General features: G+C 45.8%; 1 protein-coding gene and 1 pseudogene across 1 annotated transcript; both read left to right on the top strand.

Moving 5' to 3' along the window:
• Positions 1-502: 502 nt before the first annotated feature.
• Positions 503-111,245, top strand: LOC139049835 (DNA topoisomerase I, mitochondrial-like). Its single transcript, XM_070525658.1, has 18 exons — positions 503-654; positions 1,181-1,223; positions 12,477-12,702; positions 13,448-13,754; positions 17,295-17,540; positions 20,091-20,191; positions 36,711-36,801; positions 49,881-50,014; positions 58,027-58,142; positions 61,874-62,118; positions 78,664-78,851; positions 79,611-79,899; positions 84,130-84,384; positions 84,488-84,602; positions 92,582-92,709; positions 107,483-107,577; positions 107,672-107,821; positions 109,798-111,245. The coding sequence occupies exons 1-18, from the start codon at positions 607-609 to the stop codon at positions 109,898-109,900; spliced, it is 2,880 nt and encodes a 959-aa protein (XP_070381759.1). The 5' UTR covers positions 503-606; the 3' UTR covers positions 109,901-111,245.
• Positions 67,047-70,163, top strand: LOC135911596 (uncharacterized; annotated as a pseudogene).
• Positions 111,246-121,896: the final 10,651 nt, after the last annotated feature.

The raw sequence follows: 121,896 nt of genomic DNA, 5'->3' as shown, positions 1-121,896 counted from the left end.
GGCTATAAAATCTTAAACAACGTACACGGGTGCATTATTTGGTCTCTGCTGGTACCTGAAACGATGTTGTACCCTCTCAAATAAAGTTTGCACCCTTTAGGGCTTATCTTGTGTCACTACGATGATCATCATCTATCTTGCGCGCATTTCCTTTCTTCAACGCTGCGCGGAATACGCGTTATCAACGCGACATTGCACTCCTGAAAGGAATGTAGGGAGCGCAGAATTTTCAAGAAAAAAAAAACGCATGCAAGGCAGATGACGATTATCGTTGTGGGACAAGATAAGCCCCAGAGGGTTAAAACCATGGTTAAAACCTTTTAAAGAGTGTATCGCTAAGACAGTCAACGTTGGTTCTTATAAGTTTAGTGGCGCCAAATTATGCGGCAGATTTTAGAACTTTGTCCAGTCGGTCCAGCTTGAAAAGAGGGCGCTGGCTATGACACGCTTGCGTCAAGCAACTGCCAGGGATGTGGGTATGTGGACTGGAAGTCAGGTGGCAGCGCATGCGCAATTGTTCGTTTTCTGGACTTAGTCTTCAACGCAGTTGTGCTGTGCCGCTGTTGAGTCTTTGTCGCCATAGTTGAAGTGATCTTGGGGCCGATCATGTTAGAGATGAATTCGCTAGAAGGCAGCTCGGCGGCAGGGCTCAAGGTAAGTGAATTGTGATTGTAGGCCGAGAACTGAACACGAAATGCTGCACTGCTTATTCTTTGAGGCTACTTCGTGGCTTCCAGCCTGATGAGGCCGCTTAGGCACAGCCAGCCGCATTTTCTAAGTCGCAATGGCGACGAATATTCTAAGTCCAGAAGTGGCGGTGCTAGTAGGGCTGGTGAATACTGTGTGTTGGCGTTTGCTTGATCGTGTCAGTGTTTTTAGAAAGTGTTGAAATGTGTCCAAATAAAGGGCAGCATTAATTTAGAGAATATACTTCTCAGAACAGTTCGTAACTTGGTGTTCCATTTCGAAAGGCGACGCAGTGTAACGACCGGTGCTTTTGTCTTGATGAGCTTTCAATTCGAAGTCTCGTTGCAGCAGCCATGCACACTTGAGGCCACTTTTGTTTGTACGGATGCGGTGTTCATGTTGGGTGGTGTAAGCGTTTTAGTTAAGATCCTACTCGCGTAAAACTTAACCCCGTTTCTTTTCTTTCTCTCTCTCTCTTTTTTCTCCTTTGCAGTCGCCAAGCGGAAGCCACGGGGATTGCGGCAGTGTCTCTCATGGTACGGTCTGCATTTGGGGAGAGCTTTGGCCTCGCTGATGCCTCGGGTTGCTTACGGCAGTATCGGGTTCATTGCGTCGTGAAAGCAGATCTTGTAGACGCCTGCGTTACCCTTATGCTCCGTAAATGTGTAATGCCAGCCTAAGGGAAAAGGACGCTTTTCTGGCCTACTTCATTGAGGAATGATTCGCTTTGCTCTCCGGCCAGCGTAGAACAAACGTTTTGAGATGTTTTAAAGGCTACTGTAATGTCTTTAGTCGGGCCTGGATAGACGCAATGAATAGATAAATGCGCTCAACATTCCGATTGAGGCTGGTGAAAATTGAATCTGTGCCATCATCTGGCCATTGCGCACCGCGTGCACGAAACGGCGCACGCAATTCGGAGCTCGCATTTCCGAAGGATGTCCACCTAGGGACTTCTCACGTCAATTACCCACCGTGGTTGACTAGTGGCCATGGTGTTGGGTTGCTAAGCACGAGGTCGCGGAATCGAATCCCGGCCACGGCGGCCGCATTTCGATGGGGGTGAAATGCGAAAGCACCCGTGTACTTATATTTATGCGCACGTTAAAGAACCCCAGGTAGTCCAAATTTCCGGAGTCACTCGCTAAGGCGTGCCTCAATCAACTCGTGGTGTTGGCGCATAAAACCCCCATAATTATATATATATTTTCCCGTCAGTTGGCTTCTGCCGCCGGATGCTTTGCCGTTCAAGCCGGCACTGCGCGTAGATGTGCGTTGCGCCGTGACCGCGGTCGGAGGAGAGGCCTGTGTGTGTCGCAGCGCTGCATGTCCTGTTCTCCTTTATGCCATTCGCGGCTACTTCGCAGCCTCTGCGTTCAACGTCACATTTGAAGATTGCCTGGCCTAATGCTGTAGCGGCTCGGCAACCTTATGTGCGCCGTTTCTTTTTCGTTTCTTCCCTCAACTACCCCACAAACACACGCACTTCTATTTTTCCGTTACGTGACGTTGTTTGTACTGCTTGCGGCACGTGTGCTTCTGCGTGGGATTTTTATCGCGTACTCTCGTAGGTCCCATTGCCGCCCGGTGCAGTTTTCTCAGAAAGCACGATGAGACCGCGATGGTGTGCCAGAATTTTACATATGCAAGTGATTTGGTGGGGCGAAGCGAGAACGTGGCGCATTCTTGCGAACGCTGGTCGCCTTCAATTTTAGATTGTTTTCTTGACCAATAGTTGTGTTGCTGCCGTTGCAACATTTATTGAAATAAATTCACACCCTCATGCAGCGTTCCCGTCTGGTTGGCGAAATAATCAGTGATATTGGTTGTATTGCTAGGTTAATTTTTATGCTTTGGAACTAGTTAAGTGGTTGTCGGCTAGGTTTTTGCGCAGCTTTAATGTCATAATGCGAAAAACATCTTGCAGGGGCTGAATTGTCCATATACTACACTAAAATTTCACACACACACATAGCTGAAAGTGGGTAAAATGGTTTAATTGGCCCCAGAGGAGAAGGTGATTCGCAATGTGTGGTAGGTTTACTCCTGTAACACTGAACCCCTAGTGAGTAGGGTCATTGCATGTTGTAAATGGCACTGCAATGCTTCCCACTATGGTATGAAGGTGTGATCACGTTGATTTGTTTCACCTGTGTGCCCTAGAATTAAGGTATCTTTATTGTATTGTTTAAAAATAGTTATCTGGTTTACATGCTATTGGCATTATAGAAGTGTGCAAATATTGCATTTATTAATACAAAATGAAGTTATTTGATTCAATAATTAAGAATTTCTGAGTGTTTAACAATATAAGAATGCTGTGCTGGTTAGAGGCTTCAGATAGCAAGACATGTGGAAGTAGCGCATTGTAGGCCTTTTCGTGGCACTGGAGGTTCCTACTTTGTGAATTTAGGCAGCCATTTGCGGAGCCTTATGACACCTATTCCCTGCCAGCTTCGGTCCTTTCTCAAGTGTGGCAGCAGCCTCTGTGTTTTTGCTACAAGGTGTATAGTCCACCGTAAAGGCAACTCGGCCAGAAATGTGCACCCATTCTGCAACCCTGTTCTAAATCATCCTGCTGTGGGAGGCATTGCTGCGCAGATGTGCCACTTAATCGAGTGAGCAACTTCAACGGCAAACTTTTTGCAAATCTTGCAGTCATGGAATAGTGTGCATCATTCTTCTGCTGCTTGAAAATTTGTATTTGTGAATTTTTTATGTTGATGATCCTCACCATGGTCAGGGTTTGAAAAAGATATTCTACTCTGGTTTTACTTTTCCATATCTGCCATTATCCCTCCGTGATAGGCCAAAATGGATCAGGCCCTGCCCATACAGCCTATGTTGGTATCACTACAGCAGCACATGTTATGCTATCTGTGTATATCAAATCAGTTAATGTGATGTACTAGTACATAGTAAACTGGACTCCTTTTAAATGCATCTAATTTGTTTCATTACTGTCATTGTCATGTTGATCCCACATAAAACCATGCATTTGCTGCTCATAGACAAGTTGCTCATTACTTAGAAATAAAAGAAAAAAAAGGCATGACTTTGACACTTGATGAATTTTGTGTTTTTGAATGTTTGTAATCAATTGGAAACTTGTGTTGTTCAGCGCCCCAAGCTGATACTGAAAGACTTATACAAATTGGCTTAAAGGGACTGATCACTGATCAACATATGCCATGAGATATTAGTAGAAGTGAAAAGATTGATTTATAGTTACATAATTGAGCGTGCTGTTCACAATTTAAGTTCAAATTATAATTATAAATTGGTACGGAAAGTCGCAAAAGCCGGCCAGTGGCGTAAACTGGCGGTCAAGCCTTGGTACTTTGGATGTAGTATAGGAGATTATTGTAGATAAATCGGCAGTGGTTAAGTATCACATTGTTTAAAATTGCAATACTTAGGCTTTTACGCTTTATTCTTTGCTGTTATGGCGTGAAATGCATGCTAACAAATGGTACTGCCTTTGTGGTAATGAATGGAGCGGCAGAGCTATTCAATGCATGGTGTCATTCGTGAGTGCTGTTGTATGTGCACATTTGTGAGTTAGTACCAGTGCAATAGCACTACTGGCATGTCCTACCACTTAGCTTGGCTTGGCTAAAAATGAAAAGTCGGGTGCATGTAAACAGCAAAAACATGGCCTTTGAGATTAGCTTCTGTTACTTGAAGAGAGCTGTCACAGGAGTGTAGATTTGGACACCAATTGTAAAAATCTAGACTTTATAAAACATGAACCACAGGAATACTGGCTTGATAAACAAAATATTACTTTCTTACCGCTAGGGTCGTATTTGTCATCTGCTTCCCACACATGCCGGCGTATAATTGCTGTTGCGCTCACCTATCGCTGTTTCCAGCATGTTTCTTGAGCACGACTACATCAATGCTGATACGAAAATTCTGGTATAAAATGTTCCACGATGTTTCCCACATTACCACTGTATGATTGGACACACAGACCGGTGCGCTTACTGTTGCACAAAAAAAAATGGGCACAATAAAAATTGATTTTCAGTCCCTTAAGCAGTTCCTAAGAGTACTGCTGTCAGACAGGCAAATTTATTGGAACAAGGTGTAGGAGTGAGCTTGTTAGTCTGTAATGAAAGCGACTACAGTGCATAAATGCATTAGGGACGAATGCGATTGGCGGTCATGTGTTCACAAATTTGTATATATGTATCCGTGAAACTGAAAATTACCTTTAGTTGGAAGCGAGTACTTGTCTGTCATTGTTATTTGTCCATTGTCTGTTCTTGAGCGAGTGTCACTTGGGGGTTGATGTAATTTGGAGGCTGTCACACTAGTTTTAAAGCTGAAAGCTGCTCTCTGCTTAATGCACCTGATGACAATTGCTTGCAGAAACCTTGCTTCACGAAGCACCAGCACTTAAAGGGAAGCTGAAAGGTTTTCCAAAAAAAATGAGTGAACATCTGTACATAATGGTTTTCAACCCTCCGAATTCGAATATCGTATCGAAATTGAGCGAAAGAAAGCGCAAATATATTTTATTTCGACGAAAAGTGCCGCAGCGGACACGCCCAGCTCGCGCGTCTCGTTTCCGCCTGTGATTGGTCGGTGCGCCTCATGACGTCAACTCTGCCGCTGCCGACCGCTGCCGCTACACATGAAGCGCGGTGCCAGGTAGTTTGGTGCTGTTTTTCTGAGATGGTAATGGAAAATTTAGAGAGACTGCGTTTTTCTGAGGAGTTCGGCGTTACTCCCTACATGTACGAGCCGATTGCGAAGATCCAGCCTCTCGAAGAAGGAAATGATGCTGGTGCGAGCAGTGCTTTCGACCCGAACGAAAGCAAAGTCTTGGGATCTCCTCGTGTTGGAAATGCTGTTTGGTGACTGTTTTTTGCAAAGCGATCTAGTGATCTTGCCGGTCTTTCGCCGATCAAGTGAGCTAGTTTCCGGTCAAACAACTGTAGTGTTGTGTTCCTGCATGCATCCTCGTGGAACGTAAGCGGGGATGCGATCGTCGGCATTTGTGCGCTGTTCAAAGCTGTCGGCAAACTACAAAGACGGTTTAAACGCGTGAAAAGCTTCCCGGTTCATGCAGTACGTGTAGTGACCTTCATCTGTTGACTACCACTCACGTTGACTACCACTCATGTTGGTTACCACTGATGTTGATTACCACTCACGTTGACTACCACGCACGTTGACTACCACTCTACATACACGCAGACGCACCAACAAAGGAATGCAGGGTCGATCGAAGCAGATTAAGATGGCACGCACGCAGAAACAAGTGCGGTCAGGCACGGTCGCGGACGCTGCGAAGGAACGAAGCAGAGTTGACGTCACAACACCGCGGTTTCCGGTCTCCGCTCCGCTCGCTCATTCAAAGGGGGGCGGAGCTACAGCGCAATTTCAACCGACGATTACGTCGCTCCTAATTGAAAAAAAAAAAAACCCAAATTTTACCTACATGGTTTATAAGGTTCCCGCATCCGTATATGAGCGTCTTATTGAATTCGACAGACTCTTCAGCTTCCCTTTAAAGAAGTAAATGAAAATGGAGAAAAAAGAAGATGGAATCGTTTGGTACTTTTCTGCTAGTCGCATTCAAACTGCATTCGTTTAACAACTAAATCTGTGTGCATACCATGTGGTATGCTGCAGGAATGGGCTATAGTCTTCTGGCAGATAGTGTAGCAGTGCTGGTGACTGATATTTAGCAATATATTTTTGAAAGTAGGCTGGTAAAACTGAAATTTGCGTTGCCAAAGTTCTGGTACTGTACATTGTTATTCTCCAGCAACTATTTGGAAAAACAAAAATGCATGCAGTAAAAGCCAGTTCTCTTTAGAAACTGGTAACACGTGTCACCAAGGCAGCAGCACATTTTAGTATCTTCATACCAAAATTATCTTCGGGCGTCAATCCTAGTACACTTGTAATTTTGAGGGTGGTAGGTCTGCTGCATACTGGGTGTTTCTGTGGACGCTTACCAGTTAAAAAAAATTGCCTTTGGCAAATAGCCCAATCCTAATCCTTGAGCTGGATTGCTGAAATAGGTAGGCATTTGCATGAGAAATTCAAATTAATGACTAATTATAAATTCACTAATGAAGTTAACTAATTACTTTGCAGTACATATATTGATATTTACAAAATGTAAACGGAGAGTTTGCAAGGCAGATCCACTTCAGCAAAACCTCTGGGTGACACCAGTTTCAAGATATCAGTTCCTGAGCTTTGTGAAGAAATATGTTGGCGGTTCAGTTACTTTTGCGATTCAGTGCATAAGGGGTGTTAGATAAGTAGATGGAATGAGAGTGCATTTTTACCACAAGTTTGATGGTGCATATCATGAAAATGGTGTCATCCACAGAATTCTATTTAAGGGGATATGCCTTGCAGTCCCACTGGCTTCGATTTGTAGATTGCAATATGTGCCATAGAATAATTAACGTATTTATTCGAATATAGGCCAACTTTTTTTCCCCGAAAAACTACCTAAAATGAGCTGTTGACCTATATTAGTGAACACAGCTAGCAGAGTACCTAGATAATTGAGTTTTCCCCATTGTGCTCTCCATAAAGCCAGTCTGCAGATTATCCTGACTGTTGTCAAGAAATGCTGCTTATCCAACGCCTAGATGGCAACGCCTAGATGGCATCGTTTGGGGGTGCCTGGGACACTTGCAAAGCATCCGATGAGGACGGCTTTTCTAGTAGTTTCACTGAGAATGCCACTTGTGGAATTGACTAGCAAGGTTTAGTAGCTGAGGTTAGGTAAATGAAGGTGTTTCAAGTTTTTCGGTTTTCTAAAGAGATATGGGTCGATTTATATTAACAAAAAATATTTCTCACTGAGTTCAATATATAGGGGTTGACCTGTATTTATGTTTGACTTATATTTGAGTAAATACAGTAGTTAAAAACCTCATTAGTGAATTTTATTAACTAGTCAATTATGAATTTTGATTTCATATGCAAATAATGTCTGCCTCTGAGCAATCCAGCTCAAGCATAAGAATTAGAACAGATTACCTTTAAAAATTTCTGAAGGTCTTTGCAGAAACACCGATGTGAAAGGCAATGTAGTGGCTATAAAATTTAATGCGGAAGAGGAAGAGTAACGGCAAGTGCACAGATTTCTGCCTTTCTGGCATTCCCCTCTGAAATAATTTTTGTTTTAAAAAGCCGTATTTAATATTGCGCCAGGAAAGTTACAAATCGCTACTACAGGGTGTCGATGCATGTGAGGAATAGTGTTTCAATTTGACTGGCTTGTCAGCTCAGGTGACAAGATTCCTTTTGTGTAGCTGGTTCAGATGTTAATGTGCTGACTCTAGAAAGCTCAAAGGCCCTGTCAGAGTGGATGAATCAGGTTGATAAAGAGGACGTGGATGTCTGGTTTCATTTTACGTTTAGTTTTCACTTATTTTCTCGTCTTCATGGCTTATCTATATCTAATCTGCATTTTTTTTTTAAGTGGCAGGCACAAGTGTTGTATTTGGTAAATGTCAGTAGAGACACAGGTTTTTAGGCACCAAAAATGTGAATTAAGGTGCAATAGGCACCAAGACGCATCGTAACCTGCCTGCAGACCACATGAAAGTTTTATGTAATGATTGTGTGTAGCCTGTTTTCATGGTAAGAAAACTGACACATCATTAACTTGCGACGTCTGAAAAGCAGCAACTATATTGTGCAGCCTATCGCTTGACAGGGCTCTGCTGGGGCACACGAGAGATTGCTTTTTTTGTCAGTCCACATGTACTGCAGTCAACATGTTTATACATTTGTTCCGACACAATGAGCAGGTAGTATATATTTAGGACACTTTCCTGCTTACAATAACACATTAAGCAGAGCAAGAGTGAAAAACTAAAAATATGTCGGTAAAGCTGCTAAAAGGTTAAGAATCTTAAATCCGTGCTAATGAATTGAAGTCAGCAAAATTACCAATAAGAAAACATTCTTTGAATAGTCAGCGTTGTGTGCCTCTTCTTATCAGAAAATGTTCAGGTTGAAAATGAGTGCGCAGCATTGATGGAAGGGAATGGAACATTTTTGTATATTTCAGGGCCTCGCAAACCCTGGGATTCTTCAATGTTCCCTTGTTAAAACCTCTGAAATTTCTGCGAGCAGAAAAAAAAGTATGTTTTATGTCTAAGAGCGACCGCAGTTTGCATAAGTTTTTTTGACAGCTGCTGCAACACATGGGATGCATTAAACTTAGGTTGCGCTGCGACAGCCGTGTAGCGATATCAACCCTGGCAGTCACATTTGGTGACTTCCAGGGTTGATATTTTTTATTGAAGATTTAATATTGTCCCTTATTTTGAAAAAAAAAAGGAAAAGCTTACTGCAGTGTTTTTAATGACCGTAAAGTGACAAGATTCATTTACGTAGGTAAACATGCATTGTTTATTCATGAATACATATGGACTTGCATAAATACTTGTAATAATAATAAAAAAAGTAGATACACTGAAATACATAGATTCTGGTTCGGCACTTGGGCAGTAGTCCGCATATAATGAATCGCCGCTCGACTCACGTGCAGAAGAGCAACCAGTGCCCATGTCCATAGTATTGTCGAACCATATATGTGAGCACACACAAGAAAACCCTGTGGTTGTGCACTAATCAGAAAAACCCAAAAAGTCAGAAACTTGCAGTTATCCTTCATCCTGTCACCAACGAGGGGCAACCAGGTTTTGCGAGTCCTAAGAAACACAGGCGTGGCAGCATTGTTCATATATTACAGCTTCGCTTGTACCAGCACCCGCCTGTCAATAAATGTAACCGCACCCCTGTGAGCAATAAACAAGCAAGCGTATAGCAATGACCTTTTGAGAGATCCAGATAGACATCAGTTTTTGCGAGCACGGCAAACAGAAACAGCCCATGAGGCGAAACCAAAACTAACCACTGTGGAATTAAAACCAAGAGACAATGGATTTAAAAAAAAGAAATTATTGTATCCACACAGGGTGGCAGCACGTGCTGGGCAATAGAGAAACTTAATGCGTTTTTCAAACACGCAAACAGCGTCGTAAATATATCGCACCAACCATTTGGGACTTGTTCATGACGGTGTATATATTTTACGTCTTTGACACACAAAGGGTTAAGTGCTTTTTGTATATTATCATCATCCTATTTTACGTCCACTGCGGAACGAAGGCATCTCCCTGCAATCTCCAATTACCCCTGTCCTGTGCCAACCGATTCCAACTAGCGCCCGCGAATTTCCTAATTTCATCGCCCCACCTAGTCTGCCATCCTCGACTGCACTTTCCTTCTCTTGGCACCCATTCTGTAACCTTAATGATCTGCCGGTTATCTAACCTATGCATTACATGACCTGCCCAGCTCCATTTTTTTCTCTTAATATCAGTTAGAATATCGACTATCCCCGTTTGCTCTCTGAACCACACCGCCCTCTCTCTCTTAAACCTTACGCCTAACATTCTTTGTTCCATTGCTCTTTGCACGGTCCTTCACTTGTTCTCAAGCTTCTTTGTCGGTCTCCACATCTCTGCCCCATATGTCAGCACTGGTAAAACGCACCGATTGTGTGCCTCCTTTTTCAGCGATAATAGTAAGCTTCCAGTCAGGGGCTTGCAATGTCTGACATATGCGATCCAATCCAGTTTTATTCTTCTGTAAATTTCCCTCTCATGATCAGGGTCCCCTGTAAGTAATTTACCTAGGAAAACATACTCCTTCACAGACTCTAGAGGCTGACTGGCGATACTGAACTCTTGTTCCCTTGCCCAGCTATTGATAATTATCTTTGTCTTAGGCATATTAATAAACCCCACTCTTACACTCTCTGTTAAGGTCCTCAATCATTTGTTGTAACTCGTCCCCAGCGTCGCTGAACAGGACAGGACATGTCGCCGTTGATCCTCACTCCTAACCCTTCTCAGTTTGATAGCTTGAAGAATTCTTCCAAGTACGCAGTGTATAGCATTGAAGAGATTGTGCTTCCTTGTCTGACCCCTTTCTTTATAGGTATCTTCCTACTTTTCTTCTGGAGAATCAGCTGTACTTGAACTTTATTTTGTGCAAAGTGTTTCTCATTTTATGACATGTTGGAACAATAGCGTGTATCTCCTTACATGCACTTATTTACATAAAAAGAGCAGGGGAGGGGCCGAGTTAATTGCTTTTGATGAGCCACCATCGGCAGAACGTCTCTACGACTACGTAGGAGTGGAGGTGCTGAAAAATTGAACCACGTAACTAATGTCGACAGTACTTCCAGTGTACTTTGCATGCTTTGACCTAACACATGGGCAGTGCGTTTAAATAGTCAAGTCTTTCCAAGCTACATTCTACATTACACCATTTTCGAAATGCTGCACCTTTGTCTCTAAATCTCCACCTTCAGTGTGACATGGAGATGCGTGTCCACTGCTGCATGAGACTTTTGATGATCTTTTTTTTCTCGCATTGCTAACCATTGTCAGTGACATGGAGATGCGTGTCCACTGCTGCATGAGACTTTTGGTGATCTTTTTTTTCTCGCATTGCTAACCATTGTCAGGCAGATGTTGAGAGGTCCTCAAAAGCTCAAATTACATTGACAGCACCAGCATTTATTTGCTAGCTTGCATTGCAGTTACCAACACTGTCTACCAACGCTGCCACCTTCTCTGGGATGAAGTAAGAAAATGGGCTTGTGAAGCAAAGAGGGCTTTAAAAAGCATTTTTAAGTGCTAAAAGCAAAAGTGAGCATATATAGCCACTATAAAATGGTGCCAAACTATTTCATTTGATACTCTTGCACTAATAGGGTGGGGAAGTGACTTCGAGAAGCAGGCATTTGCCTATAATTCATTCTCTAGTCAACAGATTCAGCAATGCAGGGGCTAAATCTGATGTCAGTGTTTTTGCGAGCCGATTTATATTGGTTATTTCATGATTGAAGTCTTCCATGTAGTAATCTGAGGGTACTGCACATAGTCACCTTTGAGCCTTCCAGGGTGTGGAGGTCTTTTAGGATATTTTTTTTTTGCCATGCCTGGTCATTGGCCATCAAAAGAGTAATTTTTGCAGACAAGTTGAGTGACATTGACAGTGACAATCAGCCTGGCCTTACAGAGTGCTCGATTCACATTGCTTCATTTTGAAATAATTCGCATCAGTAAATGTGTTGTTTATAAAGGAGACGTTTAAGAAACATTTTATAACTGTCATTTCTGCTGCAGTTATTTCTTCCAAGTCGTAGACCTAATTACAATGATAATGAAAATTGCAGCATGCAAACTGGAGTTTCTGTTAAAGTTGCCAAGCACAAAAAAAGTGAGTGTAGAGGGGGATAATAGTGAAATTTTGCATTTTGCTGCATTGGGATAAGCAGTATTGTTGATCTGACCTCTTAAGTAGATTTGCAGACTTGAAGAGTAATGAACATTATTCTACATGTATTTCTGTGAAAAAAATTGCTGGACAAGTGGTTCATTTTTATGGTCATACAAATCCTAACCAGTTAAGTATGTCACAAGTTATCCTTTAGTGGGAAATATGCAGAATGCAATGTAGAGAGCATTGGGTGACATTACTCCTAATCCAGGTGCTGGATTGATCATAGTTCACACATTTTAGTTCACACATTCACATTCACATTTCAGTTCAGTGCATTTCAAGTGCCCATTCACGGTTAAATAACAGCGTGTTGTCATCCACTGGGATTATAAGGATGGTTTGCTGCCTTGGTGCATTTTCAAGGTTTGATGAAAGAATGCAGAGTAGGAAGCAGCCATTGTAAAGTGAACTTCAGCGTAATTTTCTATCCACAGGCTTGACAAATGGTGTGAATGGAGTGGTGGTCAACAGCAGCAACAGCAGCAGCAGTAGTCACCACAAGTCATCTGACAAGCATAACCACAGTAGCAGCAGCAGCAAGCACCATAAAAGCAGCAAAGAACATAAAGATGACCATCACAAGCACAAAGACAAGCACAAGGATAAGCACAAGGATAAGGACAGGGAAAAGGAAAGGGAAAAGGAAAAATCTTCCTCTGGGTAAGCAGATGGTGTTCTCTACTGTCTCTTCATTTTGTTTTCCTGCTAGTATGCAAGAAGGCTTAAAGCAGGGATTTTTGTGCTAACTGGATAGTTCTGGATATCCAACCAATCGGGTTGCGTGCAAGCAGATTGAACAAGGCTTTTTTTTTTATTCCATGTGGAGCTTGTAGCAAAGGATGCTTTTCTAACTTAAATGGCCTGCAGCAATGTCAATGCAATTAGTTATTGACAGATCAAGGTCAATTTGACTCTGCTTTAAACCGTTTTATGTGTAGTTCTGTTTGTAATGTCGGGAAACAGCATTAAATTGTGAGTGTATAGTTCCATGCAGCGTACTGTAACCGTAACGTGCAAGACAAAAAAAGACAGGGACATAGTGCTGCTAAAAACTGAAGGTTTATAGCATCTTCTCAATATAACTACCATGTGCAGTATGCCCTCCGTTTATTGCATGTGGTCATCTGTACCATCTGTATAAAAATGCAATTTGCAATTAGTTTTCAGTTCTTAGTAGTGCAATCTTCTCTGGCTGTGCTCTACTGTACAGAATGCCATACCAACTAAAGTAGCCCATCAGTCTGCTCTTTTGTGCATTTCCACCTTGCTATTCATATCGTAGTAAAGTTGTGAAGGCGGGGCAGTGTTTTAATGCTGAAAACTTGGATATTTTTTAAGAGCCGGTTTGGCAAATAAGTTGCAGTCACTGCTTATTTAAGCCTAAATGATGCTGCATTGCTTACAGGCCCAGTGGCAGCGCCTCGTCTTCCTCTGCAAAGCACAAAGAGGGCCATCATTTGTCGTCATCCTCTAAAGGACATTCCAGTGGCAAGGAGCACAAATCATCTTCCTCCTCTTCATCCAAACCCAAAGATGCTCTTTCTTCATCATTGCCTGTTTATAAGAGTACAGAGGTCAAGAAGGAGTCCTCTGCTAGCAAGGAAAGTAAAGCATCATCAGAGTCCAAGCACAAGGACAGCAGCAGCAAAGACAAGGATAGGCACAAGGACAAGCATAAAGAGCATAAGGATAAAGACAAGCACAGGGACAAAGTGAGTAAACTCCTGCTGCCTGTTTCATACTTTGTTTGAAATATTAGCATTACTGTTTCTTCTTGTGGTCTCTGGCTGTCCAAAGGCAGGCAGGGTTAATGTCTGTTTTGTGTGGGTAAGCATAAGGCTATCGAAGGTACAAAGTGCTTTTTGGTCTGGTGTGTGCACAATGGCAAGCCACGGATGTCTTGCAAACCGCAGATAGTTGCAATAATCGAAAAGTGATTGTTTCGGATTGGTTGCTTGCTGGAGTCGCTTGCTGCATTTTTTTGGGCCTTTTTTGGCATCGCTGAGAAGTGCAAAGCAGATTGCCAGTATGCCATACAACTCTAAGAATAACATAGACTGGGCTGGCGCATTATGGTTGAACACGATAGAGTTCAGAACAACTAATGTTGTGAGGTAACATGAGAATCTGAAACTGCACTCGAAAGGAAGACTGTAGGCTAAATATTGTTTTATAGATGCCGATGTTGAAAATAGGCATTTATAGGCCCTAATGCCAGAAAGAGGCATATATAGACATTATAAAAACGGTACTAAACATTTTCTTAGTCAGTTCCTGCTCATATGCAGTCGACAATCGATAATTAGGACTCCACGGGGAACGTAAGTCCAATATACTTGAATGTATGAAAAAAGCTGATGTTCAAAAAATATATCATTTTACAGTAACACCTCAGTAACTCAAGTAGTCAAAACCGGAAAAAATTTTGAGTCAAGTGAAGTCGCAGAAATAGCAGTGAAAAGTCAAATTCTTTCTAAAAAATTAACGCTACTGACAAGCTTTTCAAGAAGAGCTTTTAAACTGGCTCTTCGTAAAGGTTTCAAAGAAAAAATAAAAACATACCAGAGATATCATTGAGCCATTTTGCGGCACTGCTATTGTGTTCAGTGCATTAAATGTGTGTAAGGCTGGTCTGCTTTGTAGTAGCACTTGGACATGGAAAGGCGTCCTCGAGCTGTTTCACACATTGCATGAGCCGATCGTTCCCACCGCTGCACTTAACTTTATTTTGCAGTAAGTGAACTGTGTTTCTAGTTTCAGCTGATACTCGCACCTTTCGAGGTCTTTCATCATCGCCACTGCCTTCACCGTCCTCTCCGTTTGTAGCCATCCCAGCGATTTCGGTGTCAGTAAATTCACCTGTCACCGGTACATCCTGCTCGCATAGCGCTTACTCATGAATGCCCATGTCACATTCTACTACGCAACACACGCAGTGTGGACTTGCCGAGAACGATGCCACAGAAAATGATGGGAGCATTCACGACTGCGTACTCTGTGAGAGGGTTGTACTGGAACGCACACCGCATGTGCGTTTTTGTTCTACATTGCGTAGAATAAAAGTTCAGTGCAGCGTGCTTCGTGTAAAATAAAATTAAAACTGAAATCGCACTTCTGATCGTAAATCACGTGCGTTGCATAAAGCAAACAAAACAAACTGCATCAAGCATGCTATTTCGCAGGGCCTGCCTCTGCATGCATCTCTCCCATCACATGACATGCCACATGGTTGCTTGACAAAGTTATGCTGCCAGGTTCAGACTTCACATTCGGGGAAAGCATCCGCTTTGTGGTAGGTGTGGTTTAGATGTGGCAGCATAGCGCAAAGCTTGTTTACGGTCCTGTGGCAGAGTTTTTGTTCCACACTCAGTCAAGATTTCAAGATATCTGCAATTTAGCCCAAAAATAGTTCCAGATAAAGGGCCGTAAATATATGACACGTATAAGAAATGCTTCGGTGCCACGGAAAATTTCAACTTAAGACGATTTTTCGAGATATGCGAGTTTGAGTTAACGAGGTATTACTGTATTTACGTCGTAAGGCACCTGTGCCAGAGTGAAGTGGTCGATGTGTTGCTGTGCGCACTTCTGCTTACGTGCAACCAACTCCGCCTGTATTTATGCCATCCCGGCCGCGACGGCCGCATTTCGATGGGGGCGAAATGCGAAAACACCCGTGTACTTAGATTTAGGTGCACGTTAAAGAACCCCAGGTGGTCGAAATTTCCGGAGTCCTTCACTACGGCGTGCTTCATAATCAGAGAGTGGTTTTGGCACGTTAAACCCCATAATTTAATTTTTTCTTTGTATTTATGCCAGTGTGCTGTTGTCACTGTACACCGATGAAAGGACTGCAAAGGCTCAAGTCAGATTTACATGTGAAGGCTCTGGAGCAGAGTGCAAATCATCATTATCATCCGAATCAGAATTGCTGTTCAACGGTGGGAGAACTTGCTCTATTATTTCGTCATCGTTAAGTTCGGCACATGGTGACACCACATTGTGGACGTTTGAAAAGTCTTTGTGGTGTATTTGCTGTGTTTCGTCATCATCGGCATGGACTGCGAGGTCACCATTGCTGCCATTTGACGTGGCCTGTCTATAACTTCACGAGGAAGACTTCATGGAGCCAGCAAAGTGCTGTCTGGAATGCAAACTAAACAAACAAGCATAGAATGGCAGAACGCTGTCCGGAAGGCAAACTCAACAAACAGAATAGCGACAGCGGGCCATGTGCGGGGGTGGTGGAATAGGATGTGTTGATTGAGAGTCTGATGCAACCTCACAATTCAAGCAAAGCTTCAGAGATCACCCTCTAGCATGTAATCTCGAGGCCTTTTTGAGGTCTCGTCGAGGTTGCTAGAGGAGATAATGGCGGCAGAGTCTACATATGCTACACCTATGGATGGAGTCCGGATAATCGAATGTAGAGCTGGAGGCTGTCCAATATATCGGTTGTGTTTACACATTTAAGTCTATGGGGCCATTGGCAGTGCTGCAAAGTTGTCCAAATCACCAAGCATGTCCAGGTTACTGGTCCGGTTTATTGGTCAGCGACTGTAATGAAAAGGGTTGATTGTGAAGCAAGGAACAAAATAGGCACATGCCTAAAATCCAGTCTTAGTAATGCAGCAGCCCTAACAAGATTGCCAATGTAATCAGAAACGGCTCCACAGAAGCAGTGTTTGCACGAAAAGGAAACAGAGGGAGTCTCGCTGAAAATGTGCTATAGAAATTTCATTGATCCAATTTTCCTACAAAAGCCTAGTCTACAGCAGTATGAAGTTGTTGCTTATAAGTTCTCTAAGGTGCTTTGACAGAAAACTATGTTTATAAAATTGCTTCCAAACAAACGTATAACCTGCTCTATGCAGGCTCAGCACTAGTTTTGTGAGAGTTCTGCCTCACAAATATTAAACCCAGCTTTAATATGACCCCTATACATGTCCCAGATACTTTCATGGTCTGACAATTTGTCAGCCATTCAGGTGCAATGGTGTGCTCACTTAAATACCACGAAGTCAGAGATTTCATTTGGAATCGTGAAATAAAATTGCATCCATACAAGTGTTCTGTGTCTGGTTGGTACTTTAACGTACTTTACCTCACATGACATTATGCCTGAAAAATGACATGCACGCACAATTCTGGCCTGAAAATGTTATGGACAGTGGTGATTCAGTGTTCAAATAATTAGGGTGGAGGGTGGACTTGCACAGTGTGCATTCATATTGCTTGTGTTCCTTTTGCAGGAGCGTGAAAAGCATAAGAGCTCAACGGAGAAGCATCGGGACAGCACATCTCCAGTGAAGGTTAAGCAGGAAGTGGTCACTCCGAAAAAACCTAGTTCAGAAAGTATGTCCCCACCTCCTGTAAAGGTCAATACAGAAGTGTCATCGCCACCCCACCCTCCTGCTCCACGGATGACTCTTGAGACCGAGACTGTTGACATCAGTGAGATCAAGGGCGAGGTGCTCAGCGATGATGATATGCCACTGGTGTGTCCTTTTTTTGACATTTTACAGCATAGTTATTTGCATTCGAGTTGGGAATTCTTGTTTGGCAAGAAGGGTTGGCATAATTTAACAATTCCTTTCAGTGGGTTCTACTCATTTAGCATCCATTGCTCACAACAGGGCTATCCTGGTATTACATAGGCATAGTGCTGCTGGGTCCAGTGATTAGGCATCAGAAGGAAAATAATTGTTGTGGGATTGCTGCATTATCTCTGCCAAAGTTACAGCTGTGAATGTGCATGGGGTGGCCTTGCCAACTTATGCAAGCTGTGATGGTGCTTACTCATTTCACTTACATTTTCGTGTTTGCTTTGTCATCTGGGTCGATAGCATGTATGTACCCACTCATTTATTCATACGTGCTGGGAATCGCCCACTATACAAGGTGTTCTCTGATCACCTTATGCTCTCCTTCAGAATCTGAATCTAATATGGGGATCATATTCAGCTGTACAGTCGAATGCACTCATAACACCAGTTTAACAATATATCGGTTCTAAGTATGAGAAGCTACTGTACAATCAACTTTTGTATGTTTTCCATGGTGAAATAACCCGATTAAATCTACAATGCCCCGATGTCGCGTTATCAGTTTTAACGGTGAAGTCTGGCTGCTAGGTGTCCGAGCTGAAAGTTAGTGAAATTGAAAATCTTTGAAAAGAAAAAAAAGGAAAATGAGAAATTCGAGCTGCTGCACGATGGCCTGCTGCTCCAACAGCCGCCGCGCTCATTTTCCAGCCTTCTCCATGCGCCTCTCTCCTGTTGCCCTTCAACCCCTCCGAACAAGAATGGGCTGTACCCATAGCTCTACGCTGTGCCACGCTCCGAAACATGAATGGACCGCGCGAACTGCGCTACTCCCAGATTGCTACGCGTTTGATTGTTGCATGTTGCATAAAGTTAGTTCTTTATTCTATGGCTGGCTCCTCATTCAGTGCAGTTCTGAGGAAGCATAGAAGCAACCACTGAGGAAGCATGGAAGTAGGATGTAGCCGGCGGTCGATTCGAGCGCATAAAGCTAGAGCTACAGGGAAATAGAAACATGTGAGCGGTGCATAGAATAAAGAACCAGCTAGCGGCGTCTGCTCTTCCATGAACTATCGATACTCCCTGCATGTGCTGCCGTCCTGGGGGTGCCGGCATGAATGGAACAGCGTCACTTCCATTGGCTATCGACACCCCCCATGAGTGTTTTGTGCACTGTAAAACCCTAAAAAATGTTGAAAAATCCTTCCGAAAAGCAAACAAATGTGCGGAATAGTGAAAACTATGGGTAGGGCCATAGAGCAAACATAAAATTGTAACTACATTGTAGCTCCCCCGATATCTCGTTGGTCTTGCTTTTTTGGTGGTTCCATGTTTTGGTTTCGATTGTAAGTCGACTCCCCCACTTCAGATTTCAAAAAAAAAAAAAAAAGGTGGACTTACAATCGTGTAAATACAGTAGTTTTCTCGCATCAGCTTTGCCATCCCTCTATTTTGATGTTTTCATGCAACCCGGTTATAACAATTATCGTTTATAACAATGGTATTTTTGAGGCACTTGAATATTTAATAAGTGGGTTCAACTGTATTGACAAAGTGTCGCAGGAGCAATATTCTACAAATAGCTCTGAATGTATGCCATGCCTCCTTAGGTGGACATTGGTCAATCACAACTGTGCCTTCAGATAAAAATATTTTCTACATTCAATTACAAAGCACGTCTATTTACTTAAAATACAACATGCTGCTTTTTGTGTTGTCTGAAAAGGCATTCATCATGTGGCACACGTCGACCCCATCGGGCCGGCCCGATGGGGACGACGCGCCGCTGTGATTGTGCGATGAAAAGTGGAAATACTACGTGTTCACCGATATGTACGCAATAAGCTGGTATGGTTTATGCAATACAAAACACATTATGTTCAATGGCCACCCAGTTGGGGATTTGACTTTGCTATTTTTAAAACGAAATTGCTGGTTAAGCGGGTACGGTTTAATGAGGTTTTACTGTATAGCATAAAAAATTAGCTGAATGTAAATATGGAGGTCGAAATCAAAGCACCCCTTAAAATCACCCAGTGTTTCTGTCGTGTTTGTCACATTGAACATGTCATAGTTAAGGAACTGCCAGCTGCACCTTTTGCCCCACATGGCACACTGCAAGACAAGGGGGAGGAAAAACTGCAGTGTTACTGCGCTTTCCACAGTTTTTCAAGTGATAATTGTTGCTATGTGTATGCCTTTGTCTCATTTCTGTTGAATGGAAACATCACTACTTCATTTGTCATGCTTATAGTCCTCAACATTTGCCTTGCTCTAGGACTTCTCCATACTATGGGAGTTGAATTAAGGCGCTTCTGCTGTACAAAGGACTTCATTCTCTACCTGATTATAAAAGCAAGGTGCATTCTCAATTGAAAAAAAAAAAGCAAGCTGCTCCTAATCAACCTGTGGAATTCACCAAAAGTGTCAAAGATAGCCTTTAACCTAATGTTGGTTTTAATAATGCAATAAATTATGTTAATGTTATTTTTTATTTCTCTGCAGTCTGCACGTAAGCCACAGCAAAGGCTCTCCGATACGTCGCCTGTCAAAGTCAAGCGTGCTTTGGAGTCCGATTCTGAAGAAGATGAACCCCTCTCTGTCAGGTGATTGCAAGTTTTTGTGTGGAATTATATCTTCTTTTTTTTTTTTGTCACATGCTGTATTGTTAAAGGACCACTGGCACCATCATTTCAAACCCTTGATGTTTGTGGTGTTCGATTATCCTGCATATTCATAAGTTTGAGGGCGAATCAGAAAGTCTTTGCCCCTATTTTTTTTTAAGCCAAATTACGGCTGTAAATGTGAAGTTAGCATATCCATTCCTAGCAGTGAACCTTTCTTAGACTGGCCTAGCCTTATCTGCCAGTAGCTCTGCGCCACGGTGCTGCTGACAGTTCTTGAAAATGGTAGTTGCTTGTACGCCGTGGTTGTATGAAGCACAACGAAGTGAGGCAATTAGAACTGCCGACAAGCTCTGGTCATTTCACTGGGAGAATCTGGACCACCCATCGTACAGTCCAGACCTCACCCCTAGTGATTTCCACGTTGTCGGTCTGCTAAAGAAGTTTTTGCCAGGACAGAGATTCACATGCAGTATTGAAGCCAAGATAGCAGTCCAACAGTGGTTCCACAGTCAGCTGGACGAATTCTTCTACAGGGGCATTTCAAATTTAGGGCTCTGGTGTGGGGACTGTGGAAAAATAGTGTAAGGTATGTAGAATAGTACATATATTTGTAATTGCCTTTATGCACCTTATTTTGGCTAATAAAAAATAGAGGCAAGGACCTTCTGATTCGCCCTCGTACATCTGATGGAGTATTAAGGGGGGATGAGGGTCTTGAAAACTTTTTTTTTATTTCTTAACGTATCTTCCTGAAAATTCGCATGCAGATATATCTTTCAATGCTGATTCCAAATATATATTCAGATTTGATATATCCCATTTAGAAATGAAGATATCGCAAAATAACTTATCCCACATAGGTCTTTTGTTACGGGCCATTATGGTAATTTCTTAATTAAAAAAACTAGTTTTAAAGAATAGCTGTCATTTCCAAGGACCTACTGCACATCCTAAAGCTAAAGAAATTTTTTAAAAGTCATCATATAGGTCATGAATGAATATCAAAGTAGGAAGAAAAAAACAATGCAGGAGTAATTAGCTTACACCTGACCTAATTGCTAGTCTATTTGGTTTAATGAAAAATGGAAAGCTTTAGGATGCAGCTGAGGTTTCACTGAAAAAAATGATACCTAATTCAATAAAATCAGTTGATGCAAACATTATGAAAAGTTCCGTAAGGCAAAGGCATTTGATCGAAAAAGCAAAGCTGAGAAAATTGCATTCAAAGTTTTGCTTACTCTGCCACTTTTGTTTACCTATCACATGGAAAAATTTAATGCTTTAGCATGCAGCCCAGTCATTACTGAACACAATAACACCAAACTCACAGAAATCTGTTCATGTAAAGATTGTGAAAACTTCTGTATTGCGTTGGCCTTTGACAAAAAAAAAGCTCAAAAAGTCACCTGCTATTTTCTATGAATCTGCCACACATTCACAAAAGTCCTGGGCAGTAGTCCTGGGTTCTGTCAGGCTTGTGTTTCTTGGGCATCCTCTTCTTCACCTTTTCAGCGTTGGTGTGACTTTTATCAGACCTGCACAGCCTCTGCTTATCTTTCTCAAGGCTCCTACGAATGAGGCAGCTCCCAGGACTGTAACCAAGCTGTGCTGCAACAGCTCTGCTGGTTGCTGCCATTCCTTGGTTGAAGCGAGAAACTGCTTCTGCAACAGCTCTTTCAACAGCCAGCAAAGAGTCATGCGTGTTCTTGGAGCTTTGGCTCCAAATGACAGAGTGTAGGCACTCAATGGCGTTCTGTGTCATGCCATCTTTGCAGCGCTCCAAGAGGGCCTCGTCGCCCAGCCTTGCAAAGATTGGCTCAAGAGCAGTGCGAACGTGGCCTGGCAGAGGGTTTTTGTGTGGTGACGGCTCCACTTGGTTCGCCAAAGCACGATTGAAGGCACACCACGAATCAACCCCTTGAGGACAGCAACTGTGGTCTGGGGCTTCATCTGTCGAGGTCATGTGCAACAGCGTGGCATGCACTGCCTTTTTCATGCCTGCAACGTCGTGGCTGTGGCTCCGCAAGGCATACCCATAGTAGTTTGTAATTTTCTTTATCTTATCTTGGGTGAGGTTGCCCTTTCCGCCAAGAGATTCTCCTTGTGCCTTCTTCTTCTCCACCAAGTTGCGAAGAGCCGTCCCCATCCGCTTGTGGACATGGTTCAAGCAGTCTTTCTTTTCAATGGATATATATCCATACACTTCTCCTGAGGTCAATGCATGAAAGGTGCGGCTATCACCATCAGAAAGTATAGTTGTGTACCGCAACCCATTTTTTTCCAGAGACCTGTTGAACAAAATGATAGCTGCTTCAGTCTCCATCCGGCCGGCATTGCAGTCGATGTTTTTCATGCACTTGTGGTTCATAGCCCAGTCACCGTACCCATCATCACTGGGATCAGGTGCCCCTTGGCACCCACGACAGTACCTCGAGAGCACAACGTGGTCCAGTACTAGGCCAGTGTATAGCTCTATGATGCAGCCTACTGCAATATTTGAATTGTGACCACGTGTTTTCCATGTGCCATCAAATATGACATCTACATTTCCTGGTGGATTCAGGAAGTTCTTGTACATGTCCTTCACCACTTTGACGCTTGCTGCTTCTGTAGCAGTAGCTACTGCCTGGCAAGCTTTCACCATGGTGTCCATATGCCCCCTGAAAGTCTTGTGGTGAAGTCCTCGGTGAGAGAGGTTCATGGTGGCACAAAAATCTGCTAGGGCAGTCGCTCCCTTGCCTATACTTTGAATTCCCTTCATTGCCCGCAAATTGACTTCAAAGGGCGTGATGTTGGATTTCCCGGGCACTCATGGCGACGAGAAGTGCCGCTCGGCGAAATCGCAATTTGAGCATGTGAGCTCCAACTTCACTGCTAGGCCGTATTCTCTCTCACTGCACTTTGCGAGTTGGAGAGTGGTCATCCCACACTTGCTGCAGCTTGTGGACACAAACATCTTCTTTAGCACTGAGAGATCAACGATGATGTACTCTGTGCCGCGATCGTCATCTTCACTTGCTGTGCCGACGTTCATTAGCTCGAACTTGCGGGAAGTCGCGGACTGCTTCGCCAATGAAGTTTTAACGTTGTCTGCGTAATTTTCGCGCCCCGCGCACTCCGCCTCCGTGAAAAACACCGTGTCGAAGCGTTGAGCACGCGAGCTCGGTTCAGCCGCGTCCGTCGGCACCGAAGCGGCGTGCGGAAACGCCGAAGTCAACGTTAGGCTTAGGTCAGCCGGCTCGGCCGCTTCCGACGACACGGAATCCGAAGCGACTTGCAGCGTCTCAAAAGTTGGCATTTTCGACGGGCTTAGTCCAGGCGCATCCACCGGCACTGCACAGACTTGCGGTAACGAAGTTGACACTGATCGGCACTGTCCAGCCGCGTCCACAGGCGAAGCTAGCGTCGACGGGGTTTGTTCAGCCGCGTCCACCGGCGAAGCTGTTGTTGGCGAGCTCAGTCCTGCCGCATCCACCAAGGGCACAGCAGCTTGCGGCATCACCGAAGCTGTAGTTCTCGACGATGTAGCGCTGTTCTTATTCCATGCGCGTCTCTTTTTGCCGACTGCTTTTCGCGTGCTTGCTTTCAAGCGCGCGTCTCGCGCCATCGTGACACGCGGAACAAAGCCACCAGGCACGCAAAAGCAAGAAATTCGTGGTTAAAAGAAGCGACCCAATAGCCAAAATATCTAGAAGAACGATAAAGAAAAAGGCAGAACGAAAAATACTAGGAAACAAAGAGGAGCTCGAAAAATGACGTGCGTCCAGGCGAAAGCAGACGACGTGAAGGAGTCGGACAACGCGGCCGCGGAAGGCGAAGCATACGTCACGGCCAATCAGAGGGCTGCGCCTCGAGGAGGCGCCCGGTTCACCCAATCAGCGGCTGTCTCGCGACGATTTCCCGCTTGAGAACGGGTGCCAATCCCTCCGCTGCACGAGGGTCTACAGCGTGCCGAGGGGCGCCAGAATGGAGAGCGGGAAACCAGCTTTCAAACGAGACCAAGATGGCGCCGATCGGTACGCGTCGCGCGGAGCTACGGCAGCTTGAAAATGAGGCAAATCTTCGCGCTTGGCGTTCAATTTCGGCTCACCGACGTTTATAAATTACCGTTTATTTTATACTTCGAGTAGAAATTGCGCCATAATATTTTGTAGAGGCATAGTTGGGACATTAAGGACTTCAAAAACGCAATTTTTGAAAATTGCCATTTTTGACCATTTTTCGCGATTTCAAGACCCGCGTCCCCCCTTAATGGCAACCATTGCCTAGAAAATTTTAATATCAGTAAATCCTCATTAGTTATAATTTCATGGGACAAACAAGTGTCCAGATCAACCGAATGTCAAATTATCGAATGTATCAAGAAACACTTACCATGTCAACATGCTTTTACTTAATGAATGAGCAAATCCCATCTCTATTTCGTACAAAAGCACTGCGGAAGCTGCAATCCTTGTCATCGTGTCTTGCAGCGGCAAAGATATTGAGACTTCTTTCGCAGTGTGACTGTGGTGCACACCTTCATCTGAGACAAGCTTTTCAATTTCGTGTGCACATCCTGATTATTTTTTCGGTATTGAGCTGGTCGCCAACAGATTGCCTGTCCATCGTGATGTAGCCAGCACTCTTGGCAGCTTTGCGCAGAGCCAGAACGAAACAATTGTTTTCTGCAACTGCTGTGGACAAAACAGTAGCTGCTATCGATGCAATGATAGCTGGAAACCTTGCGGTTCAGAGGCACGTGGCCGACGCATGCACAGAGTCAAAACAACACTACCATTCGCTGCAAAAACTGTGGACGAAACCGTAGTCCCTATTGAGGTGATCATGGATGGTGACTACGCTTAATGAAGACATGCAGCCGACGCACGTACTGAGTCAAAATGAAACTGTTTGCCACAACCGCTGCAAACAAAACCACAGCCACTATCAACGTGGCCATGGATGGCGATCTTGCAATTCTGAAGGCATGCAGCCAACGTGTGCACAGATTCAAAATGAAACTACTCTTTGGCACAACCGCTGTGGACTACATAATTATGAAGGCAGGTGGTCATCTGTGCGGTGGTAAATGCAAGGAGAGAGGCATCAATCGACAGGAAGCATTTCCCCGTTGCCGTCATTCACTTACTATATCCACTGAGAACTATGGCGATGGGGACTGTGCCGCTTCATTTTGGTTGCACACTGCTGTCACCTTTGCGCTTTTGTGTCGTACCTTTGCAGTGCTCACTGAGCTCCGAGAGTTGTCCGAATTAACTGATGTGTGGCCAAATACGTACGAAAAACGAAAGATTAATTGCATTAAAAGCATATGCCTGCCAGAAGCAGAGAATGAGTCTGAATTTATTTTCTTAATCAATGAGGTTTTACTGTACAATTTTAAGCCAAGCGGGAATGCTCATCTGAGCTTGCAGTGTCTCGCGACATTGTCATGAATATGACTTGTTTTGTGGCTGCTCGAGCTCCGTGAGACTTTGTAGGCTTTGTGAATATTGTCAACGTCATAAACATGGACACTTATGTGGAGCATGGGATATGTACGTGTACGCTGCTTCCTTGCTTCCATGTATAGTTTTTTGTCTGCTTGCAAGACACATCGGTATGATCAGGTGTCCAGCTTGTACCAACTACAGTCACTCCTCAATATATTTAACAGTGCGGTGACCGTGAAATAGTTCGATAGAGCCAGAATTCAGTATATAAAATTCATAAAAAAATGCATCAAAAACTTCTGCAAATCAAAGAACCAAGGGTGCGACTGAGGATCGTTGTTTGGAGCGTGCGTTTGGTTACTCCGCATGCAATTGGCCTACGTCGCGCCGACTTCGTCAGCCACGCAAAGTCTGCGCAGCCTAGGCCAATCGCGTGCGGCAAAACCAAACGCATGCTCCGAACAACGATCCCCGATCGTGCCCCAATAGTGGTGCAATAAATACTCACTCGAAGCTTCACCCAAAGTATTTATTTGACTAAAGGTACTGCGGCTGTATAGCCTGCTTTTTATTGACAGCCCCGTGCTTAAAAGGACACTAAAGGCAAATACTAAGTCAACATGGACTGTTTAAATACCATTTCGGAAACCTTGCAATGCTTGTTTCGCACCAAGAAAAGACTTACCCCCGTATGCAGAGATGCAACTTAAGTCGAAGCACATGCTTGACTTGATCCGAGTGACGCCTATCGGGAACGTGCCGAAGGAAACGCAGTGAGCGTCTTTGGGCACGTTAACGCCAGGCGTCATCTAAATCAAGTCAAGCATGTGCTTCGACTTAAGGGGGGACGCGGGTCTTGAAATCGCGAAAAATGGTCAAAAATGGCAATTTTCAAAAATTGCGTTTTTGAAGTCCTTAATGTCCCAACTATGCCTCTACAAAATATTATGGCGCAATTCCTACTCGAAGTATAAAATAAACGGTAATTTATAAACGTCGGTGAGCCGAAATTGAACGCCAAGCGCGAAGATTTGCCTCATTTTCAAGCTGCCGTAGCTCCGCGCGACGCGTACCGATCGGCGCCATCTTGGTCTCGTTTGAAAGCTGGTTTCCCGCTCTCCATTCTGGCGCCCCTCGGCACGCTGTAGACCCTCGTGCAGCGGAGGGATTGGCACCCGTTCTCAAGCGGGAAATCGTCGCGAGACAGCCGCTGATTGGGTGAACCGGGCGCCTCCTCGAGGCGCAGCCCTCTGATTGGCCGTGACGTATGCTTCGCCTTCCGCGGCCGCGTTGTCCGACTCCTTCACGTCGTCTGCTTTCGCCTGGACGCACGTCATTTTTCGAGCTCCTCTTTGTTTCCTAGTATTTTTCGTTCTGCCTTTTTCTTTATCGTTCTTCTAGATATTTTGGCTATTGGGTCGCTTCTTTTAACCACGAATTTCTTGCTTTTGCGTGCCTGGTGGCTTTGTTCCGCGTGTCACGATGGCGCGAGACGCGCGCTTGAAAGCAAGCACGCGAAAAGCAGTCGGCAAAAAGAGACGCGCATGGAATAAGAACAGCGCTACATCGTCGAGAACTACAGCTTCGGTGATGCCGCAAGCTGCTGTGCCCTTGGTGGATGCGGCAGGACTGAGCTCGCCAACAACAGCTTCGCCGGTGGACGCGGCTGAACAAACCCCGTCGACGCTAGCTTCGCCTGTGGACGCGGCTGGACAGTGCCGATCAGTGTCAACTTCGTTACCGCAAGTCTGTGCAGTGCCGGTGGATGCGCCTGGACTAAGCCCGTCGAAAATGCCAACTTTTGAGACGCTGCAAGTCGCTTCGGATTCCGTGTCGTCGGAAGCGGCCGAGCCGGCTGACCTAAGCCTAACGTTGACTTCGGCGTTTCCGCACGCCGCTTCGGTGCCGACGGACGCGGCTGAACCGAGCTCGCGTGCTCAACGCTTCGACACGGTGTTTTTCACGGAGGCGGAGTGCGCGGGGCGCGAAAATTACGCAGACAACGTTAAAACTTCATTGGCGAAGCAGTCCGCGACTTCCCGCAAGTTCGAGCTAATGAACGTCGGCACAGCAAGTGAAGATGACGATCGCGGCACAGAGTACATCATCGTTGATCTCTCAGTGCTAAAGAAGATGTTTGTGTCCACAAGCTGCAGCAAGTGTGGGATGACCACTCTCCAACTCGCAAAGTGCAGTGAGAGAGAATACGGCCTAGCAGTGAAGTTGGAGCTCACATGCTCAAATTGCGATTTCGCCGAGCGGCACTTCTCGTCGCCATGAGTGCCCGGGAAATCCAACATCACGCCCTTTGAAGTCAATTTGCGGGCAATGAAGGGAATTCAAAGTATAGGCAAGGGAGCGACTGCCCTAGCAGATTTTTGTGCCACCATGAACCTCTCTCACCGAGGACTTCACCACAAGACTTTCAGGGGGCATATGGACACCATGGTGAAAGCTTGCCAGGCAGTAGCTACTGCTACAGAAGCAGCAAGCGTCAAAGTGGTGAAGGACATGTACAAGAACTTCCTGAATCCACCAGGAAATGTAGATGTCATATTTGATGGCACATGGAAAACACGTGGTCACAATTCAAATATTGCAGTAGGCTGCATCATAGAGCTATACACTGGCCTAGTACTGGACCACGTTGTGCTCTCGAGGTACTGTCGTGGGTGCCAAGGGGCACCTGATCCCAGTGATGATGGGTACGGTGACTGGGCTATGAACCACAAGTGCATGAAAAACATCGACTGCAATGCCGGCCGGATGGAGACTGAAGCAGCTATCATTTTGTTCAACAGGTCTCTGGAAAAAAATGGGTTGCGGTACACAACTATACTTTCTGATGGTGATAGCCGCACCTTTCATGCATTGACCTCAGGAGAAGTGTATGGATATATATCCATTGAAAAGAAAGACTGCTTGAACCATGTCCACAAGCGGATGGGGACGGCTCTTCGCAACTTGGTGGAGAAGAAGAAGGCACAAGGAGAATCTCTTGGCGGAAAGGGCAACCTCACCCAAGATAAGATAAAGAAAATTACAAACTACTATGGGTATGCCTTGCGGAGCCACAGCCACGACGTTGCAGGCATGAAAAAGGCAGTGCATGCCACGCTGTTGCACATGACCTCGACAGATGAAGCCCCAGACCACAGTTGCTGTCCTCAAGGGGTTGATTCGTGGTGTGCCTTCAATCGTGCTTTGGCGAACCAAGTGGAGCCGTCACCACACAAAAACCCTCTGCCAGGCCACGTTCGCACTGCTCTTGAGCCAATCTTTGCAAGGCTGGGCGACGAGGCCCTCTTGGAGCGCTGCAAAGATGGCATGACACAGAACGCCATTGAGTGCCTACACTCTGTCATTTGGAGCCAAAGCTCCAAGAACACGCATGACTCTTTGCTGGCTGTTGAAAGAGCTGTTGCAGAAGCAGTTTCTCGCTTCAACCAAGGAATGGCAGCAACCAGCAGAGCTGTTGCAGCACAGCTTGGTTACAGTCCTGGGAGCTGCCTCATTCGTAGGAGCCTTGAGAAAGATAAGCAGAGGCTGTGCAGGTCTGATAAAAGTCACACCAACGCTGAAAAGGTGAAGAAGAGGATGCCCAAGAAACACAAGCCTGACAGAACCCAGGACTACTGCCCAGGACTTTTGTGAATGTGTGGCAGATTCATAGAAAATAGCAGGTGACTTTTTGAGCTTTTTTTTTGTCAAAGGCCAACGCAATACAGAAGTTTTCACAATCTTTACATGAACAGATTTCTGTGAGTTTGGTGTTATTGTGTTCAGTAATGACTGGGCTGCATGCTAAAGCATTAAATTTTTCCATGTGATAGGTAAACAAAAGTGGCAGAGTAAGCAAAACTTTGAATGCAATTTTCTCAGCTTTGCTTTTTCGATCAAATGCCTTTGCCTTACGGAACTTTTCATAATGTTTGCATCAACTGATTTTATTGAATTAGGTATCATTTTTTTCAGTGAAACCTCAGCTGCATCCTAAAGCTTTCCATTTTTCATTAAACCAAATAGACTAGCAATTAGGTCAGGTGTAAGCTAATTACTCCTGCATTGTTTTTTTCTTCCTACTTTGATATTCATTCATGACCTATATGATGACTTTTAAAAAATTTCTTTAGCTTTAGGATGTGCAGTAGGTCCTTGGAAATGACAGCTATTCTTTAAAACTAGTTTTTTTAATTAAGAAATTACCATAATGGCCCGTAACAAAAGACCTATGTGGGATAAGTTATTTTGCGATATCTTCATTTCTAAATGGGATATATCAAATCTGAATATATATTTGGAATCAGCATTGAAAGATATATCTGCATGCGAATTTTCAGGAAGATACGTTAAGAAATAAAAAAAAAGTTTTCAAGACCCTCATCCCCCCTTAAGTTGCATCTCTGCATACGGGGGTTAGTTAATAAGACAATTACATCTGAAGGGTCTGAATGCCTTTTTCAAAATTCAAATTTCCCGCCACCCAACTGGGGGAGTGGTGACGTTGCATATGCCATCCCATCCCTTGCTGCTGTCAGTGAGTAATAGCCCGCCTGACAGATGGCACTACTGAGCCAAGGCAGAGCCACTGCAACTTCTTTTTGGTCAGGAGGTGTAGACTGTTTGGGTAGAAGTCGAGCATCCCGAGACATCAATTGGAAGTTGAATTCTCTTATGCTGGCAGTTTGTGTGAGTTTCGTGAGCCAGTAAAACCAGCGCAGCTCTACGCGATAAAACTAATGAAGCACGAAAGCATGGGTGGCATGGAGTCGAGCGAAAATGAAACTTTTCGATTGCCCTCATCATTCATTGTCCAGGGTAATTTCAATGAGTTCTTTTTTTCTAAAGAATGAAATAGAACTGGACAAGTAGTATTTTATTTCGTCTTATAATACAAGGTTGTTTTTCGCAATGAATGTTTGAGTACTAGTGAGAAGTGCTTTTGTCATCGGGCAAGTGCTTGAATGTCCCTGGAAAGTCTCTAAGCATATCCAGCATTTACCTCAATTTCTCGATTATTAAGGCTCTGTTCGCGATAATATTGTTGCCTTACGAGCACTAATCTGCCGCTTTAGCTTGACTTAATTAAATATTTGCTGTTAGTGTCCCATTATAAACGGAGTCCTCAACATAGTCTAAACAATCAACAAGCGATAGGCCGGTGCCTTCTATTGTGCCGCAGTAGTGGCATACAAGGACCAAAGCAGCTGTAGCCTCAAATGAAGTCGGGAGCCGGGAAACATCAGCGCTTGCGGGATCAACCTCGGCAGCGTCTTCATTTGGCCGCTACTTCTGCTGCGATCTCCACGTCAGTCAATCGAAGCATTTTGAAACACTTTCAGTAACAAAGTATTAAGTGGCGTCTGCCAAGACGTCTATGAGTGAGCCCAGTGAAACGTGCCGTCGCGTGTCGTTGTTGCAAACCGTCAGCCCTCGTGAGGCTCCGCAGGTGTAGAGTGTGGCACCGAGGAGTCATTGCGACAAATGCAATGCGTCGTTGATGTTGTCGAACTAGCCAAGCCGCCGCGTGCGTACGCCACTTCGTTCAAATCAGAAAGAAGTGGACCGCACTCTGATAGCCGAATGGTTGCTAGTTTCTTTACAACAATAATTGTTTGGCACTTCTCTCACTTAATCACTGCTGTCGTTGGCACAGAAATCAAGGGCGGCATTACATCATAATGGCGATCATAAGTTGCACAGAATCACATCACTGTTTTACACGTGAAGGAACAAATGTTCGACATGCAGAACTTGCGCGACAAGCCATAAATGCAGCCTTTACAACTTAGTGGCTTGGCTTGTCCCATGGTTTTGGCACAGCCAATGACCACTGGATCGACTATACTCTACCTCACAGTAAGTTGCAGCAGTAGGGAACAATCCCGTGCGAAGGTTGTAAGATAGTTCCCCATTTGCAGCAAGTTGTTTTTCATCCACTTTATTTTATCGTTTCATTATTTCATTTATTAAGCACAAGTAATTTCCCCTATGTTGTCCATGGTGTCCGTGTTTGTTGGCTTTTTATGATATGAAATATTGGGCTCCCCGGTTAGCCCCCTTTCTTCTCGTTTATGTCAATTTGTCAATAACAAAGTATTAAATGGCGTCTGCCAAGGCATCTATGAGTGAGCCCAGTGAACGCGCGCTGTCGCGCATAATTGTGGATGCAAACCGCCAGTCCTTGCAAGGCGCGACAGGCGCTGAGTGCAGCACCGAATGCGGCACCGAGGTGGTCAGTGCGCAAATGCAATGCGTCATTGACGTTGTTGAACTAGCCAACCCGCCACGTGCGTGGCGGGTTGGCCGCCCTCGGTTGGACGCCCTTGGCTCGATCGATGCGTGCAGCTATAGTGCGCCGCAGTCTGGAACTCCCATCATGCCACCGCTACCTTCAAGGGTGCCTGTGAACAGAGTGCACGTGGTCTGGGGTAGCGGAGTTTGATATATGCATTTTACGTCCAACCCTGTCCGAAATAAAAAATTAAATATGCATGCGATTTTTTAGATAATATAGAGAGTGTTCGATATACGCAATAATTCGATATATCCGTATTCAGTATATCAAGGTTTGACTGTATTGCACACAGTCAATTTCCAAGCACCAACAAGATGTGGCTTTGGATTGGATGACTTATGGACATCCAACTTCTGCAGGCACCGTGAGATCTACAGCAGAGCCGCACCGGCGCCAGATCAGTTATTTGCCGGTCAATTAGCTCAGCCGAGGCATTTGTGTGTACAGTCGCCGACCGTTTATTCGGACTTCACGGGGACTGCGAAAATGTCCGAATAAACGGGTGTCTGAAAAAGCAGATTAAGAAAAAAAAAATGAAATCCTTTATTTCCACGCACTTATTCGGGCTCGGCAGTAGACTTGGAAGAAATCGTAAATGCGCCGTTGCACGCTGTTCCGTTTACGCGCAATCAGATAAGCCTGAATCTCGGAGAGGGTCGTACGGTCACTATAGGCGGCTGAAAGCACAGTCACTGCTTGTACATGCTCCGCATGCGACGGCAGCGTAGCACATGGTGCGTCATCTTCATCGTCCGGCGGTGCAGCAGAAACCCGACGAATGATCTCGCCGTCGTCGAGTTCTGCACATGTCAATACAGCAGTGTCAGCACCTATGAAACTGTCAAATGAGACGGTGTCCGGAATGGCAATGCAACCGCTACGCAGGTCTCGGCAGAACATTTTCCGCGTCAGTAGGGAGCACATCAGAAGGCGACAAATCTTAGGCCTCCCGGTACCCGCTTGCCGGCATTCCCCAGCACAGTCTGCGCGGGCACTGTCGGCGCCATTAGACAATTGACGCGACGTTTCCGCATGCCGCGTTGGATCACCGAAACCTCGACACAGCACACAACGCAAACACCACCGTGCCGACACCAGTCGCACAAACGAAAAACGAAAAACGTGCTCGCAGCGTCGTTCGCGAAGAAACAAATCAGCTGCTGGATTGTCTTGGCATGGCTTACTAAGCTGAAACCGGAACTGCTGTAGAGCCACTCTATCGAACCAGGCAGAAACGATGATGATGAGCGGGGATTTCCAGTAGCACCACTTTGTGGGGCAGCAGAAAGGCTCCGTTCAAAACAAAAATGGCGTTCAGCAAGTCGAACCATGCACCGGTCAGGGTCAGTGCATGGTGCTCTCGATCAAGTTGGCTCAAGGAGTGTCCGAAAAATCAGACGAGAGGTTGCAAGGTGTCTGAAGTTTCGGCAGTTGTTATACATTATGGTCTATGGGGAGAATGGCAGTGCCGCGAAGCTGACCGAATAATCGGGCATGTCCGAATTTTTGGAGTCCGGAAAATCGGTCGACGACTGTACTGCCGTTCACGAAGGCACAAAGATAGACTACAGTTTGTTTATGACACAAAAGTGTAACTAATAGAATAGTTATGTTGAAATTGCACCTGTTCTGCAAAGCAGCGCCCAGTACTAAAATGCACATGTGATTGGGAGCTCCGATGCGAGAGCATTTAAGGGGGGACGCGGGGATCAGATAGCGAAAATCTCCAAAAAGATCGATTTTTGGCAACGACGCGTTTCGGTATCTGCAATGCCTAATCTACATTGTATCAAAATGGTTTGACTGAAAACGCGCTAAAAGTGGCCGAAAAAAATTAATTTATCAGTGCGTAGGGCGAGAAAACGGCTTAAAATCGCGTAAAATCATCGCAGTTCGCGGAGCCCTAACTCGTCTTTCCCGCCACCGAACGCCGCCATCTTGGTATCGTTCGAAAGCTCGAAGTTTCGCCATTCCGTTTCTGAATTCTTCGGTCGTCGCCATCTTGTAACAAACACACAAACACAAAAGAAGCGCGGGTCTGCTAGAGGCGGTCACACGGGCCCTGCGATGAAAGCGGGCCTCCGATTGGTTGCCGTACTGAAAGGCGTCTCGCCATTGGTTGCTGCTGCAGCAGCGGGGAAGCTGGCAACCATGGCGGACCGCAGTTGTCTGCTTTGAAAACCACGCCGACGTCTTTCTTCGTTTGACACTCGCAGAATTCGGATTTATGAAAACTCCCAGGTCAGCGATGGATCGTCGCTCGTTCGAAAAGAACTTTTAAATGAAGCATGCCTTCGGAAAACGGAAGCGCAAGCCTCCTACGGTGAGAGCAAGACGGCGGCCAGCGGGGGAAGCGGAGAACCCGACTGAACACGCGGATAACGTGCCGCGTTATCTTGCACCGTGCGATTCCAGCAGCGAAGCCGACAATCGCACTGTGAGATCGACATTTATAACCAAGCCACCGGAAGACGTGCCAACGGAGGCTCTCGCACCTGTGCGTACGGCCGCGCGAGTCGGCAAGCGAGCCCGCGTTGTTGGAGGCGACGCGGGTCGAAGGTCTCCATCGCCGGCAGAGCCGGTGTGCGTTTCCGATGCATCGTGCGACAGGGACACGCAGCCTGCAAGTGAGCCCCAACCGTCGACGAGCTACATACTGTATGGTGACTCAAGGCTCACCAGACGAATCGTCGCACGATTCAGACGCGCCTCGAGCCGCGTTTTGTGTCAGCGGTGACTGCAGAAGCGCAGGCATGCAGCGTTCGCGACTCCCTTCGCGCAGTGTCCGCGACTGAGCGGAAGCAGCAGTGCCAAGAACAAATTTCGGCCCCTTGTGACTGTGAGTTCATTATTATGCCTGTTTCCGCGATGAACTCTTTGATCGCTAAAACTCTGTGCCCAAGATGCCAACAGCGTTCTGTGGGTGTACACTGCGATACCAGGCTCGGTCTGGCAGTGAAAATGGTGGTCATGCACTACTCCAGACGGCGCAAGAAAAGGATAAATAACGCCTGAAGAAGGCATCCAAAGCCCACCAAACAATGAGGCAACGGTGTAAGAAGATGCCTGACAGCAATGATTTAAAATATTACAGCCCTGGTGCTTTTTAATAAATTTGCAGTGCTTTTAAAACTTTGCAGCCAGTTTTCTCAATTGCATTTTTTTAGTCCATCACCTCGCTCGTGGAAAGCGTAGCACAACAATGGCTGGACCGATTTTGGCCCAGTTTGTTTTGCTGTGATCCACAAGCTGTGCTTTATTTAAAGACAGTCTTGAAATGTTTCTTTATCTTTCCATTATTTAATTATTTCACAATTACTACATGGCTTCATGCAGAGAAGCACAGTCATGTGCATATTATGTTGAGCAAAAAATTATTAGCGCACTAAAAAAAAATCGAACACTGTCTTGATGTAGATTAGACATCTGGGCAAACATGCAAAGTATTCCCAGCTCCCTATCATGTTTCGTTACTGTGCCAGGCTTTCCACAAGCAAGGAACTTATAAATTCTTATAAAACAAAAACTAATTAAGATATCCTAATGAAATTTTAGATTTGTCTCTTTATTGCAATGTGCAGCGTGTGTGCCAAATTGCAGCCCTTTCTGTCAAGAAACAAAAAAGTTAGTTCTGATCCCCTCCTCCCCCCTTAACCCGCTGACGAACACCACACGCCAATCATCTCGGCTGTGTTTGCTCTTTCCAGCCTCAGTGTAGAGGAAAGGTGAGTTGATTAAAGCACAACATAATTGTGCAAACATTTTTCATGTTTAAAAAAAGTGCTCTAGTGAGGAGCTGCGGCGGAATTGCAAGCACTGTTGGCAGCGGCAGCCAGCATGGAGACCTGGCTCGATCCGCAGCTGTCATCACAGTCGTACGTTGTTGAACGGTGCTCCGTTGTGCAGTGTTTGTCACATGCACGGTAACATGCTTTATTTGACAATGTTCATGTAACAAAGCAGCGTTGTGAAAAGATGTTGGTTTTGTTTTGTACCTCCTGACTATGACTACCATGATTCTGATGCTGATGACGAGATGCTTGCCATTAGCAGACAAATTCTGCAACTGCGAGCTCCTCAACGTCGCCGGTATTTGAGCCCATGAGATCATGTGTCCGGTCCTTTGTGACTGCCGAGGCATGGTCCTCGTTTCTTATCATTTTGGGCACGCGTTTTGAGGTGGCGTTTAAATTGATCACAATGACGCCAGCAGTAATTATACGTCACGGAGCATTTATGGTTTCATTCCGTGGTTATCAGACACAGACCTACTTTAAAGCATTGTCACAAACATAAATTTGGCTGTCAGTGGTCCTTTAAGCTCTGCTCACAGACATTCGGTCAAATGTGTTGTGTTGCATGTGCAGTATCTGCAAACTGGCCTCTAAAATGCACTAATTTGCTGGACGCATTGGCTAACTGTTCTTTGTGATAAGCCAAGCTCGTTCAAATGTTTGCTGCCTGACACAAGGAGACCAAGAAAGCTGCTGCTCAGTTCCTTTACTGTACAAAGAGTGCAGGGCTTGCATTTTTGCTGAGTGAACTTGATCGGACATATTTTCAAAGAGTATGGTTTTAATTGTGCATATATTTTCTCTGAATTCGGTACATTCAAGGGACAACTGTGTCGCACTACACTATATGGTTATCAAGTTTAGCGATGTTGGCAAGTGGCATTGTAAAACTGCTGTATGGACATAGCTAGTGAGCTTGTGTAGTACTGTAATCTGCACTTAACAATAGCATGATGAATTTTGAAATTCAGGTCACAGAAAGCTGCAAAGAAGAGCAAGTCTGAGGAAAAGGCAAAGAAGAAGCGGAAAGCTGAAGACAGTGATTATGAAGACGATATAAAGGTGTGCATTCTTTTTTTTCTTGTGCAGTATAACGCATGTATTGAAACACACTGAGAAAAGATTGAAAACAGTTAGGCTTGACATAGTTTTTGGAATACAGTTAACCCGCTGAGGGTCTATGACGTAAAAATACGGCACCACAAGCAAGTCCAAAAATGCTCGATGCCATATATTCATGGCGCCGTCTGTACGTTTTAAGAGCGCGAATTTCTGAACTTTTTCTTTTCTGTCATGTGCTGGCACTATGGAATACAAGGAATTTTTTTTGTGCGTCTCCCTCTCTCGTTTTTTTTTTTTTGCATGGTTTGTTTTAAAGCTAGTTTGCTCCCACGTGTCTATATACTATTGCTCGCGCATTGGTATGCGCGTGGGCGACGGTTTGGGTTTTGTTCCGCGGGCTGTTTCGGCTTCTTTCGCTTGCAAAACTGATCGCTATATTGTTACTAATCGTTCAAAGGGCTACCGTTTGTTTCTTGCTCGTTTAGTGCTCACAAGGGTGTGCATAGGAAGGATGTCGCCGTGCTTGCGTTTCCGTTGCTGTCTCTTGGGGGTGCACTCGCGAAAACTAATTGTCTCTAGATGGTGATAAGATGAAAATTTGAAGTTTGTTACACGTTTTGCTTTTTCTACGGGCACATAACCACACAGTTTTCTTGAGTGCGCGCACCTTTGCAGTTCGATTACGCTATGGACGTAAATATTAGTGTAAGAGCAGGAACAGCTGAGAGTTGTGAAATATTCTCGTGCGTATATTTTCAAAGCCTTGAACTATGTGTATAACAATGCATCAAATTTTTAATTATAAGTTTATTTCCTTTTTTATTGTTACTCATGAATGAAGAGTACACATATACCAACGCAAATTATTTTTTTCTCGCTTTACAGATATATTTTTTCGAAATAAGTCCCTAAGAATTGGAATTTGCAATAAAAAAAAATCGACCCTGGGCAGTCGCATATCGCAAAAAAATTTAACACTCAAAGGGTTAAACCTTGCAGTAACGAAATTAGTGGGAAACTAAACAAAAAATAGCTTTCGTGAGAATTTTGTTGTTGCGAATTGAGACAGCACTGATAGGTAATGCGTCACAGAATGAAACCGCGTCCGCTATCGACGCGATCATGGACAGCAACCTTGCAGTTCTAAAGGCAAGCGGGCGACGCACCTACCAAGTCAAAATCAAACTACTGCTTGCTGCAACAAGTGCTGACGAAAGCGCGGTAGCTATCGACACGATCATGGATGGCGACTACGCAGTTTTGAAGGCATGCGGCTGTCAATGTGGACTCAACTGCTTCGTTTTGGTTGGACGCTGGTACCATTTTAGCTCTTTTGTGTTGTGCATTTGTGGTGTTCTGCACTCGCTGAGCTACAGTACTAGAAGTCGGTGTACATGCTAGCAGCACCAATCTAGAAAAGAGAGAAATGCGCATGGTGGAAAGTTATGGCATCCGAGATTGAAACGAAAAGCTTAGGCGCACTGCCGTTTTTTGGAGGCTGGGGGTTGATTTATTGCGCAGTTCACCCATTTCTGTTACGCACTGGGATGTGCTTTTTAGCACTTGGGGCATGGGTAATGGAAGTTCCTTGGATCGAGTGCACCTTGTGTTCGCCGTTTTAGCCACATGGTGAGCGCAAAATCGGGGAAAATTTATCAGTGGCTCACGGAACCTCGAGGAGGGACCTGTGGAACCCACTTTGAGAATCCATGTTCTAGTCTGTGCTGCAAGCATGTTTGCTTGCAACGGACATTGAAACATGCCTGTTGTGAAGTTGTTCAATGTGCACTTTTCTCCTCTCCAGTTTATTCTTCTGCGAAGTTCTATGGGTAGTGCTGTAGGAGTTCAGTGTCGTCGCCTCGTAGTCTGGCATCATACAGATGGTCGCTCTCTAGCCTACACTGTCAGTGCGTTTTGTAACGGGTAGCTGACCTACACTACCGGGGCAGCACACGGAGGCTAAGCCGGCCCACGCCGTCGTCCAAGCTTTCTTTACGAGGGTTGCCTTTTTTGGGAAGAATACGAGATCGGGAGGATGAGGAATGGAACAAAGGGTTTATTGAGAATGGAAAAGCAAGCTCATTTATGTGTACAGTCAAACCCCGTTACAACGAACACCACATTAACGAACATTTCAGATTAACGAACTTTTATGAAATCCCGTGCCGACTGCTTATAGTTTCAATGTAAAAATATTTCACTACTACGAACTTCAGAATAACGAACATTTCAGAATAACGATCGTTATTTAATTTCCGTGTCATCTTAACAACACCTCAGTACTACGAACTCATATCCCGAAATGCGAGGATTCTTAGATTTCAGTGTATCCGTCACGGCAGTCGGAGCTCTAAGCTAGCAGACGACGCAGCGCGAAGAGCGGGCCGCCTTGCAACTTGCTTCCCGCAAAAACCTGAGATGGCGCGGAAGGAGAAAGATGCGGGCGGGGACTTTTTTTTTTCCTTCTCCGTTGTGGAGGCAACGACGCACCAGGTTTTGTGAGTGGAGAGGCGGGGAGCATGGGCTCGTAAAACCTGAGACGGTGCGGCAGAAGAAAAAAAAAGTAGTAATTAACGCTGAAGTGGGCCTTTTTTTTTCCTGTTGCGGCGGTGACGACGCATCACGTTTTTCTTGTTTTCTCAGTTGTTCGCCTGCTGTCACCTGTATCAGGCCTGTCCATCTTGTTTTCCTTCTGGTTATATTATTGTGTTAGAAGTGCGTGCCGGCGTTCGCGTTGCCATGAGCTCAACAACTCTAACCACGGCGAAGAAGCGAAAGCAGTTTTCTTTGAGCGAGAGAGTAGAGATTCTTCGCGAGATAGAAGACGGGAAGAAACAATCCGTCGTGGCTAAAGAACGTGGAGTGGCGCGGTCGACGATCGCGACGAATCTCAAGGATAAGGAGAAAATCTTTAAGCACCAGCAAGAATCTTGCTGCACGTTACGGCAGCACCCGAAGACCGCGACGAGTCCGTGTCGGCCACAGATGCGTTGGACTGCTTGCAAAAACTCCGCATATTTATAGCCAAAAGCGGCACAGCGACCGAAGGCGTGCATAAGAATGCGGACGGTCTGGAATCGTTCGTGCTGCAGAGTCTGTGCTGCACCCGTCGGAAGACGATCACGGACTATTTCAAATAAATGTGCCTTGTCTGACGATCACGTGTGCATTGTGTGAGAAACGAGTTCAAGGAGGTACGGTTTCAAAGGTAGGACGCTTGCGTTACTGAAATGCTATTGTTATGGCTAATTTTTGGGCTTTCACTATAACGACCTTTCAGAATAACGAACATTTTCCCGTGGTCCCCTGAAGTTCGTTGTACCGAGATTTCACTGTAGAATGTGTGATGCTTGTACTGGAGGGAGCACGAAGTGCAGTACAGTTCTTGTAGCATGAGCTGCAGGTCAAACCAGACTACCATGAAATTCCAAGCTAGCTCCCCTACCTGTCCTAGTGCCCCCCCCCCCCCCCCCACCTCCACTTTTGAGTGATTTGAAATTGGCACCAACTATCGAGCAAGTGCCTCCTCCCTTTCTTTACCCTGTTTACCGCTTTGTGCATTTTCACCAAACCACTCGTCTACAGCTTTTTGGACAACTTTTTACGAAATTGTATGTTAAAGGGACACTAAAAGTTAATATTAAGTCAACAAAGACTGTTGAAATACCATCCCAGAAACCTCGAAATGCTTGTTTCATGCGAAGAAGAGACTTATTTTAAGAGAGAATGCACTTTGAAGCATCCGTGCACCTCTGGAGCAGTTCAAATCGCCCGCCCTCCGATCGAGGAGTGGCGACTTCATGGTCTCATGGTGACGTTGCGCCGTCGATGAGTAAAACGGCGCCCGCAGATGGCGCTACGGCTTTTCTGCACAAAACGCAAATGCGTGGCCAGAAGCAGCCAAGACAGAGCCGACAGCAGCGCGAAAACTCCTGCGGAGCTTCTACTTAGCTCTTGCCGCTTCAGGCATACTCAATGTGTCGGGATTTTCGACTGGCGACAGCCGACAGCACAGTTCCGCTGCTGAAAGCGTCTGCGCAGTTGGCGCTTGCTGCAGAAGATTGGAAGTTTGATGCTCGTACAAGTCGCATATCACGCTTCCGCGCGCCGAACATCTGCACTGTCTTGGGCTTTGTTGCCGGCATTGCGTGCAGCAAAGAACTAGCAAAGAAAAAAAAAGCTGAGAAAATAATCTACAAGATAGTGCAAGGTGATGAGCAGCTCGCAAGCTCATGTTGAGGCGGACGGAGCAAGGGGCAACAACGACGCGAGCGCGGCGGGCACGGCATCAAAAGGAGCAGCTGCCGCCGCCCGCGCAGCAGCGAATGGCAGGCGCGCTTTAGCCCACGGTATTTGAACACACTGCTCCGGCCAATCAGCGCATCGCATCGCGGGAAAACACCAGTAGCACCTCAACTGCGCCGACGATGCCATTTTGCAAGGCGGCAAAACAGAGACAAAGAGTTCACGGTCAAAATGACACCAAGATGGCACGGGCAGGCCGCATTGGCCGGGAATGGCGCGAGCGTGAAGTTTGACTTCATTTCGGCATTTGTGCGTGTTTTGTGGGCCGCGGTGGCCTCAAAAGTAGCATTTTTTTGGGGTACATTGCGGTTGAATTAAGTGCTGATAATTGCAGAACAGGTAGTTTATGAGACATACAACCCAAAAATATGGTTTTTCAAAAATCGTCTTTTTTGCGATTTTTCGGTTTTCGAGGGCCGTGTCCCCGCTTAAGTTGACTGGTATTCCATCTTCTCCTGTTGCTTTTCCCCGTTTCATGTCTTGCAAGGCCCTTCTAACTTCATCACTAGTTATAGAAGGAGCCTCTGTAACCTGTTCATTACTATTGCGAATGGAAGTATCATGGCTGCTTTGGGTACTGTACAGTTCAATGTAGAATTCTTGTGCTGCATTTACTATACCTTCGAGATGGCTGATGATCTTGCCCTGCTTTTCTTTCAGTGCATATTTCTTGGTGTGTCCTGTGCCAGGTTTCTTTCTGATTTCAGGCTGCTTCCATTTTTTATGCCTTCTTCAGTCTTTCTCACATTATAGTTTTGAATATCACTTATTTTCGCCTTGTTGATCGATTTTGACAGTTCCGCGAATTCTATCTTTTGGTTTGGATACTTTCATTCTTTGTCATTTCTTTATTAGGTCCTTTGTTAGGAGAGCTTGCCTACTGGTTGCCTTGGTGCCTTACCTCCCACTTCAATTGCTGCCTGTAAAGCCAGCCTAGTTTCATTCATTAGCTCTATGTCATCGTCTCTCTGTTCTAAGGCTGCATATTTGTTTGCAAGTAACAGCCTGAATTTGTCTGCTTTTACCCTTACTGCCTCTAGGATGACCTGTTTCTTCTTGACCAATTTTGCTATTTCTCTCTTCAAATTGAGGTGAATCCTGGCCTTCACTAACCTATGATCACTGCACTTCATCCTACCTATCACTTATACATCCTGCACTGTGCTGGGATCAGCAGAAAGTATGAAGTCAATTTAATTTTTTGTTTCACTGTTAGGGCTTTTCCAGGTCCACTTTCTGTTGCTACGCTTCCTGAAAAAGGTGTTCATTATTCGAAGCTTATTCCTTTCTACAAATTCTACCAGCATCTCTCCTCTAGCGTTACTAGAATTGACATCGTAGTTGCCAATTGCTTGTTCACCAGCCTGCTTTTCCCCTACTTTTGCATTTAAGTCGCCCATTACTACAGTATACTGAGTTTGCACTTTTGTCATTGCTAATTCAACATCTTCATAAAACTGATCTACTTCCTCATCATCGTGACTGGATGTTGGAGTGTGGGCTTGTACTACCTTTAAGCTATACCTCTTAAGTTTGATTATAACTACAGCTACCCTCTCATTAATCCTTTAGAACTTGCCAATGTTGGCTGCCATGTCCTTATGGATTAGGAATGCAATCCCGTATTGCTTCTTATCTGGGAGACCTCTATAGAGTCGAGATAAATGTTCAGTGACTACACATGCAAAGCCCTCCTACTTCTCAAACCTCTTTGGGTGGAGAAGATGGATACAATGTACCTTTCTGCACAAGTCATGACTGACCATTATTGCAAGCATCAACTGTAAACCTTCACAAATACTACAAAAAATGTGGTCCTTTTCTGTCAGCTGTATGGTATGAGGTACATTGAAAACAATTTTCTCAGTTGGTTTCAAATTGATATTTCGGACTTCGTAGGACCCAAAAATTGTGTGAAAGAAAAGCACACGGCACAGGAGGGAAAAAAAGGTTTATTAGGCTTATAGCTGTTGTCCTGAATTATGCTACACATGAAGCCGACATGTTTCTATTTGCACAAAAGTCTCATAATGCCCGTACAGTAAAACCTTGATAATTCAATTTCGCAGGACTGAGAAAAATGTCAGAAATAACTGAATGTCAAAATATCGAGAATATCGGTAAAGGAAATAAACAAATGCATACGACGGCAACCCGCTTTCATTTACTGAACGAATCCTCAAATCCCATTTCCATTTTGCACAAAAGTAGTGTGAAAGCTGGAATTGACATCTTGGTGACTGATTAGTGCTCACAGCATTAGACGAAGGCCTCGTGACTTCACAGCACGGCCACCGCACGCTTTTTGATCTGAGATGCGCACTTCACTGCTGCGCGCACATCGTGATTACTTCTTTGCCAATGAACTGGTCGCAAACAGATGATCATCGTTAGTAGGCAGCGCTTTTCATCTATGACAGCAAAAAAATGCTGTGTTTGTAACGTAGTGCTCACAGCCGTTGCACTGAGTGATAACGAAATAGTTTGCCACAACCGCTGCAGACGAAACTGTGGTCGCTATTGATGCAATCGTTTAATTAATGGGGTCGAATTTGCTATGTTTTACTGTGTACACTTGACAAGAATGTTACTGCATTTGCTATTTCCTCTGATTGTCACCTGAGTCTCTTTAGGACTACTGCACAACTTGCCACTCACTTCATTCGTGGGTGCCGCATACAGTTCAGCTTAGTTGTCCTCACGCGCACTGACCTTCGAATCTTGTAATGGTAGGTCAATGACAGGTTGTGCATTAAGGGGAGAGGAGGGGATCAGAATTAACTTTTTTGTTTCTTGACAGAAAGGGCTGAAATTTGGCACACACACTGCACATTGCAATAAAGAGACAAATCTAAAATTTCATTAGGATATCTTAATCAGTTTTTGTTTTATAAGGATTTATAAGTTCCTTGCTTGTGGAAAGCCTGGCACAGTATCGAAACATGATAGGGAGCTGGGAATACTTCGCGTGTTTGCCCAGGTGTCTAATCTACATCAAGACAGTGTTCGATGTTTTGTTTTTTAGTGCGCTAATAATGTTTTGCTCAACATAACATGCACGTGACTGTGCTTCACTGCATGGAGCCATGTAGTAATTGTGAAATAATTAAATAATGGAAAGATAAAGAAACATTTCACAAGATAAAGAAACATAAAGTACAGCACAGCTTGTGGATCACAGCAAAACAAACTGGGCCAAAATCAGTCTAGCCATTGCTGTGCTACGCTTTCCACGAGCAAGGTGATTGACAAAAAAAAAATGCAATTGAGAAAACTGGCTGCAAAGTTTTAAAAGCACTGCAAATTTATTACAAAGCACCAGGGCTGTAATATTTTGAATCATTGGTGTCAGACATCTTCTTACACCTTTGACTCATTGTTTGGTGTGCTTTGGATGCCTTCTTCAGGCGTTCTTTATCCTTTTCTTGCGCCACCTGGTGTAGTGCATGGCCACCATTTTCACTACCAGACCGAGCCTGGTATCGCAGTGTACACCCACAGAACGCTGTTGGCATCTTGGGCACAGAGTTCTAGCGATCAGAGTTCATCACGGAAACAGGCATAATAATGAACTCACAGTCACAAGGGGCCGAAATTTGTTCTTGGCATTGCTGCTTCCGCTTAGTCGCGGACACTGCGCGAAGGGAGTCGCGAACACTGCATGCCTGCGCTTCTGCAATCACCGCTGACACAAAACGCGGCTCGAGGCGCGTCTGAATCGTGCGAAATTCGTCTGGTGAGCCTTGAGTCACCATACAATATGTAGCTCATCGACAGTTGGGGCTCACTCGCAGGCTGCGTGTCCCTGTCGCACGATGCATCGGAAAAGCACACAGTCTCTGGCGGCGATGGAGACCTTCGACCCGCGTCGCCTCCAACAACGCGATCTCGGTTGCTGACTCGCGTGGCCGTACGCACAGGTGTGAGAGCTTCCGTTGGCACATCTTCCGGTGGCTTGGTATCAGTGTCGATGTCACAGGGCGATTGTCGGCTTCACTGCTGGAATCGCACGGTGCAAGATAACGCGGCACGTTATCCGCTTGTTCAGTCGTGTTCTCCACTTCCCCCCGTTGGTCACCGTCTTTTTCTCGCCGTAGGAGGCTTGCGCTTCCGTTTTCCGAAGGCATGTTTCATTTAAAAGTTCTTTTCAAATGAGCGACGATCCATCACTGACCTGGGAGCTTTCATAAATCCGAATTCTGCGAGTGTCAAAGGAAGAAAGAAGCCGGCGTGGTTTTCAAAGCAGACAACTGCGGTCCGCTGTGGCTGCCAGCTTGCCCGCTGCTGCAGCAGCAACCAATGGCGAGACGCCTTTCAGCACGGCAACCAATCCGAGGCCCGCTTTCATCGCAGGGCCCGTGTGACCGCCTCTAGCAGACCCGCGCTTCTTTTGTGTTTGTGTGTTTGTTACGAGATGGCGACGACCGAAGAATTCAGAAACGGAATGGCGAAACTTCGAGCTTTCGAACGATACCAAGATGGCGGCGTTCGGTGGCGGAAAGACGAGTTAGGGCTCTGCGAACTGCGGTGATTTTACGCGATTTAAAGCTGTTTTCTCGCCCTACGCACTGATAAATTAATTTTTTTCGGGTACTCTTAGTGCGTTTTCAGTCAAACCATTTTGATACAATGTAGATTAGGCATTGCAGATACCGAAACACGTCGTTGCCAAAAATTGATCTTTTTTGGGATTTTCGCGATCTGATCCCCGCGTCCCCCCTTAAGGCCTCTGCCTTGTCCGCTGTATCAGCGCCCTCATTTGTGGTGTCCGGCTCATCAGCGATGTGCTCTTCCAGAGCGGAAAACCCAACGTGCTTAACCCAATGGTGGAACTGTTGCTGCATGCTGCTACGAAAGCCTGATTTTTGCAAAAATTGCTCCATGTCTATTTCAGAACAGATTCTGGTGGCCTGATGGTAGTGAATGTGAATGAAAGCACAACTTGTGCTCAGCATGCATTTGCGCATGGCAGCACATCAGTATATCCGGTCACAAATCGGCATCTGTTTGCTGGGCCTGAGTTGGCAAAACAAGCGAACACAGTGGGCTGTTGCTTTGTTTGTTTGTTTGAGAAAAAAAGAATTCCAGCTTGATGCTATAAGATTTAATGCATCTGCTGCTCGATGCTAGATAACACAGTACTTGGACTTCAGGACACTAAAGTTTTTGAAAGCAAGGTTTTCTTTGGCGAGTTTAAATCAATTTGGGATTCGTCTAGTCAAATTGGACGATTTGAGGCTTTCTAGTGCACATAGGACAATGAAAAAATTGTCAAAATGTAGCATGGAACAAAAAAGATGCATCTATGCAAAGCAGTATTAATGTGTAATTAGCACAGAAAAGCCAAAATGAAACCCTGATGTGCTTGTCTAAAACCGGAACAGGACATGTGGCTTTACTCAACAAAAAACGGGGGCCGGTCCTGTAGGTAGTGCAGTCTAAAAAAGTGAAGTAAATAAAAGTAATGTTGAAGTAAAAGGTCCATATGTAAGAGTAAGATAATACCAAAGCAGGATATGGTGATGTGTTTGAAGTTAAAATGCTTTAACAGTGGTTGACATTAGAAAGGCAGTCTTCTGGGGGAGCCTCCGTTCCCTCCTGAATACAGTGAAACCTCGTTAAACCGTAGTCGGCCGGAGCTGGGAAAAAGTACGTACTAAACGGTAGTACTGTTTAAGCGAAATAGCATGAGATCGCCTACTTACCTGTCGAAAACGGAACTCGGAGAGAGTGCGATGAAAGGGAAAAAAAACATGCAGTATTTATTCACTTCGCGGGACGTAAGTGTTATTTTCGTTTGATGTCGCGATGGCCTAGCACGACGACAGCGGCCTCAAACTTTCTGAAGCTGCGTGCCAGCTTCTCAGCCAGCCCCCATACCCCCCTCCTCTCGGCAAACACTCGCACGGCAGATTCCTCGTTGGCGTTACGTCCGTGCACGCGCGCAGTAGTGCTGCATAAGTCCCGGGGCGCCTTTTTCATTGCCGGGTGCCGGAGTTCGGAAAACTTTTCATTTGGAATAGTTACGTTATCGCGCCCCTGTTCTCCTTGCGACGATCGCATTCATGAGGCTGACGTAACACGCAGCTTCTGCCACTGTTGGGCCTGAATAGCCCGTGCTGTCGCTTTCCGTGTCGTCCTCATCACTGTCGCTAGTTGACACTTCGGCAACAACAGCGGCAACGATGATGAAAAGTCGAACCTCGTAGCCGACATCTCTTCGCGGTCGCAGCAGCGCTGCCGAGCAACTTCGCATTCCAAATGCCACACACTGTAGTCAACAGCAGATCCATGTCGCGGGCCAGCGCCGACTTCTTCGTGTCACGTTCGGTAGCACGGACGATGTCTAATTTTTCTTCTATGCTGAGCACCCGGTGTCTTTTTTATCCTAGCTTCGGCATGACGCGAGTCCTCGCTTGCACGACGCCGCAACGCTCTCTGGCACGGCGTCCATGCGGCGTCGAAATGATGTTGATGTTGATGCGGCTTCACGTGCAAACGCACAGGGCGCTTGGAGGCCGTTGTACCGATCTCTGAGGCTTGTTGTTCTGCCGGGCCGCCCGATGGAGACGACGCACCGCCGTGTTCGCGCGACGAAAAGTGGAAACGCTACGTTTTAACCGATGCGTACGCAATAGGCTGGTGCGGTTTATGCGGATACAAAATACATTATGTTCAATGGCCGCTGAGTCGGGGAATTGACTTTACTACTTTTAAACCGAAACTACTGTTTAAGCGGGTACGGTTTAACGAGGTTTTACTGTAACATGAAAAAACAAAAGCTGAACTGCATGGCACATTACTGCGTCCCAGGAGGTGTCAGGATTGGGGGCTCAATCCCATCGTCCGTGGTCCTTTGCCAAGATTGGAGTACGGCATGAATTCGAAGGTAGCTGGCCCATGCCGTCGTCCAACTTATTTACGCTGAGATCGTTGATGAAGTGAAGAACTGCTTCTCATCGAGAACGAGGAAAAGGGTTTATTTACAGAAATTAACTCAGTCTAACATGACTGCTTGAGAAAAAGAGTATTAGTCCAACAGGACTGCATGAGAGAAGTGAACCAGTCTAACATGACTGCTCAAGAGAAGTGTGTCCTCAGCATTCGCACAACCACAGTTTTTATACACTCGATCCGCCGTTCCTACGACGCGGCGACTGTTCGTTTACACATCACCAACTCGCAGCTGCTCTGAAGATCAGTTTACGTACACAAAGGCAACCGCGCTCTGTACACAGAGGCAACCGCGCGGGGTGCCGTTCCGGGAAACTATCGTTGCCGATCGAGCGTCGCTCGTTGTTCCGCGCCACTCCGAACCGTGAGAAGCACAAAAATACGTCGTCCCCACGGCGGCTTGTCCAGGCGTGTCAAATCAGCTCCGCGTTGGGGAACTCTGGAATCATTGTCCACGCACCGAACTCGTCCCGTCACAATGTCGAAGGGGCTGGAGGAAGGCGGCGGATTCCAGCGCAAAGGCCGCTTCTTTGAACGCCTCCCAGCTGCAGCGACGGAGAGGGAGAGGTGCGCGTCTTGCACCCCTTGTCGTAATCGGGTGGCAAGGTGGCAATCTTGTTGCGCAACTCGCCATTCTTGACAGAGGCCTTCTCTTTCTTGATATCTACCATTAAGTCGTGTTTTCTCTTCTTTGCAAAATGAAAGTTCAGTAGAGTCTGAGCAACTTGGCTGAACAAATGCCAATGGTCATTCCACTTCATAAAGTGTACTCCCCGATAGATAAGTTAAGCCTGCTGACAACTGAAAGTGTGGATGCTGCCCCTCTGGAAAGACTGGATGAGTTCTAGCAGATTTGTAGCTAATGTTGCCTGAAGGGAAGAGGAACTACACCTTGCTGTACACATAACGTGTGGATGTTGAGTGTGGCATTAGTGCAAATAGATGCAGCTTTTCAAAGCTAGCATCAAGACTCTGCTCTGTGTTGTTGTATTCAGAGAAGTTCGGGCAGGATTTAAGAAAATATTTCCTGTACCTACGACGTGATCAAAGCAGTGAAGAATTCTGCGCAAGCGACAGCTTGAATGACGGATTAAAAAAAAGGCTTCAGCGCTCTCACATGTAAAGAAATCGGCGGATGATGTCTATGGTAGACTAGGCACTTTAGCAGAAGAGAGACTGCAAATCCATGAAGATGCTTAGAATGCCCAACTACACATGGCAAAGGAAATTAGGCAATCTTTTTTTTTTTTTTTATTGAGTGGTCAGGTTCTTTTCCAGGACATATGTCGGAGGCACTTGCAAACCAAGAAACATTTGGAACATAACAAAGGTGTCAACAGTTATTACTTGCTTATGTGGTGCTTTTGCGAACTTACAGGGCTTATGTGTAAATAAGTATATTTTTATTTTATGCCAGGTCCTTGATTGCATTATTTTGCTTTTTATATTGTTTGAGTCAACTGAAATGGTGTGGGGCCCTAGATAGTCTTTGCACCTTGTGTAGTGATCTAAAAGTATGTGCTACAAAAACCAATACGTCAGTTACAAACACACATTTTTTTCTACTACAGAACTACTCCAGAAGGCCTGTTCCACCACTGTTTGCCCCCCTTTACCTCCCATAGCAAGCTGAGATTGTCCACACATTTTGCACATGATCAAAAGGGCCAATTTATCTTGCCAAAGGCAATCCGAGAACAGTGAGTTGTGTAAAAGCTTTGTTGCTGGTTTTGTCCTTGAGGTTCAGCAGTCTTGTTAAATTGGTTTGATCTGGTATGTTAATGTTCTTATTTATTTGTGTTTTTTGGTCGCGTTTTCAGATTGCCAAGAAAGCTGCAGCTCCTAAACCTAAGAAGGTTAAAGCTGAAGTTAAAGCTGAGCCAAGAACAGAGGAGGGCAGCCCTAAGAAGAAAGGCAAAGCCAAGAAGGAAGAAGAAGTGGAAGTATGGAAATGGTACGTGTTGTGGTACTGCTACTGTATTTATTCATCTAAGGATCTAAGGTCAACGCCACCTCCACTTTGGAGCTTGAAAATTAAAAAAATTAAAAAAAATTCTACACCTATGATATTTCCTAATGCGATATTTGACTGCAGCTCTATTCAGTGGAACCCCACTATTGCATTTTCCCGGCTACTACGTCGTGTTTTTGTGGTCCTGACCTAAATTTATATTCCGTTGACCCCTTGGGGAAAAACAAATTGCTTAGACGCATGCTGCTGCAAATGCTTGTGCCATGTACCGCATTGAAAGTACACTGATAGCCTGACGCCAGTGTGGTGCTGAAAACGTGTATACGACGCAAGACTGCAACTTGTCTTTAAAAGAGCGGCCTGGGCTTTGTCCGGACGTCCTGAGTGGCCTGGAATGCACCATGAGCTACGTAGTTGCCGCCTTTCATTGATGGCTAACCTGCCGTGGTTGCTTAGTGGCTATGGTGTTGGACTGCAAAGCACATGGTCACTGGATCGAATCCTGGTTATGTTGACCACATTTCGATGGAGGCGAAATGTGAAAATACCGGTGTGCTTAGATTTAGGTGCACATTAAAGAGCCCTGGGTGGTCCAAATTTCCGGAGTCCCCACTACGGCGTATCTCATAAACGAATTGTAGTTTTGGTATGTAAAACCCAGGGTGTCTACCAACCAGGAAAACCGGTAATTCTCAGGGATCTTTAGTGGTCTGGAAAAACTCGGGGAAAACTCAGGGATTTTGTGCCTCTATCAGGGAAAATTAGCTGTAATTTTATTGAAAGGGTTGAAAGTCGCGGTAATGCTGGCTCGAGTAACAGACAGGAATCGTAACGAATCGTCTTTGACGCCCTGTTGTCGGCTGGAGGAGTTGTCAGTGTAGAGTCAACGACCGACTTTCCGGATTATCGATAATTTGGATGGCTTCGCGGCACCACCACGTACCCCATAGAGTCAATGTATCAGAACGTCTGAAATTTCGGATGCAAGAACTCTTTGCTGTCCGGTTTTCCGGACGTTCTGCATGACCGCAGGTCCGAAACAGCATTAATCAAAGCCACCACCGCTGTCATTTTGATTGCCTTGCCGCCTCGAACCGGCGCTATCGCACGCAGATCTGCTGGCAGCCGTAGCCACCATTGTGGCAACGCTACGCCTAGCTGCTTCGACGTTGACTATTAAGCTTCTTGCCGTTCGGTGCCGTGTTTCTTCATTTCTCCGCTGTCAGCAATGATTTTGGCTTAAAGCTCGGAAGGCACGGCGCATTCCATAATGCTGGTTCCTGAAAGTTAGTTTCGCCTCAGTACAGTTGTGTGACGCGGTGAAGCATTAGCAAAAGTATTGTGGTGATGCTTAACAAGCATAGGAAGGGTCAATTGTCACGGGACACAGTATGTATTCCTTCCCAGCATTACGTCCCATGGCACACGGAGAGTCCGTTTTCGTTAAACTATAGGCTGCGGCGAGCTCGCAGCGTGGTCGGCGTGGACTGTGAGAAGTGACGAGCCTTTTCGCACTGGCAACAGGGCATAAAAAAAGTGTGAATCGACGCAAAACTCGGTCTAGAAACGTGCTTCGCCACAGCCAGGGCTCAATACGACCCAAGCTGGCACGACCCAGATGTCGTTTCCCGCACTGCCACCAGGCGCCGCTACTATACCTCAAACTCCAGCGCAAGACGCCCATAAGCTGGTACTTCATTCTATGACGCAAACTTCGACGCTCGTCGCCATGGGCCCTGACACCGACAGATTGGCTCGTGATGGTGGGCTCAACTTCAGCGATTTGAGCACCGACGAGTGCGACCTGCTGCTGAGGGCTCGCGCTGCCGGCGTCGTTGCGTACTACGACGGCGGCCTCGACACCGGCTCTCCGGAGCGGGAAAGCAACGAGGGCTTCCCACGACATCACATGGACGTGGCATTCTCGCTGCTTGTTCCAAATGAAAGTTTCGCAAGCCAGCAGAACCCTCACAGCGCGACGTGATAACGAAACTACTGAAACTCCAAAGCGTGCGCGGCGCAGAGTCAAGTGAAAACGAAACCTTTCGAACACCCATATTACTGAAGGGTAACGTCAAAATGTTATTTTTTCCTAGAATCGAATAGACTTAGACAAGTAGCATTTTTTTCCGTCTTATAATCGAATGAAATGATATTTTTAATACAAGTAGTTGAGTATTAGTAACACAAATTATGAGGAGTCCTTTCGTCATCGGGCTAGTACCGGAATGTCGCTGGGGGGTCTCAAATCGTGTCATGCATTTACCTCAATTTCTCGGTTACTAAAGCTCTGTTCGCGATTATATTGACGCCTTAGACGTTCTAGAACATTGCTCTACCACTTTAACTTGAGTTTTTGGTAACCTTTAGTGTCCCTTTAACCCTTTCGGCCCTGAAATTTTTTTGTCACACTGATATTTTTTCTACCATGTTATTCCGGTTCTTTGCCGCATAAGAAACCGAAATTTATGAAAAAAATGTTTGTGTTTAGTCTCATGTAATGTCTGCGATCATGTCCTCAAATGAGGACATGAGGGCCCAGTGGGTGTAGAAGAGACAAAAGTGGATCTTTTGTAACAGTTTATTTTCCATGTTACAAACCTACTTCAAGCAGTAAATGTTACTAATCTTGAGGCTGCAGTGTCGCCTGCATATTCTGGGATGTTTTAGAAGCCAAAGAAGCCGACCCGTCAATGAAGACGGGTCGGCATCTTTTAGTTCTGAGTTCACGCGATGTGTGCGCGTGGAGCCAGATGCGCTGCTGGCACTTCCTTCCTGACGTAAATTTTCTGTTGTTTCGTTTGTTATCTCTATTTACCAATACTTGAGATACTAGCAATATGCCATTTTCAGTGATGGCTTCCAGTATAAGTGCAGATGGGGGTATTTACCGACTCCCATTAGCAAGTGTATAGAAATAAGATTCCTTTTTTCTTCTTCATTCGTTTGGACCAGTTTTCCTTCTTTCAACACAAAATACAAGTTTGTTTTGTTATCCAGCTCAACAAACACGTTCTATGGCACGTAGCGCGAAAAATATTCGTCCCGAAGTGGCAGCTCGTCAAGACAATGCTCATTTTCGTCAAAAACTCCACTAAAATCAGCAGGTGGTTTGTCAAAGGCTCTTCTGGACTATGACATTTCATTAAACGGTTGCTCTTCATCTGATTATCCAGAAGTTTCCGACAAATTGAGGACGCCGTCATCGCTTCCTGTTTCTTCAGGAATGAAGTCGTCATCTTCGTCATATTCTTCATTCTCCCCAACGTCTGATAAATTTTCATTATCAAGTTGGGCGAACATTTCATCTGCGTCTTCGAGTGGCATAAATCCAGACCTGCAGGCCCTAGTCGCTGAGTAGAAGTAGTAAGGTTTCATTCCGGCGCCTGAAAAAGAAACAGAAGTCGCTTTACTTCAAGGCGAAACCCTAGCCCAACATGCGATACGCGGCACCCACTCAGCCCTCGTGTACTCAAATGAGTACACACATTATTATGCATGTGGTGACTAAACTACGCATACGTGTGGGATGTTTTAAATAATTATATATCCTATAGGGAGTTAAAAACATTCTCCCAAATCCTCAATTCGCCAGTAACAGCACCTCACAAGTAAAAAAAAAAAGAAAACCCACTTACTTGGTCCAGCTTCGACGTTCTCGTCTTTCATATTTGTTCTTTCTTGCCGGTGCACTGGCAAACACGAGTGCACGAGAACTGATGTCCTTGGCGATGGAGATGCCTGCTGAGTTATTTGGGTTTCTGTTTTTGTTTCGTTTTTCTGTTTATCGCGCAACCCATGGCTTTAATGTCTTGTCCTCATTTGAGGACACCAGGGCCGAAAGGGTTAAGAGCAGTAAAAGACATGCATTTATTTTGTCGGACTGCCTGATTTTTCGGAAGTTTTCGCGGCCCCTAGGGGGTATGAAAAATTTTACGTTGACTGTAAATTGACCAAGAGTATGCTTCAAATAGTCCGTAGTGCGAACCCGCGACAAAAGGAGCACGAGAACAGAAAGGATCATCGCATTGAAGAATGAATGGGGAATGAAGTATGCGAGCGCTTCTTTGAAGGAGCCTGAGCCCAAAGAACACTCTTGGCTGACACCGAGATGCAGGTGTTCCTCATACAAACCAAAATAAACTCTTTAAAGTGAAACACAACACTGAGGCGTCGTGCGCGGGCTGAGAGTATGTCAGGACAGTTGAGGTTGACTTGCGAGCTGTTGAGAGAGACTCTCAATTGTGACAAAATTCGGACCTCATACCACTGAGCTTGCTATCAGTTGGTATAAATAGCTCATATTCGAAAATATTTGCTTCTGTATGCATCTCCTTTTTATTTGTATTTGAAAATGTCTGACTCAATTTGCAATTTCTTTCAAAGACATTTTATTTGCTGTGCATTTTACTAACCCCCTCCCTTCTATTCTTTTTTTGAATAACATAAACACTATTCTTTAGTATTCAAATTGGATTAAGTTGGTTCCTTTAAAAAAAATTTTCATATGCTTACTAAAGAGTGACAGCATTGGGCGATATGTTTCCAGCCCGTCTTGACATAGAACATAGTTCTGCATCACTCAGGGAATTTGGAAATGTCAACTTGGTAGACACCCTGAAAAACCCATAACCAAATTTTTTTCATTTATGGCTAGCAGATTCAACAATTATTTTCTATCCATGAAATGCACAACCAGCGTGCACTCAACATGGACGCAGGTTCACAAATCACCCGGTGAAAGCCCCGGCACCCTACGAAAACGTTTCCAGTTGCCTGTGGCAGAGGGCAGCACAGGAAAAATGAAAAAGATGGATGGAGACTGGTAGGGGAGAGGGGAAAACAGTGGCGACAGCGCCTGCGCACGTGGCCCGTGATTTTGTGGTTATAATGTCATGCGTTGGAGGTGCTGGCGGGGCTGCAGCAGCGGTTGTGGCAGATGCATGGGAGGTGTGGTGACCGCGGCAACGCTCGTGTCCGTCTAGTGTGGTGCCGTACGGAAAAAAATTTGATTTCGTAATGTATGCAGCCTTAAACAGATTCGCCGGCAATCCATCCCCATATGAACGTTGCAGTCTCACAAATTTTTTTCCATGGTCCCTTTAAAAAAGTATCTGTGGGGTTCTACTTTAAGTGTTTTCATTTTGCGATATATTGTGATACACAACGGACAATCTGTCTCGTGTGGCATGTTGCAAATGGAGTGGAGTGTGGCGTGTGACTGCTTCTCTAATCTGGAGATCGCAGGATGCTATGTATGGGTGACACATGGGTGCGATTCACAGCAGTGGCTGCAGACAGACCTCCCAGACAATGCGCGCTACTGTCGTCGCACTAGGCTTTTTCACGCTTTCACCATACCCTTTTCCTACGCTTTCTGCCTCATGGTTCCGCTGCACCCTCCTCTTCAGCTTTCCCCCTTGCGTCTTTCATCCCACGCTGCGCTCTGCATTTGCTCTTTCATCCTTCGCTGTGCTCGTTCACTCGGGTTAAACCGACGCAAATGCTTGCCGCAGAAACGGGCACTTAAGTGCATACCTGCCAACCCTTCCGATCCGCTTGGAGATTCCCGATATTTTACTGAACTTTCCGATGGTACGATCACTGTCTTATATCTCCCTAAAAAGTTGTCTCTGTTCGCGCCATAATTTGCAAAACCGGCACCGCGGAATCTGCAGCCACATCGTAATCGTCAGCATCACCAACAACAGCTGCACTAGCGCCATCGGTATCATCAACTGAGCAGCCGACTACGGTGCCTAGTAAGCCGACCAAAGCCAGAGCCAATGCATGCATTTGTGCAATGCAATGCATGTGCATGTGCATGTGCATGCATGTGCAATGCATGTGCATGTGCTTGTGCATGCAATGCATGTGCAATGCAATGTGCAATGCATTTTGTGCATGCTTCTTCCATGGTGCATTGTTACTGCTGTTTATGTGTATGATTAGTGTTGGCTGGGCCGTGTGTGTGGTGCACCATCTAAAGTTAGAAACCTCGTGTGCTTGATGCCATGGCACTATCAAAGCTCAAGAAAAGGTATTTGCAGAAGTTTTTCCGATCTTACACTTCTGAATTTCTGTGCTTTATGGCATCAAGAAAAGAGGAACATATTGCATTTTGTACAATGTGTGGATGCAACGTCAGCGTGCCTCACTGTGGCAAAGGCGACTTCAAATTGCACGTTTCTACGGCGAAGCATCAGAGCTATGTTCGCACTGCTGAGCAGCAAGACAACATAGTGAACTTTCTCCGGAACAACTGCGACGACAGTGTCATACCTGTTTACGAGATTCTTCGCCGAACACAACTTACCCCTTAGTGTCAGTGACCACGTTAGGCCTCTTCTACGAAAAATGTTTCCGAAATGTGACGAGGCGAAGCATTATGGATGTGGACGCAACTCTGAAGAATGTGGACTTGAAATTTATTTCACAGGCATCGCTTTCGAGTCATCGTTTCTTTATTCAGTTTCCATAAGCTGCTGCCCTGAGATTCCAATGAATCTCCTAAAGATGCTTTAGATGCTCTCGAAGCTGAGTTTGCCACTCTACAGGCGTGTACAGTTTTCTAGAGGACATTCTGAATGAAGAAAGGTGGGATGTGCAGTGGTCTATGGTTGGAAAAATGAAAAACACTGATGGAAAACATGTTTCACCGAGTTGCTAAGGTGATGCTGGATTTAATCGTGATACCACATAGCTACACAGTGTGGGAGAGTATCTTTAGCATGGCACAAAAAACGAGGACTGAATTCCGCTCATCGATGTTTCACACAACCTTCCAACACCTGCTGCTAGTAAGTCAGGTGGGCCGTCAGTCAGGACCATGTTTTGAGCAAAGCTACTCTGACAAATTTTTGAAGTGAGCACAGTCTGCTACTGCAATGTCCCTGCAAAAGGACTCGACGAACACTGCCTGAAAGTTTGAATGAACCCCCCCCCCCCCCAGTTCCACCGGAAGTTGAAACAGTAAATGCACCGTCCCTCTGCCCCCATTGGCGCGAATAAAAAGTCTACAATACAAAGTGCTGCGCTCCAAAAAGTTGAGCTAATTGTAATGCGCGTGCTTGCATGCTGGTCAATTTCCACAAGCCACTACTAGATGGCGCTGGTCCTCCTGCTGAGGATGGCAATATCATCACGGTATCCTGCACTCAACACCAAAACCAAACCGGAGCTTTGGCCACTTCGGTCACACACTCGTTAGGCTTAGCCAGCGAGTGTGGCGAGGGGCAAGTATTTATGAAAAATATTGCATTGGACATTGGCAGTTGAACCACTGAGCTAGTTGACCAAGTGCGTAAAACGAAGTTAGGGTCCACATGCAATCATCTGGTAACTACCGCAATTGCCTACCAAATTTATGTGAATGCTTACTGGATGAAACTATGCTAGAGTGCGGGCATAAAGCCAATAAAGCTCCTAACTGGTTTTGTTCAGCGCAGCTTAAATTGACAGTGACAAGAATTGAGTTGTGTTTGCAGTATCTGCATTGTGCAACAACCCCGTACATTGGCCTGCGTGATGGGTTAACACGAAAAACGCCAATGGGCTTGGCCATCACGAAATCTATTTTAATGGAGCACAACGCAACAAGTGACTGTAAATTACTTTTCTACTGTGCTGGCACTCTAATATACAAAATCATTTTACCATTGCCGTCTACTTTTTGCAGACTGCCTGATTGTTCAGACATTTTTTGCAGCATTGTTCCCGTCGGAGAAATCAGTCTGAGGCTAAATGTGCTCATAGTCAGCCGCAACTGGTTGTGGTGTTTTGCTTGGCAGTCTGTGTGCAGTTTGAGGCTTCATTGAGTGGCTATAAGCCAGCCTAGGCCTGCACCTAATGAGAATTCCGGGGGAAGAAATGAGGGCCTTACAAAAGTAAATATGCTATTTTGTGACTGAAGTCATTGTTAAAAGGAGTGTGTTGAGGGGAAAAGGCCATTTAAATGTGGGGGCATTGCTAAGCTGTGTTTGATGCTGATGCAGGTGGGAAGAGGAGAAGCAAAATGATGGAAAGAAATGGCACACACTAGAACACAAGGGACCAGTGTTTGCACCACCATATGAGCCTCTGCCAGACAATGTGCGCTTCTACTATGATGGTAAGCAATGCTTTCTCGAAAAAGCGAAATCTGTTTGGAATAAGTTGAGATTGAAGTTAAAGAAAACTGCTGTATGGTGATGGTGTGGTGACTGCATTTATGACTCATTTAGTGGATAGTGAGGGGATCCTGTGATAGTCGAATGCCGCTAGCATATATGCTCCAGTATTTGCTTGTTCATGCCACCAGACATCAAACCATTTGTGCTGGCAGCAAGATTGAAGTCTAGTGGTGTTGTGGCTAATAGTGGTGATCAGGCTTTAATGACCTGGCAAACAGTACAAGGGGTATGCTTTTGAATGTGAGTTGCATGCGCTGGTTTTACAAAGCAAAATTTTAATGCATAATGGCAGTAAAGGTATTTGTTCATTTATGTATGCCTTCCGAGACTAAAAAGTCATGTTCACCCCTTAAAGGTCAGTCGAGCTTCTGGCTAAACCGCATCCAGCAAGTACGCAACATGAACTGTGGCCAGGGTCCTCCTAATTTAAATTATTTGCATATCTAACAAAACTCCCGAATATTTAAGTTCACAAATATGGGCTCCTTTTACGATTTTAGGAAGGTTGCATCAAGTTTTCCGAAAAATAAAGTTTACAGAAATGTTTCACTAGCAGATTTTTAAAACTTTCTGCTGAAAGTTAAAAAATGTTAATGAAAGTCTTCTGATATTGAAAGGATGCCAGGGGTACTTGCTTCAAGCAAATCAGACAAGTTCCTAAAGCAGGTGCAATTAGCAACAGCAAAGTCACTAAAAAAGTCACTGTAGTTAAAAAACAATATTTTCCTCATCAGTCTCTGCTGTTCCAAGTTTGCTGCTGCTTGTGTTCTGCTTCCAAAGTAAATGATTTTTAATAAAGTATGTATGCATCACTCAAAAGGCATATGGTCAGAGCAAGCTCCTCCCCCGCTCTCTGTGTGTCGTGACTGCGGGATTTTATAAATTTTAATGTTCGCAAATTGGCAGGTATATATTTGCGCAGCTATAGCACAAAAAGCCGTCTTCAATAAAATTTGCAATGAAGTGTGGATGTGTGAATATATAAAACTTTTAAATTTTTAATGGACTGGATATCGTATTCAATTTGATCCTTAAATTAGTCACTTAAGCTTTATATGATAATGCACGACTGTGTATACCCCAAAGAGCCCAGAGTTTGCTGAAAAAAAAAAAAAACTGCTTAGTTATTCCTAATTGTCCCATTGTGCTTTTAGTAAAGCATATTATATAAAATGCAGTGTGAGAACAGACTTTCCAATGTTGTGAATACAAGGACGTGAAAATTGTTTAATATCTATGTTGAAATGGCTATACATTATTTTCGAGCTATTAGATGATTACATTTTATTTAATTTGATTTAAACGACTATTCGCACACCCCTACAATTAAGTGTTTAGCTGCAGATTTGGTTTCATTGAATCGAGATACAGTTGTATCGTACAATACACAGCAGTGTTAGTTGTTAACTTGCAAGTTATGACAACGGATGCACACTCCTAGGTGAACTTTCAATTTTGCCATAATATTTAACTTTTACAGGTTTTTTTTTTTTTTTCGCCATATGCAACCACCCAGGATCGTTTTTTTATTGCAGATTTCAGTTCTTCAGAGGGACCTATTCAAAAAAAAAAAAACCCCATAATTTTTCTAGGGTGGCCGTAAAGTGAGAAAAACATATTTTGCATTTGTATATATGTAGTGTTTATTCATGAATAACAATAAAAATAATAAATAAACTTATAAGAATTAATAAAAATTGATGCATTGTTATACACATAGTTCAAAGGCTTAAAAAATTGCGCACCACAAAAGTATTTCGCAATTCTTAAATGTTCCTCGTCTTACACTAATATTTATGTCTATAGCGTAATCGAACTGCGTAGGTAAGTGCACTTAAAAAAACTATGGTTGTGCGCCCGTCAGAAAAGCAAAACGTGTGACAAACTTCCGCTAATCCTTCATCTTATCGCCAATGAGAAGAAATTAGTTTTCGCGAGTCTCCAAAAAAGGAAATGCGTGCACGGAGGCATCCTTTGTATGCGGGCTCTCTGAACAATGAATGAGTGAGTAGCAGGCCGTCACCCTTTGAGCAATTAGTAATGAGATAGCCATCAGTTTTGCGAGCGCAAGAAGCCGAAACCGCCTGCAGAACAAAACTGAAACTAAGCGCCGTGCGCCCACTTGCGTGCCAATGTGCGAAGGCTAGTAGACGTGCCGGAGCAAACAAACCACGCAACGTAAACTGAGAGAAAGAGGTGCGAGAAAAATATTCCCTGTATTCCCACATAGTCAGCACATGCCAGGAAAGAAAAAGTTAGGAAATTGTTGTGCTTTTTAAATGTACAGACGGCGCAGTAAATATATGGCATAGACCATTTTGGACTTGCTCGCGGTGCTGTACTATATTTGTAATTGACCCTGAAAGGGTTAAAGGGCCCCTGAACAGGTCCTTAATAATTTAAAGAAACAAGAGGATTGTTTACTGTGTCTGTATCTAAATGCAAGCAGAGGCCCTTGTTTGCTGTTGTGGCGATGCTACTGTAAGTGCCACTAGCAACCTTTTGACATCTGCAGTCAAGATTTACCATCAGTCACGAGCAACTTATCGTTCGTGTTCCAAGTACATTAACACAACGGTATGGGTGTTTGATTCAGCAGAGATACCAGCAGTCATGGGGGCACTGCGTTGTCAAGGAGTACTGGAAGCATATCTGAATGCCTTAGCAAATAACTGTAAAGACTCCACAGCTACCTTAATTTTCCACGAGAAAAATGGAAAAATACAGAGCAAGAGTGGGGTCAAGCAAGGAGGCAATCTTAATGCTATTCACTGAATGCTTAGAAAAAGTATTAAAGCTATTAGACTGTCGATTAGAAGTGAGAATCAACGGAAAATATCTCAAGAACCGGCGGCTTGCAGCTGACATTGTCCTGTTCAGAAACGTTGGTGATAATTTGCAACAAATGCTTGAGGACGTATTAAAATGAGCAGAAATGTTTTTCGACACGGCATTTTTAAGTTGGGAGTTTTAAGTTCAGCCGTGAAATAAAAAAAATGTTGTGGTAAGCAGTAGGAGGACGCTCGTGCCGCCACCTTCAAATATTTTTCTGGCTTGCTGCGAACGCGTTTCAGGAAGGAAATTTTTGGTTCCATGCAGTTTGAATATTCTTACATGACAAATAACAAACTAGACAAAACAAAAATATCAAGCAGATATGCATGTTACACCTCTCATGGAATTCGCCCTACAGTGGGTGAGAACGAAAGAAACTGGCATTCGTTGCTGGTTTCCCTCCCTTGTTTACACTGCCTTTTTAGCGTCTTGTTAGGAACTTGAAGGGATCGAGGGTGGACAGTTCCAGTACAATTTTTGTATCTAGTGCAGTAAAGCTGTCTAGAAGGCTTTAGAAACGTGGAGAAAATTGCTACATGGGATGCCACTCTGCACCGGTGAAAAAGTTTTGGTGGGGCCTTGAAAAGTCCTTGCGTACCCTTGAATTTTGTCTGAAACCTGAATGAACCCTCTGGGGTTAGCTAGTGCAAGACAGAGGTAATTAGAGATTGCTGTGTGGGGCGTTTGTTCTGCAGTGGACATAAATAGCCCATTGATTTCTGTATACATGGAGTAAAAAAAATCATAACGAATGTTAAGCAGTGCTTGTGAAAGATTTACTTGCTCGTTCCAAAGAATCCAAGTAATTCTCAGTTTTGTCCTCAAACTGTTGCAGGTGTACCAGTCAAGCTAAGCCCCGAGGCTGAGGAAGTAGCTGGCTTTTATGGTAGAATGCTTGACCACGAGTACACATCCAAGGATGCCTTCAACAAGAATTTCTTCCATGACTGGCGGAAGTGCATGACTTCTAAGGAGGCTGAGCTCATCAAAGACCTCAAGAAGTGCAATTTCAAGGAAATTGACATTTACTATAAGCAAAAGTCAGAAGAACGCAAGGCTATGACCAAGGAGGAGAAACAGGTGATGTCTCTAGTGCGATAAAGGAACTTGGCCATCAGATTGGCTTACCATTAAAATCCACATGTAATAGGAGGTGAGATTTGGGGATAATGAAAAGTGGGCAAAAATGTCATGCCAATGGCGATATGGTAGCGCGGATTTGGGGTTGTACTTGATTCTAACGCGTATACAATTTTTGGACCAGCTTTATCGAAAAAAAGGTACGCGTTAGGTTCGAGTGAATGTGGTAATAGTGTTCTGCATCAACTCGTCACCGGTACCAATGCTGTGGCGCCATCTGCTAACTGGACATCTGACCACTATGCCTCTAATCCTAGCGCAGTCAATACAAGCAACTGATTACAATAATGACAAAACATACCTAATGCTTTTTTCTGAGCGTGAGATGACATAAGCAATGAAAGGTTTCACCATTTATTTCTTGCTGTCAGGGCAGGGAGCAAATAACAAGCATGAATTCGAATCAAAGCGGCCGGCCTGTATGGACACTGCTATGTAACTACGTAATCATAGTTAGGGTAGCTATTACGGTTACTGACTGTAACCGCTACAGTAATTTGAAGCATACGATGTGCATGCAAAAAGAGTAAACAGTCGAAACCAGTGATAATGAAATCCTCCGACTATGAAATTCTTGTGACAACGAAACATTATCGTATCCCCGGCGAACACCCATAGGATTCAATGCATTTCGTACCTCTCGACAATAAAATGTCACTGTACTACAATCCTGCACAGCGAAATTCGCCGAAACGTAACCCCGCTATTACGTACTCGCGCAAGGTTAGCAAGCTTCAAAAGCTGCTCAAATGTGATTGCTTTCCACTAAAATTGCATAAAATACCGCCACATTATACTTGCTGGGCACCGCCATTTTTGTTTACAAAAAGAACTAAGCGCCGGAAGTGATCGCGCTGGAAACACGTCATGGCCGCCCTCTTGTTTGTTGATCGCCTGTTAGAAGCGGCGGAATGTTGCTACCGACATGCGACGACAGTTTTTGCATACCTAATGCAGTGCGTAATGTGCACCTCGGCAAGGAAAATGCAGCAAGAGCAAGGAAATCTCTGTCCCACCGATGTGGGATTGTTTATGGCACTTAAGGGGGGAGGCAGGGATCAGAAATAACTTTTTTCTTTCTTGACAGAATGGGCTGAAATTTGGCACACATACTGCACATTGCGATAAAGAGACAACTCTAAAATTTCATTAGGATATCTTAATTAGTTTTTGTTTTATAAGAATTTATAAGTTCCTTGCTTGTGGAAAGCCTGGCACAGTAACCAAACATGATAGGAAGCTGGGAATACTTTGCATATTTGCCCAGATGTCTAATCTACATCAAGACAGTGTTCGATTTTTTTTTTAGTGTTACAATAACTTTTTGCTCAACATAACATGCACATGACTGTGCTTCACTGCATGGAGCCATGTAGTAATTGTGAAAAAATTAAATAATGGAAAGGTAATTAAACATTTCAAGACTGTCTTTACGTACAGCACAGCTTGTGGATCACAGCAAAACAAACTGGACCAAAATCGGTCCAGCCGTTGTTGTGCTACGCTTTCCACGAGCGAGGTGATTGACAAAAAAAATGCAATTGAGAAAACTGGCTTCAAAGTTTTAAAAGCACTGCAAATTTATTAAAAAGCACCAGGGCTGTAATATTTTGAATTATTGCTGTCAGGCATCTTCTTACACCTTTGCCTCATTGTTTGGTGGGCTTTGGATGCCTTCTTCAGGCGTTCTTTATCCTTTTCTTGCGCCGTCTGGAGTAGTGCATGACCACCATTTTCACTGCCAGACCGAGCCTGGTATCGCAGTGTACACCCACAGAACGCTGTTGGCATCTTGGGCACGGAGTTTTAGCGATCAAAGAGTTCATCGCGGAAACAGGCATCATAATGAACTCAGTCACAGGGGGCCGAAATTTGTTCTTGGCATTGCTGCTTCCGCTCAGTCGCGGACACTGCACGAAGGGAGTCGCGAACGCTGCATGCCTGCGCTTCTGCAGTCACCGCTGGCACGAAACGCGGCTCGAGGCGCGTCTGAATCGTGCGACGATTCGTCTGGTGAGCCTTGAGTCACCATACAGTATGTAGCTCGTCGACGGTTGGGGCTCACTCACAGGCTGCGTGTCCCTCTCGCACGATGCATCGGAAACGCACACCTTCTCTGCCGGCGATGGAGACCTTCGACCCGCGTCGCCTCCAACAACGCGATCTCGGTTGCCGACTCGCGCGGCCGTACGCACAGATGCGAGAGCCTGTGTTGGCACGTCATTCGGTGGCTTGGTTATCAGTGTCGATGTCACAGAGCGATTGTCGGCTTCGCTGCTAGAATCGCACGGTGCAAGATAACGCGGCACGTTATCCGCGTGTTCACTCGGGTTCTCCACTTCTCCCGCTGGCCGCCGTCTTTTTCTCGCCGTAGGAGGCTTGTGCTTCCGTTTTCCGAAGGCATGCTTCATTTAAAAGTTCTTTTCGAACGAGCGACGATCTATCACTGACTGGGGAGCTTTCATGAATCCGAATTCTGCGAGTGTCAAACGAAGAAAGACGCCGGCGTGGTTTTCAAAGCAGACAACTGCGGTCCGCTGTGGTTGCCAGCTTGCCCGCTGCTGCAGCAGCAACCAATGGCGTGACGCCTTTCAGTACGGCAACCAGTCGGAGGCCCGCTTTCACCACACGGCCCGTGTGACAGCCTCTTGCAGACCCGTGCTTCTTTTGTGTTTGTGTGTTTGTTACAAGATGGCGGCGACCGAAGAATTCAGAAACGGAATGGCGAAACTTCGAGCTTTCGAACGATACCAAGATGGCGGCGTTCGGTGGCGGGAAAGGCGAGTTAGGGCTCCGCGAACTGCGGTGATTTTACGCGATTTAAAGCTGTTTTCTCGCCCTACGCACTGATAAATAAATTTTTTTCGGGCACTTTTACCCCGTTTTCAGTCACACCATTTTGATACAATGTAGATTAGGCATTGCAGATACCGAAACGCGTCGTTGCCAAAAATCGATCTTTTTTGCGATTTTCGAGATCTGATCCCCGCGTCCCCCCTTAAGATGGCAGTCGCAGCATGGAGTGCTATGGATCGGGCTGTGATTGAGCGATCATCCGGGAATAGGCATTCCTTGCTTTAGGAACGCTGGTTTTGGTGCTACCCGATAGACATCGCGTGCGGATTCAGCGCTGGACGTAGATCTGTGAACAAGCTGTAATTTCAATCGACAGCCTTTGGGTATACGAGATAAGATCACTTTCATGCTCGGCACCAGACGTGTTGGCTTTTATGGGTGACAGCATGCGCTGTAGATATGCTGCTGCATGTGTGGAACACTGTTGCTCTGCATCCGATGCTGTGCCGAGTTACGCCTAATCTCGCAAAAGTTGATTGTGTCTCGGAAAGCAATACACTGAGAATACTGCTCACGGCAGTGCTGCCACTGCTGATCGATGCATGCATCGTGCTTGGTACTGTTGGCAATGCAATTTTATATCGTGAAGCAAGCTTGCCAAAGTAGGCTAATGGAATTTTGACTTTAAAGTTTTGTTCTGATACACATTGCCCATCTGTGCGGTCTCATTTCGCAACAACGAAATTCTCTCGAAAGCGAATTTTTTCGCATTCGCCGCTGATTTCGTTATTTGCGAGGTTCGGCTGTAACATGCAACATATCGCTGTAATGTGTCCTGCACGTAGCAGAAATAAAACACTCCCCAATAATCGTTCAGTAAAACCTGGAACTAGTCAAACTTCGATATATCGAACACGGATATATCATATTATTACGTATATAGAAGACTTTCTATATCGCCTGGAAAATCGCATGCATTTTTAGTTTTTTGTTTCGAACGGGGTCGGACGTAAAATAGATATATCGAACTCCGCCACCTCAGACCAGGTGCACTCTGTTGAGGTGGTGAGCTTTCCCACAACACCCTCGAAGATAGCGGTGGCATGATGGGCATTTGTGACTGTGGCGCACTATAGCTGTACGCATCAATCGCGCCGAGAACGGCATTTGAACGTAGCGGCTTACGCATGTGGCAGCTTGGCTAGTTCGACAACGTCAACAACGCATTGCATTCACCGCACTGACTTCACCTCGGTGCCGCACCTGCCGCACCTCACGAGGACTGGTGGTTTGCATCCACAAAGACGTTGCGCGCGCTCACTGGGCTCACTCGTAGATGCCTAGGCAGATGCCACTTAATACTTTATTATTTACAGTGTTTCAAAATGCTTCAATTGGCGGATGTGGAGATTGCAACAAACGAAGACGCTGATGATGTTGACCCCGCAAGCGCTGATGTTTCCCCGCTCCCGACTTCAACTGAGGCTGTAGCAGTTTTGGCCCTTCTGTGCCGCTGCTGCAGCGTAACAGAAGGCACCGGCCTATCGCTTGTGGATCGTTTAGACTATGTTGAGGACTCCGTGTTTAAGGGGAGACGCGGGTAGAAAAACGGCGATTTTCATCAAAACAAGTCAGTTTTATGTTTTTGACTGTTTCAGCAAGATTGATCCCTCCTCTTTCACATATAAAAAAATCAGAGCCGTAAATGATTGGGAAATTATAAATAAACTCGGTGAAAGCACCCGAGGTGGCGAGAAAAGGTGCAAATCTGGCCCATTTTCCAGCGCGTGATGCGTCAAATCGCGGTGTCGCAAGCTATTGGGCTTGTGCAAGGCAGTAGGCCTACGCTTTTTCTCTCTAAGGTCGGCTTTGCCGCGTCACAGTCTCTCCGGGAAGTTATAATAAAAACAACATTTCATTGCCAAAACCGAGCGCTTTCGCTGGATTTCTAAATCACGTGGTGTGATTCCGGCCACGCCATTGGCTGCTAGCGTGTGCCGCAGCCATAGCTTGTCTGCTCTTCCTGTGACGCGCAGCTCTCTCGACGTGTTCCCAGGCCTTCAAGCATTTTTCTGCTCCTTGTTTCAATGGATCCCGTGAAGAAACGCGATTTTCGAGCTCGGAAGTATCGTTCGAGGCACAAGTTCAAGGGAACTCGCCGCAAAGTCAAGTGGCGTGCAACGGAGACGTCCGCGGCAACTAAGCCTAACCTCGGTGACGGCGACGCTTTCGACGGTTCAGAGCCGGCCGGCCGCTCAAGATTCGTAGACAGCGTAGACGAATTCGTCTGCACATCAGAGAAAAAGTTGAGGATCTTCGAGAATCAAGGTGGGAGCGGCGAGGAGACGGCAAGCACCTTTATCTGCGAGATCGGCGTCGTGAACACACTGGTGAGCGCCGCGGCATGTCCGGTGTGCGGACGGCGCGACCTCTTTATGCGTGAGTTGGCCAAAAAACGGAAAGGACTCGCGTCGTTTTTGGAGTTGTGTTGTAACAATGCAGCATGTAGCACGTCCGTTATCTTGTCAACATATTCGTCGCGGCGTGCATTTCCGGCAGACGACGCTAACGGTGGAGCGCGCGCTTCGGCCAGCCCAAGAGAGAGTTTCGCCGAGAATGTCAAGGCAGTGGTTGCGGCGCGCGCAATTGGAGTTGGACACAATCAACTCGTCCACTTTTGTGCAATTCTTGGTTTGCCAAAACCGATGCACCATAAATCGTTCACCGCCATAACGAAGAAAGTGCACCTTGCTGCTACAAAAGCAGTCGCTGATAACTTGGAGTTGGCTTGGAATGCAACAGCACAGGAAGTGTGATCTGCCAATCTAGCTGTTATGTTTGATGGTACTTGGCAGAAAAGAGGCCACAAGAGCCATAATGGTATAGGCACAGCCATTTCTGTGGAAACGGGACTTTGCCTAGACTTTGAAGTTCTTTCCAACTACAGTGGAATCTCGATGATACGAATCTCACGGGGTCACGAAAAATATTCGTATTAGCCGAAATTCGTATCATCGAAACAATTAAAACTAGCTAAATCAAAGAGTCAGAGGTGAACTCACTCAGATACAAGTACGTAAACAGGATTTATTTGTTGTAGAAAATTCTCTAATGTCCTCTGCCTCTTTTTCTTTGTCAGGTCAATTAGCAGACTTTGTTCAAATCCATAAAAACGCGTGCACGTGTCGTTGCTGATTTCGTTCGCGCACGCCTCAGAACTTAGCGCGCATGCAGCGTTTCAGCCGCCGGTGATGGGTCCTTCGCCGTCGCCCACGTCTAACACAAAGAACGCGGCCCGAAGCACAGCAGCCACTCCATCCAATGGCACGCGGAAAATGAAGAAAAGCACAAAAGAACACAAGTGCCACCGCTTCAAACTCTTCGCGCCCAGTCGCGGCCCCTGCGCTGTCTGGCGCCGCGTCCGCGCCTCCGCACCAAAAGAGAGAGGGAGAAATCGCGTAACTGCGCGCTGTTCTCTTTCACTGCCATCGGTGGGACTCATGCTTGCGGTCGCGTCCATCCGTGCGCTGGAATCGTGCCAACTGTGGTCTCTCCTCCGCGCAGCGGCACAACCTCCTCCCCTCCTTAGCAACCGGCGCGCCGGTCAGGGGCGCAGCTGCGCATAGCAACCGTGACGTCACACAGTAGCGGTAGAACGGGCGCGCACGCGTCGGCGGTGGCACCGCCGCTCCTTCGCTAGCCGTTTCGTTGCAGTCGAGTGAGAGGCCCGTGTTGCGCGCCATGCGGTTCGGGGAAGCGCCAACGGACGCCGGATTCCCCCAACACCAAACGCCAGAAGAATAAGGTGCGAATGCGCATGCCACGAATGAACATATCACCAGATGCGAAAGCAAGGGAGGCAGAAAAGAAACGCCAACAGCGACTGATTAGATCGCCGGGTACCAAAGGCAGGGAAGCAGAACGAAAGCGGCAGCAGCGACAGGCGATATCGCCGAACACCAAAGCGAATGAATTGGGGCACAGACGGCAGCAGCGTCTGGCTTTCGCCAAGCACACTTTCAAATTTCCAATGTCTTCGGTAATTTTCGTATCAACCGACGCGGGTCGAAAATTGATTCGTAACAACCATTCTCTAACACGTTGCAAAGTAATGGGGCTCGGCCGGGACCACAGAAAAATTCGCATCATCCAGAAATTCGTTTCAGCCGTGATCGTGTCATCGAGATTCCACTGTATTGCCAGAGTTGCAGTACACGCAAGCCATTTGAAAGCGAAGAGGAAGAAGAAATATGGCAAGCTTTTCATATGCCAGTGTGCGAAAAAAATGCAGATTGCTCAGCACATGCCATGGAGACTAATGCTGCTTTGAGGATATGGAAGAGGACTGAGTCCTACAGTACTCCACTGAGGTTTACAACCTTCCTCAGCGATGGCGACAGCAAGGCTTATACAGCTGTCAGTGGCAAAAGTGCATGGAAGTGCGCCCATCACAAAAGAAGACTGCACCAACCATGTAGCCAAACGGCTTGGGACTGCCCAGCGAAAACTGAGAATGCCACGAGGGCAGAAGCTTACAGATGCAGTCATTCAAAAGCTACAGAGCTACTTTCAAATAGCCATCACATCCAACAGAGGAAGTGTGCGTGGAATGTATTGTGCAATCTGGGCATCATTCTTCCATTCATGCTCAACGGATACCACCAAGAGCCACAAGTTTTGTCCAGAAGGAGAAGACTCCTGGTGCAAATTCAAGCAGGCAGAAGCGTTGGGTCAGGCAGCCCCAGCGCACACCCCTATTCTCACAGAGCCAAGGTGAGACAATGCTGCCCGTATACAAAAGGCTGACAGAAGAACAGCTACTCACTTGCTGTGTCAAGGGAAAAACTCAGAATGGAGCCGAATCATTGAACAGCAAGATTTGGCTGTTGTGCCCCAAGACAAGGTTTGCCTCGCGCACAGTCGTGGAGATGGCAACAGCACTCGCTGTCTTGTGGTATAACCAAGGGCACAAACGCTATGAACGAGTTCTGGAGGAACTAGGAGTGCTTCCTTCCAGGGAACTAGTTGCGCTGAGCAAAGATTGTGACAGAAGAAGGATCTCCAGCATGTCGATGAAGCTGACAGCAGAGGCAAGGTCTCACCGTCGCCATCTGGCCAAAAAGGCTCGTCTTGAGCATGGTGCTTACAAGGACTCTGAGGGGACAACTTATGGCGCAGGTGAATTTTGAAGTTGTGCACTAGATCGGGATACCCTGGCCTGCATTGTGTGGAATTTTTATATAGATTTCAGTGCTACAACACAAATAAAGAACTATTGTAACTTGCAATTGTGTTTTTCTCAGCTTCATATTTTTGGCCAAATATGGCTTTTGTGCATGACATTTGATGTACTTATTGTGGTCCAATCAAGACCAAATTTGGTGTGCATAATCTTTAAGATGTGTAGAATGCACCTGTATAGGGTTTAATGCAATCAGTTCATCTTTAAGAATGGGAATGTTCAGTACACTTGGGTACCAGCCATTAAAAATGAAGCACCAGATATGAAATTCTCTCAAAAATGTTGCCTGTAAAGGAAATTGCGCTATCTTGGTTATTAGCACTCACTGGAGTGTTAGGGACAAGGAAAGCCATTTTGCACTGCTATATCATGCCAACTGCTAGGTCCAGTAGCTGCACAAACATGCACTGTTTTTTCACTTATGCATGGCACTTAGGACATGAAAGCATCAAGCTATCCTAAATCTAAAAACAGATTTGGGATGAGAATATCAAGCTATATAAGTGGTACAATTTTTTATTTGTCTAGCATTAATATTTAAAAAAAAGGGTTTCTGAGGAGCGTCTCCCCCTTAAGGGGAGAGGCTATCCTGGAGGCCAAACTTTTTTTATTTTTTTTAGATATCTGAATGAAACTTATAGGGTACATTCACACCATCGAACTATGAGGAACTGCAAAGATTCATGAAGGTGTGTTTATTAGTTTCAGAGTTGTTGAGGTCTAACTAAGTGGTTCATGTATATGCCTGAGGAAGAGCCTGGAGAAATGCCAGGACATCGTAGGAAGCTGAAATTCACTGTGATGGTCCCTTGATAGATATCCCAGGGGGCTACAAAGCCTTTTTCTTTAATCCCCCCCCCCCCCAGAAAGAAATTTAACACAACTTTGAATTTGATGTAGCCAGTAATGACCACATTCATAAAAAATTAATCGCTTATTATAACTTCCCCAGCTTTCAAAAAAAAAAGAAGCTTGTTAACTCTGGCAAAGTCATTCAGGAACAGAATAAAAAAAAAAGGCTTTCAAATATGAAGAGCGGTTCTTGAGATATCGCCTTCCCCAGCACTACAGTCGACTCCCGTGAATACGAAGTTCACGGGGACCGCAAAAAATTTCGAATTAAACGAACTTCCAATTAAGCACAAAACAAAAAAACAGCACTTTATTTGTGGTGAAATCGAGTATTTTCTCTAAGAAAAATAGTCGGTCATCTTGCTTTGCTTCTTCTTGCCGAATCGCGCTGCTGAAAGCAAGTTCTGCAGGCTGTAGATGTGGCGGAACGCTTCTTCTGCGTTACCTTCAGCGGCAAAGAAGCGCTCCGCGAGAGCAAGGCCCGCAGCTACATCGGCAGCCTTAGGTTGCGGCTCGCCTTCAACGTGGTCGTCGCTTTCCTGGGTCGCTTCCTGGGGCCGAATAATCTCTACAGTTTCGCTATCCGTCAGCGCACCGCACGTTTCGACCGCCTTGTCTACGGCGACGTAATCTTCAAAATTGACGTCCCCGAGAGCATCACCAAAATCAGTGCCGTCAACCTCGCTTGTTGACGCTTCCTCCGCTGAAATTTCAGAGGCATCCTCCGAAGAAGCTGCCACAAAACCGCAAGCCCTGAAGCAGTTTGCGATTGTTTCTTGCTTCACACGATCTCGTGCTCGCGCCAACATGTGGATGGCACTAAGCAGGCTCACCTCGTACTTTGTGGAGCTATCCACACACAAAATCGTGCGCTCGAGGAGGTGCCGCCTGTACAGGACTTTAACATTCTCAATGATGCCTTGGTTCATTGGCTGCAAAACAGCCGTTGTGTTTGCGGGCAAAAATGCGAGTCGTATTGCACTCAAGGCTGGCACATTCACGTGAGCACTGCAGTGATTGACAAGGAACAACACCTTGCGGTTTGAAGCAGCCAACTTGCGGTCCAATTTGCTTATCCAGCTCTTGAAGATTTCGGCCATCATCCACGCTTTTTTGTTCGCCTCATAGTCCACAGGCAGCGTCTTCACGCCTTTAAAACATCTCTGCTTCGCGGTTTTCCCGATCACAAGTAACCGCCATCGTTCCGTGCCAGTCATGTTTGCTGCGATCAGCACCGACACTCTCTCCTTGCTGCGTTTGCCCCCAGCACAGTCATCGTCCTTGAATGTCAGGGTCTTCTCTGGTAGAAGTCAATAGAAGAGTGCAGTCTCATCTGCATTGAAGATGTCTTCCGGTTTGTATTCGGCGAGATGTTCACGCAGCTTTCTGTCCTTCCACGTGGCGCATGTTTCCTGGTTAACGGACGCCTTTTCACCACACACGCTCTTGAAAACCAGGTCATGGCGATCTTTAAAGCGCGTCAGCCATCCATCTGACGAAACGAAGTCATCGATGCCCAACATTGCTGCAAGCGTTCGGGCTTTCATCGCAACGATGTCTCCGCTGAGAGGAAGTTTGTTGCTCCTGGCCTCCCTAATCAAAACCAGCAGAGCCTTCTCCAACTCTGGGTAAGCGCCGGTGCGCATTCGCTTCCGAGAAGTCTTGAACTTGTCGTTCTCAAATGCATCCATTATTGTGCGCTTGTTCTTGATGTAGTTTGAGAGCGTGTTCAGCTTGATCCCCTACTTCTGCGCTATGTCTTGCTTGGCGACACCTCCCTTCTCAACTTCCTTCAAAACCTCGACTTTCGTTGCCAGGTCGAGCGTGCGATAAGAGCCACGGTTTGCCATGGCTATAAACTGCGCGACTAGGTACAGTCAATTCCGAATCGCCCATGGAACAACCTAGCCTACGAGCTACCCGCACAAAGGCGCTCGACCAACACATGCCTCGACATACGCTGTGCACGCTGCAAGACTAATCTCGCATAATCTCGCCACTGCCAGTATGCAGCGCTGCGTGCACCTATGGCACCCGCGTGGCCTCCGCGATCAGCTCCGGCCATGCGCGGCAGCCGCGCATGGCCTCCGGCGGGAGCCGCTTCGCTTTCCGCCGGACTTGATCACGGAGGCCACGGCAGCCGTAGCAATGAATAATCGCGCTGCTCCAAGAAGGATGGCGTTGCGGGTGGCTGCGGTGGCGATGACACCAACGCGGAGCACGGTTGCAACACTTGAAAAATTGCACATTCTACTAAAGAATGACTGTCACCTTGAGGATCCCGGCTGAAAATTAACTTCCAATTAAACAATATTACTGGATGAGGACTTCGAATTATCGAGCGATTTCTTCTATAGGATTACATGCAAAACTGACGGGACCAGCATTTCACTTCTAATTAACCAAAAATTCCAATTAAGCGGCTTCGAATTATCGGGAGTCGACTGTACTAGCGAAAAAATCCATTCCGAGAAAACAGGCCTTAAAGATCAACAGATGTGTTTTTATTAGAAAGCTCTTGCGGAGCTTATAATTAGCTCTTTCGGCTCCAGGCACACTCAATCTGTCGGATTCTCGACTGGCGACAGCCGACAGCACAGTTCTGCTGCTGCAAGCATCTACGCAGTTGGCACTCACTGCAAAATGCTCATACAAGTCACATATCGTGCTTCCGTGCACAGATAATCTGCACTGTCTTGTGCTTTGTTGCCGGCATCGCGTGCAGCAAAGAACTAGGGAAAAAAGAAAGAAAGCACAGAAAATAATCTAAAAGGTAGCGCAAGACGATGAGCAGCTCGCAAGCAGGTCTGTTCAGGTGGACGGAGCAAGGGGCAACAACGATGCGAGTGCGGCGGGCGCGGCATTGAAGGAAGCAGCCGCTGCCGCCGCCGCTGCTCGCGCAGCAGCCAATGGCAGGTGCGCCTTAGCCCGCGGGATTTGAAAACGCTGCTCCGGCCAATTAGTGCTCCACATCACATCGCGGGAAAATGGCAAAAACGCCTCAACTGCACAGACGATGCCATTTTGCAAGGCAGCAAAACAGACAAAGAATTCAGTCAAAATGACACCAACGTGGCGCAGGCAGGCTGTATGGTCCGGGAATGGCGCGCGTGCGAAGTTTGTTTTCATTTTGGCATTTGAGCGTGTTTTGTGGGCCGCGGTGGCCTCAAAAGTAGTTTTTTTTTTACTTTATGGTTGAATTAGGTGCTAATAATTACAGAACAGGTAGTTTGAGACATACAACCCAAAAATATTGTTTTTTAAAAATTCCACTTTTCGGTTTTTGAGGGCCGCGTTCCCCCTTAAGGGGGGACACTGTTCAAGTAATGTTCATGATGTTTTCCATCAATATTCATGAAACTTTCCATTCTTGTTAAGACTTTTGTGCTGATTTCAAATATGTAATTATTTTTCCAATATGCCATTTAGTTCTGAAGGTAAATGAAATTCATTGTTCATAATTTGCACAAACAATAGGGGAAAAAAAATGCGCTACAAAATTCATATTGGCACATGCCTGGGTACTAGAAAACATAAGGAACACGATGGTAGGAATACTATTTTGATACATCAAATATTAGTAATTTTACAGCAATTCAATCTTTACTGTTCGAATTGTGGCTACTATACTATCTGATCTAAAGCAGAATTTAAAATTTTTAAAGCATAAATTCCAAAATCTGACCCTACCACTGTGTACAGTGGAATCTTGATGATACGAATCTCACGGGGTCACGGAAAATATTCGTATTAGCCGAAATTCGTATTATCCAAACAATTAAATCTAGCTAAATTAAAGAGTGAGAAGTGAATTCACTCAGGCACACTTACGTGAAAAGCATTTATTTCTTGAAGGAAAAGTCTCCGATGTCCTTCTGCTTCCTTTTCTTTGTCAGGTCAATTAGCAGACTTTGTTCAAATCCATAAAAACGCGTGCACATGTCGTCGCTGATTTCATCCGCGGCCATAGCACGCCTCAGAACTTCGAGCGCATGCAGCGTTTCAGCCGCCAGTGGTGGTCCTTCGCCGTCGCCCACGTCAAAGACAAGAACGCGGCTAGAAGCACAGCAGCCACTCCGTCCAATGGCACGTGGAAAAGGAGGAGAAGCACAAAAGCAACAAAAGTGCTACCGCTTCAAACTCTTCGCGCCCAGTCGCGGCCTCCGCGCTGTCCGGCGCTACGTCCGCGCCTCCGCACCAAAAGAGAGAGGGAGAAATCGCGTAACTGCGCGCTGTTCTCTTTCACTGCCGTTGGTGGGGCTCGCGGTCGCGTCTGTCCGTGCGCTGGAATGGTGCCAACTGTGGCCTCTTCTCCGCGCAGCGGCGCAACCTCCTCCCCTCCTTAGCAACCGGCGCGCCGGTCGGAGGCGCAGCTGTGCATAGCAACTGTGACGTCACACAGTAGCGGTAGAACGAGCGCGCGGGCGTCGGCGGTGGCAGCTGCACCGCCGCTCCTTCGTCAGACGTCTCTTGTAGTCGAGTGAGACCCGTAGCTCCGAAGCGGCCCAGTGATTGCGCGCCAAGCGGTTCTGGAAGCGGCAGCGGACGCCGGATTCCCCCTACATCAAACGCCAGAAGAACAAGGAGCGAATGCGCGTGCGACGAATGAACATGTCACCAGATGCGAAAGCAAGGGAGGCAGAACAGAAACGCCAACAGCGACTGATTAGATCGCCGGGTAATAAAGGCAGGGAAGCAGAACGCAAGCGGCAGCAGCAACAGGCGATATCGCCGAACATCAAAGCAAATGAATATGAGCGCAGACGGCAGCAGCGTCTGGCCTTCGCCAAGCATACTTTCAAATTTCCAAAGTGTCTTCGGTAATATTCGTATCAACCGATGCGGGTCGTAAATTGATTCGTAACAACCGTTCTCTAGCACATGGGAAAGTAATGGGGCTCGACCGAGACCACAGAAAAATTCTTATCATCCAGAAATTCGTATTAGCCGTGATCGTATCATCGAGATTCCACTGTACTTTGCACACTCAGCTACAAGCCACAACAAAAATTATGGCTCTATCTGCTTTGAAGGCAGAGATATCGCCGCGGCAAATCAGCAACAAGTCAAAAGTCAGGTGTTTTGAGAAAACGAGAAAAAAGGAATACATTCACTTTTACTCAAAAGTACAGAAATAATTTTGCATTATTTTGCAGTGAAAGTGGCTAAAGGTCACCAGGAATGTAGTCTGTCTGACCACGGCCACCCAAATGCGGCAAAAACGTTGTTTGACGCCTTACGCCGATTCCCGGTGGCTTGCATCGCGCGTGCGCAAGGTTGTCGTTCACGCGGGTCGAGCTCCACACCGATGCGATATCGCCGCAACATGCGCACGTGATAACGATCTTTATTGCGAGGCCAGATTACCGTTCGCTTTTGCCTCCTGCGACGCTGCCGCCGCACACCTTGCACTTGACAAACATCAGTGCGTTCACGGAGTTTTACTGAAGATAGCGAAGCCTGCCTCGGCGTCGACTGGCGCGGCTGCAACGCCGTCAAATCCAACACCCGCTTTGTTGCTGGTGTTGACGCAAGAACTCGTTTTTTTTTAGCATTCATCTCCCTCTGCAACAAATCCGCACGCTGCAACATTGCAGTGTCGCGTTGAACGCGGCCGCTGTCCGTAACGATTTCACTCATTTGTGAGCTCGCTAGGCCTACTCCGGCATCGTCCGCGGCTTTGGCATCATTTGTGGTAGGTGGCGAGCTACTCTCGATGCTTTCAGAAGCAATGGAGCGCTTTTGAAAGTTATAAGCTGATCGCTTCTTCTTTTTGCCGAACTTGTGCCTCGTGGCGAACTTGCCCGGTGGACCGGACATCGTTGGGCATGTGCCAACAAACATACGCGATGCGCCGCCTGCGGAGTGGAGCAGACGATGGGAACATTGCGCAGCCAAGCACAGCACGCGTTTTTGGCCACGTGCGCTAGTCAACGAATCGGATCGCGCGTTTGGGCTTCTTTTTCTCCCCGAATTTCGACGTCACTGGCGTACCGACAGAGTCGCTTTTGGCGGGAAATTAAAGAAGGAAGGCTCCTCTTTCCAACGAGACGGAGATGGCTGCGATCGCGCGCATAAAAAAAGAGCTACATGCCGCAATAAAAACGGCTGTTTTTGCGCGGAATTCAGCTCACAGTGATGTTATAAATTGATATTGCGGACGAAATACTCTTCCCTGAGCCCTGAGATTCGTAACTTGGAAAATAAAGCGATATTAGCTGTAGATATCGAAAATTTCATTTTCAAAAAATCGATTTTTTTCGCGATTTTTTCGCCGCAAAGACTCGTGTTCCCCCTTAAGCCTGCGGCTGCCGATAAGAAGCAGGCTACACTGCTGCTATACCTTCAGCCAAATAAATAAATTCTTTGTGTGAAACTTCAAGTGAGTATCTACTGCGTCGCAATTGGGGCGCAATCGGGGCGCAATCGGGGATCATTGTTGAAGCGCGTTTGGTTCCGCCGCATGCGATTGGCTTAGGCCGCACTGACTTCGTCAGCCGTGTGAAGTCGGCGCGGCCTGGGCAACCAAACGTGCACTTCGAACAACGATCCCCAATTGTGCCCTTGGTTCGTTGATTGATTTGCAGAAGTTTTCGACCCGTTTTATGTGATTTTCTATATTGAATTCTGGCTATATCGAACTTTTTTGTGATCACCGTGCTGTTCGATATATAGAGGTTCGACTGTATATTCCGCTGCACGAAGATATTGCATTTGTATACCTCGTACCTTCGGCTATGCTGCAACTTACTGTGAGGTATAGTCGATCCAGTGGTCATTGGCTGTGCAAAAACCATGGGACAAGCCAAGCCAAGCCACTAAGCTGTAACGGCTGCATTTATGGTTTGTCGCGCGGGTTCTGCATGTCCAGCATTTGTTCCTTCATATGTAAAATAGTAACGTGATGCTGTGCACTTTGATTTCCATTATGATGTAATGCCGCCCTTGATGTCTGCGCCAACAGTAGCAGTGATTAAGTGAGGGAAGTGCGAAACAATTATTTAAAAAAAAACTTGCAATCGTTTGGCTATAGGAGTGCAGTCCACTTTTTTTTTTTAAAGTCGCCAGGGTATACATTGACTGTACTTTCGTCTATCTGTAGCTACAGCATTGATAATGGTCAGAGTACAGACTGACAAGGTTGCAAGCAATTGTATGTGCACACAGCAAGCGTTGACAAGCTTTTTGGCCACTTGTGGAATAATGTTATTTACGGGTGAATCTGATATTTCGGAATTTCGATTATATTTTTACATTTAGGTAGTCTCATCCGAGTCTCCATTATCGGTTGACAGCTTAGTCAACTATCTGCTGTTTCTCAGTCTGATGGGTGCAAAAGGTATTTGTGTAATATGTGCTATTTATTGAAAAAATTTATGTAAAGCGTACAATTGACAATGTGGCTCGTGGGCTGCCCTTGTGCTGTGTTTAATATCCGTGGCTTGCCTATTGTCATAGCACAAACAGAATTGAAAACAAATCAAAGCCAAATATTTATGACAAATAGGGAATGGTAACCCATATAGCTACATCTTTCCATACAATTTAATTGCATTAATTTTCTTCAATGCTCTTAACTGTGTTTTCACTCGCAGGTACTCAAACAGCAGAATGAAAAATTGGTGGAAGAGTATGGGTTCTGCATCATTGATGGTCACAAGCAGAAGATTGGCAACTTCAAGATTGAACCGCCCGGTTTGTTTCGTGGTCGTGGAGAGCATCCAAAAATGGGCATGCTTAAACGTCGTATCATGCCGGAAGATGTGATAATTAACATTGGAAAGTAAGTCAAAAGTTCTAACGTGTTGTAGAACAAGTTAGCAGGTTTTATTATGGAGGCATATATTGTGTGCTGCAAAGCATAACCATCCCATTGCGGTCTTCCCTTTAGGTTGCAGTTTAAGCATGGAGTCTGCTCAAATAACTACATTTCAGAAAGGCTTTCAAGTAGCTTTCTGAAGCAACGAATACAATTATGTAAATGGAATGTTATGCATGTATAAATGCTTATTTGTGCACTGGGCAAACATTTAAAAGTTAATGCTTATGCATGTTTTCTTCTTGTGAACCAACCCTTGTAGTTTTTCTTCTTGCATGGTGGTTTAACTATAGAAGTACAACATAATAAAATACCAATGAGCAGGAAACTTGCAATTGAGGGGACGAATATATTTGTCGTAAATTGATGACTGCCATTATGTTGTTAAGCTTCTACCTCCTTTCACAGCTGCAAACAGTGTATAAGATGCTGTGGCACATTCAAAGCTACACTTTGCTAGAACAGTCCCAGCAACATACACTAAATAAGGCCGTAGAATTGTTTTCTGGAACACTTGAATTTCTGCAGAAATAGCTCTAGCATAGTGTCACGTAGTTCGCACTTCTCTTCATATCTGTGTGCATCCTCTCGTTGGAAAGGTGGCATTCATGTAGTTTGGTCGCTGGAGTGGTTTGATTTAGCAGCGTTTATTACAGCTCTGTACATGCTACTTGGTTTTGCCGTAAAGAGGCACTGCAATCTGTTGTCTATCTATTTGTACAGGGAGGCGAATGTTCCGGCCCCACCTGCAGGGCACAAGTGGAAGGAAGTACGGCACGACAACAATGTGTCGTGGCTGTCATCATGGACTGAGAATATTCTCGGGCAAACTAAGTACATTATGCTGAACCCTAGCTCCAAGCTGAAGGGTGAAAAGGACATGCAGAAGTATGAAATGGCCCGTAAGCTAAAATCTTGTGTGGACAAGATTAGGCAGAATTACATGAGTGACTGGAAATCCAAAGAGATGCGCATCCGGCAGCGTTCTGTTGCACTCTACTTCATTGACAAGGTGTGTACATCATCGAATATTGTAGGGCTGTCAGGGCTTGTGCAATTGTTAAAAGTCATGTCCCCACTTTCTGGCCATTTTTCAGTCTGTAAAATGGGGTCAGATTGTGGCTATATGCAAAGCTGGGCGGAACACAAAATGCACCCTGCTGTAAAAAATATAGGCCAGCTGCCCATTTCCAACAGTCGACTGATGTTACTTAATATGAAAATTGAACTCTTAGGTTTCCGTTCTCACATTCATTCCTAGCGAGGGTCTCAAATCTGACTGCTTTGATGTCATTAGGTAGCATGTGAGGGTTTTTAAGCCGCATGTGTGCCCTCTTAAGTTCATGTGTTATGTGACGCCATAGGGCAAAAAGGGATATAGCTCAGAGTGGCGCTGGCTAATACTTCCAGGCCTAGATCTAGTAAACATAAGTACCCAAGTTAGTGGAAGTACATGTATTCGTAGCCGTCGCCATAGCACAATTAGTAGTGCAATGCATGCATAAAGGGGGTTTTAGATTTGGCTCCCAGTGGCAGCAAGTTATCTTTTTGTCCACTTTCATTTCCCTTGATTTTATACTTTCATTTCCCTTCATTTTCTACAGTTCAATTTCAACCCGAGTTAATTTCCTCGATGGTTTCCTCGGCTTTATTGTCTATTGGCTTATATGGGATAACAAAAGTAGAGCCCCTTGGTTTCCTTTCTTCTCATTTATTCACAGTGAGGGTGTCAAATCTAGCAGCTTTGATATCATTGGATAGCATATGAGGGCTTTTTGGCCATATACGTACAGTGCATATATCTAAGGGAACACTCAAATGTGCGGCTTTCACTCTGCTGGCACCCAAGCTCCAAGTAGCGCTGCGGAAGCAGTGTCAGTGTACTGCGCCGGTGTGTCGAAATGAGTCGTAGCTACAACCACAAGTTATCTGCTGCAAATCTAGGCAATTGTACTCTTGCGTGAAGAAAATCCGGACATGCTCTAGACTTGGGTGTTCCCTTGAACAGCAGACCCCTCTGTACATGTCCAAGTTATTGTGTCACGTGACACCATTGGGCAAAAAAGGACGTTCCACATTTGCCCACCATGGCTCTGACTGCCGCAGGCTTACACTCCCAGGCCTAGATCTAGTAAACATAAATGCCCAAGTTAGTGCATAGATTGATAGCCATTGCCACGGCACAATTGAGTCGAACCCGGTTGTATCGAATTTGCAAAAAAAAAACTGTCGATTAGATGTAGTGCATAATTCGATATAAGCCTGCTAAAGAATTGGACGTCATAAAAGCAAATAGCATTTATAAGAGCACTTTATTGATGAAACTAGCTTATTTTTGCATGAAATAGTCCCGATTATTCTGTTTGGGCAACTTTGCTGCTGTGACAACATGCACTTCTCCACATTGCCTAAAGAGTCAGCAGCTGAGGCACCTGAGGTAGTTGGTGCAAGTGCACCAATCACCTAAGAAGATGTGGATAAAGGATAGTTGCTTTCTTTATTGTGCCCGCTTTCACTTTTGCTTGGTATGATGTTCGCAGTGTAGTTTTCGTTTTTGGGCTTTCTCGTGGTTGCGACACCATCATCCGCACGTGCAAACTTGTTGACTGTTGATCTTCAACGGCTTCTAGAAATTATGACAGCTTGCTCCAAACTTTGCCAACCCTAACAATGGCTTTGTCGCACTCAGACTTTTCAGTCATCACCGAGCATGCGGAAGCCGGCACATCTGAAGCATTTTCGGATGAAGCACTTGTGCATGGCTGCCTTCACTTATATACAGAGCCGTGCACACACATTGGGCACCACAGGCACCAGGTCGTTTGTCTGCTAATTTTTCCCTTATCCTTTAAGATGTTGCTGAAAGTGCTCCTCGGAATCTTGTACGCTGCGGCGGCATCCACAATATGATTAACGCATTTAGGCAAGACTGGCGTTGCAAACTTTGGTGGCTCCTTGGCTTGGCTGGTACAAGATTTGGCAAGATACGCTGGTCTGTTGAGCCTCTGCAACGTGCTAGGGTAGTGTCAAGGCCGGTGCACCCCTCTTTTTTATGTCTGGGCATGGCCAAGCTCTGGTTGTGCATGTTTGACACTCGTGTAGCCCAGCTCTCGTCCATCCTGAACTTGAGCACTTGCGTCATCTGTTACATGGTACAGTATTATATAGCACTTGATGGTGGCACAGGCAGTCGCATCCCATCCCAATTATGGCCAACTATACTCATTTCTTGTATATTCTTAATTGCCTACTATTGATGCATGTTCTCTTCATGGAGAGGTATCATTTAAAGCCATTCTCATACATTTACAGGTCGTCGAATCGACCGTTTTTTTTTTTTTTTCTGGAAGTGTTTACAAGATAGCTAGATCCCAGATACGTCAAATACGTCTGAGGGTAGATAAGACTTTGTCCTCAAGGTTTCTTGAGGCCAGTGTCCTCCCTTAAAGGGACACTAAAGTGAAAAATGATTTCTTCTGCATCAGTAAATTACCGTTCTACAACGCCAAAAACACCACTCTTACAACGATAAGACGTTTGGTAAGCCAGAAAAAGTGCAAGAACGAAATACGGGTGGCGACGCCTACTTAAGTTCCCGCACCTGGGGGCTGTGACGTCTTGGATTTTGATGGCATCTTCTAGGGCCTACTAACTATATATAGCGGTAGATTGACTACATTGTCTTCGAAAGGAACCAAATATTAAACATGGCAAGTTTCGGGAACCTTTATTCAGCCAACGCGGCCCAAATGCAAAAACATACTTTGGAATCCCTGACGTCACGCTGACGTACCGGCGCTTGCGTTTCGGTGCGAAATTCAAATACTGATACTTGGACCTTCATTTTCTCATCTAATAATCAAACTATTGTTTTGAAATGACTGCCTGCAGTGTTCTCAAACAACGCTTTATTAGTCTAAACTGATTTGTTGTTTCGTTTTAGTGTCCCTTTAAGCAGGGTAATTGCTACGTGGCTCCGCTCTGCTTATTAGTCAGGTTCGGGTTTCCTATTGTGCATTTTAAGCCAGCATAATTTCGTACTTGCAGTTTGAAACTGCATTGAGAGAATTTGTGGGATTGAGGTTTGTGTGTTTTAAAAGCGAAAATAATATATATGCCCTCATCGTGTTGGCCATCATGTCATGCGATGAACATGTTTAGCCTTTTGAGGGTCGATTTTTTTTTATCGCAGATTCCAATTCTTCTTGGGGACTTATATTGAAAAAAATTTTGCAAATTTTCCTAGGGTGACCTTAAACTGAGAAAAAAAATATTTTGAGTTGGTATATGTGTGCACCAATGTACGAGTACCACTCTAAGCGATGTGTGCAGTAAGCTGTGTAATGGCACAAATGTGTAGAATGTGCAAAAGGTTTAATTTTTTGCCCACGCTAGTTACAAGTTGCTTGCACTACGGAATGGTCTTTGAAATCCAGATTGAAACACTAAGCATACGTCACCTGGCACACAGCTACAGTGGCCTGCATGCAGTGGTGCTCTTCGTGCGCATTGAAATGCTCGTCATGCATTTGTATTCTAGATAAGTTAAAAACCAGTGCACTGTGATAGCAAACCAGCCTGTATTGAAACTGCACCATGCCTATGCCAGAAATCACGCGGGAATGCACCCTGCTTGTCTGTTACAATACGTCGCTAAATTTGGGAACTGGCCCTCGGCTTGCAAAATTTCAATTGATTCTTTCTCATGTGCTACAAACTGCCCTCACGAGCACCATAAGGCTCAGTGTGGGCACTTTGGGCCCTAAAATCACAGTGATAAGCCTCATGCGCTGCTGCTGCAGGGGTTTTTTGCAAAGATGACTGAAGTGTGGATGCGGTGTTTGGTGGCTTTCTCAAACACAAAATGCAAGGTTTCTTCCTTGTGTCCAAAAATTGTAGAAATGAATGGCGGAAAACTGGTTTCAGTCTTTCCCCATTTAACATTTTGGTAGAACCCAGTTTAAGAACCCCTGGCTGTGTGTAAAGCTACCCTTGAATGCCTGTCCGTGAACTTTCAATGAACTATAATATATAGAAATGGTCAGTGGGAAAGCTACTTGTTAGGTAATAATCTTGCTCCTATCATGATTAATGATTGCTTAAAAATGAATTGTGTTCGCTTTCATGACTATAAGGAGCAGCGTTTCTTTAAATTTATTTTGGAGTAACATTAAGAAGCTCAAGTGGGCCATTACTTTTAGTGATAATTTCCCTGGTCTTTTGCTCTTCCCTTCTCCTTTAGCTTGCTTTGAGAGCTGGCAATGAAAAGGAAGAAGGCGAGACTGCTGACACTGTGGGCTGTTGCTCCTTGCGTGTTGAGCACATCACACTGCACGATGAGAAAGATGGCAAGGAGTTTGTGGTGGAGTTTGACTTCCTTGGAAAGGACTCAATTCGATATGTGAATGCAGTCCCAGTGGAAAAGAGAGTTTTCAAAAATTTAAAGCTCTTCATGGAGAACAAAAAGCCCCAAGATGACCTTTTTGATCGGCTCAATGTAAGTAAAATTGAAAGTTGTAATGTCACTCTTGTTTAAATTTCGTGTTTAAGTTATGTGTATATATATATATATATATGTATATAAATATTCATCCTTGCAGACAAGCATTCTGAACAAGCATCTCAATGAGCTTATGGAAGGCTTGACTGCCAAAGTCTTCCGTACCTACAACGCTTCTAAGACACTTCAGGAACAGTTGGAGCTCCTAACTGAAGGTATGCCCATGTCACCCAGGCACTTACAGTTTCAAGAGACTTCATAAGTGGCCAATGTATTGTTACATGAATGACTTGTTTTTGTCAATTTTAGAAATACCCACAAGGGCATCCAACTAGTAATTTAAAGGGACACTAAAGGTTAATATTAAGTCAACGTGGACTGTTGAAATACAATCCCAGAAACCTCGAAACGCTTGTTTCGTGCGAAGAAGAGACTTATTTTAAGGGGGGAGGCTACACTTGAAATACAACTTTTTTATTTGTGGACAGATCTGAACGAAATTTTCACACATTGTGTATTTTAACATGCAGATTCTAAAAATATAATTAATTTTGCCACAGGATAAGTAGTTTCTGATATACTCTAAATGCATTGTATAAGCCGAGTCCTTTGTTTGGAGGAAAATTAGCATCTAAACAGAAAACCCTAACACAGTAATTTGAATATAAAGACTATCTAGGATGTTCAGGGAGTGCCATAAGGTATTATTCAATGTTCTAGGCTAATCTGAGCAAGAGTTAGAGCTCATCAAAGTTGTGAGAAAAAAATGCCATTTTGACAAGTCAAGCATGTGACCCATTTCAAAAACTTTTTGAGAAGAGTGCTGCTGCTTTGAAAAGGTGCATATTGCTTACTGCATACCTTTATCTTTCTGGCAAAAAAAAAATTATGTTGATAGCTGAAATAGGACAGAAGCTATTTTACCTCCAAAATTGGAAGTCTGTTGGAATTGTTGTTTTGAGAAATCAAGGAAAAACATTCTGCAACATCTTTATTGAGAACATACCAATAAAATCTCAAGGAATTTCACCGGGGCATAATCTGGATACATCCTGTCTTTTTGCCGTTTTTTGGCCAGCTTTCTTGCGCTCAAAGAGGCTTCGCGCTTCTTGCTGGAGTTAGCACTTCGAAGGTCCGGCGCTCCGGACGTTTTCCGGCGCTCGCTACTTTCTTCAGTCGTGAAGGAAACGGTGCCTGCACGATCTGTGCCAACACGCGTGGCGTGGGCGGACGAAGTGTTGACGCTAGACGCGCCAGTTTGCAGCTCGGAACTAGATCCGGTAGAATGTCCAGGCAGACCAGCAACCGGCAACTCCGCGAGTATGACAGGCCTAGCCGCCTTCCGTCGTGCATTGCACAGCCGCTTGACGCGTAGTAGCCTTGAGACGACAATTTTTTCCAGCCATCCGGGCAGCGAAATGAGCGTCTTATCAAAGCACGCGAAGCAAGCGGCTGAACAAACGTAGACAGCGGCGCGATGAAACCAGAGATAAACAAACGTAGCGAGACGCGAGAGCGGTCGAGCGCGCGCCGACGAGCACCGGACCAATAGGAGCGAGGCGCGCGGGGGTGTGCGCGCTTTGGCCAATCGGCGGCACGGACGCATCCTCCAGAAATGACGCGATAGCGTCGGTTTCCCTTCTCCGACGCCATTTTGAACTGGTGCAAAATGCGCACAAAGAAAACAGCTTCAAAACTAGCGCAAGATGGCGGCCATCGGCCACCGCGTTCGCAAATGGTAACGGCGCGAAGTTTGAACATTTTTGACCAAATTTTGCTGATTTCGCGTTCACCCTGGCCCCTTTAAGCGCGATTTTTTATTATTTTCCGATTAAATTTAGCTTCTAGATTTCGCGGAGGGATTCTTGAATGTATAAACGTAGCGAAAATGCACTTTTCCGAAAATCAACTTTTTTGTGATTTTTTGCCGTTTCAAGACCCGCATCCCCCCTTAAGAGAAAATGCGTTCTGAAGCGTCCGCGCACCTCTAGCGCAGTTCAAATCGCCCGCCCTCCTATCGAGGAGTATTGACGTCATGGTCTCATAGTGACGTTGCGCCGTCAGTGTGTAAAACGGCTCCCGCAGACGGCGCTACGGCTTTTCTGCGCAAAACGCAAACGCGCGGCCAGAAACAGAGCCAAGACAGAGCCGACAGCAGCGTGAAAGCGGAACTATGGTGGCTAACGGAAGGGAAAGCGCACGACAATAAGCTGGTTCTTTATTTTATGACGCCAACTTCGACGCTCGTTGCAATGGATGACTCTGACAACGACGCATTAGCTCGCGATGCTTGGCTCGAGTTCAGCGATTTAAGCACTGATGAACGTGACCTGCTGTTGAGGGCTCGTGCTGCCGGCGTCGTTGCATACTGCTACGATGACGGCCTGCTTTGAAACTTCACGCGACTTCAGTAAGTCGGCGTGGAACCCGTAATCCTCTGGACGAAAGTGCAGCGCGCACACTACATGATTTTTCATCTCTTTGCCAGTGCGCTGTGGCAAAGGTACGGCACTTAACCACTTCGAATGGAGAGGTTCACTCATTGGCACACAGTGATAAGTAACGTTGGATTCGCCGCTTCAACCGCCCTTGGCCAAGTTCCGCGGACCGTTCGTGCATCCCACAACATCACATGGACGTGGCATTATCGCTGCTTTTTCCAAATGCAAGTTTCGCGAGCCAGCAGGACCAACGCAGCACAACGCAATAAAGAAACATCTGAGATTCCATAGTGGCGCGGCGCAAAGTCGAGCGCGCAGAGTCGAGCGAAAACGAAACCTTTCGATCACCCGTATTACTCAAGGGTAACGTCAAAATGTTATTTTTTCTTAGAATCGAATAGAAGTAGACGTAGCATTTTCTTCCGTCTTATAATCTAATGAAATGATCTTTTTAATACAAGTAGTTGAGTACTAGTGACATAAATTATGGTGAGGAGTGCTTTCGTCATCGGGCTAGTACCGGAATGTCGCTGGGGGGTCTCAAATCGTGTCATGCATTTACCTAAATTTCTCGGTTACTAAAGCTCTGTTCACAATTATATTGACGCCTTAGACGTTCTAGAGCATTGTTTTATCACTTTAACTTGACTGTCTGGTAACCTTTAGTGTCCCTTTAATGGGCAGGTTTTTTTCAAGATGTAGCGTGTGGTGTAGTTACTCTGCCATGTGGACAAAGCTTTGCTACATTTAGGCAGAATTTCAAATAATTTGTGCACTGGCTGTGCCAAGAGTTCACTTTAAGTGCAGGCTAAAAGTTGTGCAGGCTAAAAGTTGTGCAGACTAAATTTTTTGTTTTGGTAAATGAACATATTGAGAGTAGGGTGGGGCTGTTTTCTCATACGGAAAAGCAATATTCCTTTCTTGCTACAGATGATCCGTCCTTAAACAGAAAAGCTTTATTTGTAGCAGCCACTGCATGTGTGTCAATACCATACCAACCACAATAGCTTAGTGGCTGGGGCCGTTGCACTGCTAAGCTCAATATCACGGGTTTGAACCTGGTTGGGGCAGCCACATTTCAATTGGGGCAGAATGTAGGAACACTCGTGTACTTAGATTTATGTGCACATTAAAGAACACCATGTGGTCAAAATTAATGCAGATTTCCCTCCTACAGCGGGCCTCATAATCAGATCGTGGTTTTGGCACGTAAAACTCCAAATTTTAAATGTGGAGGTTAAAGTTCAGTTGTTAGTACCATCTTGGCGATCTTGCACGCTCATTGTAGTTCATTCTGAAATGCAATACTTACCTGGAGCTTTCCTTTTCGCCCACCATGGTGGTGTACAGTCGCCGACTGATTTTCCGGACTCCAAAAATTCGGACATGCCCAATTATTCGGTCAGCTTCGCGGCACCGCCGTTCTCCCCATAGACCATAATGTATAACAACTGCCGAAAATTTTGACACCTTGCAACCTCTCGTCTGATTTTTCGGACACTCCTTGAGCCAATTTGATCGAGAGCACCATGCACTGACCCTGACCGGTGCATGGTTCGACTTGCTGAACGCCATTTTTGTTTTGAACGGAGCCTTTCTGCTGCCCCACAAAGTGGCGCTACTGGAAATCCCCGCTCATCATCATCGTTTCTGCCTGGTTCGATAGTGGCTCTACAGCAGTTCCGGTTTCAGCTTAGTAAGCCATGCCAAGACAATCCAGCAGCTGATTTGTTTCTTCGCGAACGACGCTGCGAGCACGTTTTTCGTTCGTGCGACTGGTGTCGGCACGGTGGTGTTTGCGTTGTGTGCTGTGTCGAGGTTTCGGTGATCCAACGCGGCATGCGGAAACGTCGCGTCAATTGTCTAATGGCGCCGACAGTGCCCGCGCAGACTGTGCTGGGGAATGCCGGCAAGCGGGTACCGGGAGGCCTAAGATTTGTCGCCTTCTGATGTGCTCCCTACTGACGCGGAAAATGTTCTGCCGAGACCTGCGTAGCGGTTGCATTGCCATTCCGGACACCGTCTCATTTGACAGTTTCATAGGTGCTGACACTGCTGTATTGACATGTGCAGAACTCGACGACGGCGAGATCATTCGTCGGGTTTCTGCTGCACCGCCGGACGATGAAGATGACGCACCATGTGCTACGCTGCCGTCGCATGCGGAGCATGTACAAGCAGTGACTGTGCTTTCAGCTGCCTATAGTGACCGTACGACCCTCTCCGAGATTCAGGCTTATCTGATTGCGCGTAAACGGAACAGCGTGCAACGGCGCATTCACGATTTCTTCAAGCCTACTGCTCAGCCCGAATAAGTGCGTGGAAATAAAGGATTTCATTTTTTTATTAATCTGCTTTTTCGGACACCTGTTTATTCGGACATTTCCGCAGTCCCCGTGAGGTCCGAATAAACGGTTGGCGACTGTATTGGCTATGACGTTTCGCTGCTGCGCCAGAAGGTGCGGGATCAAATCCCGGCTGCAGTGGCCGCATTTTTATGGGGGTGAAATGCAAAAGTGCCTGTATCCCTTTGCTTGTGTCCCTTCCTTTAATACAGCACTGAGTACTTGCCACAGTTGACCTACAGCATGCCATGTTTCAGTCCATTGGTTGATTTAGACAGAAGTCACGATTACTAGAGAGTGACAGCATCGAGGTGACATGGTTTCAGCATCTCTTGATATAAAACAAAGTTTTGTGTCACTCTGGGAATTTTGCAGAGGCACTCGGGGAAAACCTGGAAAACTCAGGAAATTTGAAAATGTCATCTTGGTAGACACCCTATAAAGCATGGCTTGCTTTCTATCATCGATTATGAAGACATGGCCTGAAACTATATTTCATAACCAACTCTCAAATTCAACAAAATGAATCCACTAAATACAAGATTGATAAGAAGTCGACACCAACGATTGGCTGACTAGCACAGTGTGTCACTGAGACCGTTCTATCATACAGACGAATCTCGATAATTCGAACTCGAAGGGGCCCGAAAATTTGTTGCGATTTAAAGAAGTTCAAATTGAGTGGAGGACTTACTTGCCCTGGTGCATGTGCACTGAGCTAAGACATGAGCGGGAAGTTCTAGAAGAGTTTTACTAATAACAGTCGTCCGATTTTTGATTTTTTTGGACTCCATAGGGGCCGCGAAAATTGGAAAAAAATTGACTGGTCCAAAAAAATGAATGTATTCCTTTTACTTCCCCCTTGCCACAGGCACGTCCGAAATAGCTCTAAAGGGTTGCCAGTACGCTTATTAGGTGTATCTGTGCTCGTACTGCGACGAAAGACAGCAGGTGCACGCGTGCATGACGGCCTCTTTCCATTCAAACGGTTATGCTGTACGTTAAAGGTTTGACCATGCTTCTATCAATAATGTCCGGTGTAACTGCGATAACGATACTAATTCCCTTGTCGAAGCATCTCTAAGATTGAATGGTTTGTTACGCAGCATCACTGAGTGCTCGGTGACGGCCACATTACCTTTGCAATAAGCTGGACTTTTTAAATGTAAATGCAATACGCCTAGTAAATAAGTATCCCAAATTTATTTCTTCAATTTCATCATACTCTCCACAAATTGTTGGTGTAACTGAAACTTGGCTAAGTGGTGATATACGTTATGTCGAACTTAACACCACCAGGTTTTACCGTCCGTAGATCTGACTGTACCAATGGTAGAGGAGGACGTGGAGCTATATTTATTCGCTCTGACCTTCACTTTTCTGTTATTAAAAGCCCCGCTGACATAGGATGTGTATAAATGCAAAGGGTACTTGGGAAACGACTCAATACATAATTACCGTTTACCGTCCTCCTGGGTCGTCACTTAGTCAATTGCACGTTTTAAGCTCTTTCATTCATGAACAGGGCCTCTGTTCCTCCAATTTAATAATACTTAGCGATTTCAACTTGCCAGGAATTTGGTGGTTATCCCTCAGTTTCTGGTCCAGAACCTTCCATATTAACGGAACTAGTAAACTTATCCTTATCTTGCAATCTAAACCAAATAGTCTATAGAAAAACTCAAGGCATGTCAGATTTGATTTTCCTCAGTGAGCATTTTACTGAAACGGGCTACATGTGTGAAATTATCGAGGGTATATCGTATCATAAAGCAGTATATGTTTCTGTTCATTTAAAAGTCCCTAAAAGAAGCTTTATTTACTCCACATTTAATGATCTTGCCCAGGCTCATGATGCCCCCATCATTGACTACTTAGCTCATTCATTTTCCACTTTTGAAGAATTTAACGTTGAGTTTGATGTTAATGGCTTACTTATTTTAGGATACTATTAAGGGGGGACCCTGCATTTGAAAAGTTTTTCTTTAATTCTGGATCGATTTTGATGAAACTTGCTGAGTTTATGTATTTCAATGTGCTATTTTAAGTATACATCTAGTTTTCTCGCAGAATAAATAACAAATCGTAGAAATTTAGCTTTATTGCATAATTTGCTTAGAAGTGGGCTATTTACCAAACTATATAACTATGTACGAAAATGATGGGGAACTAATAAAGAGTGCAAATTAGCAAGAATGTTGTTCTAACCCAAGTCTATATGAGATGAGAACACTGCAAACTTCAGTGAGAGAAATCCATGTAAATGCTAAAAGTATAATTGCCTTGCCATTGCCATTTGTTGGGCGTTTATGCACTGGCTACCGGCAGATGTGAGCTGAATAGTAAGCAGTTAGGACGAAGGAAACTACTTTAAAGTTCAGTTATGGCCTTGGAGATTTGAAATCAAGATTTGAAATCAACTACTCTTCAATTCTCTTGTAAGCATGCGAAGTGGTGACACAGCGCTGTGCCAAGATCTTACGTCATTATTCCCGAAGCCTGCCAGTAAAATTTGCTACGTAGATGAGTGGGTCAGTACGTGCTGTTATGCTGAAAAGTTTCATTTCCAGAGATGCGCTATCTATCTCTACATCAAACGGGAAACAAGAGATGGTGTGTACAATACAGCAGCATAAACAAGTGCCTTGTTCGGTTAACTACTGTCAGCGATGTCATCCATGTTTTTGCGTGAGAACTGTACGGCCTATAAATGTATGCGAGCATAGTTTTCCCTACTTATACATCATGAAATGTGGGAACTGTAGTTAGGATGACGTTGAAGAAAAGCAAGAAGCAGTAACAACCTGTAATTTATGTATCTAGTTCAGTTACTTGTGCGCTCGCATTGATTTGTCTAAAGGCGGAACAGTGCGGCTCATATATGCCCACATATGTATGTTTTGCTACATTTTGAGGTTATTTCCTATCAGTGATGTGCCATTTCCACAATATTTTAAGCTAACAGCGATCTGTGGTTGTAGATGTTGATGTAAACAAAGGCACAGCTTTGGTAAAGACGATGCGGAAAGCTGCTTTGGAAGGCTCCTGGAATCTGAGATGTCTAAAGAATTAAAAGGAATAAGGAATATGAAAAGTGAGCTGCAAGTGCCGGAATTGGTGACAACAAATTCAAAGGCAGCTGCGTCAGCAAATGGAACTCGGCGTGCCTTTATCGGCTGCACTGTTGGCAAAATAGTGCACTCAAGTCTTCCACCCTCCTAATGTTAATGAGTACTGGTTGGGCAAAGAATGTCATTGGAGCTTGCTACATTCCTTGTCCAGCCTCTGCTCATTGCCTCAAGCCTCCCATCTTCCTGTGAACTTCTGTCTTGTTCGGATTTCTGCTTAATTTGTGACCATTGAACTGTTCTCAGAAGATACCAATAGCAAACTTCTTTTTCCTTCTAGCTGACATGTCTCTGCCTGAAAAGATGCTGGCTTACAATCGAGCAAACAGGGCTGTAGCCATCCTCTGCAACCATCAACGAGCTGTTCCCAAGACGTTTGGGAAACAAATGGAAAACCTACAAAAGAAGGCAAGTCTGTTGCTACTTCTACTAAATGCAGTCGAACCTCTCTATATAATAAACGCAGATATAATGAAATAAATATAAAATGGTTCATACTTATTTCAGTAGAGATTTCTCCTGCTGTAATGAAATCAAAATGCAAGCTTGACCATATCAATTATAGCAAAGCACATTTGTTTGCCCATGCCTCAAATTATATGCAGTACTAAAACCTTGTTCACACATACAAAAAAAAGGGAAAAACGTACTGGCTGGGTAAATGCATGTTTCTGAGTCGCACAAAAAAATTAATTTGCCTGACTCAGCTGTACTTGAGAACTACCTAGTATAGTACTAACGGGGAAGATGTACGATCCGAATTAACTAAAATTTGACAGACTGGACTATTAAAGTGTTCTAGTACAGTGAAAGCTCGTTAATTCGAACTTCAATAATTCGAATTTATGGATAATTCGAACTGTACGATTTGGTCTAGCCAAGCTCCACAGAAGTCTATGTATTAAAAAGTCCGTTAATTCGAACGCGAGAAGGTTCCCTCACGGATAATTCGAACTACGCTCGCCTGGCACACGACCAGAGAAACGCGCCTACTGCCTACACACAAGGCTGTATTGCCTCCGAAACGGAGAGAATGGCGAGAGAAGGCAAAATCGGAAAAAAAAAATCGGAAAAACCGGTGCGGGGTCAGCCAGAAGGCAGCGGCGGCCGCCGCCTCTCCGTTCTACGTAACCTCCGAGACTTCTTGCCCGTTGCGAATCTCGGAGGCTTTGCAAATCTTGTACAGCTGCTAATGTTGTGCGGAGATGGCATGGCAAGCTCCACAACACAGCGAATCAAGTACGTCGCAGCTGCGCTTGCAATCAAGAACCAACGAATCAGGGCCTTCGCCACGTTCACATGTTCAGCGTCTTTGTCTCGGCAGTCTTCATCGGTTGTGCACCTCTGTTTTCAACTTAGGAGGTATCGGCCGTCGCGATTCATTGTGATAGTGTTAAGCCTCAGCTAACGTTCGTTTCGGTGGACATCGGTGGTGTGGCACAGTCGGACCCAGAGCTTCGACTTGAAGATGGCGTGTGCCCGCGGCACACGCCATCACTTTCTGACATGCCCTACTGCTTCCAAATCGCAGTGTACTGTTGCTCTCCTTCACTTTCGTTAGTTCGAACTTTCGTTAATTCGAACTGAAGCGGCTTCCCCTTGCGGTTCGAATTAACAAGCTTTTACTGTATAGCATAAAATGCTTGCGATAGTATGTTTCGCATGGTAACACTTTGTGGGATGCTATTCGATAGAGCATTAGTATAGCGTAAAACAATGGAGCGCTGCAAAGTGCAAAACTTCACCGCGCCATCTAGGTGCGAGGAGTCAAAGCACTTAAGGGGGGACACGGGTTTTAGAGACTAAAAAATCACACAAAAATGCAATATTTTGAAAATTGTTTTTTCGGAATTTCCAACTATTATTCTAGCACTACGCCAAATTTTTCGCCTTCTTAATCAATATTTTAGCCGTAATGTAAATTTTTGGCATTAGTGTCGGCCAAATAGTAGCCAAAGTTTCTGTAAAAAGCGCTTTTTCCACAGCGCTTGATTGCCCCTGCAGTCGTTCGGTCGCGCCGACCCGCATATTGTTTGAAAGAAGTCTCTCCTCTTCATTTTCGCGCTACCACTGGCTTTGTCCGCACATTGGCAGCGAAGAAATTCCGCCTCATAAAGACCCAATGTGTGCTGTAGTTGGTCGACAAAGGCACGTGACCCTCAGCTAGCCACGCCATTAGCAATACTGGCGTCGTCTGCATCACTCCACGAGTGCTGCGCACATGCCGTGTCTGCCAACGAGGTTTCCCACGCTGACCGATGCTGACCTCGACTGTGAAGTTGGCTACTAAGTACAAATTTACAAAAGAAGGAAGGCGAAGCTTGTACAACTTCGAGAAACGACGCCGCGCCGCTTCCTGATGACATCGATAAGAGCCTGCTCCCTCAGTCGAGCGACGCTGGTGAAGATCCCGATGGCGTGTCAGGCCTAGTCCCCCGAAGTGTTCCTGACAACGGCCGCATTTCATTGACATTTCAGCACGACGCTACTATTCTGCAGCCAGAAATTTTGTGGCATATTGACAGTGAAGCTCAAGAAAAACTTCAAGCATTAGCATCAACTCTGTGCTACTGACCGAAAATCGGAACTGCTAGATCGCGATGACAACACTGCAGTGGGGACAAACGAGCTGGCTACGTCTGCTGAGCATGCATCTGCTGAAAACTTGCAGCGGGTGCTCAGAAGGCATCATTGTAGTGACACTAGCCAGACAGACTACATTCCTGGAGGCTGCTAATGCAATATCACTTGTATACATATATCCAAATATATTGTGGTGTTATAAAAATAAGCTCTTTTTGTTTTTTCAAGTTTTCTCAAGTTTTCTCAGAATCTCATTTTTGGTGTTTTTTAAATTTGCCGAAGTGCTATCTCGGTCTTCAGGTCACAAAGAACCATAACTTTAACAGCACCATGTACAGTGAAATCTCGGTACAACGAACTTCAGGGGACCGCGGGAAAATGTTCGTTATTCTGAAAGGTCGTTAAAGTGCAAGCCCAAAAATTAGCCATAACAATAGCATTTCAGTAACGCAAATGTCCTACCTTTGAAACGGTACCTCCTTGAACACGTTTCTCACACAATGCACACGTGATCGTCAGACAAGGCACATTTATTTGAAATAGTCCGTGATCGTCTTCTGACGGGTGCAGCACAGACTCAGCCGCACGAACGATTCCAGACCGTCCACATTCTTATGCACGCCTTCGGTCGCCGTGCCGCTTTTGGCTATAAATATGCGGAGTTTTCGCAAGCAGTCCAACGCATCTGCGGCCGACACGGACTCGCCGCGGTCTTCGGGTGCTGCCGTAACGTGCAGCAAGATTCTTGCTGGTGCTTCAAGATTTTCTCCTTATCTTTGAGAATCGTGGCGATCGTCGACCGCGCCACTCCACGTTCTTTAGCCACGACGGATTGTTTCTTCCCGTCTCCTATCTCGCGAAGAATCTCTACTCTCTCGCTCAAAGAAAACTGCTTTCGCTTCCTCGCCGTGGTTAGAGTCGTTGAGCTCATGGCAACGCGAACGCCGGCACGCACTTCTAACACAATAATATAACCAGAAGAAAAACAAGATGGACAGGCCTGATACGGGTGACAGCACGCGAACAACTGAGAAAACAAGCAAGAAAAACGTGATGCGTCGTCACCTCCGCAACAGGAAAAAAAAGAAAAGGCCCACTTCAGCGTTAATTACTACTTTTTTTTTCCTTCTGCCGCACCGTCTCAGGTTTTACGAGCCCATGCTCCCCGCTTCTCCACTCACAAAACCTGGTGCGTCGTTGCCTCCACAACGGAGAAGGAAAAAAAAGTCTCCGCCCGCATCTTTCTCCTTCCGCGCCATCTCAGGTTTTTGCGGGAAGCAAGTTGCAAGGCGCCCGCTCTTCGCGCTGCGTCGTCTGCTAGCTTAGAGCTCCGACTGCCGTGACAGATACACTGAAATCTAAGAATCCTCGCATTTCGGGATATGAGTTCGTAGTACTGAGGTGTTGTTAAGATGACACAGAAATTAAATAACGATCGTTATTCTGAAATGTTCGTTATTCTGAAGTTCGTAGTCGTGAAATATTTTTACATTGAAACTATAAGCAGTCGGCACGGGATTTCCTAAAAGTTCGTTAATCTGAAATGTTCGTTAATGTGGTGTTCGTTGTAACGGGGTTTGACTGTAGCTACATATGTGTACTACACAATGTTAGGAGCAGAGCAGTGTTAGGAGCAGAGCAGGCATTTCGCTTTTGTATATATTAAAATCTGGCTACTAATTGGACCACATAACTGCCATGTCTGGGGATTGAACTTCAAATTGCTGTAAAGTTGTAATTCCTGCAATATAAAAAAAAATAGTCCTACAGTTGTGTTGCTCACACTTTGTAGTATCCAGCCATATGTCTTTATAAACATTCTGGCTGATACTATACTTACAGTTGTTCCGATAAATAGCTGATTAACTTTAATATCTGGAACCACTCATTCAATTTAAAAAGTAATTATATATTTTGAAATCAGCATGACAAACTCGTCTGGGTGACAGTTTTTATTAAATTCAGTAAAAAAATGAAAAAAAGTTCTAAGCACCTCTTCCCCCCTTAAGGGGGGAGGAGGGGATCAGAATTAACTTTTTTGTTTCTTGACAGAAAGGGCTGAAATTTGGCACACACACTGCACATTGCAATAAAAAGACAAATCTAAAATTTCGTTTAGATATCTTAATTAGTTTATGTTTGATAAGAATTTATAAGTTCCTTGCTTGTGACGAAACATGATAGGGAGCTGGGAATACTTTGCATGTTTGCACAGATGTCTAATCTACATCAAGACAGTGTTCGATTTTTTTTTTTAAAGCACTAATAATTTTTTGCTCGATATAACATGCACATGACTGTGCTTCACTGCATGGAGCCATGTAGTAATTGTGAAATAATTAAATAATGGAAAGATAAAGAAACATTTCAAGACTGTCTTTAAGTACAGCACAGCTTGTGGATCACAGCAAAACAAACTGGGCCAAAATCGGTCCAGCCATTGTTGTGCTACGCTTTCCACGAGCGAGGTGATTGACAAAAAAAATGCCATTGAGAAAACTGGCTGCAAAGTTTTAACAGCACTGCAAATTTATTCAGAAGCACCAGGGCTGTAATATTTTGAATCATTGCTGTCGGGCATCTTCTTACACCTTTGCCTCATTGTTTGGTGGGCTTTGGATGCCTTCTTCAGGCGTTCTTTATCCTTTTCTTGTGCCGTCTGTAGTAGTGCATGACCACCATTTTCACTGCCAGACCGAGCCTGGTATCACAGTGTACACTCACAGAACGCTGTTGGCATCTTGGGCACAAAGTTTTAGCGATCAAAGACTTCATCACGGAAACGGGCATAATAATGAACTCAGTCACAAGGAGCCGAAATTTGTTCTTGGCATTGCTGCTTCCGCTCAGTCGCGGACACTGCGCGAAGGGAGTCGCGAACGCTGCATGCCTGCGCTTCTGCAGTCACCGCTGACAAAACGCGGCTCGAGGCGCGTCTGAATCGTGCGACGATTCGTCTGGTGATCCTTGAGTCACCATACAGTATGTAGCTCGTCGACGGTTGGGGCTCACTCGCAGGCTGCGTGTCCCTGTCGCACGATGCATCGGAAACGCACACCGTCTCTGCCTGCGATGGAGACCTTCGACCCGCGTCGCCTTCAACAACGCGACCTCGGTTGCCGACTCGCGCGGCCGTACGCACAGGTGCGAAAGCCTCCGTTGGCACGTCTTCCGGTGGCTTAGTTATCAGTGTCGATGTCACAGGGCGATTGTCGGCTTAGCTGCTGGAATCGCACTGTGCAAGATAACGCGGCACGTTATCCGCGTGTTCAGTCGGGTTCTCCGCTTCTCCCGCTGGCCGCCGTCTTTTTCTCACCGTAGGAGGCTTGCGCTTCCGTTTTCCGAAGGCATGCTTCATTTAAAAGTTCTTTTCGAACGAGTGACGATCCATCACTGACCTGGGAGCTTTCATAAATCCGAATTCTGCGAGTGTTAAACGAAGAAACACGCCGGCGTGGTTTTCAAAGCAGACAACTGCGGTCCGCTGTGGTTGCCAGCTTGCCCGCTGCTGCAGCAGCAACCAATGGCGAGACGCCTTTCAGTACGGCGACCAATCGGAGGCCCGCTTTCATCGCAGGGCCCGTGTGACCACCTCTAGCAGACCCGCGCTTCTTTTGTGTTTGTGTGTTTGTTACAAGATGGCGACGACCGAAGAATTCAGAAAGGGAATGGCGAAACTTCGAGCTTTCGAACGATACCAAGATGGCGGCGTTCGGTGGCGGGAAAGAAGAGTTAGGGCTCCGCGAATTGCGGTGATTTTACGCGAATTAAAGCTGTTTTCTCGCCCTACACACTCGTAAATTAATTTTTTTCGGGCACTTTTAGTGCGTTTTCAGTCAAACCATTTTGATACAGTGTAGATTAGGCATTGCAGATACCGAAACGCGTCGTTGCCAAAAATCGATCTTTTTTGCGATTTTCGCAATCCGAGCCCCGCGTCCCTCCTTAAGGGGAAACGCGGGGATCAGATTGCGAAAATCGCAAAAAAGATCGATTTTTGGCAACGACGCGTTTCGGTATCTGAATGCTTAATCTACATTGTATCAAAATGGTTTGACGGAAAACGCAGTGCGTAGAGCGAGAAAACAGCTTTAAATCGCGTAAATTCAGTGCAGTTCGCGGAGCCCTAACTCGTCTTTCCCGCCACCGAACGCCGCCATGTTGGTATCGTTCGAAAGCTCGAAGTTTCGCCATTCCGTTTCTGAATTCTTTGGTCGTCGCCATCTTGTAACAAACACACAAACACAAAAGAAGCGCGGGTCTGCTAGAGGCAGTCACACGGGCCCTGCGATGAAAGCGGGCCTCCGATTGGTTGCCGTACTGAAAGGTGTCTCGCCATTGGTTGCTGCTGCAGCAGCGGGCAAGCTGGCAACCACAGCGGACCGCAGTTGTCTGCTTTGAAAACCACGCCGGCGTATTTCTTCGTTTGACACTCGCAGAATTTGGATTTATGAAAGCTCCCAGGTCAGTGATGGATCGTTGCTCCTTCGAAACGAACTTTTAAATGAAGCATGCCTTCGGAAAACGGAAGCGCAAGCCTCCTACGGCGAGAAAAAGACGGCGGCCAGCGGGGGAAGCGGAGAACCCGACTGAACACGCGGATAATGTGGCGCATTATCTTTCACCGTGCGATTCCAGCAGCGAAGCCGACAATCGCCCTGTGACATCAACACTGATAACCAAGCCACCGGTAGACGTGCCAACGGAGGCTCTCGCACCTGTGCATACGGCCGCGCGAGTCGGCAACCGAGATCGCATTGTTGGAGGCGACGCGGGTCGAAGGTCTCCATCGCCGGCAGAGACAGTGTGCGTTTCTGATGCATCGTGCGACAGGGACACCCAGCCTGCGAGTAAGCTTCAACCGACGACGAGCTACATAATGTATGGTGACTCAAGGCTCACCAGACGAATCGTCGGAAGATTCAGACGCGCGTCGAGCCGCATTTTGTGTCGGCGGTGACTGCAGAAGCGCAGGCATGCAGTGTTCGCAACTCCTTTCGCCCAGTGTCCGCGACTGAGCGGAAGCAGCAATGCCAAGAACAAATATCGGCCCCTTGTGACTGAGTTCATTATTATGCCTGTTTTCGCGATGAACTCTTTGATCGCTAAAACTCTGTGCCCAAGATGCCAACAGCTTTCTGTGGGTGTACAGTGCGATACCAGGCTCGGTCTGGCAGTGAAAATGGTGGTCGTGCACTACTCCAGACGACGCAAGAAAAGGATAAAGAACGCCTGAAGAAGGCATCCAAAGCCCACCAAACAATGAGGCAAAGGTGTAAGAAGATGCCTGACAGCAATGATTCAAAATATTACAGCCCTGGTGCTTTTTAGTAAATTTGCAGTGCTTTTAAAACTCTGCAGCCAGTTTTCTCAATTGCATTTTTTTTTGTCTATCACCTCGCTCGTGGAAAGCGTAGCACAACAATGGCTGGACCGATTTTGGTCCAGTTTGTTTTGCTGTGATCCACAAGCTGTGCTGCACTTAAAGACAGTCTTGAAATGTTTCTTTATCTTTCCAATATTTAATTATTTCACAATGACTACATGGCTCCATGCAGTGAAGCACAGTCATGTGCATGTTATGTTGAGCAAAAAATTATTAGCGCACTAAAAAAAAAATTGAACACTGTCTTGATGTAGATTAGACATCTGGGCAAACATGCAAAGTATTCCCAGCTCCCTACTGCCAGGCCAGGCTTTCCACAAGCAAGGAACTTATAAATTCTGGTAAAACAAAAACTAAATAAAATATCCTAATGAAATTTTAGATTTGTCTCTTTATTACAATGTGCAGTGTGTGTGCCAAATTTCAGCCCTTTCTGTCAAGAAACAAAAGGTTAATTCTGATCCCCTCCCCCCCCCCCCCTTTAAGCTGATTGGCTCAACATCTAGCTAAGGGTAGTCAAAGCAGCATTTTTTTATAGTTGCGTAATGCAAAGCGTCGCCCGTTGATCTTGTGGTGCTCTGGCAGCCTGAGACGCGTTTTATAGTTTTCCTATAGGCTCCATCCAGTGAACAGGCGGCGCCACTGAGCATCAGTGGTGTCGCACTGCTCAGTGCCACCTGTGGCCAACGGTGCAACACTGGGAAGGTGGGAAGACTGCAAAATTTAAATTTCATGCACATGTCGCCGAAAGCCGCACGTATATCCGTGATTCGCTTTTTTTTTTTTTTTGTACATGAAGGTACAAGCGTGGTCCTCGATGTTGCAAATACTATTTGTGGGTTCAGGCATAAGAAAAGGAAAAGGAGAGTACTTTCATGCTGCTGCGTTAACCAGCGGAGACAAGTTGTGCTACTTCACATGTTCTCTCCGTGAAAGAAGTTGCCAGCTTGGACGTTCACGCTAAGTGTTGTTCGCAGCAGGGAAAACAACTGTACGAAGTCATCCTGCACGTGAGCAAAGCCTACTGTGACACTAACATTGAAGTCGCTAAACTGGCACCCTGAAAACATTGTGCTTCTAATAGGTTGACTTATTTTTAATCGACGCCTCGCTGTTGGCGATGCATGCCTCGTTTCGCCCTGGCACATTGTAAGCCACGGCCTATCATTTTATGCCATGTCACATTGTTACTTTAGATAGCCATACAGCTCGATCTGCGCCAGGTACTGCTGCACGGTCACTTTGGATAGCGATTTTTCTCTATATGCGTTCAGTCGATCGCGATCCACGCATCAAGTTCGAGCTTCACGATCGTAGGCTGTTGTCAGCACCGTCATGCCGAGTGAGCTAAACTAACTCGATTTGAATTGTTGGGCCATGTAGCAGTGACCATGCTTGATCAAAATTGAGAAATTTGATCCGGTCGGGCACGATCATAATTGAAAGTGACTGTGCGACACCATGGTACTCAAACATTCTTTGTTCTCCGTCGTCTGGCACAGCGCTAAACAAAAGCTTTTGCAGTATTAAAGCAGTTGTAAGTGGTCTGTCATAGCTCACTACTGAACACAGATCCGGGACCTACTCGTTGACGTAATCGGTGAAACAAGTCGCTTCGCGTGGCTAGTAAGACAAAAGAGCCCTTATTTATCAGGTCTTTTCATTCATAAAATTATTCTCATCAGCTTGCCGCACTTTGTAAACGTCCGAAAAATCCGTCGGGTTGTCATCAGGACAACTTTCGATTGTGCTTTTTTCTCCATTGACAAAATGATTGGAGATTATCCTGGCGTTTGGGACCCATTCAGAGCCATCTGCAGCTGAAAAATGATTTTATTAATCAAGAGATCGGAATTGATATGATGCGAATGTTTGCTTTTCATCATGTACAACGATCGACGTTCATTATGCCCCTTTCGTAAGGTCCAATTGCGCTTGTGAATTAGTTTCCTTGCGTTGCAAGACGTATCCGGAAAAAAGAAAGACGGCTAATTAACAAAGCAAAACGGTCCCAACTGTGGCCGACATAAAGTGCCGTGGCAGTGAAGTAATACACGTCGAGCCGGCCGAGCTGCAGAGCCACCTTTCCAGTACTGTCGCATCGCTGTTCCAGATGGCGCCAGAGTAGCCGCAAACTTGACTGTACAGAGACTATTGCGTGGTGCTTTAAAAAGGCCACAGGAAGTCGAAGCGAAATCGAGCTTGTGGGTGACACCGCATGCAGCCGAAGCGAAATGTGATGCCCACATTGTGCCGCCTGCCGCAGGGAAAAGTGGTGCATTTGGATTATCGCCTTCTGAAAGCGTGCATTATGGTACTAATGGCACTATGCACCATGCGCTCTGAAGAAAACATAGGTGAAGATGCTTATCGCAATGGGCTTTGCGGCTACAGCTGTGAATGCGCCGTGCGACGATTCGGGCAAAAGTTTGTTGGTACGGGAATAAGAAACTGTTTGTGCCGTCGTTTTTGCATGAGAGAGGCGGCTGTGTACTGTTCTCGGTCGTGCACGCCTCGCCCCTTGTTCACATGGGATCTGGTGGCCGGAAAACGTATACGATTGCAGTCTGGGCTGCAGGCAACAGCGGCATGTTTCAGTTATTGCCTATTAAAAGTGTGCACTATGCTTCCGATGGCACCATGGGCTCTGGAACAGATAGGCGAAGGTCCTTCTCGTAATAAGATTGGCGGTGATAGCTGTGGATGCCACGTGCGACGACCCCGGAGAAATTTGCCGGTACCAAAATAAGAAACTGAGTACGCGCCGGCATTATCACCCGAAGAGGGCGGGCGAGTATTGCAGTGAAGCTGTTGTGGCTGGCAGCTATATACTGTTCTCGATCGCGCGCCGCGGGCTTTTTCTTGTTTACACAGGATCTAGTGGCCGGAAAACGTATCATACCATCGCAGTTTGGCAATGTACTGAACATTGGTGCCGAAAAAATAGTGTTTTCCAGAAGCATGTGAACCGGTAAAAAATTTGCATAACTCTATTGGGTCATTTTCTGGGTTCTCGATTGCGAACCTTGGCGTTGGGGGAAACATACATAATGGGAATGTATCAACGAGGTTCTACTGTACGAAGCTTTGCGTGAATTGTTGCAGCATGGGATGGCACTGCATGCTGAGTTGGTGAGGCCCGAGCGGTTTGAGACGTGTGTTGTCGTTTTTGCAGTTTTTCCAAACTTATGTTTGCATTCCTGGCCTGAGTCTACAGCTTCTTACAAGCAGAGCATTTTAGTGGGAAGTTTTGACAAGCCCACGCGTGCGAATCGTTGCAACACGAGACGCTTGATGTGCATCCAGCTGGTGGGTGGTTGGGGACCTGAGCGACCTAAGATGCACGTTGTCATTTTATCTATTGCATCAGCGACGGAAATGTGAAATGAAATCGAGCTGGTGGGTGACACAGGAATAGAATGTCTGCAAGGCTGCAAAACCAAAACATGTGGCTCACTTTATGCTCCTTGTAGCAGGGAACCGGTGACGTGTGGTTATCGCTTATTAAAAGCGTGCGGTACGCTTGCAACAGCACTATACCCCACGTGCTGTGAAACGATAGGTGAAGATGCATATTGCATTAGGGTTGGCGGCGATAGTGGTGAATGCGGCTTGTGACAGCCTGGGAGTTTTGGTGGTACCAGAATGGAAATGAATGTGTGCCAGCATTTTCACGTGCCATGGGTGAGCGAGTATTGCAAGGAAGCTGCTGTGGTGGGAGGCTATTTTCGATTGCGTGCGCCTCGAGCCATTTCTAGTTTACATGGCATTTAGCTACCATAAAATGTGTCTTACAACTGCAATTTGGCAACGTACTGAACATACATAGCCAAAAGGTTGTGTTTTCGAGAAATATATGTATTAATCGGTAAAAAGGCATAGCTGTATTGGGTCATTTATTGTGTTCTCAGTTGCGAATTTTGGAGCCAGCAAATTGTACCTAGTGGGATTGTATCGACGAGGTTATTCTGTATTCTGGTAGGGAAAAATGTTGATTACAGTTGCGAATGATTTTTAACTCCTGAATTTTCAGGCCTGCGTGATTATAGGGACTTCCCTGCAGCACTGCCACCTATCCCTACCACCAATGTACAGTCAATGACCGATTTTTCGGACATGTCTGATAATTTTTATGCCTTTGAGGCACTGTTATGTACCTCATAGAACCAGTAGACAGCTGTAGTTTAGCGTACGCAAATTATAGCGTATGCTATACACTGTAGTGTAGCGTACGCTAAGCAGCGCATGTTTTCTACAATTTTATTTGGCCGGCGATATCTTCGGATCTCAGAGGCCATATGCCGTCATTGCAGCTATTTCTCGACTGTAGCAATACGTCGCGCTGACATCTCGAATGTTTCTTTCGTTAGGCTTCGACTCGTTCGAAACGAGAAGCAATCTCGCGAAAACGCCACGAGGTTATCCACAATGCTCTGTTGTCGAAACGGCCTGAGACTAAGCGAAAGCCGTTTACATAATCATTTGTTACGAAGTGCATTTTACAAAAGCAGGACCGCCGCCATGTTTCGCACAAACTCCGCAAACCACGTAAAAACGCTAACGCTAACTCGTTTATGTTGCGTACGCCCACTATACCCGCTATTTCGTTTAACGTTCAGCGCATGCGCAGTGACAACCCGCTATTATTTAGCGTACCTTATACTAAACTTGTCTAATGTATAAGGACATTGGAAATTTGGGGTGCTGACATTCTGATTTCTGAAATTTGGGGTGCTGACACCATGTGATTTCTTCCTGTGACCGCAGATCTGAAACTGCTATAATTCAAGCCACCATGGCCGCGATTTTGATTACTACGGTTGCCAGTGGTAGGCATGTGAGTGCGCTGGTTCGAGGCTACAAGTTAGTTTTGCACTGTCGTTAGACCTAGCTTTTCGTGGTAAGCTATGGCCTAGCGTCTTTGGGGTACCTAGGGAGTTCCAAAAATCCAGCGTTGACTGTATAGCAGCAATAACGGAAATTTCGCACTCTGCAAGGAAAGGTTCTATGGAAAGGTTCTCAATTGCGAACCTTGGCGTTGGGGAAACATACATAATGGGAACGTATCAACGAGGTTCTACTGTACGAAGCTTTGCGTGAATTGTTGCAGCATGGGATGGGGATGAGCCAAACTCCGCAAACCACGTAAAATCGTCACCACCCTTCGTGAAGGGTGGTTAAATGCCTCCCACTTCTCCGGTTCACTGCCCACTCCTGTAGGGGTGTCTGTGCAGTTAGAATGGTTGATTTGGTTGTTTTTGATTTTCTCTCTTTCTCTCTCTGAATTCTGTGGTGTTCTTTTAGCACAGGGGGACATGTTAAACGGAAATTAAAAGTGGAAGTGGAGAATTGTACTTTCCTAGTATGCTACAACAAAAATTCTGCTTCTGTAGGCGGCATTGCACTGCTGATCAGGCCCTTTCTTTTGACTTAATGGCATCATTTTTGTACCATCATAAAGAGAGGATATCGGAGCTGAAGGCAGCTGCAGCGCAGTATTTCTCCATGCAAAAAGAGGAAGAACAGGTGTCGCAATTCATTGCTGCTGCCATGTGCACACAGGAAGCACTCCTGTTAGCTGATTCAGATTTTAATTGCTGGCGTGCATTTTGTGAGCATTTTGACAGTAGCGAGCTGTGAATTACTTTAACCCGGTGATTCCTGTCAGTCACAGGAAGCATGCATCACTCATTAAGGTTTCTTTCGTATGTCCAAAATGCAAAATTGTTGAATCCCACCATTGAGAAATGGTCACCTAAAAAAAAAAGAAGAAAAGGCGAAAAGAACTTATTTGCATGTATACCTCCCCCGATCCAAACTGTGTTGTGGGCTCATGTTTCTTACTGAAGTGTTCAAAATGCAAAATTGTTGAATGTATTATTAAAAACCATGGTCGTATCAAAAAAACAGAAGGGGAAAATTTTTAATTGTGTATCCCCTGTTCCGGCCGGAGGATGCCCACCCCTCAAATTTTTTGGGGGGAAAACTCTGCCATATGGTGTTTTGGGCATAAACCGCAAGCGTGATAGTACAGCAAATATGGTGGGTGTGAATAAAGTTGCCCTCTGTCCAGTGGCATGAAACCAGGACTTCAGTTGTAGACTCTCAATGAAGCGGCGCTGGTTGGGCCTGCCAGCCTAAGCAATGCGACCTGCAAAGTTGCTGATGACTGGCCAACCATCATAAGACGGTCGCTACGAATACTTGTAGACCTTATCGACAAACAAGTGAGAGATGAGACACGATACGCCCGAAGCTTGATTCTCTACCATTTTTTTGCTTTAAGCTCACTAGAAAAGTGCTATTTTCTCAACTTCTGCTTCATATTTGTTCCTAATATTACCCTATGTAGTAATAGAACACATGGAAATTCTGGGGAAAGAAAGGTATCTGAAACTTTGACCACATTGACCATTTAAAATGCAAGAGCCTTCCCTCAAAGGCACGGGCAGTCAACTGAAGCAGTGGGTGGCATTTCTCCTGCTGTCAATCATGAGGAGAACCCTTGGTTAAGGTTCCCTCTGGTTAAGGTTCCCTCTGGTTAAGGTTCCCTCTGGTTAAGGTTCCCTCTGGTTAAGGTTCCCTCTGGTTAAGGTTGCCACCAGTTGTACGAGGATGAGGTTTTGGCCACCTTCAACAGCGTCTGCTTGGAGCTCAGATGACCATCGGGAGAGGGTTTGGCAGGGAAAATGAGATGATGTAAAAACAAGTAACAGAAGTTTAATACGTCGTTACAGGTGAGCGGTGCGTTTCAAGACAAAGTACAGAACCGTTTGGCGTGCGTGCTCTTGCACGCAAGGGCAGAGAAGATGTCCACGTGGCGTTTTGCTGTCCTTCTTACACCCACGCCATCTGGGCAGCCTCACTCTCCCCTGGTAGAGGGCCTTGTCAGCACACTGGTCAGCCGACACAGAAGAATGTCGAGAAAACCCACTCCCTAGCATAGATGGGCTGAACTTAGGACAAAGGAGAGTGAGATTTGCACTGGTGCATAATCCCGTCGCATACACACAATGGACAAGTCTTTTTGTGTTGTTGAGCGTGACGATCAGGCATGTTGTCTCAGGCGCTTGGCATTCATTTCATTCATCGCCGCACACAGTGAACCGTAGCACTTCAAAAGATGGTGTCTGGAATTGGTATATATGTATGCATATCATTTGCAATTTCTTGTGAGCAGATAGCACAGCTAATGTTGTGTGATTATTTCAGATGGAGGAAAAGGAAGAACAGATCCGACAATGCAAAACGGAAGTCAAACAGCTCAAATCTGACTACCACAACTCCCGGTCAGAGAAGGACAAACAGTAAGTGTTGCAGCAGTGGGGCATAGAAATTCAACAGTGAAGGGAGCAAAGCTGGCTTGTTGGCATGTTGATACAAATCTGAAATATTCTCTAGGCTGTTGGAACGCAAAAAGAAGCGCATGCAGCAACTGGAAGACCAAATGAAGAAGTTGGAGGTGCAAGCAATGGATAAAGAGGAGAACAAGCAGATTGCCTTGGGCACCTCCAAGCTCAACTATCTTGACCCAAGGATCAGTGTTGCCTGGTGAGACTGCATTATTGTCTCCAAAGCTGTAGCTATAAAACCTTTTTGCAGCTATTGATCACATTATCCACTTGTTCGTCATTGTCTACTAGTTTTGGATCAAGTGATTTAGGGACCTTCCCTTCGATGAAAAGTAATCTATAAAGGAACATAGATAGGTGATCTACACTCCCGCACTCTGCTATGAACAAAGAGGAGGGTATCTTTTTTTTTCATTGCCTCCTTGATAAGGATAAGTACGGCATGCCTGCTTACAAACAAAATAGGCCTGGTAAAATGTTGCCTCATTCAGGGGCTTTAAGTAGGGCGAGTCGGTTATTCATCTAGTAAGAAAAACTGTGCAAGAGATTGGACAAAGGACAATCAGCATCAGTGTGGGTTAATCTCGTCGTCCATCCTGTTCATTGTTTTGTCACTGGTAGCGAATTCGGCTCCACCAGTGGAGAGTTTCAGCAGTGCCATATTACCGTGTGGTAAGTGCGGTATACGGTTCGGTATTACTGTTCCGTACTAACCTGCCGTGGTGACCGAAGACGGTTCAGCTGCGCGTGCCACTCGATGCGTACGGTAATGTGATAAAGTTTAAGCTTGTATGTTGTACACACATAATTCTTTTTTGGAAGAGTCGAGTATCGGCAAACGTAGGTGCCAGTCTCAATGTCGGTAATGAAATCTTGTGACACTTTGTCCTACAACACGTGAAACATCTTTTGGTTGCGTAGGTGTTCTTGTCTAAGCAAAATATAAAAAGAAACTGTTGTAAATTGCATCACTGCCGACGCTTTAGACCAGCAGATAAGTAGAACATCGTTAGTGCAATAAAAATCCGCATCCCCTCTATGTAGACTCTGCGTCACTAGATGGTGCCACCAACCTTAAATGTTTTCTTTTTCCACTTTTTATTTTCTGTTTGAGTTTTGCTTCTTCAAATATTTTTTCACATTCAGCCTGAGTATATTACTTATTATGAAGGGTACAGCCACAAGTTCAGCTGAAGTTTATCTTCCAGTTAGAAAGGCTGTCATGCTTGCTGCCACTCGTCGCTTGGCAGAAGGTGAATTAAAGTTAGCTTGTGCCTTGGTCCTGTCATGGTGAAAAACGCACGTGAGACGCGGACATGCGCGGTGGGGTGCAAACTAGTATGGTGCACGGAATGTTTTTCTGTATGGTGAAGTACGCACATGCGCAGTCCTCTGCTGGTACAGCATTGCCACACTTACCGTACAGTAAGTTGGCACTGGTAAAACTCTAGTGTGTGCTGCCCACCTGCGAAATGTCCTCGCATCACGGCTTCCATTCTCAGCAGTGCTTTAGTACCGGGTGCAGCTTTGCAGAGAAGATGCACTTTCGACATAACTTTATTGTATTAGCCACTGTTTCGTGTCTGAAGCAAGTTGTAGCTGATTTTTATGCTCCTGTAAGCGATGATGGGAGGCAGACGTTTCGGCCAAATTGATTGGACCGGCAAAGAACTGGTCCATCAATTGTGCTGGCTATGTGGGAGGCAACGTCTTGCCTATTATGCCCTGTGCATTGCAAGACGGAATCTAGGCAGTTTGTCTGACGCTACATCCTGTGGGCATTTGTTGGATTGTACCTAGTGTCTCCTTCTCTGCCCGTGCTCGTGCAGTTGCATTCGCTTGCACTTCGCTACTTATGCTCTAGGGACTCTCAAACTGCATGAAAATCAGCGAAGCTATGCCAAACGCTGGCTGTCTGCTTCTGTACCCTGCTGCCATGGGTAGGCGTGACGCCATGCTTGTCGGCGCACGATCATTAATCGCCAAAAAATACAGCCATCAGTTCAAAAAATGTGTGCTGTAATCGCCATATATTGGTGTAAGTGTGTCTGGATGATAGAGAATCTTCTTGTTCCACATGTGCCCAGGAAAGCTTGCGAGTTTGGTGCTTTTGTCACATATTTACATGTGCTCAAGCTGCATCTTATAATGCTCATATTAATAATGCCTTTACAGGTGCAAGAAGTGGAACGTCCCTATTGACAAGATCTACAACAAGACCCAGCGGGACAAGTTCCGTTGGGCCATAGAGATGGCAGGTCCCGATTACAAGTTTTGAGCAGAGGCCTGCCTAGTAGCTGCTACCAAGTTGATCCCATTTGGACTGAAGTGATGAGTTGCTCCTCCCCTTCTGCCCTCCTAGCCCCAGGTGCTGGCCAAGCCAGCCTTTGGGCTCCCGCACAGTTCCCAATAACTGAAGCACTATCAGGGGGAAGGGCAGAGGGGGCAGAGCCCTTTACCCCACCAGAGACCCCTCCACTGTTCCCACCAGCCATCTATCTCACTTTCCCATAGCTGTGGAAAGGGAAACTGCACCATAGCCAGATTCTCTCATTTCAGGTCTGTCTGTTTGCTCAACCTGATGCCGTTTGTTTTGACCGCCTCTTTTCCCCCCCCCCCCTTTTTTTCCTTCCACCCACCAGCTACATGTGACCATCACTTTTTTTCCCCTCTTGCTTGCTGTGTCAATGTTATCAGGGGATATTTGAGGACTGAAGTGTGTTTGCTGGGAGCACTGCTGTTTTATGTTTTGCTTTTAAGCTAAGAAAAACTTTTATTTATGGTTGCGCACCTTTGGGTGCATATGCATGTATACATAAGGCAATTGTGACTTCCTCCTTTGTTGTCTGTTGCTGTGACCGGGGGCTAACAAAACTTTTTTTGAAAGAGGGTAAGGATCATGTCGAAAGTATACATTGTCAGTGTTATGTTGTGTGTTGTTTTGTGTGCATGTGTGTGCGAGCTTCTCGGATATTTTTCTCATCTGGCTTCATTTAGGCAGCCCCACAGTGAATGCCATCGCAGATTCTTCCCTGGTGATGCATAAATGAGCTTTTATGGTAATAAAGCATGCTTTCCGCATGAATCTTAACATAATTGACCACTGTAAACAGTTATGACCAAGACAACTTTGTAAGAAACTGGCATGGCACTTGTGTGCTTCAAATTATGATGTTGAATATAGGGAGCAAAGTGGAGTATCTAAGCATAGTGATGTAGTTAAAAGATGCAGCCTGCATTGGTATGATGATTGCAAAACAAAAGTAATGTACCTTGATTTATGTGGCATCTGCAGAATATGAATTAGTCAATGAATTTCCACTGTTCTATTATGTTCTTTCTAGTAATATGGGTGCACTATATTTTAGGTACCAGTGTCATCACTATCAGGAAATGAAACTTGTATACCGAACTTGCACATTGTCGTCAATGTACACAGGCACTCTTGATTTTTCAAGCAGTATCTTGTGCTGATGCATTGGTTTAGCCTTTCATCCGCACTGTCTGGGCAAAAAATACTGGCATTGGTGCTCTTTGTTCTTTCTGGACCATCTGTGAACGTGCATTATTCATTTCTAAGCATTGTCTTACCATATCAGCAGTAAAGGTTAAAAAAAGATGTATAGTGTGTGTCTGTCTTGTACTCCCTGGGAGTGTAGCATGCATACAGTTAGTCATTGGGCTGGTGCCACCATCAGCATTGCATTTCAGCGAATCGAATAAGCATCATATAGATGGGCAGCTTGTTGCAACATTGAAAGTATTCTGGTCAGGGTGCTGTAGTCATGTGCAACATGCACACCCTGCTTATCAAGTTAGTTTGGCTGTGGCTCTTTGCTGTGAGATTCCTCATTTCTGTTAGGAGCATTGATTCACGGCCATGTGGTAAGGTTCGTTGGTCTGTCTGGATGCTTGGCACCATTTGGACAGGTGGCTTAATCTGCTGAGTGCTATTAATGATGCTCACAAATTGAAAATATGAACCATGGCACGTTTTTCTATAATGTGCAGCTTTTGTCAAGAAACTCGTGACTGCAGCCAAGTCTGCTATGTTGAGTAGGCCTGCTACTGTGTTCACCCTGCTCGAAAGCACTGGAGAAAGTGGGAAAATGTTGTCCTTGCCCTTTGGAGCCTTCTAGCGCAAGAAATTACACGGGAACTTCTTTTTACTAAGGCTGTGCCTTTAGATTGTTTGTTGTGCATGATGGTTTCGCAGCCAGTAAAGAATGCAGAAGTTCTCGCAACGTGAACTACCATGCTGGCAGGAGTAGAGTTGTCATATAGGCAACATTAGGACACTTATGAGATTCGGTCAGCGATTCATGTATGCAAAAGCACACATATTTGTCGCACAAATGTCAAAAATATGGTACAGGACACTTCCAACTTTCATTGTACAATCCGTTACTTTAGTAGTACTTTCAGATTTTAGAATGCTCGGGCTAAACAATACTGTGCGCTTTGCCTAGGCAACTTATTTTGTAATGGGAACTGGGTGTCGCAGTAATGTTGTACCAGGACAAGGAAACATTCTGGTGCTGTGCAAGACATGACTATGCTTTCAAGGAACCGTGTTCGTATGGTTTCCTTCGAGTGTAGCCAAGAAGTTGCTTTAGGTGCACCGTATTTCTATGCTGCAAAATATCAGGTTAGTATGTCCAGAGGTTAAAGTCGGACATGCGATGGAGGATGTAGCCAACTCTTTATAACATACTATCCTGTGAATAGGAGTAACGGTCCTGGGTTGTCGTGGGGCATCCCGATTTTCTTCTGCTGCTTATATAAACTGCAGCTTTCGCACGCTTCTCGCGCGTTGTACGCATTTGTGCCAACCCGCATGTACCCAACCAATACCGGTGGTAGAATTGAATGAGGGCAACGACAGTGCGACTTTCCCATAAAGGAACATGCCTGCTAAATTTCCCTATAGAAGATGTGTTCCCTTCACCAGTCCTCGGCCTCTGCCTTTTACGTATTAAACTCCGCTACTTCATAACGGAATGTTGTCTGAATTTTTTTGTGCTTGCCTCGTTTTCGGGGGCATTGAACTGTGTTGAAATGTGCTCGACCGTTTCCCTAACTTTTGCCTCGGAGATGTGCCGGTTAGATAGAACAAACGGCACCACTATTGACCGAAATTCTGCCCTGGCATGTGAAGGTGGAAGAAAAAAAAATGGAGAAATAATGGGGAGATGATTGCTCAAAGTAAGCGAATAGCAGAAATCAAATGGCCGCAGTGTAAGTGCTTCCCTACGTGTGCTACTGACGTTAACGGTGTTCGATGATTACGGCACAAGTTATCGCGGGCATGTTTTGGTGGACTGCGACAGGGTTGGCGACGGCAGCAGGACGTTACACGGAATCGCGACAGCGGCCGCTCAGTGGTAAGCCGGCTAGACGAAACCGCGTTTAAAAACGACACGCGCAGCGTACTTCGGCGACGAGCGCGCCTGCCCACACGGTGTGAAACTATTCGGTGCCGCCTCGGACTACAGAGTCTAAACCTTCGTACGCCACAAAAGCTCTTGACCGACAGCACATGCGTCACAAACCGACCCCATCAACGTTCAAACGCAACGTGCACCTCGGTCGAGGTGCACCGTGATGGAGAGTGACGTCGCGGAGGAGAAAATCGGCGACGCCTGGTGCGCAATTAGTCGGCAACGTCTTTGTTATGGCATAGCGTGACGCGTAATCAGTAGCGACGGCGATTAACTTGTACCCTCTAGTCGTCGTCGGAAAAGGGCCAAGCAACTTTTTTTTTCTTTCTCAATACCTCGGTCACGGGAGCACGTACCCGTCGCATTGGCTGCACAATTCCGGCTGCAGGCCACGTAAACGGGGCAGAGAAATTGCATTCACAGACCTGTCACCGGTAGGGTGGTTCAGTTTGCTTAGAAATTGATTAGTAATTTTAAATAACCAATAATACCGAAACGGCTAGTTCCTTCGTGTGACGTCAAGATCAATCGATGACGTCAGATCCTACGCAACCATAATGTAAACACTCGGTGTACGTGGCGCTAACTCCAAAGACGACACGGGGGCTTTCACAGATCTTGCGAACTACACAGCGGCAATTTCAGCGACAGTGGCGGTGTAGTCTGTGACGTCACAAACACGGTGGCCAAGAGCCGGGACGCAACGAATATTTGAAATTCATTTTCAGGAAAACTGAATTACTTGCAGCCGTATTGTTTCTCACATATAATCCGAGTGTCAAAGAGAACGTATATTCAAAATTGTATTAAGGTCAATGGACATCGAAAAATCGCCGGAGTTGCCCTTTAAGCCCTGTGGGAGGTGGCGCGAAGAGGTAGCCGCCGTAGCCACGGTTTATTTTGGACGGCCGCTCAAGACGAGCGTGCTCTATTCTCGCGCTACCTGCACGTGAGCCTATCTTGGCCTGTTTCGGAAGCGATAGCCGCGCCGATACAGGGCCCCCTGCTAGTGCGAAACGCGATTGAAATAAAATTTGATGGCCAAGTTCTCATATTGGGTAGGGTAAATTTTTAGTGTGTATAAGTGCGGGTATGTCCCCGTTTATAGTTGCCGCCAGATTACGGCTTTTCTGATGAGTTGTTTGTCTGGTGCCGGATATCTCATTCTGGCGCCCCTGAAGTAGTTTAGCGTGTCAGCGTATGTTTGGCCTACCGGTTCTGGGTCCTCTATGGCGGCAGTGTTCTTGGACGCCCGGTTTGTTGCGTACCCTCGAGCTATCCTATCTGCCTCCAGATTGCCCTCGACACTCGTGTGTCCCGGTATCCAAACTATCGCGTGTTTGCTTGGCTTGTCTGTGGGTCGGCCGTTAGAGCGGAGAATGTTCAGCGCTTTGCGGCTGATCCTGCCATTCATGTAATTCCGGCATGCTGTTTGCGAGTCTGTTAGAAGCGTTAGGGATTTGCCTAGTCGATAGCCCTCCACTGCCGCTAGAGCTATACGGCCGCTTCCTCGGCTTCAACTACCGTGCAGTTCCGTATTGACGCGCTGGTGATTTCCCTGAGGTCCGAGCCAATCACCGTCGCTACTTTATGCTTATTGCCTTCTACCCCTTCGCCGGTGTATGTAGTGGGGCCCTGGACTAGGGGCACCAACCCTGCAAATCGGGATGGAAGAAGCCATCTGAAGAACCGCCAAATCCATATGTAAATAGAGCAAAATAAACGTTTTTCACCGCCACCGCCACCATGGCCAAGTTCAGGTAAAGTGTGCATATGGCATCGTCGTTGGTAGTGTCGGGTTCATGCAATCCGAGTTAGATGCACCAGGCAGCGTAGGTTGCGAGCGAGGCGCAGCCACAGTGATGCCGTAGTGCGAAGTCGCGACCTGCCGCAGCTTCTCGTAGATACCCAGGTCTGTAGAGGTCGGGGCTCCAGAAGTATACCGTCTGGCAGCACTGGACTTGCGTGGAGATAGCGCAAGTGTTGGTCGCTCACGATGTAGACGTAGAAGTGATGCTCGAGTTGAAGGAACCAGATGGCAGAGCTGCTCCTGCAAAGCTTCGGTAGGTCATGCATCCGCGGAAGGTGCGAGCACATCGGAAGGCTCGCCTGCTGCTGTTTTCGGTGAAATCGCAATCGGCATTCGAGATCGTACTTATACCGTCGCGTACTTTCCAAGTTGTGGTGGTCGCTGCAGGCATCGCGAAAGTTGTGCTTGTGGCGTCGCCGTGCCAGCGGCAATGAAACTTGCGCCTAATGGACCCGGTGGGAGGGCCTCTGAAAGTGGTGATTAGGGAGGTGCCCCCGAACGGAAAGCGCATAGCCTGCGGAAACTACCAAGGAAGGAGAGCGGCGGGTCGTAGAATGGGTGAAAGCGCTTTGGCCCAGTGAATTTCTTGGAAAGAGTCTTCGCGCAGCTGGCTTTGAGCTGGTGAGGAGGCGGCTCACGAATCGACTAGAAGTCTGATGCTGGGGCCGGCGTGTACTGACGATCGGCACACCAAGACGCAGACGATGTGGGACAACAAGACTCTGAATGACGCGACGGTTCAGATGGCGAGAGCGTTTGTGACTGAGCGTTCGAGGTGACGTAATGAGCAAAGACGGCTGCCTGCAAGTCGTCGTAGAAGTGGGTGGCAACCAGTGCCTGCCTGCATAGAGGTGGGTGGCAATCAGTGCCTGCAACGTAGCCGGAGCCTGGAACATTGTTGAGGATGAAGTGGCTGTGCAGCTGGATGAACCAGGTGTCCGGCATGTCGATGTAGAATTCCCGGACACCCTAGAACCACGGGGCTTCTGCCGGACTGCGTGAGGCCACGTCAGTCGCCTTTGTAGAGTTAGTGCGCTGACGCTGCCATGGCTGGGCTCGCCCGTCCGGGTCACCAATTTATGGGAGGCGGTGCGAAAAGGTAGCCACTGTAGCAACGGTTTATTTAGGCCGGCCAGTCATGGTGCAGCGGGATCTCGGGAGCGGCCGACACCGCCGCCGCTCAGGTCGAGTGCGCTAGCGTGTTCCTTCCTCGCGCTACCTGCACGTCAGCCCATATTCCTCTTCGTCTGGAGGCGATAGGCGCGCCGCTACAGCCCTCCGTCTGCCTTAAAGTGTCATTACGAGGCGGTTCTGTTATACACATAATTTTTAAAAATTGTGGGGTTTTAACGTGCCAAAACCGCTTTCTGATTATGAGGCACGCCGTAGTGGAGGACTCCGGAAATTTCGACCACCTGGGGTTCTTTAACGTGCACCTAAATCTAAGTACACGGGTGTTTTCGCATTCCACCCCCATCGAAATGCGGCCGCCGCGGCCGGGATTCGATCCCGCGACCTCGTGCTCAGCAGCCCAACACCATAGCCACAGAGCTACCACGGCGGGTCCACATCATTTGAGGTTTCTTTTGAGTTGCTTCTACCTTTTCACTTAAAATTTTATTGCGGCAATAGCTTACTGCGTCGTTGTGGGCGCGGACGTGCACGGCGTTAATTCGCTTTATTTCTGCTAATCCTGACAATAGGATGACAAGCGTATATTAAAGCACTAGCGGCGGTTGACTCATCCGTATATTTTTTCACTTCATCAATTTCCACTGTGACGACCATGTACCGACAATGTATATACGTATACACAGGACAAAATTTATTACATTTTTTTTTGAAAAGTAGCTAAGCAACTAGCAATTATTCCTAATGGTATGTATAGCCTATGCCTAGAGAATGAATATGTTTTTCTGTATGTTCACCGTGCTTTGTTGAGCCCGAAAAAAACCTGCAGACTTCAGTGACCCCTCCGGCAGTCTCATCAACTGCGCGTGAAATACGCGTGAAGAGCATTGCACGCGTAATGCGAAGACGGATCGTTCCCCACAATTCAATTATGAGTGCAAGTAATTTCCCCTGTGTTTTCCTTGGTGTCTTTGTTGGCTTTTCATGATATGATTAATAAAGAAATCGGGCCCCTCGGTTAATTCCCTTTCTTCACGTGAATGATATGTGTCAGTATTACTTCTCTTACCAGTAGGCAATGCTAACGACTGATGTAAAAAGAATCTAATAATTTACAACATTTATTAGGAATGAAAATCGCCACTTGCATGCAGAGGTCATAATTCACTGGAACTCGGAATCAGTAGTAGTCATGCTCAGCAGCACTTATACTCTGATTAGAGAGAGTGCTCGCCATCCCGAGCCTGCGAAAGTGGATGTCCAACGACGCTGTAGAAAACCACCACTACAACTGCTGAGAGTGGTATGCATGCTTTATTGCATTAGAGTAAAGGTAGTAATGGTAATTTAGAGTAATGGAAGCAATAGTAATTTTGACAACGCCGCCGCCGCTGGTCGTATTGCCGTTTCTTTTTCCCTTTGCCGCTCCTGGTATTCACGCTGCTCCTCTGGAGTCCTAGCTATGCGTTGCCTACTTACAGTGGTGCTGCAACAATAAAATCAATTGCTAGGCTGGTTCTTTTGTATACGAAAGGCTAGTGACGTCACTTCCCACGTCGGAAGCTGCCGCGGCAGCTTGCGCAACTAATCTACAGGAAAATTTTTGCAGGGAGTTCTACGAGCTTCGAATTATTTGAGTGCTGTTCTGCATGTTGTTTACGTCATTCCAAAGAACGTATACACTTTTCGCTTCACTTGTCTGAGTGCTGGAAGCTTAACTCCGCCGCGGGTCTACCCGATTTTGTACTACCTCTGGGATCGGCCCACATTTTTGCCCACGGACCCGAAATATGCAGGCCAACGAGTGGTTAACAGCTTCGGTGTAAAAAAAGAGGCTGCAATTTCGCCGGAAAGGCGAAGCAGTATTAACCCCTTCAGTTACGAATTACGACCGACCGTTGATAAATGTGTGAAATTTACATAATTTGATGCCAATGTGCTGGAGACTCCATAGAAAGAAAGTCAGGGAGGGATGAGAATGACTATGTGCATTATATAGAGGCCCATCATAATTATACAGTAATTAAATATTCAGTTATTGTACACTCGATCATACTATGTTTCTTCATTAAAATACTGAACCACCCACTCAAATTACATGCACAGGTGAATTATTGGGTGCAAGTATTACAATAAGGGAAAAAATCTCTCAATTACTACCGAAGCACCCCACTTCAAACGTCTCGTCAAACGGTAGTGCCTTCACCAAAGTGGACGGTCGTCTTGTTTTAGGGAACCTGAAAAACGATACGGACCACTCCTTGCTCCGTTAGCTCTAGCACCCCACAGCACTTCATCTGCGCAAGGACGAAGCCGTTCGTTCTTTTTTTGACGTGGTTATCCGGAGAGCCTCAAACCATGGCTAGCATGCGGGAGTTATTGGCTTTAGCGGGTCGCATGGGGCTTGAAGGAGCTGAGTTAAAATGCTACGATGAATAAGAGGCGCGAGCGCGAGAGGAAAGGGCTGCGGAATGAGCCTCAGGAAGGCTGACAATAGCTCAAGCATCAGAAAACTGGCAACTCCTACTAAAATCGAGGCACGCATGCACACCTGTTGTGCATGCGTGCACCGCTTGTGCGCTTCAGTCGTGAAACGACGTTTTGTTAACAAATTAAGTGGAACACCAATGCATTTCTCCGCAAAGTCCGGGAATTTATATCTCGAAACTGGTGTCATATTGAAAAGTCGTTCCAAGTGAATCCGCCTTGCGAACTCCACGGCTAGAATTTGTAAATTGCAATATGGGCCATAATGTCAATAGTTAAGAACTTAATTAGTGAGTTTTTATTAATTAGTCGACTTTGCATCTCAATATTTAGTGCAAGTATTGCCCGCCGCTATAAATAGACCAGCTCATGAACTAGAATTGTGAAATTTGCCACAGGCAACTTTTAAAGATTTTTGAAAGTGTTCGCTGAAACACCCTGTATATTGTTACGTCTCAGCACCACCAAGGGTGTTAACTGAACGTTCGCCACGTCTCAAACCACCGCACCTCCTAACCAGACGTCAGCGTGGCGTGGAGAACGACTAAACGCGCTCACCTTACCATTACCTGGAAACCGGAGGAAAGAATGAACGAGAGGGAACCACGACAACGAATGGACAGGCGCAGTTAATTAGACGAGTCAAATCACCACCCATCCCTCGGCACTTATCCAGCCGTCAAGACAGCGTTGTAAGAGTTGGGGTTGGGCATGAAATAAGTGGTAGCTGGCCCATGCCGTCGTCCGACTCATCCACACTGAGGACGTTGTTGAAGGGAGCGACTTATTCTCATTGAGAACGAGGAATATGGGATTTATTTACAATATCTACATGAAGGGTGGAGAACGTTACATTTCATCAATCTAGTATGACTGAAAGAGAAAGCACCGCAAAACACCCTGTTCCAGGAGTTCTCTTGTTCCAAGTAGACCGTGAAGGCGACAGCGAATCAACTAACAATACTCGGCCCGCCGAACGTGGCTAGACATGCCGGCGCAGTTGGGCTGTCGAGGAGGCACATTGTTGTCTTTACAAAGCGAGTCGACGCAGCGGGCCGGAAGGGTTCGAAGATCGCTACTCCCGCAGGTCGATCGAAACGACTGCAGCGGGCCGTGAAAGGTTTGCAGTTCAGTATCCTTGCAGGCAGATCTCAACAGCTCCTCCACGGCCCAAAAAATCTCGTCTGGCCGGTGTTGATAACCGCTGGGCAGGACGAGAATGGCTGGTGGCAAGGGGTGGGGATGCCTTGGCTTACAACTACCCGCTGTGAAATGATGACACCGCCCCAAAACCTCCAAGAGAGACAGGTAACTGCAAAGCGAACCCCACAACACGGCTCTGCGCCGAGATAACGTATCTTGGATCTCACTTTAGACCCCCTAGGCTTCAAAGAAAACTTAAGTGCGGAAACAACAAATGCTGCATTTCGCTTCGCCAATTTTGAAGGAATTTCGTGCTGACTAATTCAACAATCATGGATGGAGTCCTGCTAAATGAGGGGATCTTGGCTTAACAAAATTCACAATAACCCCAAAATTTAGGCGCGATCCCTAAACGCAGAATTCAAATTAGCCTGCTCAAACCATCCGCATTGCTATGCAACTTTCCCTTCTTATATCAAACGGAGAAGTTGTACTCTTGGAGAGTGAGGCTCCATCGGAGCAAGCGGCCATTTTTGTGTGACATTTGACTGAGCCACGTCAGAGGACAGTGGTCGGTCTCGAAGATGAACCTCGCTCCGTGTATACAAGTAGCACGACAACTGGGCTGCCCAAACTAAACAAGAACATTCCTTCTCTGAAGCGCTGTAGGCTTCCTCTCTTACACTTAGTTTACGGCTGGCATAGAGGATAGGATGTTTCTCATTATCGTCGCCGACCTGACTAAGTACCACGCCCGTACCCCTGTCGCTTGCGTCGCACTGAAATATGAATTCCTTTGTGTAGTATGGTGCGCGAAGCACAGGACGAGAAACCAACAGCGTTTTCAAACCTTGGAAAGCGTTCTCTTTGTCCTTATCCCAGTGCACGCTTCTCGGTGCTTCCTTTCGGAGGGCGTCCATTAAAGGACTTGCTATTTGCGAGTAATTCAGAATGTACCGTTGATGGTACCCCACAAGTCCCAAAAATGAACGAATGTCTGTTTTCGTGCGCGGCTGTGGAAAATCTCCAATCGTAGCTATTTTCAGCTCGGCCGGCCGTCTCGTGCCCTGACCTACATGGCCCAGATAAGTAACCTGCGAGCAGCCAAACCTACACTTTTCCGCCTTCATCGTTAAACCTGTTTACCTCAACCGTGAGAACACGTGTTTGAGGTGCGATACGTGCTGTTTCCAGCTGTCCGAAAAAATTGCTACATCATCAGGGTATACGGCAAGGCGAACTCCTGCAAGTCTTTTAGGGCAATATCCATTAACTTAGAGAAGCTAAACGGCGCGTTCTTCAGCTCGAAGCTCAGTGTGAGAGGGCGAAGAGTGCCTACAGGTGAGATAGATGCGGCATAGCGGCTGGCACTTTCTGTATAGGAGGAACTTGCCAGTATCCCCGCACGAGATCTATAAGTGAAATGTATTTAGCAGCGCTAAATGTTTCGATTCGTTCCTCAATATTGCGTATCGGGTACAGCTGATCCCTAGTGATGGCATTTAACTTCCTGTAGTCAACACACGGACGAGGATCCTTATTAGGGGTTTCTACAAGTATTAGCGGTGACGTGTAGTCCTTCTCAGCGGGCTCAGTAACTCCCAACTCTAGCATGCGCTGTATCTCTATAATTTCTCTCTGTCGTGGAGACACGCTGTAAGGCTTTGATCTTACGGGTTCGGTTGATGTCAGCTCTATTTCATGCGTTACTTCGGTTCTACCTGGTCGATCGCTGAATCTCGAAATATTCCCCTAACAACCCTCTTAGCTCATCTAGCTGCTCGGGTCTAAGAGCGTGCGAGCTTACCGAATGTTTTACCACTTCTTCCAGACTAATTTCAGAGTTGGAGGTCGCCTCATACTCATTAAACTAGGTACTAGTGTCATACTGCTCCTTCATGGTAAAGTTAAGGACTCCGCTCCGCTCTATGCACGCCTTCATGAAATTGCAGTGGTATATCCTCACCTCCTTCCTGCGATCGAGCATTTTCAGAGCATAGTTAGTACCTGAAAGTTTGTGCGACACTTTAACGGGTCCGTCCCAGTGAACTTCAAGCTTGTTCTTTCTTGAAGCTTTGAGCATCATTCCTTGGTGTCCGGCGTTAAGCGTACGAAGCCTCACATTCTTGTCGTAATAGAACTTGGCGTTCTTTTGAGCTACTCCCATGTTCTTTTCAACTGGTTCTTGGGTTGCACTTAGCCGTTCCAGCAGATTTAGCACGTATTTTACCACTGTTGGACTCTTTTTCCTCCCTCATCTCT

This window comes from Dermacentor albipictus, chromosome 1 (genome assembly GCF_038994185.2).
Source record: "Dermacentor albipictus isolate Rhodes 1998 colony chromosome 1, USDA_Dalb.pri_finalv2, whole genome shotgun sequence".
Classification (NCBI taxonomy): Eukaryota; Metazoa; Arthropoda; class Arachnida; order Ixodida; family Ixodidae; genus Dermacentor; species Dermacentor albipictus.
This window is presented reverse-complemented; position numbering and strand designations above follow the sequence as displayed.

Bases quoted from the DNA above. Each gene is read 5' to 3' on its own strand.
- LOC139049835 (XM_070525658.1), top strand. From the start codon at position 607: ATGTTAGAGATGAATTCGCTAGAAGGCAGCTCGGCGGCAGGGCTCAAG. The intron at 655-1,180 runs GTAAGTGAATTG...TCTCCTTTGCAG, and splicing joins GCTCGGCGGCAGGGCTCAAG to TCGCCAAGCGGAAGCCACGG. The intron at 107,578-107,671 runs GTAAGTGTTGCA...AATATTCTCTAG, and splicing joins CGGTCAGAGAAGGACAAACA to GCTGTTGGAACGCAAAAAGA.